At 41.3% G+C, this 144,179-nt stretch overlaps 1 protein-coding gene and 1 non-coding gene across 2 annotated transcripts; one reads left to right on the top strand and one right to left on the bottom strand.

Annotated features, from left to right (window-relative positions):
- Nucleotides 1–59,222: 59,222 nt before the first annotated feature.
- Nucleotides 59,223–59,296, bottom strand: TRNAV-GAC (transfer RNA valine (anticodon GAC)). The gene has a single exon. It is a non-coding gene; the product is annotated as a tRNA-Val (tRNA).
- A 12,565-nt stretch (nt 59,297–71,861) lies between these two features.
- On the top strand, nt 71,862–125,447 carry MDFIC (MyoD family inhibitor domain containing). The gene is made up of 4 exons (XM_056847264.1): nt 71,862–71,970; nt 80,488–80,616; nt 109,312–109,578; nt 125,172–125,447. Exons 1-4 carry the CDS (start codon nt 71,877–71,879, stop codon nt 125,417–125,419), a joined length of 738 nt encoding a protein of 245 aa, XP_056703242.1. The 5' UTR covers nt 71,862–71,876; the 3' UTR covers nt 125,420–125,447.
- The last annotated feature ends 18,732 nt before the right edge of the window (nt 125,448–144,179 follow it).

The following is a 144,179-nucleotide window of genomic DNA, read 5'->3' as shown; positions in this document are numbered from 1 at the left end:
GCTTTTTATGGTAACACAACACATTGGGGAGCTCTGATCATAGATCTCCAATGTAACAGGTAATTTAGCCCTGGATTAAAATGTAAATGGGATTTGTGATAGACAATGGGCTACATCAAACTACAGAACCAAAGCTAATTTTGCATCTTTACATTGCAGGTAAACAACAACTTAATTCATATATAAATGTCCATAGATATATTGAAGCAACTCCAGAATGGTTAGTTCCAAATCTGCAAAAATTTTGTGTCAGTCAAGAGTTAAACATAAAAGAGGGCTATGTGATTTGACAAACATAACAAATGTTGGAAAACACACTAACATGGCTACTCCAGTAGAATAAAAATTGTGGATATCTTTTCATTCAGCTTTCAGGCTTTTACGTTTTTGACACATATGACATCACATTTCCAGGCTTATCTCCACCTGTGGGGTGGGAGCATCTAGCCTCTGCTTAAAAACCTCCAGGGAAGGAGCGCTTACCACCTCCCAAGGAAGCCTGTTCCACTAAGGAACCACTCTGTTAGAAAATTCTTCCTAATGTCTAATGTTCAATTTCAACCCATTGGTTCTGGTCCAACCTTCAGGGGCAACCGAAAACAACTCGGCACCATCCTCTATATGATAGCCCTTCAAGTACTTCAAGATGGTTATCACATCCCCTCTCAGTCTTCTCCTCTTCAGGCTGAACATACCAAGCTCTTTCAACCTTTCTTCATATGACTTGGTCTCTAAACCCCTCACCATCTTTGTTGCCCTCCTCTAGACATGTTCCTGTTGTCTACATCCTTCTTAAATAGAGGTGCCCAAAACTGAACACAGTACTGTAGGTGAGGTCTAACCAGAGCAGAGTAAAGCAATACCATCACTTCGCATGACCTGGACACTATAATTCTGTTGATACAGCCCAAGATCGCATTTGCCTTTTTAGCTACCGCACCACACTGCTGATACATGTTCAGTTGTTTGGTCTACCAAGACCCCAAGATCCTTTTCACACACACCACTGCTAAGACAAGTCTCCCCCATCCTATAATTATGCATTTGATTTTTCCATTTCATTAGTTTTAGCCCAATTCTCCAGCCTGTCAAGATCATCCTGTATCCTGGCTCTGTCTTCTACCATATTTCCTACCCCTCCCAATTTAGTATCATCGACAAATTTAATAAACATCCCCTCTATTCCTTCATCCAAATCATTTATAAAGATGCTGAACAACACAGGGCCCAGGACACATCCCTAAGGCACTCCACTAGTCACTCCTCTCCAAGTGGATGAGGAACCATTAACAAGCACTCTTTGGGTGTGATCTGTCAACCAGATCTCATGCTAGATTTGTTGCTCTGCTGTGGCCTGGTAGTGGTTTGAAAATTGGGTGATATCCTTGTCATGCCATGATGATGGTTGTGCAAAAGAAGAGGTGTTGTGGTTGTTTGTTTTTTGCATTTACACATTCCAACAGTTGTTGGGTAGTTGTTCTATGACAGTTACTTGGAGGAAGAACCATCTAGTTATTTTCTGAGTCCTGGAGTACAAATGGGGGGTATATGATATAGCAGCTTATCTGGAGCTAAAGTGCCTTGATGGAAGAAGAAGAGTTGGTTTTTATACCCTGCTTTTCTCTACCTTAAAGGAGTCTCAAAGCAACTTACAATCATCTTCCCTTCCTCTCCCCACAACAGACACCTTGTGAGTTAGGTGTGGCTGAGAGAGTTTGGAGAGAACTATGACTAGCCCAAGATCATCCAGCAGGCTTCATGTGGAAAAGCGAGGAAACAGACCCGGTTCACCAGATTAGAATCTGCCACGCTTAACCACTACACCACTACTTGGGACCACTAAACAGACTACCTTGAGGACCATGATATAAGAAGTTAGGATATAAGATGTAATAAATGAGGAAGTTTGCTAGAGACGTACAATGCTATCCTAAGCAGAGCTACACATTTCTAACTCCATTTATTTAAGTGGATTTAGAATGGTGTACCTCTGCTTAGGGTAGCACTGTTAATTTGTTCATCTCTAGTGCACAATGGATGTGTCAATTGCTTGCAGCACTTGGTCCACCCTGGAACTTTGTGAGGATGATTGGGGGAACACATAGGACCATGTGAGATCATGTGATCTAGGTCTGTGGCTCTCATAACTAGACAGGAAACAGCATTACCGGTCTTTATATTTTCAGTTTGTGGGATCCTTTAAAACAGAGGTTGCTTTACAATATTTGATAAAAATTGATTAATATGAAAAATATCTAGTTGTGGAATGTGTTTAAGGTATTGAGTTAATGTAATTCTTATTTCTGTTGCTCTCACAAATATTATTTCGCTTTGGTCAGACTCTAATGGACAGAACAGAATTTCAGTCCCACCACCCCAGTCTTATTCTTTGCAGTCCAAAAAATTTGCAAGTCCCTTGATTCACAACAGGTTGTGCTTTGCCAGTCCTAACAGGTTACTGATGCTTTGCCCTTTTAAATTATTTAGATCTGCCAGAAAAGTCTGAACCTGTTTCATCTTAGCTTTGTGCAATACACTATTTTTTCATCATACAGTCTTTCCATTAGTCATCACAAGCATGCTTGTGGGCTAATACAACCCCCTCATTCACCTTATGGCCGTGGAATTTCTGCCTTGGGCCTTCCAAAGTTCTAAAAGGTCTACAGGGACTTTGATTCCTCCAGACAAGCCCACGGCATTCTCTGGCTTGCCTGGAGAAACAAGAGTACACCCCGAAAATTAGATAATCCATCTGTAGGATTTCTTAAATGTATGGCATACCAAGAGAAAGAAATTGTACTGTTTGAACTACAGTTTATGCTATAATGCGTTTCCAGCCTTTAAAACAAATACATGGCAACAATAAAAAGTATGTGCTGTTAAACATGAAACAGTGTCTGAGGGGAAGGTTTGACTCCCAATGGATAAGATTATAGGAATCTGTTTACACTCTGTGTCTCTTTTCTGTGCCATTATTATTCACTGTAAATGTTAGCTGCATTTCCAGAAAACAGAACTGGCATATATTTCTGTGTGCTCTGCTATCAATAGTTTTAGAAGAACTCAAATGGTATATAAATGGAGTGGAGGAAACGTTCAGTTGCCTACCAGGCTAATTGTCTGAATGGACTTAGAAATATCAACCCTGAATCAGTATTGGCAATATGAAAAAAATGTGTTCACATGCCCATAGCTAAAGTGAGATATAAACTTGGACCCAGCATTTTATTTGTGATACTAAGCTGAAGGAGGAAAATGTATCACTGAGTTTGGATCTAGAGTTCAAATTTGTAGGGTTGCCAACTTCCAGGTGGAGCCTCGAGTTCTCTTGAAAACTGCAGTTGATCTCAAGACCACAAAGATCAGTTCCCCTTGAGATAATGGCAGCTCTGGAGGGAGGATTCTATGGCGTCATATCCCTGATGACTGTCCTCCCCAGGCACTGCTGCCAAATCTCCTGGAATTTCCCAAGCCAGAGTTGGCAACCCTATTTATGTGAGAGAAGTAGGCCCTTGTTTAGAAATTTTATGGTGAGGAGCATGAGTACACTGAAGGGAAGTAGGAATGCCACGTCCCCACCATCTCAAACCCTTTGTCTGATGTTAGGAGTCCAGTGACCCAGTGATGGGTAAGATTCAAAACTGTGTTGGGAAAACTGGAGGGATGGAAGGATAACAATCAGTGCTTTTTTTCTGAAATGGGAGGTGCCTAAATTATACATGCCTGCAAATCACTTTCTTCAACCTACAAATTATTTTCTCATACATGTACATGTCATTACTGTGTAGAAAGGGGAAAGTTGTCTGTACATGTGCAGAATGTTTTCAGCCTTGGCATCCGGAGAATTTATTACTCATGGCACAGACTTATTTAGATCATTCCAAAGACTTAGTTTTGCTCTAGTGAGAGGTGGTGGGACTTAAGACTGCCAGCATGATATGCCCCCTCAGCCTTTTGGCCGTGCGCATTGATAGGGTTGCCAGGTCCCACCTCAAAAACTGCGGGAGATTTAGAGAGGCGGGGTTGGCAACCAGTGTCATCTACGCGATGACATCAGTCACAGTGTAACCAGAAGTGCCGGCGTGAGGCTTTTCCTGACCCCTCCTGTTCCAATTTTAGTCTCCAACCAGCCAGTTTCCCTCCCCCCGCCCTACCGCCGCTCAGCTGTTTGGCAGCGCTGCAGGCTTTCTTTTGTGCTTTGCCACATCTCCGCAGCATCCCTGGCACCCCAGCATGGGAGCCTTCTCTGCCGCGCTCTGCCCAGTGTCCCTGGTTTCCCAGGCAGCTTTCCTCCCCTGCCCCTTTTTCCAGAAAAGGTTCTGGAGTCTACTCGCCTGAGCTTTAAGTCTCTTCAGTCTTGCCTCCTTTGTTTGTAGTGCCTCAGGACTTTGAGGGGCTGTGGGGGTGGGCAGGAGGAGAAAAATGAATGGCCAATTTTCAGTCAGTCTGGTATCTGGTTTCAATCATTAATTTCAAGTCACCTTGCTGTAACTTAACTGTTTGAAACAATGTGTATCTCTGAGAATGTGCAAAATGCTTTTTACTCACCAGTGAATAACCACTGACAAGCTGTTGTGCTCGCTCCCCCAAACAGGATAACCCCCAAACAGTATAACTCTCACTCCAGTTTTCTGACAAATGTTCTCACATTTTACTGTGGACATTGAAGGGGAGATAAATAAACAAGAAATAGACAATGAACTCAGGAGCAGAGCAAACAAGAATGAATTTGGCAGGAAAGAGTGAACGGACTCAGCTCCAGCTGACTTTCAACACACACCCCTTCTTTCCCAGGCAATCTGAATAAAAAACAGCTTGCATATTTCTCTTACAGTACCACAGTGGAAAGGGCTAGAAACTTACTTTTTAGAAAAGAAGTCAAGATAGGAATTTAGGGACAGGACATGGCATATTTCTGAGCGGACATTGTCCCTCCCATGCTCCCTCGATCTGTAGACCTAGGAAGGAAGTGAACTTTATTGTTTTCCATCTTGGTACCCAAGAATGGAACATATGGGTTTTAATAAGACAAACTACTAATTACCGAACTCTGGCTGGTAGATATCCTCTTTCCTGGTTTTTAACCCAAAGCCCGCCCCCCCAGGGTTGCCAGCTCCAGGTTGGGAAATACCTGGAGATTTTTGGGACGGAGTGTGAGGAGGGTGGGGTTTGGGGAGGGGAAGGACTTCAATGCCATAGAGTCCAGTTGCCAAAGCGGCCATTTTCTCCATGTGAACTTATCTCTATTAGCTGGAGATCAGTTGTAAAAGCAGGAGATCTCCAGCTAGTACTTGGAGGTTGGCAACTCTACCCCCCAAAAGGCTTAGCTACAGTTTTTTACAAGCAAATAAGAAAAATAAGGGCTTAATAAACTGCAAATACATTACTGTAATGTGCATTGTTCTTGATGTCAATGTGAAGTTTAAACAGGCTACTGATGTTGCAGAACTCTGAGGCAGGGGTGGAATTCAGGGTATGTCTAGCTTACTATTGAGTATTATCCTGGGGTCTCATTTAACCTTTTAGTTGTGTTAGGTTCTCAGAATGTAACCTTTTAGAAGCATTAGGTGAACATAAAATAATATAAATATTTAGAAAACGAAATGTCAGTGCTTTTTTTCATTTTATTTTAATCCAAAGATTATACAAACATGCACCACTGTATAGAGATTACAGAGTTATTGATTCTGCACATGTGTGTACTGGTTTTGTACTTACGGCACAGTGTACTGGTCTGACTTACAGTACATTGATAATATTATACCACATTTACTCAAAAGGAGGACAACCCCAAATGCAAGACAATCCACACACAAAAAACAAAAGGGAAAAAAAGAATAATGCTGAATGTAAGATGCACTGCTTTCCGTTCTGGCATGAACCAGAAGGCACAGAAGCACAGAGAGGAGCCTGCAAAGTGTAACAAATGCCAGCCCAGGGTCACGCTGCCTCCTACGGAGCTTTGCCCCCCCCCCCTCAGCATTGCACAGTTCTTACATTTAAAAATAAAAAAGAAAGCTGAGGCTTCAGAGAACCTGCTACTGCTATATTGTTACAACAGTATATAAATATAGCAATGTTCTAATGCCATTTGTTAAAAATTAAAAACACCTGGTAGCAGGGGAAGGAAATGGCTGTTCCAGGGACAGAGTCAGGGAAAATGGCTGCCATGTGGGCCAGGAAATCCAAATTTTTCTATCCACACAACAGCTCATCCAGGCTTTACTGTGATCTTTCCCAAAAGTATGAAGCAAAGCAGGTTTGAGAAAGACTGGAGAAAAGCTGGGGTATACAAATATACCACAATGCTGTGAAGATTCTGGGGGTGGATGGGAACCACTTCCCAAAAGCATTGAATTTGGGGCAGTTAACCCAGGCAGAAATGACAGATCTGTTTCTGGGTATAATTGAGTATTCTGGTTTAACTTTAAAAGCCATCATGACCTAAGACCCACAGATCTGAAGGTCCCTCCTGGTCCCTCCTGCCAGGTCCCTCCTGGCAACCAGTGTGAACTGTTGGGAGGTGGGTACAGAGGATAGTGATCTGAGTCCCTGTGTGATGATGCCGGTATCGCACAGGGGACCTGCTCTAACACTTGCCCCCAAACACTATGCTTTCCATAGAGTTTTGGGGAGGGTGATAGAGCATCCCCCCGTGTGATGCCAGTTCCTCCACACTGCGCCGGAAGTGATGTCATTGTGTGGGGATGCAGATCGCTCCCCCTTCTTTCTGTCAGCCTGCTTCTGCCTGCCAAACATCCGAATGTCGGTGGGCAACAGCAGGAATCCCCAGGAGATTGCCCAACATTCACAGGAACCTGGGAACCCTCATGATCATGATTTTGGGGGATATTCATATTTGTTCCTGAGGCTGTACCGTTTGCTTTCAAGGAAAGTTGTTTGGAATAGGCTTTGAATCTTGAAATGAATACTGTCTTCATTTTTATTGGTAGTATTGTTTTTTAACGGTTTTTGTTAATGTAATTTTGATTGTTGTAAACTACTATATATGTAGTAGAATGTAGGACACAAATAAATAAATACATAAATTCAAAGGAAAATCTGTACACAGATCTGTATGCATGTCTACCCTTCCCTCATCTTCGGATTCCCTGTTGCACAGTTAATTGATCTATCTTCATCACCCAGGTTCAGAAAATGGACATATGGAAAAATGAAAGCTAAGTTAAGCACCCCTCTCTCTCACTAACTCCCTTTCCCTGTAAATGTTTCCTTTTATATTTCCCATTATTTTGGGAAACATAAAGTTGGAACAACAAGTTTGCTGAGGTAACATCCGGTTCCACCCTAAAAAAGCATGATGAAAGCCATCCAGAAGGCTGCAGGGTGGAGGTCCCAGCAAGATTTCCTTGGCAAGAGCATGTTAGAGCTACATCAAATGGGTACAAGGAAGCAAACATTGCTTATTTTCATCTTGTTGTGAAGGATCTTTGCTAATCCCACTGGGGTTTTTTATTGTTGTCATTTCAAATCAGTTAAAAGTATGGATTTCAGTCAAAGGATCATGCATGGCTCAATGGGGGGAAATTACCTTATTATTAACTTTCATTTTACAAAATTATTATGAAATAAATGTTTATACTTTCAGCATTCATTGTACTCATAAACGAACAAGCACAGCTACAGAATTTCAAATTTTACAGCTCTTGGAGGGCTGGCAGAAAAGACCAGATGTTTCTACCCTGGTCTCTTCTGGCTAGTAAATGTGATGTTGCTTTGCTCATTCATAGTAGGGACACTCAGTGGTATAAACATTTCGGTTTCTCCATGGTAACCCGAATACACCTTTATGTTCTTTGTTTCTATTATGTTAATGCCTCCTTGGTGTGTTTTTTTAAAAGAGGATTATTACAACTTGCTAGTATTTCCTTTGAATTCTGAAGTCTACTAAGCCGTCTTAAATATTCTGCATTGGGTATTATTCATTTAGTGTTTAATTATGAGCATTTATATCTGTTTTCATATCTTTTGCATATCAGTCGGTTGTTCAAAGGCAGTATTCCCACACTGCTGGGCTGAAGAACCGCTGTTTGAAGACACAAGCAGCATGGGGAATCCTTCCATGTGCTGTTTGTAGCCAGGCCAAATAGTTGGTGATTGGGTACTGTCAGTGTATATTAAACTGATGTTATATTGGAGCCTGTGCCATTTGTGATCTCAAAATAATGAGCTCAAGCAGTTAATTCAGGCTTTAGCAAATTCTATTTGCTTATACTTTCTTAGTTCCTTTCTTGTGGCATATGTTCTCTGCCACACATTCACCCTTCTAAAACTATTTTTCTTCTATAGAGAAATCAATGCTTTGCAAAGTGGAGTGGCAAGGATTGCGGCCCTAAGGACAGGGGGAGGAGGCAGGGAGGGGAAAGGGTCGAACAGATCCACACAGGAACCTGATTGGGGGTAAAACAGGCCCTATCTTTATTGATTACAGCCACAGGAGCATTGGCATGGCATAGGGCTCAGATCCAGGCTTCGGGTAACCTGCCTGTCAACCGATAGAATCCGTCCCCAGCCAGCTTGCTAGGGGTAAACCTGGAATGTCAAGTCCTGTGCATGGTGCCCCTGCCACTTGGGAGTGGAGCTGAGTGAAAGGCAGGCTTACACATGTGTTCATCAGTTGAGTACATCATCAAGTGATGACTTAGATGCATGGAAGGCCTATCACACATCAGTGTTCCACATTGGGAACATTCAAATCACCTCTTGTACAGGGCTTTTCAATTGAGTCATTTCACATGTTTTGTTACCAAACATATTGAGTGCAGCAAAAGGTCACTCAGGAGTGACCAGTCACTCATCAAGCAATTTCTAGTAGCTTCCCGCCTCTCCTCCAGTGCTTCTGTAATCAATCTTATTCTTTCCTTTAATGATACTACAGGAGCTTCTCTCTGCTTCTTTCTTCCAACTCTCGGATTCTATTATTCTTATGAAGAAGGAGGAGGCAGACACAGGCATTTACTTTGGCTCTAGATGGGAAACAACAGCACCAGCGCCCTTTCCCATCCACCTCTTCTCCTCCTTCATTTGTGCGCAGTGTCCTTGCTTCAGATAGGAAAGGAGCATGCTATTGATTCTTTGCCCCTGCATCAAAGCTACTATTTACCTCTACCAGGGAGAACATAGAGGTAACTGTATATTTTTTATTTGTAACAGGGGACCTTTACCTTTACCTTTAAGTTACAATTTGGGGGAGGTGGTTTGCTTGGAAAAACAGCAGAAGAATGGTTTCCCAGTCTGAGCACTGCTCTGAAACTATAATTTTTGTACAAGCTGTAGTTTGGGGACTGGTTCCATCCACTGAGCCACCATGTTGTGATGGCTCCACCCATCAAGCTGCCATTTTGTGACTGGTAGCTCCCAAGGCTCTTGAAAAACTTGTAAGTAGGTTCCAGCATGAAATCTGCCCTTCCCTGGTGTACCGTTAATCAAGCACCAAGAAACAGCAACTGGTAGGAATGTGTGGATTACCCTACAGAATCATGCTAATGATTTGCAAACAGGTGCTAAAAGAAGCTAAACGTGACTCTGTTAATGATACATATAACTGTTCTTTTCCGAAAGACTAACCTTCCAAAAAAAGAGAGCCTTATTTATAAATCAGACAACTCTGAAATACATAGAAGAGTTCAGTATTTCACCCCACTGAGATTTTGCTATGTTTCCACAGTTTGCAGTGTGAAGAAGACTCCTGCTGCTTAGTTTCTAAGGTAGTCTATGTTCCTTTCTGACTGTGTGTAGGCCACAAAGGGGTTCATAGAATCTCACATTTATATTGTCAAAGATACACTGCCTGGCCCAGCTTTAAACTGAATGTCCCTCCATATTGTGGGCTTGGTTATACTGGAAACTGGTTATACCAAACTGCTGAGCCTTTGCAGAACTCCGATTCATTCAAATGGGGTTTGCAAAGGAGAACTGCCTGCAGGATCGAGCTGAATATATATGATATATTTATAAGGGATTCTTGTCAAACAAAACAAACAACACTATGTTAAATAGATTTCCAATGGTTGCAACCCACTACTGGAACCCACTACTGAAACAAACAGATGTTGCAGTGGCATGGTCAGAATTCATCACTTCATAGATTTTTCCAAATACTGCATTCACTCTGGTTGCAGTATTTTATCCTCAAATGCACAGGTTGTGGCTTCCATGTCCTCAAAATAAATCAGAGGCCTGAATCAATTGAAACAGCATCTTATGCAGACTCTGGAGAAACCTCAAGGTCTCCCTCAGCCTCTTGCTGGTGCAAAAATGGCTTTGAACACCGTCTGTCATCCAAATCTTCACATTCTTCATTGATTCAGGCAATGGAGCTGATTCAATCCATATAGTAAAAAGGATCTGTATTTGTTAAGCACACGATCATGGTTTATCTTCTTTGTCATATACCATGGTTAGTAAATACCAATGCAACCGTGCCTGATCCAACACTGGGTGGTTAATTTTTAGGTAATTGTTCCGATGCTGAAAGACTGAAAATGTGGCCAATTGAGATGAAATAATCAGAAATCAATGGACACTTGAAGAGATAATGGGGAATATTGAATTCAACCTACTTTAACATCTCAAAGAAGTTGGTAACAGAGGTGTGGAAAAAACTACTGAGAACACTGAAACAAAGCAACGTGGGGTAGGGGAGACAAGAATTATTTCCGAAAGGAACAGAGAAATCATTTTATTTGCCTTGTTAACTTACTAGCCCTTGGAAAATCTGAAAAAGGGCGATGCACACCATCAAGAAAGAGATTTCTTGAATTACACTTGTATTCTAATTACTCATTTTAGGCAGTGGTTTGGCTGAAATAGTAAATGATCCAAGACCTTTCTGCCTCGGTAAGAAAAAAACTCTGAGCAACTGATCTGTTGGGGACTGTTAGTCACCAGTGCAGGAATAGCCACTTTTTCTAAACGCTGGGTAGAAATGAATTCAATAAAAAGCGAGATAATGACAGATTTATAAAAGTAACGTTCCTTATATAATGGGTTTTCTATTCTAATGTTTCTTTACTGTAATCCTTTAAAATTATGCAAAAAAATTATTTAAGGGATAGTAAGGAATTCATTAGAAGATTAATAGTTCTGGTTTACCAATTCGCTTACCAGGTCACTTAATTGTTTAGTTCATTAATTCTGTAAATGTCATGCTTGCCATGAACTCTGGTTATTTGCATAAGTAAGGTAATAGCTCTACCAGCAATCATAGTCACACTGGAATTTGGCATTATTTACAGATTTCAAATAGGGAGAAAACTTCCCGTGTGTGTATTTGCATGTATACAAGAAGCACTGGCAATGCAACAATTGACTTGACATATCTGCATCTTTTCTGTTTCAAAGGGCAAATGCATTACAGCTGGAAACGAAGGGGGAGGTCTCAAAGGTGTAAATGGAATGATCAATGTTGTGCAGGTAAAGGAGGAAGCAAAACTTGGGAAGAAAAGTGCAGTGACAGAACAGTATGGGTATTACTTGGATGTGTTGCTGCTGGTTAAGATGAACAAAGAACTCACAGCTGAATGGGGAGTGTGAAAATGGGAATTGTGTGCATATGAAGAGAAATGGCACGACGTTTGGAGAGGAAAGAAAAATAACAGTTTAATTGGGTGGTGATGGTTGCTGTGGAGAAGGAAAAAGTAGCCAGGGTAATGGAGACATCTAAGGAGACTTTCTCCAATGTAAGGAAACTGGAGGAAGAGCCACTTAAGTTAGAAGAAAGCTCTTTAGGATGGAGGAAGACTGCTTAGGGGATGGTTGGATCCACTCCACTGCTGATAAAGAGACTAAGCGTAGTGGCCCCTAAAGTGCTGGCGGAATGCCCGGTGCTTAGCTCTTCATATTCCTGGCCACCAGTGGGCCTCTGGAACAGTGGCCCCCAAGGAAATTTCCTTGTAAGTTAAATAACCAGTTCTCCTCAGGCCTGTTGCAGAGAAAGAAACAGTAGTGAGATGGGTTATGATTCTCTGTCCATATCAAAAAATGGAAATGAACTTCCAAAGCATAGGACCATGGGCCACCTCTGATTATTGAATTGTAAGGGGATGGGGGTGGGGGGGAAGGGAATGGAAAAGATCATGTGACTCTTTGGAATAAAGTGCAATTCAATATTGCCTAAGTATTCCATTAGCTGTTATTAAAAGTGATTCAACTATATGGTGAATAGCTTTTCAAATATACAGGTCCCTTTTTAAAAAATCCAAAATTCTATCATTTAATAAAATATCACATAATCTAAAAGTGCCCATTTTATTTTATTAAAAATGGTTAGTCTTTGGAACATCTTCTAGAGAAACATTTCATTATCAGAAGGGTCCTATTGAAAAGCTGACAGTTCATATAAAAATGATCATCATTTACATCATGCTAATGACCTCGCATTACACACTTAAATTTAACGTATATGATCCTATACAAGCACAAAATAGGCATGTGATTAGCTCTTACAATGGAATTAGTCTAAATAGTCGTCAGATTTTATTTAAAATTCACTAGCAGTTATCAGAGGGAAAAAAGGGCTGTTCTGCACTGTCAAAAATACCCTCTTTTTAAATATGTGAAGTCTTCTTCCCACTTAGTAAGCCTGAATGGAGAACATCAGTAGCTGGTCATTATGTACCATGTAAAATAATTTGATGCCCTATGATGCATACAGGATAAGTAAGGCCATCTTAAATAATTTTTATTGTGGAATATTTTCCCCCCATTATAGATTCTATGCACAGCTAAAATCCCCAGAGGACTGTGAAATACTCTTAAAATAAAATAGACTCCTGTAGCTTTTTGAATAGAAAGCAATGAGCAAATTCTTCAACTACCAGTGTTTACCCATCTATTTCTCGTACCATTTCAAGGGTTGTCTCATTCACAAGGCCCATCTGGGTCAGAGAAACTGACAAACAGCACAAAACATCAGCTGCAGTTCATTGGCTCACTGGGAACAGGATTTCAGTCTTTCAGCCTGAAATAGCTCCCTAATGGCACTCCTTGGAGGCCTCTACAGGAGTTCATGGCAATGATTTCCAGTACCATCCAAAGCAGAGTTGCACCCTTCTAAGTCTGTTGAAGTTAATAGGCTTGGAAGGATGTTGATGCTACTTAGCATCGTGTTGTTCATCACTCAGCACTAGGGCCTGAAGACATAATACATTTTAGTTATTTATTTACTTCATTTATTTATTTGTTTACTTCTTTATGGTTGAGACTCAAGGCATGTTGCGATTTTTTAAATAAATGTAATAAAACTAGATTACAAAAATTAGAAAATGGCAACAAAAACAGGATAATACATGCAATAAACAATTTAATAAAACAGCCTAGTTTTTTCCCCATATGCATTAAAACTACAGCCCTGTCCTTTATAAAAATGCCCTCATTATAACTTTTTACACCATGAATGGGACATCTCCACTGATCTCCAATGACAGGGGCTACTGAATTATTATTAATTGGATTGGGAGACACCTCTCCAATTGCTCTCTAGAGATCAGGCAATTAAACCGTATTTGGAAAGAAGACAGACGATATTCTAAGTATGGTTTTGACACTAGTTCTCTGCCCTGAAAACAGATGCCTTGGAAGCCAGTGAATACATGAGCCACTTTGTAATGGATGTCTGTCTTCACACTTCAATTTCAAGGTGAAGTTGGAGGCTAAGGACTAAACTAGATGCAATGGCATCCTCGATTCCATGCTGCGGATGCACCACCATATTGTAGGAGTGAGTTCCCACTGGCAAATGACTTTCGAGAGTGCTACAGGGGCCTCCGTTGAGGCAGGGCCATCACTTCTCTGTTACCATAACCAGGGGAAGGGGGGAGTTTTATATCATAAAAGCCAAGATGGGCAAGTATTTGTTTCTTTAACATAATTATATCCCACCTTATCTTCATGGATTCAAGGCAGCTAATGGAGCACTTAACAAGCTACAAGGACACCAAAACTGTATAACAGTCCATCAACAGTATAAGGACACCAAAACAGTACAACAGTCCATAACAGGATAAAAGAACACACAGGTTAAAAATGCAGGCATAGTTGTCAAATCACTTTGCCCTTCACCAGATGCCCTCTGAATTAAAACCATTTTACATGCCTTTCTGAATGCACCTAGTGAAGGTGTCCTCCACACTCACTCTTTTAGGCCATTCCATTGGATTGTACCTACCATAGAGAAAGCCTGTTGATATATGGATAGTCCTAAGAGAAGGTGCCCTGACCTGGATAGCCTGTTCTTGTCAGATCTTGGAAGCTAAACAGGGTCGGCCCTGGTTAGTATTTGGATGCGAGATCACCAAGGAATACCAGGCAATGGCAAACCACCTCTGAACATCTCTTGCCCTGAAAATCCCATGAGGGATTGCCATTAATCAGCTGTGATTTGATGGCAAAATGTGTGTGTGTGTGTGTGTGTAAGAGTGGGTACCACCTGGAGAAGGTTATCTGAAGAGTGTTGCTTGCACAGAAGAGCATACCAGGAGATGTAGTGCAAAAAGTATCATGCATACACATATTGCATTCTCAGAACTCTCTCTATATGTCAAGCTATATGTGACCGGATATCTCTGGCTTAGGTTCTGCTGCAATTGTGGCATCCAAGGCATCACATATAAGCAAATTTGCCCATGAATTTCTTGGCAGAATTATCACACTGGGCTGCTGAATACCGCCTCCTAGAGACCAGATATATAATATGAAAGATATAAGATATAAAATATGAAATTGTATGAATAAATGTACCACAGGACTTCTTTCTTTAGTTCTTTGGTTATCCATTTAATCTCTCTCTTGATGCTTCTCCTGTTCTTTCTGCAAAAACCCGTATGTGCTTCCCCCATTCGTATTTTTATATTAACTGCCCTATTAGTATATTGCCCACCAGTAAAATTTTATCCTATCCTTTCTCTAAAGACCTCAAGGTGGTATACATCATTCTCCCCTTCTCTGTTGTAAGTGCTCAGCAGCCTTAGGAGGTAGATTAGGCTGAGAGCGAACGAGTGGGCTGATGTCACCCAATGAATGGGCAGAAATTTAAACTTGGGTCTCTCCAGGTATATCCCAAAGCTCAAACGATTATACCACATTGACTCTTTATTATATAAAGAAAGAATAAAACAATTATGGTGTATAATTGTAGATATTTTATTTGCAATATTAGAAGGGCAATTCGGAAATGGTGTTGGAAATTAGGAGATCAAATAAGGACCATCATGGTGGTCCTGGATAAATGGCCTTCTGTTTAGGAGCCATAATTCTGCTTTAGTTCTGTCAGATAAAGCCTTCTGTCTTATTGGCTCTGGGCTTCCCGCCCCCCCCCCTTGTCTGTGCTTATGGCTGTGAAGTGACCTCTGACCAGCTGATGATTGAACCTAGTCTTGGTATCAATACGACCACCTGATCTCTGGCCTCAGACAAGCATGAAAGTTGGCCTAACATCCTGTAATTTACAGCAGCAAACAGACTGTCCCTAATAACAGCTTTTCCTCCGTGCTAACTAGACTATTTTATGGTTGCCATGCTGTGCTGGATGGAGGAGAAACTCTCGGCCAAGAACTTTAAAGATTGCATTCTGTTCTGAGAAACGACTCATAAACGCTTATAAGGCATTTGAAAGATGAAGAAAGGCATGCATAACATTCAAATAATCATTATTGTGATTATGCATGCCAAGACTTTTTATTATTATCATTTATATGTTGTATTGAAGATATTTATAAAACAGATCATTAGTGAAAGTTAAAAATATGAAGAGTGGAAGCCTACTAGCCTTGAAATATCCCTATATCCTATTTAACATATTCACCTTATATTTATCATAATTAAACAAGCCCTTTTGCTTTATCATGTGTTCCCTCTACTCTATTTCTCATGTAATGATATGATAGATTACTGTGGTTTGTTAATACAGCCAATAGGTGTCCCTCACCTATACATCTATTAATTACTTGGTTATTGGGTTAATACTATCTGTATCAGAAGCACAAGCATTTCTCTATTGGACCCAATTAATTTTATATATCTTTATATGAACAAGATAATAGGAATATATTCATAAGCCTTAGCAGTTTGAGCCATGATGATATGTTTACTTGTAGATTTCATAAGGATTTGGACAGTGTTATGGCTATGGGATATATAAAATTTTACCTTGTCTAGAGCAGTATGACTGGATAACTTCTACATCTTTTGCCATGGGTTATGTACCACCAAAAAAAAAAAAGGCTTTTTGCGCAGGGTAAGCTTTGCTAGTATGGAATGTAAACATATAATCCACCCAAAAGATGTAGATGCTACCTGGTGGAGTGTGGGAACATGTCAGCCCTTGGCCCACAGAACCAGAAATCACCACAAAGTCATATAGAGTCCAAACAGATGGCTTTTACTGGTCAAATAGGCATACAGTGCAAACGAATAAAATGACAGCTATGAGAGACTCACTAGCTGGGAGATGTTATAAGGCAGGAAAGGCGGGAGATTACACGCATAGGCTGAATACAGTTTCCCAGGAGCTGAGTTCCCAGGCCTAGGTATGCGACCTTGGGGGGCAGACAATACAGCGCAGAGACAGAGGCAATAACGAAACCGAGATAGCAGCCTGACATTCTGCTCCCCTTAAGGCCCCCTCCCAGTTCGCAAGGGGGCTGGCGTATCCGGGTAAGCAATGTGAAAGGCGTCGACGAGGTCGGGGGCGGAGACATCCCGTGCGCGCACCCATTCATCATAGGCAGGGGGGAAATGTTTCCAACAGACTAAATATTGCAGGTTGCCATGGTGAACACGGGAGTCAAGGATCTTGGAGACTTCGAAGTGTTCCTCCCCCCCCACCATGATGGGTTGCGCAGGAGGTGGGTCCGGATGCCACTGTGGAGAAGCAACATGGGGTTTGAGGAGGCTAATGTGGAAGACAGGATGCACACGCCTCAAGGATTTGGGGAGAGCCAGTTCCACCGTGACAGGGTTTATGACCCGGGTGATGGGGAAAGGGCCAATGAATTTAGCACTGAGCTTATGGCACGGTTGGGTGGAACGGAGATTTTTGGTGGAAAGGTAAACCAAAGCACCCACTTGCAGATCACCCCCGGGGGAGCGATGTTTGTCAGCTTGCGCTTTGTATTTACGTTTGGCCCGGTCGAGGTTGCTAACGAGCCAGGGCCAAGTGGTACGGAGGGCGTGTGCCCAGGAGGCAATGTCGGGGTTCCCGTCCCCCTCCACATCATCTGCAGGAGCGATGGGACTGAAATCTTGCCCATACACAGCAAAAAATGGGCTAAAACCTGTGGATTGATGCATGGCATTATTGTAGGCATATTCTGCTAAAGGTAACAGTTCCACCCAGTTATCCTGGTGGTAGTTAACATAACAGCGTAAATAACATTCAAGTACAGCATTGACACGTTCAGTTTGACCATCAGTTTGAGGATGGTATGCACTAGACAACCCTTGTTCCACTCCCACCAACTTGAGGAAAGCTTTCCAAAACTTAGAAACGAAACCACTTCCGCGGTCACAAATTATCTTACGCGGAAACGAATGTAAACGAAAGATATGCGTCACGAAGAGGCGGGCCAGTTTCTGAGCAGAGGGGATCCCTGCGCATGGAATCAAATGTATTTGCTTAGAAAACAAATCAGTAACAACCCACAACACAGTTTTACCCCCACTGAGAGGGAGATCAGTCATGAAGTCCATAGCAATCACTTCCCAAGGTTTGCTGGGCGTTTCAAGAGGTTGTAGCAGTCCCGGGGGTTTGCCCTGCGATCGTTTCGCAGCGGCACAAACGGGACAGCTGCGGATGAAGGAGTCAATGTCGGAACGCATTCCCCCCCACCAGAACTGTCTGCGCAATAAGTGAAGGGTTTTCAGAAACCCAAAGTGCCCAGCTGTTTTGGCTCCATGGGCTAAATGTAAAACGTCCTTCCGGAGAGCCTTGGGGACATACAATTTCGAGTCCTTGTACCAGGATCCTCCTTGTTCCAAAACACCAGGAGGTAGGGTATGAGCGGAACGTTCTAAAAGGCACTGGTCCCGAAGGACAGTTAAAAAGGACTCGGAGATGGGGATTTTGGAGGGGGCCCCCCCGTCGGCCGTGGAGCTCTTAGAAACAGTTATGGGGCTAGTGCTTACGTGCGGCGGCACGCAGACTGCAGGCGGCTAGGCGGTCGGAGGGGTAGGAAGGGCGGGAACTCCGGTTTGTTGCGGTGGCGGCTGGGCAGCCGGTTGGGCTGGCGGAGCTTGTAAGTTGGGTAAGGTGTGCTGATGCTGGGATCGAGTTTGCACAGCCAGCATAGGTAGGGCCCCACGTTGCATAGGGGTGAACAGAGAGTTGGTGGGTCTCTCGAGTTTTACCGGATATTGTGGTAAACGGGAGAGGGCATCCGCGAGAACGTTCTGCTTCCCAGGGACGTGCTTCAGGGTGAAACGGAACTGAGCAAAGAACTCCGCCCACCGTTGTTGTTTCGCCGATAGCTTATGGGACCCCGTGAGGGCAGCTAGATTTTTGTGATCGGTCCAAACCTCAAAGGGGACTTTAGACCCTTCCAAGAATTGTCGCCATAGAGTCAGTGCATGATGAACTGCTGAGGCCTCTTTCTCCCAGATGGGCCAGTTTAATTGAGCGTGCGCAAATTTTTTTGAAAAGTAAGCGCAAGGGTGAAGAAGACCATCCGGTCCTTGCTGGAGGAGAGCCCCTCCCATGGCTACATCGGAAGCATCGACTTGCACAATGAACATTTGATTTGGGTCTGGGTGCTGTAGCACCGGCTCCGAAGTGAAGAGGCGTTTGAGGGCCAGAAAGGCGGCTTGGCATTGCTCAGTCCATAGGATTTTTGCGGAGGGCAAGGCAGCCGAGCTTACTTTTCCCTTAGTTTTCAGTAGGTCCGTAATGGGTAGAGCCACCTGGGCGAAGTTAGGGATGAATCCTCGATAGAAGTTTGCAAATCCCAGAAATTGCTGTACTTGCTTACGGTTGGTGGGGGGAGTCCAATCGAGGACGGCTTGGACTTTGGCGGGGTCCATGCGAAGACCTTGGTGGGAGATGATGTATCCCAAAAACGTGAGTTTGCTTTGGTGAAATTCGCACTTAGCTAGTTTTGCGAAAAGTTGATGGTTACGCAGGCGTTGCAGAACTTCCCTGACCAGAGCCACATGCTCGTCCATAGTTTTCGAATAAATGAGAATGTCATCTAAGTAGACCACCACCCCACGATATAGAAGGTCATGTAGGATTTCATTGATGAGTTGCATGAAGACCCCCGGGGCCCCTTTTAATCCGAACGGCATTACAAGGAATTCATACATTCCGAAACAGCTAGAGAAGGCAGTGAGGTGCTCATCCCCTTCGCGGATACGGACTCGGTAGTAAGCTTCCACCAAGTCTAATTTAGAGAACACACGGCCTTCCTGTAATTGTCCCAAAATATCCGATATTAATGGGATAGGATAGGCGTTGGTCTGGGTAACCGCATTGAGCTTTCTGAAGTCAATGCACAGGCGAAGGTCGCCCTCTTTTTTCCGGACGAAAAACGCGGGGGCCGAGTTTGGGGCATTCGAAGGGCGAATGAACCCTCTGGCGAGGTTTTTGTCCAAAAAGTCCCGGAGGACAGTGCGCTCGGAAGCGCTCATAGGGTAAATCTTACTCTTGGTCAATGTGCAGTCCTTTACCACTTCAATCGCACAGTCTGAGGCCCGGTGGGGGGGTAAGGCATCACATTCCCTAAGGTCGAAGACATCTTCAAAGTCCCGGTATACAGCGGGTAGAGCCGGTGGTGTTGGGGCGGTAGAGGTTAATGCTGGAACGGGCGGATATAGCAGAGCAAAGTTTTGCCGATGCTGGTCGCAGGTGGGACTAGCGAAGGAGATAGTGTTTGTTTCCCAATCAATACTGGGACTATGTCCTTTAATCCAGTTAATTCCCAAGACCACTTCAAATCGGATAGGGGCTATAGTGAAGTCTATTTGTTCCCAGTGGGAACCAATTCCCATAGCCACCCCTATGGTGCGGTGATCAACTGGACCCCCCTGGAAATGGCTTCCGTCCATTTGGGCAAATTGGACGGGGGCGGGTAAAGCCTCAGAGTCGGCTCTGAGTGCAGCAAAAGTGGCTTCGCTTATGAGAGTGCGACAGCAACCGGAGTCAATTAGTGCTTTGACGGGGATTTGTGGGCCACCGTTAAGTTGTTGTAAAACTGCATCCACGTAGACGGTGGAGTCCACTTCTTTGATTTTGGTAGGAGCATTCGGTTTGATAGGAAGATCCTGAGAGGTCTGTGGAGACGCTCCATTCACCACAGACCGGAGCCGTTTTTTGACAAGTCGAGGGGAGATTCCAGGTTTAAGGCTGGAGAAATCCAAGGATTTTCCTCATCCGAAGAGGGAAAGTTGTCCCCCAATGGGGCACTTGTAATCCGAGACCCGGCGGGGTCGTTGGTAGTAGGCAGGGAGGCTGGGTCCCCGGCATGGAGTGCAGAGGGTGTGGGTCTTCCCGGAGCTGCGCTGCGGGTGGCCGCGGTGCCTCTGCGTGGTGGACGACCTCGGGCGCGGGTTGTCGTGCTGGGACGAAATAATTCCTGGCGGCGCGGGCAAACGGCTGCAAAGTGGCCCATTTCTCCGCAAGTAAGACAGGCACCCCTCTGAAATCGGGCTTCACGTTCCTGGGGCGGACGTGGGGGATTTCGTGGGATGAGCAGTGGTGCCTTGGGTTGAGGCTTTTGGGTGCCTTTTTCCTTGTGCTTTTGACGGACGAGAGAAATAAAGCGTCGGCGGCTTTCCACTTCCTCGGCTAATAGGATCCAGTCTTCGAGGGTATCGGGATCGCCCCGCATGTAAGACCAGTTCAGAATGTCAGGATGCAAGGCTTCCCTGAAATGATGGATCAGGGTGGTCTCGGGCCAACCTACAATTTTACTTGCCAGTCGTTGAAATTCATCGGCAAATTCTCGTACTGTAGCAGAGCCTTGTTTTAATTGTAAGAGTTCCGTTTTGGCTCTTTCCCCCAGGAAGGGGTCCTCAAACCTTCTTCTCAGGGCAGTCATGAAGTTGTTGAGGGAACGAATAGCACGAGAGCGGGTGTCAAACTGGAGGACCATCCAGTCAGCCGCTTTACCTGTCAGAAGGGAAGCTACGTAACGCACCCGGCTATCTTCCGTGGGGAAAAGTTGTCCTTGTTCTCGCATATAACTGTCCACTTGATGCAAGAAACAAGGCAAAGTCTCGAGAGATCCGTCATACGTAGTCCTCAATTTGAGTTGCTTCCAAGGGCCGGCCGCAGGTTGACCCGGTTGCACGGGTGGTCCGGGCGGAGGGACAACAGGAGCTCCAGGAGGCAAGGGTGGAGCAGGCACATTAGCGGGTGGTTGCACGGGTGGTCCGGGCGGAGGAGCAACAGGAGCTCCAGGAGGCAAGGGTGGAGCAGGCACATTAGCGGGTGGCTGTACGGGTACCCCCTGACCCGGTATCGGAACGGGCTGTCTCTGAGCTATCAGGGTTTGTTGTAATTGCCTGTTCTCCTGAAGCATACGTTCCATTACTTCCTGGAGTTGATCAACACGGTCGGAGAGCTCCCGATTCTGGGCTCGTAAGAGATGAACCTCCTCACTTGGGCCACCAGTAAGATGAGGCTTACTGGTCCGGAAGCTTGAGGCCCATTGAGAGCTATCCCCATATAAGTCCTCGTCTTCAGACTCTCCTGAGTCTCGACGTCGGTCAGCCAAACGGCGTGCGCGTTGGGTCGCGCGCGACGGGACAAACGCCGGGGAAAAGGACAGACCTGATAGCCCTAGTACATTGCCCTTAGGGCGCGTGTCCACGTTCGCCTGATTCCTAATCCTTGCTGCAGCCGCCCTGGCTGCTTCCGCAGCCTCTCTCTCTCTTGCGACCTTAGCCGCTTCGGCGGCTTGCTGATCCGCAAGAACTTTGGCGTTCTCAAGTCTCAGGGCAGTCTCTGCCGTAATGCGCGGCAAAAGTTCTGTCTCCAGGAGTGAGAGTATGCGGTCGGGTTCCCCGCCCAGCAGAGGTTGTACTCGAACCGCCAGTGCGGGTGCCTCGGCTCCAAAGGTCGAGGTCAAAACTTGAGCCAAGGTGGCTACCGGGGTGTCCTTTGTACATTCCACAAGGAGAAGAGCGGTGTTAATAGCGACTCGCTTGGCCTCAGCCTGACAGCTGGCTGCATCCGGGATCAGGGAAAAACCCTCCGGTGGGGCTCCCGCCATGGTAGAAAGAGTTTCTCGAGAAATAAGATTATCCAAAAGTCCAGTTAATATTTGTAAATCCTCAGTCGCCAATCGGGCATCGTCCAGTAATTGATCCAAGTCCTGAAGATCTAAACGAGCATCAGTATCCTCCGACGTTAACATCCAGAGACGTCCTGCAAGAGATTGCCACTGTTCCTGTACCAGTCCCCTCAAGCGGCAAACCTCTCGGGTCGTCCGGAAAAGTTCAGCGATTACGTCTTGTAACAGAGTAGGATCCTCAGAGAAGGGCTCCAGGGTAGTAGATCACCTGGAGAGCTGCACAGCTCCCATCCAAGTGGCAGGCGAACCCCCCTGGGCTCCAGCCTGGCTAGTAGAATGGTGAAGAGAGATAGCTGTCATAATGTCAGCCCTTGGCCCACAGAACCAGAAATCACCACAAAGTCATATAGAGTCCAAACAGATGGCTTTTACTGGTCAAATAGGCATACAGTGCAAACGAATAAAATGACAGCTATGAGAGACTCACTAGCTGGGAGATGTTATAAGGCAGGAAAGGCGGGAGATTACACGCATAGGCTGAATACAGTTTCCCAGGAGCTGAGTTCCCAGGCCTAGGTATGCGACCTTGGGGGGCAGACAATACAGCGCAGAGACAGAGGCAATAACGAAACCGAGATAGCAGCCTGACAGAACAATTGCAAAGATTATAGCTTTGTCACCCCAGGTAACATGTACTTAGAGCCTGACACCGTCCCAGAATGGCCAATGGTGTGACCCATCAATTACCATGCAAGTGGGGCAGCCCATTCCTGAGCCCAGCGGGGCCTGGGGACGGTGTGGGTGGGGCGCTGCTGCAGCGCCTCCAAAGAGGTTTGGAGGCTGCCATGAACAGGAAAAAAGAGCCAGTTAAAGCAAAAAAAATAAAAATTGGAGGGGAAACCCCATAGACTAAAGCGATGCTGAGCCAGCAAAACCTGGTGGAGGGGGGCATTCCCAGGCTGGAAGTGGTTAGGAAGCTGCCTACCGGCAGCTCTGCCTGCAAAACACCCTGGGTATGCCCCCCGGGATGACGACGCAAGTACTTGCGGCATTGGGACACCGGCGGGAGGCCAAGCCGGCCTCCCAGGGCTGCACTGCCATGCCTGTCCATGGAGGTCAGCATGAGCATCCCAACACTGGTGTCCGTGCCACTCTGGGTGATGCAAGTGGCCCGAGCGCCAGCACAACTACTTGTGCGCCTCCTATGGACTTTTGGCCCTGGGGCTCAAGAATGAGCTGTAAGTTTGCAATGAATTATCCTGGCTCCTACAACTATCTGATTAAAATTATGCATATGTCTTGCAGTGAATGTGTGCCTTCTCTGTTAATTTGTAGAAGATCCTGTTAGGTGGCTTTGTTCCTGGGGCTTTTGCTGACTGGTGCAATGGATACCTACGTAACAATTGACCAATCGGGCAAACGAATCTGATTATTGGTTGCCAAGTTGGCTTTTAATACTGTTTTACATTTTTCACCATTTAAACTGTTATATGCTGTGCATATTTGATGGAAGTTGCCTTGTTCCACCTTTGTTGGAGGAAAGGTAGGATAAAGGTTTTAAAAATAAACACATAAATAAATGATCATGATTTTAATTTTGGTTGTGTTTTTCCATCAGTGGTTTCTGGCTTTGAATGAGACTCACATCACTGTCAGTTGAACTGAAGTGAGTAGAACATTGATGTACACACATTCAAAAAACGAAACAGGTTTTTGTGATGAGGAGATTTTGAAAATATCAGTGTGGAAGAATAAGCAACCCTCTCAAGTTAAGTTGGAACCTCCTTTATTCAAGTTAGAACTCTGATCCACAGAACAAGGCATTGACATTTTTTAAATCAATTTTTATTTGAAAAATTGTTTCATTAAGATTATGGAAATGCAGTAAGACAGTTCATGGGATTCTTTGGTGAAAATGATATTTTTGCAGATAGGTTTCATTCATTTTTATAATAGTTAATCAAGGATCATCAATTGGAACCTAGGATGCTGTTTCACCAGTAGAATGGCACTTCCATTGGTAGACGAGGGGGTAGAGATTGTCACAGATTTGGCCCTTCCAGTGCAGATTTGGCCCTTTCATTCCATGTCCCCACACTGTTCCTGAGAATTCTTTGATCCCTCAGGAACAGACTACTGGGTGGGGGGCTCTGTGGAATTCAGTAGGAGTGGAAAGGCAGGGAAGTCAGGATTCACAGATTTCACTGTACCGGCAGTCCTTAGGATCCAGTCCCATGTTAATTACATACGCGAAGACCTTGCACCAACTGATTTATTTATTTACTTATACTCCACCTTTCTCTGCAATGGGGAACTAAAGTGGCTTACATAATTCTTTCCTCTTCCTCTTCTCTACTTACTGTAACATTTTCATGTTAAGTGCTGATTAATATTTTTGGTTCTTCAAAGATCAACATTAGAAAGGTAAGGCAAATGCCAAGAAATGTATTAATGAAGTGGTGAGGAAAATGCTAAGGATACACATGTTTTTTCAGTGTGGAAAGAGAACATCCATATTTGAGAGGATGCTGCTTGGATGTTACATATTTGTGCAAACTGAAATAAGCATGTTTTAAGCCAGGCTTCCCTTTAATTATTGTCTGAGTTTCACATAAAGTCTGCTTCATCAACTGGATAAATATTTGACTGCTGTTCAGTAAATTGCATTAGTTTACTTTAACTGTATGCTCAGCCTTATTCAGGCATCCTACATTAGGCAATGTAGTGTGTAATGCATCTCTGCAGGTGACCAGAGCTATTCTCCGTATGAGGTAAATTAAAACTCATATTTTAAAAATTAAACATTCTTGCACTTCACGATTTCAATATTTAATTATAACCTGTGTCAGGGCCTAATCTCTGACTGAGTCAGGCATGAAATTAATCAAAAAAAGGCGAAAGCTTAGCAATCCTTCTGCACTGTAAAAATAATGTGATTTTTGCATGTGGCAGTACTGTAATTCCTACAGGAAAAATTCAATGAGCAGGACACCAAGGTATGGCAAGGTGGAGCTATTGCAAAGAACTCTGTAAGCTATCCAATATATGATATAATATTTTGGTTATGCTGGCAAAGAGTTGATGACCAGTTGGAAGGTAGAACAGAGCATCTTATTTCCACTTTCAGAAGATAGGGAAATGATGACGCTTAAAAACCACAGGCTGTTACAAGAACAGCTTTAAATCTGTTGGCAAGAAGGAAAAGAACAATCTGAGTAGCTAATAAGATCTAAGGCTTGGATTGGACCTGAAAGTGCCATTATACCAAAGTTAACAGCAGTTTATGCCATTGGAGTAGCTCTTCCATTGGAGGAGAAAGGGAGGGAGATTTTTTATGATTATCTCCTTTCACCTTCCCCCTACACTGTTCTAAACCTCTCAGGAGAAGAATATCAGGGGACTACTGTGCTACCGATAGGAGGGGAGAAAGGGAAGTCCTGTTCCATGGGTGTTATGGCACTGAGGGTACTTACAGTCCATTGCTGAGCCTTAGGTGGCCCAGGTTGGCATGCCCAAGGCACTATCGTGGCACCTCCAAAGCCATTTCCCGGCCATTGAAAGGCTTTAAAAAGCCTTTTGAAGGCTTTTGAATTTTTAAATGGGGTATTTAAACAGTGGCGCCCAAGGAAATTTCCTTGTAAGTTATATAACCAGTTCTCCTCAGGCCTGTTGCAGAGAAAGAAACAGTAGTGGGATGGATTATGATTCTCTGTCCATATCAAACAATGGAAATGAACTTCCAAAGCATAGGACCATGGGCCACCTCTGATTATTGAATTGTAAGGGGGTGGGGGTGGGGGGGAAGGGAATGGAAAGGATCTTGTGACTCTTTGGAATAAAGGGCAATTCAATATTGTGTGTATTACATTAGCTGTTATTAAAAGGGATTCAACTATATGGTGAATAGCTTTTCAAATATACAGGTCCCTTTTAAAAAATCCAAAATGAAGCTGCCTACTGGCAGCTCTGCCCCGTTGGCATGCCCCAGGAATGCACTCCGGGACACCAGCGTGGGGCTTTGCACTGGTGGGATGCTGGTAGAAGGCCCAGCTGATGTCCCTGGGCTGTGCTGCCATAGCAGCACTGGGAGACCAGCATCCAGGTCTCCCTGCCGGCATCCAAGCCCACCTGGACAGCGTAAGTGGGACTGCTGCCGGCAGCTGTCCCATTTATGCCAGCACAGCCTCTTTTTGGCCTCGAAAGGACTTTTGTTCTTTGAGGCCAGGAATGGGCTGTTAGGTTCCTACCCTGTATTCTAATTCATTCTGTGTACTGTTTTCATCTATTTTTATTTTTAAATGTTGGGAGAATTAACAAATACAGAAGCAGTCAGAAAGCATTGCTTTTCATTTTGTTACGACCCAAAATAATTACAGCACCAGGCTCATGAATACAAAGCTTATATATAATATACAATTCCAGGAAAGGACAGACAATGTGGCATTGTCAAAAACACCAAAGCACTACATTAGTTCCTGCTCTCCTTCCCTCTGTGGTGAGTCAATGTGCTGGGGGGGGGGTCATCTGTGCCAGGCTAATGCAATGGAAGAAACTGGTGCCTAACAATTGGGTTGGGACCAGTGATATGGTCTCTGTGACATGGGAAAAATGGTTCTAGTAGCAGATAAAATAATCATAACAGGCATAATATCTTACCAAAATTAGGAGAGAGGTTGCTGGTTAGTTGCTGTTGTTGCAGTAATGTCCAGTATAATGATGACCTTCCTTCTGCAGAGGTCATAAGAATAGGTTTCAGAGTTGTTTTCATTTTCAGTCATTCTGTTTGTCCCTTTTGTGCGTGTCCGTTGGTGGGTCTTGGTTCTTCCATCTTCCCTTGTCAGCACAAGAGAGGACTCTTGAAAAACATCATTGCTGCTTGGACTCCTGATGTTTTTGTGTGTGAACTGTTCTCAATTAATATAGCTCTTAATTTAACAGCATGCAACTGTGTCCACATGGATTAATTACATCTCTCCTTCTCATGTTTATTTGGTAACATGGGGGATAACCCATTAGAGAATTATTATGAGGCTAAAATGCCACCCTGGAGAAAAGACAGCAAAAATGATTATGGGGCAACTGATCTTTACTAAACAAAGTCAAAAGTGTGAGAAACAACAAGCTTCCCCATTGTGGTAAGTACAAGCTTGGGCTACATAAGAAATAGTCTCTACGTGTAATTAGAAATGTGAAACCATCTTAAGATCACTTTACAAACATGAACCCATAAATCAAGCCTCATTAGGCACCTTTTGAATGCACTGTACACAAAACATGGTGGGTAGTGCTGGTCAGGTTACTGATTTGCTTAAACTCCTTCAGCTTTGACTCCAGAGCATGGAAAAAGAGAAAGTGAAAAAGAAAGATAAGAAGTCGGAGAGAGACCTGTGCTTCACTGGTCCACTCATACCTTTCTTACAATAAGGAAGATTTAGGTGATAAAGTGGTGGGTGGGACTGAAGGAACCCTGCTGTATCTTAGCCGATGGTGGGAGCTAGCTCTGATGTTGAGACACTTGCCATCTATTTTGAAATAGCCTCATTGAATGAATAAAATTCCTGGCAGCTGGAGGCTGTATTCAACTAATCCTTGTAGTTTCTGTTTCCATATGCAGTGGCTTGCCATAAGGATAGGGGAATCTTCTCTATGCTACTGAAAAGGTGGGAGAGATTTACCATGGCATGAGAACATATCCTCTGAACTAAACTATTGCACACAGAGTGGTCCCTTGAATGGAGACACATGCCACCGTGAGCTAAGAATTGTCACTTACATCCAGATTTAAATTTAAACAGAGATTTGGGAACAGATTTGACCTTGAAATGCAATTTTAAAAAATCTCTTTGAACTTTGGGACACAAAATATTGTCGAAGGACACAAGTTTATAAAACACCTGAAATTTAAGCATGGGCTGCAATCCATTTCCAGAGCCGCATTCTGTGATGCAAGGGCAGGGTGCATGTGTGTTAGGGTCTCATTTCTGTTTCAGACAGTGGATGAGATCATATTCTGAAGTGTAATGGCTGCAGGCTATCCACATTGGAAAGGCATTACATAATCATATTTGTAGAAGATGACTAAAACAAGTGAACATGAATTATACAGAATGGTGCACAATTAGAATGACAAGCTTTTTCCACCAGACCAATCTGGTGGCTAGTAAGCAGAAACAGTTGTTATTATTAATAAAATCTAGCACACTTTTCCTCTTTGAAATACTGTTAAGCAATACATAGTTTTTGAATCATCAAGGCATTTGATAATACAGAACATTTCGTCATCAATGTTGTTGAATAAATTAAACTAAAAAGTTTAAATTGTATTTTGAATAAATGTGCAATTAATTGTTATTACTGTTCTGAATTTTACTGTTATTATCTTCCTAAGTGGATCATGCATACCACTATTCTGAATAATAGGGTAGGGTAGGGGGCACTGGAGGTGAGTTTATGAAACCAATGGGGCAGTGGCCCGAAAAAGTTTGGGAACAAGTGCTCTGTTTACTCTGAATACCTGATCCTTGGACTGACTGATCCTTTGAACTAGAGAAGCTAGGGATTGAACCTGGGACCTTTTGCATGCAAAACACTAGACATAGCCTTTCCACTGAAGTCATACAGCTTCCAAGGCACAGTGACCCTATGAGAGCAACATGTTTGGCAATCACATTTTCTAGTGCAGTCAGCACTCACATCATAGTGAGGTAGTGAATAAAAGCCGCCTGGCACAGAAAGATCATAGGAATGGTCTATTGAGCTCTATACAGGTTGAGTATCCCCTAATAAGACATCCAAAAACCGGAACGACCTGAAAACCGGACTTCTAAGACAAAAAACCATTGTTAATGAGGCAGATGACTCTGGAAGAAACTTTTTAAAAAGCCATCCAGCAGAATGCCTCCTCATCCCTAGAGTGACCAATAATAAAGAACCCATGGCACGTTATATCATATTGAGAAGGGCCTCTGGCTCACAGGGAGGGCCTGTGACTTAGTGGTAGAGCATCTGCTTTGCATGAAGAAAGTTCTGTGTTCAACTTTTGGCGTGTCCAGTTAAAAGAGTGAGGTAGTGGGTGATGTGAAAGTCCTGTCTCTGAGAATCTGGAGACCTTGTGCCCATCAGAGTCGACAAAACTGACCAGGATAGAACAAATCACTGATTCAGTGTAAGGTATCGTCATGTGTTCAACACGTCTATTTAATTGAAAGTAATGAGAGTAATAACTGACTTTGTATTTTGTTAGGACAAGCCAAATTAGTATATATGTAAAATGTGCTGAACATGGTGAGTAAGGAATAACTAACTTTTACCAATATTTTCATCTCTAATAATAGAGTTGGGCAATTACCCTTTCAGGACTCCCATAACCTTTTTTGTTAGAGTGATTTGCTAAATGTTTTCATTTTGTGGTAGAAAATGTCTTTCTGCTCACTATGCTGTATAAATCTGACCATGATGGAACTTCCTTGTGAAAGTGAAAGGTGTTTGTTTGTGCTTTTATTGCCCTATTTATGGAGCGATTGTTAAACTAAATATTACCTTGTAACCTCATGAATAAATCATAGAATCAGTCACTGTAGTTAGCAAATGTGTGATTTGAAAGGGAGGGATGTTTCTAATATTTGAACTACTTTTGGTGACTGAAATGCATAATTAGTGAACGGCAAAGCAAATAATGCAATCAAAACTGCTTGGCGGCCCACAAGAGAATGAATGCATTGAAACTCCAATATTTTAGAATAACCTGTCTGTGTTTTGCACACACACACACCCATAGTCAGAGAGAATTGTGAAAATGCAGTGACTGAATGCGCAGGACAGAAATAGACGAGGAAGATGTTCCTGGGTTAGGTATGGAACTCCAACAAATATTGCCATGTTCCTAAGAACAGTTCTGCAGTACAATACACTAACAGAGAGCCAATGTGGCGTCACATTTAGAATGTTGGACTAGGATCTGGGAGTCCCAGGTTTGTATTCCCACACTCCCAGAAATGCTTGCTCTGGGCCACTCTGACCCTATTATGAGGATACATTAGAAAAGAGAGAACAATGAGCAGCTTGGTGCAAGGACAGGGTAAAAATGCACTAAACAAAAACAAATAACAGGTCCTTAATGCAGCTAGGAAACTGCCCAGTCACATCTATTTCATGAGATGAAATGTATAAGCTTTAAGCACACATATATCCAAATATGCAGCCCAATATCACACTTACTCTGGATTATACATAAGGCTGAGATCAAATCTAGTGGCCCAGAAGCATCCATCTTCATGGCCTAATCTTCCCATTGGTGATTCAGTTGACTGTAACGCCAGAACAACCATTTGATTAACCAAGCAATCATTTATGGTCCTCGACCTGCAGAATAAAACATACAGTAAAGACAGAACTACACTTATAATGTGATGTGGGACAGTTGCAAAGAGTGTAAAATAAAAGGCATCCCAATGTCATGTTCTCTTCCTGTCCTCCGATAACATACAAAATATTGAGAGTTTCACCCTGCTCTGCACAATTCTTTGTGACTTGTGGAAGCTCACAACATGATGAGATCGGGTTGTGGCTGGAGTGGTCTTCCATGTTATGGGAAGGCTGCATGGGGAATATTGAGCTGACACAGGGGCAGTATGCCAGTGTGGTGTAGTGGTTACAGTGGCAGAATAGGATCTAGGAGACCCAGGTTCAAGTCCCCACTCTGCCATGGAAGCTCACTGGGTAATCTTGGGCCAATCACACTCTCTCAGCCTAACCTACCTCACAGGATTGTTGTGAGAATAAAATGGAGGAGAGGAGAATGATACAAGCTTCTTTGGGTCCCCACTGGGGAGAAAGGTGGGGTATAAATGCAGTAAGTAAGTAAGTAAGTAAGTAAGTAAGTAAGTAAATAAATAAATAAATAAATAATGTTAGTCCCACTCCCACCTCAGGGCAATAATATTCATTCCAGTTCTTGAAAATTGTTCAAAGTTTGTATGCTATATGCCCAGCTCTGCATATGGATATTAGATACTACAAACACTCTTTAGTACTCTAAACAGGGAACAGAAACATCAACTCATATGAAAAGTAAAAAGTGTTTTTTGTCTACTGTGCCTTGAAAAGTGTGTAAACATCTTCATGCAAATTGGCTTATCCTGGGACTCTCAATGAAAGGCAATGAGAACAGAAGGCATATGCAGTCTAACAGAATGAAGGCACAGTGCTTTTACAATTTCTACCTGCTCCTCTGAGATCATACAAATGATTTCTCTACATGTTTGACTTGCCAAGTAGAATTCCCTGTTCATCTCAAACACTTCTTGCATTGTTTCACATCAAATCCAATTCAATTTTGGTGCTCTTTATGTCATGTACCATGCTTTTGTTGGGCATTGCTTCCAGGCTCTTGAAATATGCAACACAAAAAATGCATTAACTTGTGAGAGATCAACAACACTTTGGTTTGGTTTGCCACTTATAACAGGGCTGAAATCAGATGACACTGTATGGAAACTTATTTAGATATTTGCCCTGATGTAAAATTATTTTGCCTTTTTTATTTTATTGGTTACAAGAAAACTAGGTTTTGATAGGGTACGAGCACCTAGATGGTGATTTTGGACTCACCTTTTGATACAGTGGACACTTCTAAACGAGCCCCTATAGGGTGACACCTAAGATCCATCCAAAGCTGCAATTCTCTAGTTCAGGAGCAGACAACTTTGTTTGCCCTCCCCCAACACCTGTGAAGACGTTGGTGTGCTGGCAAACAAAACGGGGGAGGGGAGATACACTTGGAGCCAAGGCCCAGCGCTGCAGCCAGCATCTCAGGGGTCCACGTTGAAATTGGCTGGTGGTTGTGCAGGTTTGGGGGGGTACAATGGGTATAAGCTGTGCCTGTGGCCTGCCTTATCCTGCACTATTGCCCCCAGCAGGGCTGCCAGGACGTTAGTTGCCTGGGCAGAAATCTGCTTCTGAGTGCTAAGAAAAATGGCCTGGTGTGCCATGGCGGGGCTGCATGCCAGGAGTTGCCTACCCATGCTACAGCTCATGGTAAATCTGCAATTTGTGGTGGCAGATTACATTCCACAAAATCCAATCTAATGATTACTGTAGAAGAAAAAGTAACTTATTAAGCAGTTCTTATAGGAGGGACTGTGTTGTTGATAAGCTTATATGGTTACAAACCATAATATCTGCTTTACTGAACATGGAAGAACAAATAACCTACATGGCTCTGGAGCAAGAAAGGGTTAGTCAAGTCTAAAAATTAGTCTGTAAACTCAAGTACAAGGACTACTATACTACTTTGATCCTGATTGTGTGGGGAGAAAGATAGGGTATACGAACACCCTAAATAAATAAAGGCCAAACTTTCTTACCTCAGTTTATGATAACAGATAGGCAAACCACAAAGTTTTTTTTCCTGAAAGTATTTTTCAGAAAGTCTTGGAGAGCATGTGGTGTGCTCGATAATGTCATTGGATGTGCATCAGGTTTTCTGGGTTCATTTCCAACTCAGCTGCTGCTCTCACCAAAGAGTAATCTCATCTAGCCACCAAACAAATGAGATTGGAGAAAGGGCTTTCCAGTTGGGGGCATGAATTCCTGAAAGTCTTGGGTACCACAACTACCTAGATGGAGATGTGTCTTAGGGTAACCATAGTCATGCTGCTGAAGTCTGCAAGAAAGTGTGACTTCTTAATAGTCTTCAAGGGTTGCCCTACTTTAAGTGTTACATAGAAGTCTAAAGCTGAGATTCTGAATGCCCAAATGATAGCTCTTAAGCTGGAATTCTAAGGGAAAGTTTTGCAGCTTGGAGAAGTGAAAAGCACTCATTTGTGCTGTCACTCATGGCCTGTTTCCCTCCAATTCCTACTTTAAACATGCAAAATTCCATTTCATTGTCTGTGGAAAGTGGCCTTCATTTTGGGACTTTTCATAGTTTACCAACTTTCTATCTCTTTGAGGTCCTGGCTACCAATTAATGGGATTCCCAGCGATTCCCTGCCTGTAGCGGAATCACTAAACGTACGTGTAGCAGAGTCACTACCTGCCCAACAGAACTGTGTAGCTGCCTTAATAGAAGTCAAAGGGACATGCCATGGGTAATTCCTACACCTTAGCCTGTGAGCGCAATATGTAAGGTTTTACCTGAAGAAAATATAAAAAATGTGACACCTCAGGAATATTCTTTTATTAGAAGGAAGATCTCATAGCAATCAAGAAGTTGGCCTAGAAGAGTTCATGGTCAGTTATTGTTGCTATGACAATATATTCTGGGGGAGTTACATCAGGCTGATGACTTTTAACAGGTCAAAAAACTGATTGCATTTTGGAGCCCAATTTTTCCTTGTCATTAGTTACAAGATGGTGTGGTTTAAAAGTCAGTTAGTTGCCTATGAATGAAGATAACCTTGTATTAATCATAATGCAGAGCTGAGTGCTGACTGAGTTTGACTTATTGTCACATTCTATGGTCAAAAACGCAAGAGTCAGAAATACCTCTTTAACCTTTGTTACTTTCCACCTTTTCTCAAGACTTAAATGCACAGTCATTTTAAATAATAGGCATTAAAGAGTATGAACAGTTGCAATGGAAAAGGAGCATTATAAGGTATGCAAGCTTCAGCAGTCCCCCCTCCGGCTAAGCACAGATGGAATTTTTTTTTAAAAAAAGAAAAGATAACTGAGGATTGTTCAGGTGTAGATGATGCAGAAATAAAAGAATAAAATATAAGCAAATGTTTGTGAAACAGGAAAGTATAATGATATAGTATACCTCTGGATGCAAATTATTTATTTATTTGGGTGGGAGACAATAACAGACACAGGGTTTGGCTTCTGTGCCTTTGCTTGTGAGATGCTAAGACAGAAGAAGAAGAAGAAGAAGAAGAAGAAGAGTTGTTTTTTACATATCGATTTTCTCTACCTTTTAAGGAGAATCAAACCAGCTTACAATCTCCTTCCCTTCTTCTCCCCACAACAGACACCTTGTGAGGTAGGTGAGGCTGAGAGAGCTCGAAGGGAACTGTGACTAGCCCAAGGTTACCCAGCAGGACTCTATGCCATTATACCTTACCGAGCTCCCTCCTAAGGCTCCACCCCAAATGCTCCAAGTGTTTTCCAACTTACCATTGGCAACCCTATGTACACCTACCCTAACAACTCCACTTACCTTGGTGCCTAGAAAAAGCAAGTATTCTATCTCTACCCCACAAAAAAAAAATAACCAAAGAGATACTTTTATCTAGTGTATGAGGGGAGAAAAATGATATTTAAAAGCAGGGACTTCAAAAAAGTAAAGTAAGAATGAAATTAACACCAGTGCTATTTTCCTTCTTCCCAAATGTAACAGTTCCCACTAAATGCTTTTATTCAAAACACACAGGTAGTCCCAATTCTTTGTCATCTCTCCATGATCCAAGCAAACTACGATGCCACTTTCCACCTTAACAACTCCCTAGATCTCAAAATTACTTTTCAGGAGAGGCATCGTGCTAATAATGAGAGAGATTGTGTTGTTGCCTTCAGAATCACAGTAGCTTGAAGATGCTTAGCGAGAATGGTGTCCTAGAAAAAAGCTTACCTTCCAAGATCTTGTTTTACAATCTGGTTGTTCAGTAATCTGCCCGGCCTTCTAAATTAAGCTCCCTCATTGGGAATAATGTGAGACATTTTGAAGACATCTTTCCTTATTTAGGTATTTTTATGCTGTTTTCCTCCCCGATGGAGACCCCAAGAAGCTTACAAAATACAGAAATATAATTTAAGTGAACAATGGGTGGGGGGTGGGACTACATCCTAGGCTGGTCCTGGATCTACTGGCTGGCTCACTCAGGACCATGGGTTGTGAGCAACGGGCTAAGAGCCAAGGGCCAAGGCATTCAGCTGGCATAAACTGTTTTCTTCCTTCTTCTGCCAGCATCATTATTATAGGAATCTAAATACTTAGGAAAAGCTTGAAATGCAGATGTATGAATGCTCATTATGTTAAAGATTGTCACATGTCCCTTAAAAGAACAGTAACAATACTTAGCATATGTAGAGTATATCACAAGCAGTTTATTTTCATACATTTTCTCAGTCACATTTACAACATTTAAAGTAGCCTGGTAGATCAACTAATAAGCTCATTGCTGAAATTTCAATGGAAGGTGAAATTTGAATGGAGGACTTTTCAGTTTATACTCTGTTCTATACCAGCTCAGTTTATTAGAATACTACTGAAATATTCCAACAAGGAACTGAATTTGGCCAACAGAGAAGGCATCATGGTTAATGGTCATCTTCTGATTTGATGCTCCCAGTGAGCAATCAAGGACAATTTTTATCTCTCAGTTTATAGCAGTATGATTAGTTCTAAGTAAATGCTAGCAAGGTGTGCAGAACATTATCAAATCATCCATCTTTCTCTGCAGGTGGCTACAGGCCTGTTAGGCAGACTCAGCAATAGCCAAGCGATATCTTGGATCTCACTTAGGTAATAAGTGGGCATGAAATTTAGCAACTCAGCAGAACCAAAGTCCTATGATAATCAGATAGTTAACCCTTTCACACTTCAGTCTCCTTAGAACTAAAGAAATGAAACTGAGAAATGTAAAGAGCTGCCATTGACTAAACACCATCAGGAGGTAGATTGGTTTGGAGATAGAGTGCGATCAGAAAACTGATAATCTTAATGAAAAAGAAGATCTATTGGCTTTCATTGATAAATGACACTGAAACAAAAAATTGCATTACTATGCACACTTACCTGGGAGTAAGCCCCAGTGAATAAAATGGGACCTCCTTTTGTGTAAACATACATACAATTGCACTGTAATTCCGAGCCCATCTTTGTTGTCCTATATTTGTAAGGTCAGAGTTTTCAAACAAGCAGTGCTTTTTTTTAATATTGAGAACACAGTTGGATTATATCCTATTTGAGAGGTATATTGTACTGAGTGCTATAATGATAGACTGGAAGTGTTTTAAGTTTTTTGTTTTGTTTTTTGATAATTTAATACTGTTGCAATCCACTTTACCTGAACATCGTGAAATTCAATTTCACATGTTAAAGATGCTCCTGTATTGTTCTTTTCTGTAGGTAACAAAAGGCTGGTACATCCATAGATATTCATGACCAGTCAAGCAGAAATAAAATATTTAACTACAAGGGTATCTTGTATTTGGGGTGTTATTTGCTGACATTCAATTCTCTGTTCCTTTCAGTCTATACAAAATGATTTGCACACAGGAAAAATGTGAGTAAATTGACAAGATTTTGTGAATGCCATTAATTGATTTGATTATAGGTGTTTTCTGCTCTACAATGTTTCATATGTCGCCTGGATATTTTTTTAATCAAGTAAAAGCATGTTGGGAAGACTAATCATCTTAAAGTATTCCTTTATTTGTTTCAACCAAAACAATACAAAGATCCAGGTGTACACTTTTTCTGGTAATACATGTGAAAGCTCGTGTATATTAATTATGGCTATTGATTTAACTTGGGTAAAAGGATTAATTATAACAGTTATTATGAAGCAACCTTTCTTAATTATATGCTGTGTCCAAGTGCTCTAAGAAAAGAAAATCTATCCAATCTTTCTACTTTGCCATTGAGAAAGGGGGGAGGGAAATGGTACACATCTCATTGGTTACAATGCAGTTTCATGTCATTCTAAATCACATTAAGAATCAGTAGAAGTTAAGGAGTGGGTGGTGAACTGTCAAGTTTCAGAAAGAGAAGAAAAAACTTGAGACAAGGTTTTGGAACTTACAAATTCAGATGGAAGGATTTAATCAGCCATTTTCCATGTGCTTCACTGACTACGTGAAGTTCTGTCTGTCATATACAGATAGAGTGGTGAGTGTCTGATATGTATTTCCCAGCTCCACCTAATTGGATCACTCCAGCACTAGTATCAGAACAGGGAATTAGTAAACTGGACAATAACCAGATTGGAAACCACGTTGCTCGATCAGTAGATCCTGTCTCTCTTCCATAAGAATTATCCATAGTATATATTCTGTGGATTCTGGCATATTACTCTGAAACTTCCATGTTTAAAGCAGCCTTGTATATGATTTTGAATTGTAAATTAAGGCTATACTAGATCTCTTGTTAAGAGGCACTGAACTGTCTAGAAAAGGTGCATATATGAGAGTAAGGAACAGAAACTGTTGTCACTTGCCAGTACATATACAAAGGAACAATCCCTCAGGAACTTATCATGTGTAAATCTTATTGAAATAAATGATGCTTGTACCAGAGAACTGTTAATGAATTCCTGAACAGTTGTATTCATTTCAATAGGGCTTGCACAGGAGAACTTCCTGTAAAATCATGTCCAAGAGTCCAAGAATATGTGGTTTCCTGGGTATCTTTTGCAGGGTCAGATTTTTTTTAATTGGAAGAGAGCACAAATGTGTCAGAGTATCTCTGTAAAACTATGTATTTAAACATTTTGAATTTCAAGTCAAATTCAATTTATTTGCAGTCAAAGACCAGCAACATCTGATGTAATACCAATTGTGTTAAAACCATCAGATACTATTACTACAATAAAATTGTAAATCCCTAATCTAAATACTTGGCTCCTGAGCACTACTCCAACATTACAGACATAAACATATCCACACACATATCTACTTACATACATATATATTAAACATTTTGAATTGAGAACAGGGCATAGCGAACTGTGCTGGTATGCGGAAAAAACCCAAAAATAAAAGTTGTGTGATACCTTTTATTAGGAACAACCAAAACATGTGTGCAAGCTTTGAAGGTCTCCAGAACATTTTATGAAGCTAGATATTTTAAGGGGGTGGGGGAAAGGAAGTTTCAGGCCATGATGGTAAGGGCTATTCTTTGCATTATATATAGGATTTGATGCAGACTAGTTGAAACTAGTTAAGATGATATTGGGTGGAGCTGGTTTCACATTGCACCTAAGCCAAAGGGAAGCAGAAGGAATAATAGCAGCCTTCATTTGTGAATATAGAAACCAGTAGTGGGATTAGGGTTACCAACCTCCAGGTACTAGCTGGAGATCTCCTGCTATTACAACTGATTTCCAGCCGGTAGAGATCAGTTCACCAAAAGAAAATGGCTGCTTTGGCAATTGGACTCTATGGCATTGAAGTCCCTCCCCTCCCCAAATCCTAGCCTCCTCAGGCTCTGCCCCAAAAACCTCCTGGTGGTGGCGAAGAGGGATCTGGCAACGCTAAGTGGGATCAAAGTGTTGCTCGCACCAAATGAAATAACGAGGTCCCTTAAGAGGCTGAAAGAGTAAAAACATAGGAATCCTAATATTAACTAAACTGGAAATTAATATATATGCCATATCAGCTAAAGAAATGCCAAACTGGGCATTTGGTGGGCACTTGGCTTCCATTAATTCTTTACCTAGTGCATCATCTAAATTAATCTAAGTTGAAGTCAGATCTCCAATATACATCTCACTGGTTCTATAACAAAAGATGACTTTCTTGAGCAAAACTCCTTGTTACTTCCCCATCCATTCCTTACTTCCAGTATGGAAGCCCAAAGTACAAAAGATTTGGCATACATTCTTTATTTCTGTCATTGATACTAAAGGGGCATATTTATGGATGTGGCAAAACACACAGTAAAGCACATACCATTCCAAAGCAATTTAAGCAGCATGTGCAGAACCAAAATTCTGAATATTAATTAATTTTCATTGAGGAGAATGCGCACAGCTCATAGCTTAAAAATCAGGGAGTAGGTGAAACACTGAACTCTATGAAGAGGATAAAGCAACCAGAATGGAATGCAATTATCACTCCCTTCTGATTTATTGGCCCTTCACAAATTAACCCAGGCCAATCAGTATGGTGTATAAAATTAAATGCTGGGGTGATTATTTAAACAAACATAGAATGTTGGAAAAACTATATCTAATCAACAGCCTGATCTTCAAGTCTATGGGTTTTTGTTGGCAGAGTTACTTGAGAATCACTGTCTGGACAATTTTCTTTTAATCTGTTCCTTGTTGTAAAATGGCAAATATATATTCTGACCAAGCAGATTATAACTTTCCCCCCATATTTCGGGCCGAAGTGAGTTGAATATATTTCTTTAATATCTTGCCCATCACCAGAACACAGTAACACCAGATGGCTGTATTTTATAGCTGACATTTAGAAAGGGGGAAAAAAGTATTTTAATGGCAGTTTAATCATGCATGAGAGTATTTTTGGATTAGAAGAAATGTCTAAGGCACCAATCACCTGCAAACAGTGAATTACCTCGTGAGGAAGGGTGCCAGAAACAACGAGCCATTGTGTGTGCTTTCCTGGAATTATGAGCAGGCCTTTGACATGGTTGAACTGGAAAGAGTGTTGAAAGCTACAGACAATGAAGGTATAGAAGGGATATATACACTACATAATAACCCCCAAATACGTCAACATTATCTGAACAGCAGTGCTTAAGCTTAGCTTGACAAGTCAAGTGAAGAGATCAAACTGAGGAAGTGTTAGGTGAGCAGATATGGTTTCATTGAAATTCTTCAACTCCTGCCAGGATACATATTTGGAAATGTTGAAGACAACTGTATGGGCATTGTAACATTGGAGTCACCTTTGAGTTTACAGATGAGAATTTTTATTTTAAGAATTGGGACCGATGCCCAAAACAGTAGGAGTTGCATGGGTTTAGAAAATTGCCTTATGTTGTAATGAACCATTGGTACATCAGGCTCAGGAGATAGCAATGGTTCTCTGGGGTTTCAGGCTCTCTCCAGGAGCCTTTGCAAAACCTGCTACTTGAGATCTGTTAACTGGACATGCCAAGGACTAAGACTGAAACCTTATGCATGCAAAGCCTGTGCTCTATCACTGAGCTATGACCCTCCCATTTTGAGTAATGATCAGAATAATCTTATTATCTTCCCAATAAGCCATGGTTCTCCAAATGGCAGTTTAGAAGTAGAATGTACCTGTTCATCCCATGGGATAATGCCAGTCTTTCACTTCCAATGGACAGAGATAAAGGTTCTATATATGTGTATACATAAATGCAATTTTATTTATAGTAAGGACTGGATGGGATTTTAACTGGCAAGTAACAGACCTAAAAAGTTTTATCTGCAACCCATCAAGAATTTAATGCTGGTAGAGTTAAGAAACCAGCTGTGTTTTGTGCACTAAAAACTATTTTGGTCAATAAATCAGTGATTTGTAGCTGCAGTTAACTCTGCCCCATTTTATTCACAATGTCCTCCTTTAGTCTTCCTTCAGATGTCTCTGAGACCCTTCCAGCGCCAGTAGTTTATAATTTAACAGATTAAACAGATTATTTTAAATCGGGGCAGGCAGCTCCCAGCAGGTGTGCCAAATGGGATTATGCCAGGCTATTTTGTTCAGCCCTCAACTCCCTCATTTCACCCTATAAGCAAGAGTGTAGTAGAGCCGGGCCAGACCACAGCATTGATTTTGGATTTTTTTGGGGAACTGGAATAGAAAAACAAAAAGTTCAGGGAAAAGTCACACAGGGTCTGAAAATGATACAAGGGTCAACTAATTTGCAACAAATGTACAAAACAATGTACACAAAATTAACCAGTTATGCTCTGTTTTCAATTTGCGTATTTAGTGATTGTTTCATACAAATTCACATTACTTTTAGATTAATTTTTGCATGGGCTGTGCATATCCAATTTTACTGTCCATCCCCCCCATCCACAACTTTTAAAATCTGCTTTTAAGGTGGGTTGTAGGTTTCAGTTCCCCTTATAAAAATTTATTCCTGGAATGGTGATGTCACCAACCATAGCTCCTTCTGACCCTGCCCCAATGTTTGAGCTATACCACACAGGTATGCAGAATTGCTGCTCAAGGAACTCTGATTGGGAGGTGGCCTATGGAAGTTATACACAGCATGTGTGGTGTTGCCACCTCTCTGAAGAGCAGAAGCTGTCACTGCCGCTGCCCCTTTCAGGTGGAGTTGTCTCTGTACCAGGCACAAGCCTCATTTCCTCCCAAATTTGTTTGCCCATCACACCAATATATCCATAGATAAATACTGTTTCATACAGTACTGCAGCCCAAAAGGGTGTGCACCCTTCTTTTTAAGATTGCTTTGGTAACCCTAGTTCCCCTGGAGGAAATGGCTGCTTTGAAGGGCAGAGTCTATGGCTTTTACCCTTCTGAGGCCCCTCCCCCCTCAAACATCGCACTCCCCAGGCTCTACCCCTCAAATCTCCAGGAATTTCCCAACCTGGAGTTGGCAACTCTTTCTCCTTCCTAGGGTTGTGCATATCAATAAACCCGAACCAAAAATAAACCTAAAAAAGACCTTTTCGGAGGGGGGGGGGCTCAGCCATACTCGACTTAATTCAAGGGGCTCAGCCATACTCGACTTAATATTAACCAACAGGCAAGAACTAGAAGATGGGTGAAGGTGATGGGGACCTTAAGGGGAAGTGACCGTGTTCCCCTAGAATTCCTTTTGCTGTGGGGGACTGAGGTATCCAGACATGTATGTTAGATTTTAGAGCACCTTGCTCTCCTTGTCTGCCTTGCACCTTGCTCTCCATCTTTTCGTGCCTGATGGTGTAGCCTCATTTTCTCCTGGTAGGGAAAGGAGTAAGTGAAGAGTGGGCTCTCCTAATGCAAGAGCTTTTGTGAGCTCAAGCCATCAGTATTCCAACAAGATAGAAACATGGTAGGGGATCCAAGAAGCCAATGCGGATTAACAGAGAACTCCATGATGAGCTAAGGAAGAAAAATGAAATGTTCAAGTAATGGAGGGAAGGATATACCTCTAAAGAAGAGTATCTGAGGGTTGCTAGGCACTGTAGGCCAGCCATTAGAGAGGATAAAGCTGAGGCTGGCCACGGAGGCTTGCTACAGCAAGAAAAGCTTCTTCAGATATGTGAGGAGCAAATGCAATGTAAAAGAGGCAATTTTCACTGTTGGGAACTCTGGAGGAACTCTGACAGAGGCCAAAGGGAAAGCAGAAAGGCTCAATGCTTATTCTGCCTCAGTTGTTTCCCCCTGAAGAAGAACAGGCTCATCTAGAGATGGTAGTAGGCAAGGCATGGCGTCTGAGCTGCTGGTAGACATGGACAGAGAGGTTATTGAGAGGCACCTGGCTGCATTGGATGAGTACAAATCCCCTGGCCAGATGGTATGCCCCCTAGTGTGCTCAAAAAACTTTCTAGAGAGTTTGCAGAGCCTTTATCCATCACCAAGCCCTCTTGGAGGGCCGGAGATGTGCCACAAGCCTGGAGGAAGGCAAATAGTATCCCACTCTTCAAAAAAAGAGATGAGGATGACCCAGAAAACTACAGGCCAGTCAGTCTGACCTCTGTCTCAGGGAAGACACTGAAGCAGATTTTAAAGGAGTCTGTCTGCATACATCTGAACAACTTGGTGATTTGTCCCCAACAGGCCCTGCCAGACCAACCTTATTTCCTTCTTTGATTGGGTGATGAGCTTACTGGATCGTGGAAATGCTGTTGATATTGTTTACCTAGATTTCAGTAAAGCTTTTGACAGGGCTCCCCATGATGTTCTGATAGGTAAACCGGAGGACTGCAGACTAGACTCTAGGATAGTTAGGTGGATAAGGAACTGGTTGGGGAACCATATCCTCGGGAGGGGGTAAGTGCTCCTTTCCTTGAGGTTTTTAAGCAGAGGCTAGATGGCCACCTGTCAGCAATGGTGATTCTATGACAGGCAGTTCATCAGATGCAGTTCATGAAAGGAAGGGCATCATGGCCATCTTCTGGGCATGGAGGTAGTTGTGAAATTCCTGCATTGTGCAGGGGGCTGGACTAGATGACCCTGGTGGTCCCTTCCAACTCTATGATCCAAAGGGTAATTGTAAGAGGCTTTTCATCTGATTGGAGGTGTCCAGTGGGGTGCCACAGGGCTCAGTTCTGGGCATGCTACTTTTCAGTATTTTTATAAATGATCTGGATGAGGGGGTGGAAGGACTACTCATTACATTTTCAGATAACACTAAAATGGAAGGAGTAGCAAACACCCTGGAAGACAGAGATATAATTCAATGAGATCTGAACACACTAGAAAAGTGGGTGGATGTGAAGATGATGCAATTCAACAAGGATAAGTGCAGAGTTTGACATCTGGGTAACAAAATGAGAAGCACACACACTGGATGGGGGATACACTTCTGGGCAACACTGTATATGTGAACAAGATCTTGGAGTATGGGTGGGTTGTAAGCTAAATATGAGCAGTCAGTGTGATGCAGTGGCAAGAAAGGTGAATGTGGTCTTGGGTGTATCAACAGGCATAACATCCAAATTGCAAAATGTCACAGTCCTCCTGTACACTGCATTAGTCAGCCCCCACATGGAGTACAGTTCTGGATGCCTCACTTCAAAAAGGATGAGGACAGAATGGAGCGAGCACAGAGGGGAGCAATGAGGATGATCAAGACTAAGCCCTACGAGGAAAGGCTGAGGGATGTGGGAATGTCCAGTCTGGAGAAGAGGAGGTTGACAGGGGACATGGTTGCTTTCTTTAAGCATTTGAAAGGCTGTCACTTAGAGGAGGGCAGGGAGCTGTTTCTGTTGGTAGCAGAGGATAGGACTCACAATCATGGGTTTAAATTACAGATGGAAAGGTACTGTCTGGACAGTAAGATTTTTTTTTACAGTAAGAGTACTTCAGCAGTGTAATCAGCAGTCTAAGGAGGTGGTGAGTTCCTCCTCATTGGCGGTATTCAAGCAGCGGCTGGACAAACACTTGTCAGGGCTTCTGCAGTCTAATCCTGCATTGAGCAGGGGGGTTGGACTTGATGGCCTGTATGACCCCTTCCAACTCTATGATGCTATTATTCTAGCTATTGTACAGCATTTTTATAATTTATTTCTTCGGACATTATTCATCATCATCATTATATAAATAAGATGCATATATTAATGATACAGAGCAAGAGCAACAAGCCAGATCAGTGAGACAAATCTGCAATCATCATTAGGAAGAACTTTATTTTTATAGAAATCTACTCAGAGGCTAGCTCATTTGTCAAAGAGGACTTTTTTATTACACTGAAAAGTTGAAATGGGCATTGAGTTGGAAAACAGTATTTTTTTTTAAAAAAAAAAATACCAATGAGTGGAATTTTTTTGGATACAAAGATGAATTTTATAGTCTGGGCTCATCTCCATAAAATTCCATATGACTATACTTCTTTTAAACAGAAATGTTTAAGTTAAACAAATTCGGTTGAACCAATGCTTAATGCATTCACCTTTGTATACAACAAAGTCATTCATAAAAGTGATGCTTTTTCAGGCTTGCCTTTTTAAGAGAATGTGAATAGCTTTCACCACAGGAACTCACTGAGGCAGCAAAACTCTGGAGTGTTGCATGTTTTGTAGAAATTACAGGTTCTTGGAACAGGATCCCTTTTGCTCACTTCAGAAGCAATTAACTGGTTGTTATACACCTGGAGCTTGTTAATTCTGGGAGAGGCCTTAAAGCTACAGTTCACATTTCAATGAAGTCTTGTAAGAAATCAAATAAAAGGGTGGTTTAAAAGCCAAGTAATGCTTATTCCATACTTCTGGCAAGAATAATATTCTATAGGAAGCTGCTTGCTTCCTTTGGCTAGAAAAATCCAATTTCCATACCAAGAAACTTTGCATCTTATGAACGTTTTATTTTCCTAATGAAAATTTTTAAAATGGGAGAAAATGGTGGGTGTATATGTGTGTGTGTGCATGTGCGAGAGAGAGTGAGTAATTCTTTAAAATCATTTTCTACAGGCTCTGCAAATGTAGAGGTTTTTAAGATAATCTGAGTCTAGCAGCACTGTATAGACTAATACAATTTATTCTTCTATAAGCTTGCATGAGTTCACTTCATCAGGTGGCAAGACAGATCTTTCTAAAAACCTGAAAAGGGCCTCATGTTTGTCAAAAAATGTGAAATATTAAAAAAAATACATTGGGGGGGGGGTTAAACAACCTGAAAAGGATAAAAATAACCTGTAGCTTTAAGCAATGGATTCCCTCAGTGGCTGTTGCTAGGCAACCACAGCATTCCAAGGTTCCCTTTCTCTGAGTAAAAGGCAGGGAGAGGGGCCTTTCCAGGCCTATTTTGGCCTTTGAGGGAGGGCACCTTGGGACCAGGCCTGACTAAGGATGCCAGCTCCAGGTTGGGAAATTCTTAAACATTTTGTCATAAAGTCTGAGGAGGGCAGGGTTTGGGGAGGGGAAAGGCCTCAGCTGAATATAATGCCATAGAGTCTACCCTCCAAAGCACCCATTTTCTCCAGGGAGATAGATCTCTGTTGCCTGGAGTTGTAATTCTGGGCAATCTCCAGGTCCCACCTGGAGATTGGCAACCCTACACCTGGCAGCAACCCCTGGATGTCTTGATACCATCCAACTTGCCTGACTCAACTAGGCCTGGCTGTTTCCTACTGTTCAATAGTAGTCACCCTATGGAAGCCAGTGTGGTGCAGGAGTTAGAGCTTCAGAAAAGGGTCTGAGAGACCAAGGTTTGAATCCCCATCTTCCTGTGGAAACTCACTGGGTGATTTTGGATCAGTCACATACTTTCAGCCTAACCTACCTCACAGTATTGCTGTGTGGATAAAAAGGAGAAGAGGAGAATGATATAAACTGCTTTGGTCCCTAGTGTGGAGAAAGGTGGGTTATAAATGAAGTTAATAAATAATATATATCGCTGAAGATGGGAGGCAGATAAAAGGTAGGTTGGCTGACAAGGAGAGAATGATGCAGGGAGAGGATATGGGGGTTGCTAGGAGGGTGAAAGAGGGATAAAGGGGAAAGTGAGGTGCTCCACCTGGATGGCCCAGGCTAGCCTGATCTCGTCAGATCTCAGAAGCTAAGCAGGGTCAGTCCTGATTAGTATTTGGATGGGAGACCACCAAGGAAGTCCAGGGTTGCTGTGCAGAGGAAGGCACTGGCAAACCACCTCTGTTAGTCTCTTGCCATGAAAACCCCAAAAGTGGTCACCATAAGTCAGCTGCGACTTGACGGCACTTTACTCACACGAGGTGCCGCCCACAAGTTATTCAATGGTGTATGTGGTTAAGAGCCAACATGGTGAACTAAGTGAAGAGCAGCAGACTCTAACCTGGAGAACCAGGTTTGATTCTCTGCTCCTCCACATGAGCGGTGGACGAGAGAATGGGGAGATGGTTTGAGGGAAGGGGAGAGAAAGAGAAAGGAAGGTGATTATCTTAGGGAGGGGGAGAGAATGAGAAAGAATGGAGGATTGTCTGAGGGGTGGAGAGAAAGAGAAAGAAGGGGGAGATTATCTGAGGGAGGTGGGAGAGAACTAGAGGGGAGGAAGGGAGAGAAGAGAGGCTTGAGAGGCTTGAGAGACAGAGGTGGGGAAAGAGGGGGCATGATCTGAGAAGGGCTGGGGGTACGAGAGGGGAGATTGACATACAAGGGGCGAGAGAGCAAAGGGGGGTAAGAAAAGGTTGCGAGAGCAGGGAGTGCGGGGAAGACTTACATAGAGGGGTGGGGGAGAAGGCAGATGAGGAAAGACTGATAGTTAAGGAGTGAGGCAGAAAGAGAGAGGGGGGACTTTGACAGAGAAAGGGGGAAGAGGGAAGGAAGCAAGGGCGGGGGAATGTGCTCCTGCAAGTTTCTTGCGGGTTCCCACTTGTAGTGGTATTAATAGTGTTATTTCTGCACATGATTGGAAAGTGGCCATGTGATATTGTGAATGTGTGCAGTCGCAATTGTGTAGCTTTGAAGATATAAATTATTCATGGAAAACCTACCTACATATATATACATGTATGCATGTGTGTACTAAACATATTATGCTGTTGACCTACACAATCTGTTAGTACCAGATTATTGCCTCCAATTTCTCATTTACATGTGCAGTAATTACAACAAGCAGTTTTCACCTTGAGGCCCTGAGAATGAGAAAACCTCCGTTTTAGGGCCAGACATGACAACCCTTCTAGGGAATAAACAGATAATTTAATTCCTGATTATTATAATCAACTGGAATTCTAGAAAAACTGCAGTGTACAGTTACATGCATTTTTAAAAATATAAAAAGCACCTTAATTAACAGTTTCACAAAATGTAAACAAACTGAACTTAAACTTATTTGGCATCCTATAAATCCACATATTCACATTCCGGGGCAGCAGCTTCAGCCCTCCAGTCTTCACAAAGCTTTTTTTTAAAAAATATTGAAAGAACTTCTTTTCATTTTTGTCTGCAATTTTGGTCTCACATCAGGAAAGAAACTGATATGGTCTTTACCTTTGAAGATTATTGCTTTCATTTTGTGCGCTGCACATCATGTTTTGCCATGATCTTCCACATCAAATATCTAACAAAATTGTTTTAGTGCTTAGAGTGGGCATTGTCTTTTTAGGGTCCTAAGCGGACACCAATATACATTTTCAATATAAGTGTATTATCCTCCAATATTTAGCTTGATACCTCAGTAACCCATTTGTTCTGAAAAGGTGGAGGCAGACCCCGCTGTCTAATTCACCAACACCAGCCATTGAAGTAAATGGGCTTTGTTTCAACAAAATTGAAGTAGATACAAAATATACAGCAAGGTCTATGCATCTCCTGTGTAGCAAATACCTTATCTCTTTGTGCAATCATGGTTAGATGAATTACCTAGCCAACAAGGAGACTCTATCAGTGTTGATATACTAGTTATTTATTAACATGATATTGCACCACAGTTTAAAAAATAGCTGCCCAGTCCTTTGCTTGTGATGTAATTGCCTGGTGGAGCTGTTGATCCCTTGCCTACCTTACCCACTAATATATGTAAGTATTGTCAAGTTGCAACTGATGTATGGATATCTATGGTGGTTTGCCATTGCCTTCCTCGGCAGAGCCTTCCTTGGTGGTCTACCGTATGAGTGCCGACCCTGCTTAGTTTCTGAGATCTGACAAGATGGGGCTATACCATGATGCCTTCCCTCCCCTTACCCACTAAAGCTGTGGTCAGTTGTCATCAACAGAGGCCTGTGCATCCACATTCTACTCAGAGAACAAGGAACCTGTGCTTGCTGGCCCAGAGAGGAGGAAGATGTACTACTGTTCTACTGTTAGGCAGCAAGGCAGGCTGCCATTTTGTCTTGTCTGTCGCTCTTATTTTCTGGCTTTCCCCCTACATCTTGAAAGCACGCCTAATCATTCCACAATGAGAAAGAACCATCACATAATGTAATATTTAGTAACGGTCTGGATTACATGGCTTCTGTTGCCCATTTTGTGAAGGTAATGCTCAGGCCATAAGCCCTAATTTACACATCTGATGTGGACTGGGGGGGGGGGGAATCTTCTCCATGCCATTGCAGGCCATGTTTTGTGGGCTGAAAACAATGGGGTTGACAATTGAGATGTATCACCATGTGAGACAATTTAAAGCAGTCTCCATGAAAGAACCATAACATATGTGCCATCTTTTAGGAAGGATGATTGAAATAAAATACTGTTTCATCAGCTTCCTCTTAACAACGGTATCATTTACTTCATTTTATAACATTTTAAGAAAAGTTACAATTATTTATGAATAGATTTGCACAAATAATTAAAAACTGTAGATCTCCAGAGCATGTTTCTTGTTTTAGAAGGGTTCTACTGAATGATCAACAGCAAAGGATGTATCCTCCATTACTTTTGAAAGAAAAATAGTTAAGCTGCTTGTCCTTGGAAGTACAACGATTCTAAATCTTCAGGATACCACAAACTGCGATTTATAACTCACTCTGGAGTACTGCTATTGAAATCCCAATAAAGTCAGCATGATTGTTGCTTGATTACCAGTTGTGAATTGCAGCATCAATGAGTAGGTAGTATATATTCATCATTTCAAACATCTACCAGCCTTTCTCACTCTCTGAACTGAAGGAGTGTCAGGAAATACCCATGCTTTGGTTCTCTTTGCACTTGGCAGTTTCAATTACTTCTCTTGTGTTCTTTTGCCTTGACAGAAATGGCACTGAACAATTCATTTCTACAACAAAGATTCAGAGATATCAGAAAACAACATGTTCAGTTTGATGTGGCGATTTCCCAAAAAGTATTTGAATGCATTTTTGTTCATATTTTGCTCTTAATGATCAGAATAATCAGAGATGGATTTCACGATTTTCCTATTTATTTTATCTCTGGTCATTCATATCATCTTACAGATCTGTCAAAATAACTGATACATTATTTTTTGGATCTTCACTGTGACATTCAGTTTTGATGGTAAACATGTTGGCATTCTCACCCATTTTTAAAACGAACTGTTTCTTTTCAAGACCTGAGCCTGGCTTGACGGGAATGAGGGCGGGATATAAATGTAAATAATAAAATAATAATAAACAAATACCTGTTGCCGTATCTTTTAAAAAATTTTATTGGGCAGTGTGCCCATTATCAACTTGTGCAAAATATCTTTAGCACCCCACAACCTTTAATGAGGATATTAAGATATTAGCATGTAAAGATATTAAGAAATTCCATCACAGCTTTAAATTTATGGTAACATCATTGCAGTCTTTACAAATGTGTTGGCAAGCCATCAGAATTCTGTTTTTACAGGTGTTCTATTATATATTGTATCAAACCTACAACTAATTTCAAGGTAATATTGCAAAGTTATAAACTATACATGTTTTTACTAACCAGCACAGTTGTGCTGATATATGCAGGGGCTTAAAGAAACATGCTATTCAGTATAAAATTTATTGTAACTCCATATTAAATATAAGCACATTGCACCACCAACATCTGGGGACATATAATATTTTAAAATGGATTCAGATAAGATTTCCAAACTTATCCTTAACCGTACATATGTTCCAATTTCAGGCCGTTTGGGAGTATGCTAAGGCTGAGATCCAAACTGCTGCGTTAGGTGTGCTATGGGTTGGACATGCCCAGTAGTATTGATTTATTTTTCTCTAAACAGCATGTCCCTGCTTCTGAAAGACTCCATTTCAAAAGTGTTTTATTATAATGCTGCCTGAAAGGCTGCTTTAAACACACCACACACAAACCCAGTATCTCTTTAGATATGTGAACCAAGTTCTTTGGTTCTTTGGATCCTTATTTAAATTTCCAAAACATGAAATGTCATCACAATAATATAAAGATTCTGAATGAAGGCTCTGGATACTAGAATGTTTTCATTCACATAACAGCATATAAGTGAAGTAAATAAATAAATGGCTTGGGACTAGGTTACATGAAGGATTGTCTTCTCCCACACTTCCCGGCTCCCCAGCTGAAGCCATTAAGTATTACCCTCTGTGCCCCTGCAATCAGACACAAGGTCTTCTCAGTAGTGGTGCCCCTTCTGTGGAATGACTTGAGTCATTCTGGACCCTTGAGTCACCTGGAACCTTACTCTATAAGCAGTTATGTCAAAGTTTAAAAGAGCCAATGTGGGATACTTGTTAGGGTATTAGAATAGGGTCTAGGAAACCCAGGTTCAAATCCCCTCTGTGCCATGAAGTTTGCTTGGTGACTTTGAGCCAATCATACTCTCTGTCTCTACCTAAACTACGTCACAAAGTTTTTGTTAATATAAAGGGATACCGTGGTGGAGAGGAGAATGATGTACACCATCTTGAGTTTACTTTGACTGGAAGAGACTTCACATGATCTTGTAGCACGAGAATTATCCCCCGCACTGTCAGAGAGACTTGCACTGAACAATCTTTCAAAGCTTGGCTTGTGAAACAATGATCAGCCACAAAGTTCTCTTAGGTTTATCATGTTAAAGAGAGACTCCTGTTCTCTAACTCTTGATAATATAAAATTAATCTTTTGGACATGAGTCCGGGCTTTTTCTCTTTTGAGTGACCAGCAGCCAAACAAGATACTTGTATAATATTTTATCTTTTATTAAACAAAGAAAAGGTTCTTTTTATTGAGCAAGACGCAAGAATATTAAGTAAGAAAATTAGCCTCACAGAACTGTGGAAATGCATGCTAACAATATCAGCGATCCTAGCATCACTTATGCATGTTATAATTGATGTTAGCTGTTTAAAACAATTCAGGCTTTAGGTTTTTTTTGTCTCTGCTTTTAGGGATTATAAAAAAAAAAAAAAGCCCGAAGTACCCAAAATCTCACCAAGAGATCTTAATCTCTTTCTGAGACTTCCAGCTAGAGAAATCTAATTTGCTTCTCACAGGAAGGCTTATTTATAGAGAAAATTATCTTTCTCTAAGTTTGGTTCTCACAATCATGTGAGTATTTCTAAATATCTGATTGGTTACTCTAGAGAAGAGACAGCAACACAGGTGCAAATAGCCAATCAGTAAGTGCATATGAGATCATCTGAGATACCAAGATAAGAAGGCCAATCACAACTCTTAAAAAGCAATTAATCAATCCCTTTTCTGTATTGTTTCGACTAACTGTCCAAGAAAAAGGATGATCAAAACAAAAGGTGTTTAATCTCTCATTCAGCTTGCAAACTCAGCAAGAAAAAAAAGGAATGATATAATTGCTACTACAACAGTCTCAGCCAGAGGTCCTTCCTAGAACCAGCTCCCTAAAATCTGGTGGCAGCAGCTGATGCCGATCTAGGCTACCCTCTCACCTTGATGGATGGGGAGGAAAGAAGGAGATATGGTCTGACAGGAAGAGAGGATGGTGTTGGGCCCTCCAGGGGTTGTGGGTCCCTGGCAGCTAGGATATTACCCCTGAAGCCAGCTAGGATTTGGTCAATTGATTAATAATAGACTATATTATTATATTATATATTATATTACATTATTATGATTAATAATATAATTAACTATATTGTCATAATTGCCTTCCTCTTGTTTACAGAAAGACTTGGGGCAAAAATGCATGGTTCCTTTAGCCTCCTTTATTCCCTGTTTCAGCCAGGATTCAGCCAGGATCGAATGCACGTTCGGCAAAAGGCATGCGTTCGATCCTGGCTGAAACAGGGAATAAAGGAGGCTAAAGCGACCATGCGTTTTCGCCCTGAGTCTATCTAAGTAAGTATTGTCTACTCTGTCAGCAGTCCTCCAGGTTCTCAGGGTCTTTCACATTATCTACTACCTGGTCCTCTTAAATAGAGATGCCAGGGATTGAACTTTGGACCTTCTGCATGCAAAGCAGATGCTCTGCCACTGAGCCAGGGCCTCAGTATGTACAGTGTATACTCAGGTTGCATCATAGTTGTGTTTTTTTTAAAAAAAATTGGTCTAGAAGTAAAGAATATCCGCTCTCCAAACCAAATAAATACCACCATACATATACCACACTAACAACTGCAACATACATTGACTGTTACACATATCAGTGCTGGCTTAATTATATTACTCTGTTTTTGTATTGAAAAATCATTCACATGGTATGGGTGAAAAAATAACCTTTGTGATAACCATTAAAAAACAACAACCTGGTGTCATTCTCAATTAGTTATCAGATGTAGAAACCACAACTGAGATAGAAGAACTGGCACACTAATTACCATGCAAGGATACTGGAGAAGGCAGACCTAGTTCTAAAGAGCTTAGTGTTGAAATAGAAAAGGCAAACATTAGGTGGGAGAAAAGATTACTTTTTCCATATTATCATAAGAGAAGGAAGGTGCTTTGCCCTAGCAGTCTTAAGAGACTTGGCAAACATTCTACAGGACCCGTGTATTACAAACCTAGAAATGGAACCTGGCAGCCTTGAGCCTCAAACTAGGGCTGTTACTGTGATACAATTCTTTCTCCTTGATCTATCTGTTCCCAATGACTAATGAGGACTGCACCATAGATGCATTTTTCCTCTTTGCAAAACTGTCAAGGCTCTTGTGATTTGAGCACCCTGTGGATACCCAACCACTAAGAAATTAGGATTTTTTGCAACTCTGTGTGTTTATTTTTATAATGATGTATATTTCTCCACAAAACAAAATTGAATGGTGTTTTTAGCAGTGCGTGTGTATGTGCATACACACTGGTAAAAACTCTCTGTGTGTATATATACACATACATACATACATAGAGAGAGAGCAGAGAGATATCTGAAATGGTTAAAGGGTTTAAGTGACATTTACACAGTGTAGTCTCTACTATTTGCAATTCATCTGTAATCCTGTTAAAGGAGTAATAGCAGTTGACGCAGGCTGTGGATACTTCAGGTAATGGGAGCAAGGATCAGCCATTCATAGTGTGCTATTCTAGGTCTGGCTGGGATCCTTCAGACTCTAAGCCAAATGTTAAACACACTCTAAATGAATGACAAAATACTCATCAACTCTTCTGGCCGTCTTTGTTAACAGTGAAGAGCCTTTGCTGGTGCGAACGCTTGATGCTTTTATGTCATCCAAATATCTACTTTACAGCTCACATGTGTTCCTCAGGGTATTGTCTTAACAGCAGCACTGCTGTATGCTTAAGGGGTATCTGCCCTGGCAGCCTAAGCCCTTCCCTCTGTCACACACTTTGTGGTGCAAGCTGAGGCAAACAGATGGACAGCTCTGTGCTGCTCACTTCTAACAGTACAGCAGAATCCTTCCAAGCCGGCACAGTAATACAAAGCATGAAGTAAAGGGGGATGGAGTTGCTGGCAGATGGGTCAGCTCAAACATTGAGAAGGTTTGGATTCTCTCAGTGAAAAGCTCACAATGCAGTCTCAGGATCTCATGTACCTGCATTCAGACGATACAAGTAGCAGATAGACTTAAAGAATTTCTGCTTAGTAGAGTGCTTTTTTGAAGCTACACTGGCAATAGCTATTGAATGTAAATGGAAACATACATAGATTTCTAGCACATATATTGTGTCCTCCATTCCAGCCAGCCTAAGAATGTTTGTGTCTAGGGAATTTAGTGTAACCCATAAAGGGGTGTGCATTCGGCTTTGCTGAACCGAAAAAATTGCCCCCTTTAACAATAGCAAAAAAATCCCTAATCCAGAAAAAACTGAAAAATTCGGCTTTTTGGGATTCCCATCCCCATAAGCTTCAATGGGGGCCTTTAAATATCCCTGCTCCATTATAGTCTATGGGAAATCTTTATGGGGCTCTGGAAGAGGAGCTGTTTTTTATTTGCAACATAGCTGCTGTTGACTCTCCTTACAAGAACCCCTGAGTTTGATAAACATTGGGTCAGGGGATCCAATTTTATCCCAAATGGAGGAAAAATGGGAACCAATAGAATTGGACCCATTGACCCAATCTTTACCAAACTTGAGGGTTCTTGTAAGGAGAGTCACCAGTGGCTATGCTGCAAATTTGGTGCCTCCACCTAAAAAACAAACAAAAAAAAAAACAGCTCCCAAACCCTGGGAAAGATTTCCCATAGACTTTAATGGAGGCATTTAAATTTTGAATGTGTGGGGCTGTCTTGTGGACCAGGCTAGAGCAACCTCAAGAAAGTGGTCAAAGTGGCACCTCCCATTTTCTGCTTCAAGCCCCCAAAGATAGACAGTAACACTATGAAATGTACTTGCACCCTGTCTCCTCAACAGATAATTGCATTATTGCTGGCAGAAAGCAACTTTGCTTCACATTCCCTCACTCTTGGCAACATTGTCAGCACATGGTGATTCTCAGCTGCTTTCAATCACATTAGCTGTACCATATGTAGTCTGAGAAGAGCTGGCTGTGGTTAAACATGGTCAGGGGACTGCTGTCTAAAAAAAATTCAACCATTAGTTGGCAAGAATTTTCAAGTGAGCCAGGATGGTTCCAAAGGCAAACTACTATGCATGAATAGATATTTTGTTGTGCACCTTGATCTCCTTTCTTTGGCTTTGTCAAAGTAAGTCAATATCTTTCTAATTGGGTGTCCTTTTTGGACTTTCTAAGATTTTAGCATTAAGGAAGTTCACCTCTTTAAGCATAAAGACTGGGTACAAAGAAACCTTTTCTTTCTCTTTAACAAGATTATTGCTTCAAGAGGTATTCTGAAGATTCTGCACAGTATTGTTATGTGGGTTTTTTTGTGGTACACATAAAAGGAGAAAGAGCTGCCTGCCTTGTGCATTAATGCCATAGTATTGCTCTCCACCAAATGGAACAAACTGATTTGCTGCTTCCCTAACAAGGCACAGTGGACTTCTAAATAGTATTGTGTGCTTGTGGGACAAATGTGGTCCGACATGCTTTTGGAGATAACTATCCATAACATTTCTGATCTTCTTATTACAACTCTACCTCTTTGGTGAATATCTAGAATGAGACCTGATCTTGTGCAAGGTAGGAACATGCTGTAAAAGCTGGAATGAGGTAAGCTTACATGAGCAGCATGACTAAAATACCAAAGCAGCCTCAAACATTCCTCAGTAAAGACCCACTATACCAGTAAAAGGAAGGGACTAACTGCCAAGAGGCAACATAACAAAACAGAAAAATATGTCCACTGCATCATGTTTTATTGGTGACCACAAGAGTGATCAGGAAATACACATCAAAACAACATGCTCCTAGGCATCCTTTCTCATGGTCATGGAGGACTCCAGATGGGTGGTCAACTTATGTCAAAGGTAAACTGTGGCACATAATATTTTTTAAAGACTGTGGCATAGGAATGAGCATTCTATATTTTACCTTTCACAACTGCATCTGTAAAATGGCCTGTTGAGTCTGGGTTTTCTCTGTCTAGAGACCACAGCAGTAATATGTGAAGAGCTGTAACCTATTTTTGAAGATAAAAAAAATATGAGTAGTTGTCTCAGCTTGACAATCAAAGATATAATTATTAGGCACATAAAGGAACAAAGCCTGCTGAGGGAAAATCAGTATGTCTTTGCAAAGGGAAGTCCTGCCTCACCAACCTTTAGGAGTTCTTTGAGAAAGTGAACAAGCATTTAGATAACACTTATCCAATAGACATTATATACTTGGATATACAAAAGGCTTTTGACAAGGTACCTCACCAAAGACTCCTGAGTAAACTTAGCAGTCAAGGGATCAGGGGATGGGTTCTCTTATGGATTAAATGACAAGCAGCTGGGTCCCACAAGAATCAGTATTGTAAGCCGGTTTGAGTCTCCCTTAAGTGGCAGAGAAAGTCGGCATATAAAAACCAATTCTTCTTCTTCTGTTCATAAAAAAAACTGGAACTAGGGGTGAGTACTTTGAAGATGACACAAAATTATTCTGGATGGTAGAAACCAGGGATGACCGTGAAGAGCTCCAGGAGGATCTCCACAGATTGAGTGAGTTGGCAACAATGTGGCAAATGTAGTTCAATATAGGTAGTGTAAGGTGACGCACATTGGAACAAAAATCCCAGCTTCAACTATAGGCTGATCTTGCTGAGACTGTGATGGAAAAAAATCTTGCAGTCATAGTAGATAGCTCAGTGAAAGAGTCAACAGAGTGTGCTGCAGCAAGGTAAACTCTATGTTAGGAAAAAGGTAAAGGTAGGCCCCTGTGCAAGCACCGGGTCATTACGGACCCATGGGGTGATGTCACATCATGACTATTTCCTAACCAGTCAATATTTTAATGTCTCTGTATAGATCTATGGTGCAACTTCATTTGGAATATTATGTGCAGTTCTGGTCACTGTACCTCAAAAAGGACATCACAGAGCTGGAAAAAGTACAGAAGAGGGCAACCAAGATGATTAGGGGACTGGAGCACTTTCCTTCTGAGGGAACGCTGAAGAGATGGGGACTTTCCAGTTTAGAAAAGAGATGACAAAGGGAGGACATGATAGAGATTTATAAAATGATGCACAGGGTGGAGAGAGTTGACAAAGATAACCTTTTCTCCCATGCCCAATATACTAGAATGTGAAGGCATCCAATGAAGCTGATGGGCAGTAGATTCAGGATAGACAAAAGGAAATACTTCTTTAAACAATGAGTGTTTAAAATGTGGAATTCACTGCCAGAGGATGTAGTAATGGTCACAGACAGAGACAGCTTTAAAAGGGAATTATGGAGGATTCATGGAGGATAGGTCTATTAGTGGCTATTAGCCATAGTGACTAGGGAACCTCCATATTCTGAGGCAGTAAGTCTCTGAATACTAGTGCCAGGAGGCAACATCAGGGGAAGGACTCAGCCTCTACGCCCTGCTGTTGGACCTCCAGAAGAACTAGTTGGCCACTGTGTGAGACAGGGTGCTGGACTAGATGGACCACTGGTCTGATCCAGCAGGGCTCTTCTTATGTTCTTAAAAAGGTAAAAGTAAAGGTCCCCTGTGCAAGCACCGGGTCATTCCTGACCCGGTGATGTCACATCCCGACGTTCCCTAGGCAGACTTTGTTTACGGGGTGGTTTGCCAGTGCCTTCCCCAGTCATCTTCCCTTTACCCCCAGCAAGCTGGGTACTCATTTTACTGACCTCGGAAGGATGGAAGGCTGAGTCAACCTTGAGCCGGCTACCTGAAACCAACTTCCGTTGAACTCAGGTCGTGAGCAAAGCTTTGGACTGCATTACTGCAGCTTACCACTCTGAGGCACGGGGCTCTTATTCTTATGTTCTTACTCGCATATTTTAAGATTTTGGAGGCTTTATATATTGTCTTAACACTTTTGTTAATGGGATGAATTGAAATAAAGCTGCATCTATCCTGTCAATTTGTTAACAATCCATGACAAATTATACACAAACACTCTTCAGTCATGGTGTTTCATTTCTAATCTGCCATCTCCGAGACTGGAAAAGTTAAAATTTTCTGGGAAAAATTTATTTTATCTAAGCTTTCCCATATGATATTGATGTGAAGTTTCAGCAAATAGCTGCAGCATAAAAATATTCAGATATCCTGAGATTTTGTAAATAATCTTCTTTCTTCCTTTGTTTGTGGAATTTGCTTCTGGGTTGTTGGTTCACAGGCACTAATGTGCATGAGCCTGGAATATTCTAGCAATAAACAGCTTCTGCAATTATCAAATGCCTGAGCTCTACTTCAGCATTTAATCACCCTCACACGCCATAAATTGCCTCATATATTTCTCCACCATGAGCATTATCCCTTAATCAAATGGGATTAATAAGTTTTAGAGATACTACACGTTTATATATGGATATGAGAATGATGCAGTGGCAACGTAAATAACTCTGTGAGCTATTTGTTTGTTTATTTTAAAGGTGTCCTATATTATCCTGAAAGCTTACAGCAACTGACATATTTTAAAAAAAACATAATTTGTAAAAATTATGTTAAAACAACCACTTTATGAGTTGGATCCAACCAGTTTTTCTAGAGCTGAAAAAGGGAGAAGAGGGTCCTCTTTGATCACCGAAATGGCTATGCTGGGGGGTCATGAGACCTGCATGAATAAAAGGATTGTGTGACAGGGGCTGCAGTAAAGAAGAGAATGGTGCAACAGTCTGGGTCCAACCTGGACAGTCTTCAGATGTTGTAAGTTTTCCTGTAATGAGTACTTTCAGTTAATATACTCAGTTAATATACTCTACCTTCATTTTAGCAAGAAAAGACAATTGCAGTTCTAAGGAGAACTGGACTTAAAAGAGAGTAGCTCTGCTTAGTCACCTCAGATGGAACGATTGGCTGTTAAACAAGTAATCTCATGGTTTCTTAGGTTGGCATAGTCTTCAAGGCAGTTGTGTGTGTAGTGCCATCAAGTTGCAGACGACTTAAGGCAACCCCATAGGGTGTTCAAGGCATCAGACAAACAGAGATGGTTTATCAAGGAAGTTACCCTTATGGATATAAAGGTGTAAGAGGAGTTCTGTCTGCAAATGTGTAAATGCGGTAGCCTGAAGGTTGGTATGTGAAATTTTATGTGCTTATATGCAAGTTGTTTCCTAAGAAGTGTGGAAGTTTATTCAAGGCTTGTGCCCTAAAATATATTTAGGCTTTCACAACAAACATGATATAGTTTTCATCCTCTGATCATTTTAACTCCAAATGCCAATCAAAATGGTTTTGTGTATACTTAAAAACCTAGTCCTAATGATACATGAACACATGAAACTGCCTTATACTGAATCAGACCCTTGGTTCATCAAAGTCAGTATTGTCTACTCAGACTGGCAGTGGCTCTCCAGGGTCAGGCAGACGTCAGGCAGAGGCACCTCCTTGCCTAGTCCCTTTAACTGGAGATGCCAGGGATTGAACCTGGGACCTTCTGCATGTCAAGCTGATGCTCTACCACTGAGCCACAGCCCTCCCCAAATGAAAATGGTAGATTATGTCCAAAACTCTTCCATGCATATGAGGATTGAGTCCAGTTTAGAATGATTACATTCGAATTTGCTTTATGATGATTAAGTAATTTCAACTTTCAGTATTTTAAGTACACTTGTTCTTTGACAAACTATGAGGGGGGAAAAGCTACAAGTATCAGGTTGTAGATTATTATTTTTTAAATCATCAAAACTATGAGGATATAACTTTACATAACTTTGCTTCTCCAGCTTCATAACATCAGATATTATGTTAAGTAAAATTATACTTTAAAATTACAACTTTTAGAGCATTTAAACTAATACCTTAAAATGGTGGGAATAAAATATATTGGAAGTAGACAAAAAGAGAAATGAGAGAATTTGTACAATGTAATAACCCTATCCACTAGACTATAATGGTAAAAAATTTCTTTTGTAAAGTGAGAATGCTAAAAGTTTGATGATTTCTTCCTTTCTAATATAGTTACATAGTGACGCCAGCAAAATGATGATTCTGTAGGGTAGGATTACCTCTCATTAGGTACCTTTCTGAGTCTAGTTACTGTATTATAATCTTTTAATGCTCCAGACAGCGAAGCATATTTACTTACAGGTTTATAAACGTTTGATTCTGGGGGATTTTGGCACGTTGCCATTAATTACATGAGTTCATTTTAGAATGCACTTCATCTAGTGCCTCTGAAGTGATATCAAGATTATTAAATGCTTTCAGATGAAGTACTTTTCACTATTCACAAATCACAATTCCTCATTTGTTCCTGGCTTGTTTCAAAGCTCAGAGTGGCTTTAGACATGATAGTGTCATGGATTGAACAGGAAGAGCAAGCGCCCAGACAAAAGTTTAATTTTGGATATGATAATATTGCAGAGGAACATAAAGAACAAGGTACTTGAAGTCTTGTTTGCTTTGGTGATACTGTCATGTCCAAAACCGCTTGAGTTGCATTATGCTCCCAAAACCATTGAAGCAGTTATTCCCTGTTTATACATCTGGAATGCTACAATTACCAATGTTGGGAAAAACAAATGCTGTCCTCATTCTCTAATATTCTGAATGCTTGAAAATGGCCTTTACGGACAGTAAACTTATTTAAATAATGTTTGAAGAAAAAAACCCTCAGATTTCTTTTTTTTTTTAAAGCTTTTAACAAATACATACTCAAATGATCAAATCTCAAAGCTGTTTGTAGATTTCCACACCTAAATAAATAAACAAATAGATTTTGAACTTTGGAACTCAAAACTTTGCATGTCAAGAAGATCTCATGAAGTTTTGTGTGACTGGTTTTTGGATTAAATTTCAGTTTTTGGTGTATGTGTGAGGACAGAAAGAGACCAAAGTCTGAGCTGTTATTTCACTACTGGCAAGAATCTGCATATTGTGTCCAAAGTGAGCACAAAAGTAGAACCACTCATTAGTCTGGGATAACTAAATTCTACCACTTTTTTGAAAGGATACTTATATCCAAAGTTTTTGGCAATATGCAACTTTAAGACAAAATTGAGGCAGCATATATGTTCCCATAATGAATGGTGATCAGCTCACCAGAAAGGAGTATTTCAAGATGAGGCTAATGTGCGCTGAACATAATTTTATTTATTTATTTATTTAGATTTGTATCCCACCCTCTATCCCTGCCGATACTTCCCTTGTCAGCCCCTGGGAAGCATAGCTTCCAGTTCCCTACACAGGTACATGACCAGTCTGACGTCTTAATGCCCAAAAGTCTTTTAAAGAAGCCTCCTTTTTGTGGATCATCATGGTTACCACTGGAGACCATGCCTACGCAAAAGTACTACTAGTGCCATACAGTCCTGGCTTTTCTGTCTCCACTTTCAAATGATAGGGGATGTTCAGTACTGCCCATCTAGTTCTTCCAGCCTGTAACATTTTCCTAGAGCAGTGGTCCCCAAAATGGTGCACATGGGTGCCAGGGCACCTGCCGACAACTTTCCTGGAGCCCACCAAGTGTTTTTAGAAAGTGGGTGGGGTCAAGTGGAGCTTTCCCCCTACAAGGCTTCTGAGTTTGTTTTCTGGGCTGGCAACTGTGAGATGCTGCAACCTGAGTCCAATTCAGCACTCTATGACTTGGTGGATGGTCCCTCAGATTTTTCATCAGAACAGGGATGCTAAAATCCAGGTTGGAAGCCTGAGTTTCCAAGCCAGGTTGGAAACCCTAAGAAAAGTATCCGAGTTTTCAGTACCCAACACTCCCAGAAAACAAGTCATCTAGATGAATGGGGCTGAGCTGGCCTTTCAAAACTCACTTGCAAAAGGAGTGTGGAATGTGATGCGTGCTATCAAACAATCTATGTATATAGCCTAGTGCAAGGGTCCCCAATCTTTCGTAATTCTGACATAGCAGAATACACAGCCACAAAATGGTTGACACACACTGGCTGCCACAGGAGGTGGAGCCAGCTTACCTTCAGCCACACTGTAAAGATTCTTGACCTGTGGTGGCAGCTGCTGCCAAAGCAATAATTTTAAAAATCTGAACAGCCAATCAAATCTCAATGGCAGTTCAGAAGCCTTCCTGAGCAAAAGCCCCACCCACTTTCTAAAAATACTTGATGGATGCCAGAAAAGGTGTTGTTGGGCACCATGGAGCCCACAGGCATCACACTGGGGACTCCTGGCCTAGTGAAAGTAACATGGCAGCACAGCACAGCCCCAGCAGAAATGAGTGTGTTCCTGCTGCTGAAATCCCATCCCAATGGAGAGGTCTCTACAGACAGTCAGTAGCACTACCACTATACCCAAAGTTATGATGTCTGACCTATTATTTATTTACTTCATTTATACCCTGGCTTTCTCCCCAGTGGGGGACATAAACAACTTACATCATTTTTCTTGCCTCCATTTTATCCTCATAAGAACCCTGTAAGGTAGGCTAGACTGCCTACCTTTCCCTCACAGATTGTAGCGTGACCACAGCACTCATTCAGTGCCACACTTATTTCTACTGAAATGGCACCCATGACAAGAGCCTTAAAATGCTGACAACAATGGACCATACCATTGGAACAGAATTCATCAACTCAGAATGTTGGCTTCTCCTTCCAGCTACAATGGGACAGGTAAAAGTAAATTTCCATTTCTTTCTCACTTCCATGGTTTCCCATGGCTACTGACAGAGATATCATTCCTGTTTTCTCCCAAAAGCAGGAGAAAACAAGTGACTAGATTGCCTACCCAAACCAACAGTGCATGATATAAGCAAGGGATGGTGTCCATCATTGGTTTTACAGAAAACACTGCAGCTAGTCCAAAAGGCTGAGCATCAGTACGTCAAAATGGACAGATTCTGCAAGCCTTCTGACTGGGACGATCCTGTTCTGTTCTCAAAACTTCTGAAAATCCTCCAACTAAATCCCCAAGTTAATGTTATTTTGGAGTCCAGCTTTGGAAACCAGTTTCTCCAAATGTTGTAAATCATCAAATAAAATGTAAGCGAGGAAGATGACGCTAAAAATACCTCACAAAGAAAATAATAACCCATTGAATTCTCAAAATGTGTGGCCTGTTTTTTCCCTTTTGAATTGTTCAGGCAGTAGGAACCTCAAACCCACAAAATGGCAGAAGCATAAGGTGAAGCATGAGTGAACAGGCTGTGTGTATGTATAATAACCACCTTTTTTTTTTAAAGAAAGATTTTACCATGGATTCAATATTATGGACTCATAATATGCAAACATATTCTGCTTTTAATACACATTCACAGCATACATGTTAATAGTTCCAAAGGAGCTGGTACAAGATATGCTTTGAATATGTATTAAGAATTGTACACAATATGTAACTAAGACCATTCTGCATTATGAATCCATAATACAGAATGTGTAATACACTAATAGCTTAAAAGGAGCTATCATGGTATATGTTATGAATATCTATTAAAACAACATATACAAAAACGTTGACTAAATTTTTACAGGTCTCTTTATCTGATCTCCTAACTAATGTAAACAGGACAATATTATTCACTACTCATATTAGAGAAATATTTTAGACACACTTTTTACATTTTAGGAAGGGCTAGATACTCTTTTATATTGTCATTATATTTGTAAAGGTCTGTACCCTTTTTACTGACAAGTTATTAGTTTGATGCTGTTGAGTGAATGCAGTGTAATTTTATGAGTGCTTACAACTCTATACAAATACATGTAAAATATAGATTTCAAGTGACACTGGGCTGAAATGCTACCTGCATAACATAATGAAAGAAATACCATAATCTGGAAAATCTCATTTTCCCCCTTCCCAGTAGTATTTTACCTATTATATGTACAAATAACATCTAAAATTACTATAATTGAAATATACTCGTGTGATAAAATTGTTTCCATTTATTCTGTTTGTTTACTCTGTGCTTCTGATAGCATTTTTGTACTGTACAGTAAGTTTGCTGATGGTGATTGGTACTTTCTCATACGCTTCCTCCTCCACTAGCAATTTCATGCTGTTGCCATTCAATCTACTTTGCTGGAAATCTGCTTATAAACAAAGGTTATCCAGAAAGTCTCTGAACATGTTTCTAAAGGCTTTAAAAATTAGTATGTAATGTTTGATGGAGTTGTTTAGGTAGCTCAGCATTATTTATACTTAGAATTCATATTATAATTTTCTTTGAGATTGGTATCATGCCATGTAGAGTTTGGTACCAGGAAGATACTGTGGAACAGCATAATTTATTTCTCATCACTGCATTTTCAAATACATTGGTAAAAACATAATTAATTACTAGTTGATGTTTTGTTGTGATGACATGTCTGTTTGCTATTTCATTCTACAATCCTAAAAAAAAAAAAAAGATGTGTACCTGCCACTGCATCAGCTTGATGGGATTTACTTCCTAGCAAGTGTATAAGGGAACAGAATTCCAGAGGACCTGGTTGCCCTAAATTTAACTTGTTAATTGGTTGGTGGGAGTGGGGGAAGAGGAGGTATGACCTTGGGCCAGTCATGATTTCTCAACCTAACATACCTCACAGAATTGTTGTGAGTAGAAAATGGAGAAACTCTGCTCATTGCCATGTGCTCCTTGAAAGACAAGTGGTATATAAATGTGAGAAATGAAATGAGAAGAAGCATGATGCACATATTAATCATTATTAGCCTATTTGTGTCAATACCAAGGCATACATTTATTTTCCTATAGTTCGGTTGGGTCAGGCCCCACAGGGAATCCTTACTTGGGGACCTATAGTGGTTCTCAGTACCCCTGGAAAAGGTTCTTTTATTTCTACATTTTAACAGTAGTGTAGATGATGGAATTTAGGCAGCTTGCCACCTTTTATAAGTGAAAATTTTTATCTTTAGTGTCACTCTGTACAAAGAGCAACTGATGTTTAAAATACTGGAACCCATTGTTTGAGGGATTCAGCTTCAGCCTCTTATGCTCTGCAAAGAAAATATCTGACTGTTGCTTTTCTAGTTGACGGTGCTTGACCAGGAATGATAGGCTGGTCTGGATCTAGTGATATTCTCAGGTAGCTAGCTGGCCATTCCTTTGTTTTACTCATAGCCCAGAAAGTTTAACCAATTAGAGGCAGGGAGGGACCCAAAAGGACTTGCAAGAGGCACCTTAGTTTCCCCTTTATGCCCTTCCCCACACTATTTCCTCATTCCCTGTTCATGGCAAGCCACATATCCTCACCTTTCCCTGCTTCAGTTGATCCTTCTCACCCCCACTCCCACCAACCAATCTACATTCTTTTAATCTGCTGCCCATCTTCTGCTATATTTATTATTTATTTACCCTGAGTTCTCTCTCAAAGGCCAGGACAGTCCTGGAATGGGTCCTGCCCCCTCTTCCTGCCTTTTACTGACATAAACCAAGGCTTCAATTGGAAATATTGTTGTGGTTATCTAGCAACAGCCACAGATGGTGTTTGTTTCTAAAAGTTACAGGCACTGCTTCTATTATTTTAAGGTGTTTTAACCCCCTAGTGTATTTTTTTCATATTTCAAATTGTTCGGCAAACCTCGGGCTTTGTAGAAAGATATGTCTTATCTGTTCATGGCTCAGATCTGTGGTTTTAAGTATCCACACATTTGGCCACATTGAAAATTAACCATTTATCAACCAGCCGGGTTAGGGTTCTGCTGTCGACAGACGCAATCAATCCATCAGATTCCAAACTAGCCACCATGACCAAGACCAAAGAGCTGTCCAAGGATGTCAGGGACAAGATTGTAGACCTGCACAAGGCTGGACTGGGCTACAAGACTATTGCCAAGCAGCTTGGTGAGAAGGTGACAACCCTAACCCTAACTGTCAGCCTCCCTCGGTCTGGGGCTCCATGCAAGATCTCATCTTGTGGAGTTGCAGTGATCATGAGAACGGTGATGAAGCAGCCCAGAACTACACGGGGGAACTTGTCAATGATCTCAGGGCAGCTGGGACCATAGTCACCATGAAAACAGTTGGTAACACACTACGCCGTGAAGGACTGAGATCTTGCAGAGCCCGCAAGGTCCCCTTGCTCAAGACAGCACATGTACAGGCCCATCTGCAGTTTGCCAATGCACATCTGAATGACCCAGAGGAGAACTGGGTGAAAGTGTTGTGGTCAGATGAGACCAAAATCGAGCTCTTTGGCATCAACTCAACTCGCCGTGTTTGGAGGAGGAGGAATGTTACCTACGACCCCAAGAACACCATCCCCACCGTCAAACATGGAGGGGGACATATTATGCTTTGGGGGTGTTTTTCTGCTAAGGGGACAGGACACCTTCACCGCATCGAAGGGACAATGGACAGGACCATGTATCGTCAAATCTTGGGTGAGCACCTCCTTCCCTCAGCCAGGGCATTGAAAATGGGTCGAGGATGGGTATTCCAGCATGACAATGACCCAAAAGACACGGCCAAGGCAACAAAGGAGTGGCTCAAGAAGAAGCACATTAAGGTCCTGGAGTGGCCTAGCCAGTCTCCAGACCTTAATCCCATCGAAAATCTGTGGAGGGAGCTGAAGGTTCGAGTAGCTACACATCAGCCTCAAAATCTTACTGACTTGGAGAGGATCTGCAAAGAGGAGTGGGACAAAATACCTCCTGAGATGTGTGCAAACCTGGTGGCCACCTACAAGAAACGTCTGACCTCTGTAATTGCCAACAAGGGTTTTGCCACCAAGTACTAAGTCATCTTTTGCAAGGGGATCAAATATTTATTTCACTCATTATAATGCACATCAATCTCTGACTTTTGTCTTCTGGGTTTCTGGGGTTTTTCCTATTGTTATTCTGTCTCTCACAGCTACAATAAACCTACCATTAAAATTATGGATGTCATTTCTTCGTCAGAGGGCAAACGGGCATATTCAGCAGGGGATCAAATACTTTTTCTCCTCACTGTATATTGATTGTTAGGAGATGACTTTCCAATAAGTGTGTTTGAACCCTTTTGCCCATCAGAACTTAGAAAAGGTAATACTACCCCAGCTGACATGGATATATGTTTGTGGGAATGGGTATGTGAGAAAGAAATTTTGACAATTTTGAATTCAGATAGAACAGGGACAAGAAGATGTGTGAATTTGCTGAAAGATGAAGTACCTTGAGATGCACAATCTCTGAGGATGTGTTGCGGGATAGGGTACCTCCTGCTGTCCTGTACTGAACACCCATTTATGCTCTACTTGTACATCAATAACTAAAGAAAACATTTTTAAGGCCATCAGTCTCCAAGTCTCTATCATACACAGCAAAGTAAACCCAATAGGATTGCCCACTTGGGGAAGAGAAGGGGGTGAGCATATAACAATATCATAATGGAGGAATTAGGTCAAATAGGCAATTAGGTTACAAACTTAATTTGTTTTCAAGGTTTTAAGTTACAGAAGGGCTTGCCAGGACAAGGCAGTAAATGAGAACTACACACTGCCTGAGAAAGCTAAAAAGCAAGCTAGAAGACAGTTTGCATCTCAGTCCCAATTCAGGCTTCTCAAAGCCCTTGAAAAGTAGGCAACCAAAAAAATAAAATCATGTAATCATTAAATTAGCAAGGCTAGACATTATTATTGACTAAATTGAGGCTATCGTATTTTGGTCATATCATGAGACGACAAGAGTCACTGGAAAAGACAGTCATGCTAGGAAAAGTTGAGGGCAACAGGAAAAGAGGAAGACCCAACAAGAGATGGATGGACTCAATAAAGGAAGCCACAGCCCTCATTTTGCAAGATCTGATCAAGGCTGTCAAAGATAAGACGTTTTGGAGGACTTTCATTCATAGGGTCGCCATGAGTTGGAAGCGACTTGACGGCACTTAACACACACACAGAGACATTATTATTGAGGGAACAATCAAACAGTTGAAACAAAATTTGATGGTGTCGCCCAATGGTTTGAGGGTCTGGTGCTGCTTGTCATAGGGCCAAATCCTGGGATTTTATAACAAACCCCACTCCCATCTACTTCTGTGCATCGAAATTTAGCTGGACAAATAATAAAGAGCAAATATTTAAGCAATACCTGTATTTGGGTCAATATCATATAAAAATAGCTGGAAGCAAGCTTGTGAGTTAAACAAAACTAGTAACTGTGATAAAACCTTATTTCTAATTTTTTTGCTAAAGTTTTTGAAGTTTACCTTCAACTTTAGTTACAGTTAAATGCATGCAAATCCTGTAGATATCAGTGGGAGACATGCATAGTTTTAGGGCTGTGGCTAACTCATCATTATGTCGAGTTTAGGACCTGAAACCGTTGAAGAGCAAACTCAGCCCATCCCACTGAAGGAGATAATCACAGTGCCACTAAATTCACGAAGTGTGTAGTTAGTAGATAAGACTTTTGAAACTTGACCTTCTATACTGTATGAGCCTCTCACAGATCACTCTATGTTTTTCATTGATTTCAGTGTTGCTTTGAGCCAAATTCTATTCTTCTAATGTATGACACGTGTTAGATCATTGGTTTAGGTAAGAGTTCTGCATATCATTTTATTAAAGACTGTTTCAGATGCCACAGTGGGTCTTTCCTGCAGATTAAAAACAGTGAAGAAATAAATTAATTTAGCTTTGCTGTATGTGAGGGTGCAGGGCAGGATAGCAAATTTTTAATTTTTTGAAAGAAAATTGATTGTTGCGGGGTGAATTCTTCCCAACACATGTATGCACTAAAGACACCAGCATGATTGTGATCTCATGTGGCAACCAATACTCAGACTGGATGCTAGTATTTACATCCAAGTTTACGAATGTTGGTAGCAAGATCCATGGAACACAGATGTCATTTTTACATTTGGGATGGATCCCATGTAAGATATCCATGTGTGCAACCATCCTTGTGAAAGTGCTAAGATTGACTGCTTGCATTAAGGGAAAGTGATTGTATCCCCACTATCTTTTCTGTCAGCACAAAGATATAACAAACAAAATAGAACCGCCTATTGTACATTCCATTGCTCTCGTTGCACATTGTTACTTCTTCAGACATTATATTTAAGTGCTATCAGTTGTTGCAACCCTTGCATAAGCAGAAGCACGCTGAATACATTCCCTTTCCACTCTCACATCACCAAATCCAGTGGATACCCAGCCCATACCTACCCCCAGTACAATCCTATGATGAATTACTCATAAGAACATAAGAAAAGCCATGCTGGATCAGACCAGGGCCCATCAAGCCCAGCAGTGTTCACACAGTGGTCAGCCAGCTGCCTCCAGGAAGCCTCCAAACAAGAAAACTGCAGCAGCACCGTCCTGCCTGTGTTCCACAGCACCTAAGATATTCGGCATGTTCCTCTGATCCTGGAGAGAATAGGTATGGATCGTGACTAGTAGCCATTTTTACGAGTAGCCATGAATACCCCTCCCCTCCATGAACATGTTCACTCCCCTCTTAAAGCCTTCCAAGTTGGCAGCCATCACCACATCCTGGGGCAGGAAGTTCCACAATTTAACTGTACTCCAATCTAAGCCCATTGAAACCAACTGGAATTGCTGTTCATAGGCTTGCGCGGTGGGGGCAGGAGGGGGGGCAAGGCTGCATATGCAGCAGCGGCATCCGTTAGTTGCTCTGGCTTGATAGTTAGCACAAGAGGCCCTCAAGACGGGCTACTGTAATGCCCAGATATAAGGGCTGGTTTAGAACATTATGTATTCATATGCACACACATGGAAGCTTTGGGAATGTTGGCATCCACAACTATAAGAGGCCAACAGATTACATTGCTTGCCTGGTACGGCCTTTCACCAGTAGAGAAAATAGTGTCTTTGAATTACCTTCATCTTTAGGAATGTGGTTTCTACTTACTAAGATCACAAGACCTAGCACTTGCTTAGAGACGCCTTCGGGCAATATCTATAGGCTATGCTAATTAGAGAGGAGTAGATACCTAATGTGCATTGGTGCTTTTGTGTATCAATCTGCTTGTCAGCAGCCATGGGCCTGCCCCATGCGAATGCATAAATAATTCTGAGCTTCAAAATATTGTCGAAGGCTTTCACGGTCAGAGTTCATTGGTTCTTGTAGGTTATCCGGGCTGTGTGACCGTGGCCTTGGTATTTTCTTTCCTGACGTTTCGCCAGCAGCTGTGGCAGGCATCTTCAGAGGAGTAACACTGAAGGACAGTGTCACTCAGTGTCAAGTGTGTAGGAAGAGTAATATATAGTCAGAAAGGGGTTGGGTTTGAGCTGAATCATTGGTTTCCTGTCCTGAAAACCTCCAGACTAACAAAGACTACAGTCCACAATAGCCATGCAGATTAGCTTTGGATTTCACACATTAACAGATCACTTCAGGATACAATGGTTCCATATTAACATACCACACCCTCATTAGCACATTATCTTGATACTTACAGGACAGTGATTAGCACATTACCTTTGATACTTTTTGCAGGACAATGATTCAGCTCAAACCCAACCCCTTTCTGACTATATATTACTCTTCCTACACACTTGACACTGTCCTTCAGTGTTACTCCTCTGAAGATGTCTGCCACAGCTGCTGGCGAAACGTCAGGAAAGAAAATACCAAGACCACGGTCAAACAGCCCGGATAACCTACAAGAACCAATTCTGAGCTTCCTTTGTTTCTCTGGTGAGTAACTCTGCATCTAATTTGTGGGTTATTTCACCCCAGGTCTGTGTTTAGCTAAATAAAGAACTGTTGCTTTTAACCTCCTTAGTTGTCTTTATTGGACTCTATAAGACAACCAGCCACTTCACTACGAATGCTTCATTTGCGTCATATCTTACTCGACTTTTTCTGCTTGCGACAACGGCTGAAATGCGAACATTGAAAGAAAAGCCCTGTCCCTCGCCACCACATTTGTTCCTAGGGGGCAGAGGCCGTAACTTGTAGGCAGCAGGCCCGCTCGTGGTCAGACCACACTCGGTTCAAATGGATTCTGATTCTTATTTATTGTTGAAACTGTCCGTTTGTGCTGTTTCCTATCCCGTTTCAAGTGACTAAATACAGATGGCCCAGGCTAGCCTGATCTCGTCAGATCTCAGAAGCTAAGCAGGGTCAGCCCTGGTTAGTATTTGGATGGGAAGCCACCAAGGAAGTCCTGGGTTGCTGTGCAGAGGAAGGCAATGGCAACCCACCTCTGTTAGTCCCTTGCCATGAAAACCCCAAAAGGGGTCGCCATAAGTCAGCTGAGACTTGACCGCACTTTGCACACACACAAGAACCCACGGTTTGCAAGATGCGGAAATGATGGAGAGGAGGAGGGAAGCGGAGAGAGCGCGCGCGACAAAACTAAAGACCCGAATTTAGGGGCGGGGCCTTGTGACTCGTGTGGAAGTTGAAGGGAGTTTCCCGCGGGGGCGGGGAGGGGGGCTCCGTCTGGGCCGGGGGGCTGCAACGGCAAACAGCGATAGGGGAAGAAGCCGCTGCAGGCGTGATGTCGGGGGCCCAGCTGGGCTGCTCGGAGCCACCCGGAAAGTTTCCTCCTCCGTAGAAGAGACGCGGATTTGCAGCCCGCGAGGAAATGCCACGGTAGGGGCGCCTAAGGCCGTTTATGCCCCCTCGGATTCGCCGCGCTCTAGATGCACATTGCCCCATCCGAGTCCTCAAAACGAAATAATAATAATAATAATAATAATAATAATAATAATAATAATAATAAAAACACCCATGCAGAGTTTTGAGAATGTGGATGGAAAACAGGCGCATCTGGAGAGCGGCGAATCCAAGGCAACACCTCCCGGGCATCAATGGCCTAACTGTTGCTTTTCGGGCAGCGAGGCAGTTTGCAACGCCCGGGCTGCTCCTTCAGGCCGAAGGCTTTGGGGCTGCTGGCGGTCGCGTTTTCACCGCTGCCTGCGTGTTTGCTTGTTTTGAAGGCACTTTTTTTTTTTTACCAGGGTGGGAGGAGCAAGCGGCGCTGGCTGCGGAGTTGCAACAGTTGGGGTTGCTTCTTGGTGGCGCGTCTCCTTTCCCGAGTCTCCCTTTTCTTTTGCATTTAAAAAACACCATAAAAATCCGTTGGAAAGGCTTTTTCCTCGCCCCGCTCGTTTGCTCCTGCAGGGCCGTGCGTTCAAGCCCGTCGCAAGGGAGGGGAGGAGAAGAGCGTCGTTCCTCGGCGGAGAGAGCTGGCAGATGTCCCGGGCGAGAGAACCTCTTCCTCCGGGGCCTGCAGGGCCCGCGCGCGCCGCTCCGGCTGAAAAGAGCTTTTTGATCTCGCTCCCTGGAGGTAAGCTGCCCGAAAGTTTTCCTGCAAAAGGCAGCGACGCTGCCGCTGTGATTTGGGGCGCGTGTGCGTGCGTGGAGGTCTCTTGGACCAAAAAAACCCCCGACGTCACTTTGCGACCCCTCCCTCTCCGCCGTTCTCACTTGAGTATTTCGCATGCCTTCAGAAGGAGATGGCTGCAGCTCGTGCCTGCTTTTCTCGCCTCTTCGGTTTGTTGCTCCTTTTTTAAAAGTGTGTGCGCGCAACGCCTCCCAAATTCCTGCAAGGCCGAGGCATGCAGGAGCTGCCTGTACAAAAAAACCCTGTTCCTCTTCGGAGGTCAGCCGTGATGTTTTGAAGCTCTCAGAAGAGTTAGATGCTCTTGGCCCTTCTGCTCCCTCCAGAGTACATAGTGAACTCCTGCTAATTTCTGCTCTTCCTTTCGTTTCTTCTGCTGTGTTAATTAGCAGGAGGGTTTGCAGCAAGCGTTGAAGGGTAGGTCACGTGATGAAGCCTGTGTTAACGTGACAGGCTCTGTGTTCTCTGGATGCACAGAAGTTGGGGTTCAGGTATTCTTTCCCAAAAATACAATGAGAGGAGTTCAGACTCTTCACGTGCATGTGAAGAGAACACTTTCGACTGGTTGCCTCTTCATTTTATGCCATGGAATATGGCCATTTAGGTTTAAAGGGTACTGAGTGATGTCTGAAGTCTAGAGAACTCATTGTACAGATGTGATAACACCGCTCCACTTGTAGTCTTGTTTGGGGTTGTTGCTGCACCATTCACCCCAAAAGCTTGGAGTTTCATAAACCCTTCGGCATCCCAGAAGACTGGTAAATGGATTGCTTTTTGATGTCTTGTTGTGATTCAAACTTTTAAGGAGTGTGTGGAAAATGCAACAGCCAAATCCTGTGTTTGCTTATCCAGAAGGCTATCCCATAGAGTTCAGTGTGACATACAGCAAAATCCTGTTCATGTAAGGAAGTAACCACCACTGTGTGTTCAGTAGTGTGTGAATGCGTATAGGATTACAGTATGCTATAGAAATTAGCACAACTGTACTCATGTGAGTGATCTTACATGAGCATGTAATGTGGGAATGGGAAGCTCACAAAAGGCCATGCCACCTTTTCAGTAGTGTGGGAGGAGCTGTGCTCTTCTGTGAGCCCGGCCTTCTCCATCTGCACTGTTCAGCAAGTAGATCTTTTGTGTGAGCTGTTATTTGTTCACTTCAAAATCACTACAGTATTTTTATTTTTTTAGATACCTATATTCCGTTCTCCCTAATTAATTTTTATTTATAGTCTGCCTTTCTCATTGTATAATTTGCCTTGAGTCTCAATGTATGTAGGTAGAATAAGATATCTAATTAGTAAAGTAGCAGAAGTAGGATTACAGAAATCTAAAAACAAAGCATACATATTAAACATGATGTATTAACAATGCCAAAAGATGGAATTATGTAGTGAGAGCAAGATACTATATACGTGCATTCTCTGTTGTGGGCCCCCACGTTGTAGAATGGCCTGTCTGAGAAGGTCAAGAAAGCATCCACATTTCTGGCATTCCACAAATTATGCCAAACAATTGTTCCCTCTATTAAATCACCTTCTTGAATGATCACATTGAATGTATGCCTGTAGCTTTTATTAAAATATTCCCATGAACAATTGTTTGACATAGTTTGGGGAATTCTAGAAATGTGGATGCTTTCTTGACCTTCTCAGACAGGCCATTCCACAAAGTGGGGGCCCACAACAGAGAATGCACATGTATGTGTGGTTCTGAATTTCACGTTTGCAGGGCGATACTGCAGAAGGCCCTGCTCAGGTGAGTGCAGCTATCATGGTGGAATATAGCAGGAGAGGTGATGCTAGGGCTCAATGCCACAACGAGCTTTATATGTGATAGTCAGTACCTTGAATTGAATCCAGTGACTGATGGGCAGCCTGAGAGTGACCGCAGAATATGCATGTTCCAGCTAACTGAGCTGCAACATTATGTACCAACTGGGGTCTGTGACTTGACTTCAACGGCAGACCTAGATAGCATGTGTAAATGTTGATATTTATGCATATTTCTCATTTTATTTTGCAATTATTTTGGAAGGTTATGTACATGTCCATATTATATTTATGCCTTGTAATTTTTATGAATATATATATAGGTTTTAATTTGTTTGGGCATAATAATTTGTATCGTTATTGCTTACCTTTCTAAATAGAGGATGCAGACATAATGTACAAGTCCAAAGGATTGTGGACAATAGATCTGAGTGTTGTCTCTCACGTTTGCTCTCATTTTTGGGGTTCTTGCTTACCTGAGCTGTGATATTGGAAGTGAGCCTGGATAGGAGCAAAATCCAAGTAGGGAGGATTCAGCTCTCACCCCATACACCTTTGGCTCTTTAAATCTTGCAACTCCATTTTTATTTACCCATGTAAAGAGACATTTGCAGCCATGACATGTTTTTGGATCTGAGAGTAGAGATGGCTACTGACTTTTATGGTTGGCTAGTAGGCTGCAAGTTGGCCTAGAGAAAGTTGAGCCCCAGAACATCTAATTTAGAAATCAGGCCATATCACTTTGCATAACTTTTGAGCATATATATTTTTTTAGTGGAACACACATACCTGTTGCCAAGTAATTAATACATGACAAATTGGAAAATGTCAGGGAATACTAGCTGCTGCTTACATGCAAGTTTTTTCTTCTTCAAAAAATGCCATCCATTATGGAACCACTTCCTAAAGCTGAAAGAGCCACTTTTTCCCTGGACAAATATAATAGTTTAATTAGTGTCAGGGCTTATCAGAATTTAACTTCAGAACCAACTTTCAGTGCAGTAGTTTATTCTGGAAATGTGATGTGGTGGTCCATGCATAGACTACTTCTGATCATTGAGTAGCCTTAACAACCCTTCATATGTCTTGGATTACCGACAGTATCTTTGAGGTTTGGTGGGGGATTAGTATGTCTGCTGATATCTCACACTTATTATTTTAAAAATATGCCAGTAAACTCTCCATCGTAGAAGACCACAAGAATGTCAGGCAATACAGAGCAATCTGCAAAGTTAATACGTTGAGGGTGTCACTGAGAAAGTGCAACTGGACTTTTTGTCTGCAGTTGCAGGTCATTTCCTTAAAAGTTTTAAAGCAGGGGCCCCCAATTTTTCTGGCCTGTGGGAACCTTTAGAGTTCTGACACAGCAGGGTGCGGCCACAAAATGGCTGCTGCAGGAGCTAGAGCCAGCCACAAAAGGGTTGCTGCAGCTTACCTTCAGGTCCTTGTACCGTGGTGGCCACAGCAATGTAAAAATCTGCACAGCCAATCAGAAGTGTTGCTGGGCAAATGACCCACCTGGCCCTACCCACTTTCTAAAAACACTTGGTGTGCACCTTGTTGGGGAATCCTGTTTTAAAGTAACCTGGCAAGAAACTGCTGCTTCCCACAGCTACAAAAAAGAGATGCATTGTGAATAGTGCAAAGTTGCTGTCCCAGACTGCAGTATTTAAATAACCAAGTGAATTATTTAATATCCAGGAGCCTTGGCAGATAGGAAGAAGATTGTAGCGATTTAGGTACTAGCTGGTATTTTGTTGCTCAGATATTGCAACACAGTGCAGGGGAGTAGGTTTGAAATGCTTGCCAAAAAAACCCAGACCTAATGTATAGTCATTGAGAAGGGAGGAGAGCTACAGGACAGCTTAGGCTGCCTCACTTGGATCTGGGAGATAGAAATTCAAATCTCCGCTCTGCCATGGAAACGTGCTTGGGTGACCTTGGACCAGTGACACTCAGCCTAACCTACTTCATAGAGTTCTTGTGAGGATAAACTAGTGGAGAGGAGAACAATGTTGTAAGCTGCTTTGGGTCCCCATTGTGGAGAAAAGTGGGGTATCAATGAAGTAACTAACCCTGCTGCCAACAGAGATGGACGACTTACAAATAGTGTTGATCTCACGTTTTCTGCCCCTTGGTATTACTTGTTGCTACTGGCGGCATGGGGAAAAAAGCAACAATAAAGATTCAGTGGAGAGGAAATTAAGGAACAGGGCATGTGGGAATGAGTTGATTGGTCTTGTGATAGGAACCAGCTCTAGGGCAATCTTTCGTTTTCCTTCAATCATCATTGAGAGATAGTTGGGTGGAATTTGCCATTTTCCTTTGTATCTCCACAAGGAAAAAGGCTACAGTTAAAAAGCGGGGTGGGGGGCTGGCCATTCAGAATATGGGTTAGTGTATTGTTAAGAAGGTTGTGACCCCCTGCAGTTACAGGCCTAAGCTAAAAGGAATGGGAAATAGCTGCAACCTTTGGGATGAGGCCCATCACTTGCACAGTTGGGCTGACTTTGTAGGGAGGGAAGTCTGGATCCAAAGAGAGACAAGTTGACACATAATGCTTATTCTAAAATCTCCCCTCCTCTTTCTTTAATTCCTGTTGGATCTTAAAGTGGGCTAGGAAAACAAAACCAAATAAGGTCATGCAGTTGCTTCTATTTTTTTTTAAACTTGAATTTTGTTGATGCAGTTATCCTTAATTGCATGTCTGCCCCCTCCCCCAAATTAGAGCGAGCGAGCTGCCACTGCCTGAATTAGTTCCGTGTTGGATGAAATTAGTTCAGTATTTGTAGCTTGTGGGCATAGCAGTAATTTAAGGAAGTTTTATGGCATAGCAGCTTATAAGTGTAAATTATGTTGTAACTCCCAAGTTTTGTAAGCATAATATTTGAGGGGAAAAGAGGAAACACATATCTAACCCTGATTTAGATAATCTTGTGTAAGAATTGTATGCTTCAGGCAGAGATTGTTGAGCTGAACTTTGCCTTTTCTTTTGGCTGTGCTGTTGTGGTATATCAACATTGATATTACTGAAACCTCAAGTTTTGCAAGTTTTCTCATTTTCCCAGATTAGGTAGCACACTTTACTGGCAATGACTGAACGTTATGAGTAACAGAGGCTATTTTTTTTCTTGCTAATGTTTGACAGTATTATTAATACTACTGTTTTGAGGGATGAGTACTGTCTTGTCTTTTGGTTGTCTCTTGTTTAATTGTCTTATGTTACATGGTTCACTTTGATTTTAATGCAGCTGTGAATTTAGCTAACAAAATGCAAGGTTTTTGGCAGAGCTTCAGCACTGATGTTGCAAGGGCACACTTCAGCATTCAGTTTCATGTACGTAATTCCAGTTAAGATGATTCATACAAATGGAGAAAGGATATACATACACCTGAAGAACCATCTTGAAATTTGCTTTTTTATCTGCCCATCTTGAAGGGTGATTTAGTTGAAATTTTTGACCTTGGATTCTTTTCCAGCCAGAATCCACAGCTGACTGAAGTAAGTGGGGGCAGAGCCATGGCTCCTTTGATGTTTCTGCTATAGTCACTTAGTGCTGAAAAGGCAAGCAGTGTTTCATTCTAAAAATACAGCTTGCCTCCTCATCAATTTGACTGTTTGCAGCAGGGCTATCAAAGAAATTTCTGGCTGAACTCACCTTTCCTGTTTGTACTCACATGGCTTCAGTGAGTTGCAGTCAAAGTATTAAAAAATAAACTGCTTTAATTTGTGAAATACCTAGGTATACTATCAGAGTCTGATGTTTATGTAAATAATGTCTTTTAGACTTGCCAATTTTAGAGTTTTACACTTCAGATCAGTAGGTTTTTTAAAAAATAGCCACTAAAGTATATGAGCTGGGGACTCCTTTGTAAAGTTGGCATGTAAAGCTACCTGACATTTTGAATTAAATGCCATGGTACTTTTGACACTTTTTTGCTTAAAGATATAACAATATAATAATGCATATATATGTAACGTATGATGCAGTAACTTGGTAAAATTCTCACTGATTCTGATTTGGATCAGAATGCTTTGAGTATTAGATTGATGAACTAATTATGATCACTTTTTTTTGCTGTCAAGTCACAGCTGATTTATGGTGAACCCTGGTGGGATTTTTGTGTAAGAGACGTTCAGAGGTGGTTTGCCATTGCCTGCCTCCATGTCACAGTGGTATTCCTTAGAGGTCTCCCATCCAAATACCAGCCAGGGTCAGGGCTGAGAGTATGTGACTGGCCCAAGGTCACCCAGCAAGCTTCCATGGTGCGAGTGGGGATTTGAACCTGGGTTTCTCAGGTTTTGGTCCAAAACCTTAACCACTACACCACGTTGGCTCGCCATAATCACTTTAGGAGCTCCAAATCACTCTTATCTTTGGCACATTCCAATAATGTTAACTTGGTGCCAGTGGTATGCTACATTTTTGCCCCAGAAACATGTTTGTGTGAATATGGCTCACTTTCAAATTGTAGTCCAAATTTGTTCTAAAACTTTCCCAAGTATAAGGAAGAAATATTTTTTTCCCCTGCCTTTCAAATTGTTCCTATGGTGCTGCTGGCTTAGACTCTACATCTGACTTTGGAAATCTCCACAGTGATTCACACACTAGTCATAATCTTTGTGACTAAGATATTGACTTGCCATCCCAAATTTTGAAGGAGAACGGAATCTGAAATAGAGTGAAATCATGAAAGTTATGCAATGGATTGCGAAATTAGCAAGTCTCAAGCAATCAAAATAATAGAAATTACTCATTGTTAATATAAAATAATGAAACTATCAGGCACCAAAGTGGTATGTATACAAGTTACATTATTCAAGCAAGAAGATAAGAGGCTAGTAGAAGGAAAGAGGGCAAGAGAATTGATAAGGAAAACTGTAGCTACTGAACATCCATTCAGGGACCCAAGCAGCAATGCGGGTTTGAAGCATCTCAACACTAAATGTGCCAAAAAGGGAAAAGAAACAGGTACACTTAGGGAGCAATCCTAAGCATATCTACTCAGATGTAAGCCCCATATTATTCCATGGGGCTTACTGCCAGGAAAGTGTTCTTAGGATTGCAGCATTACTGTATGTCAAGAGGCATTCTGCAGCTTCACAAATATGGAGTTAGAGGCAACTAGAAGTGCGTACTTCAGAGCAGGTTCTGACCCAATTATAGAGACTTGGAAAGGGGGAGAATGGAGGGGGGGCAGGGATCATAAGTGCATGCTGGTCAGTCAAAGGAGAAGGGAGGATCTTGGAAATTATTTCACATAAGGTAAAAGAGGGGGCAGTTCCAGGAGGGGAGGGGGTGAATTATGAAGGAGATTCTGTTCGAATTGCCCATGCCTTCCTTTAGAATAGCTGTGCCATCTTTTACAAGAAATAAATATATTGTTTAATCTCTGTCCTCCTTACCAGTAACTTTGTGCTCATAGTTCCTTTATATTCTCTTTTTGTACCTCCAGAAACAAACTACCACGCTCAGATGGATTGTAGCAACCATATCAGCTCGTTTCATTGCCCATAGTGGCCAACCTCGTGTGCTAGCATGTCCTACTTCCTGTGATCCTTACCTTTCAATTACACCACATACTGTCATCCATAATAAAAGACTCACTAAAACCTGTACATTCTTCTGTTTCTTGATTTTCACATTATAAAGGTTTCCCTTTAAGGAATCAGGTAATGCTGTAAAATTCAGCAAGATCTTGGATGAATTGTTCATGCAGCCAAGCGTTAAACTTGCTACAGGGGTGCTGTTTTGGACAGCAGTTTAATCAAGGGGCTTAGAATTTTGTTTTTCCTTTTCCCAGATGTGTGTTAAAAATCCTTTCCCTAAAGGCTTTCATATAGAGGGGCACAGCTCACAATTCAGTTTTAAGATATGATGCCTGCTGTAATGTTTATACATTTGTGAGTCTATCCACCATTACTGTACTTAGACTGGGATAGTGTTAAATTTGGTTAACTTGTACAAGAGTTAAAATCTGTTGTAATTCCTATCTACAAAAGAGGTTCCAAGGATAATCCCAGTAGTTATAGACCCATAAGTCTGTTGTTAGTTATAGGGAAGGGCTGTACTACTACATATTGTCATCCCTGTGGCAAGCTGATACTCTGGGGACTGTTTTTGCCTTACAGCAGCTTCCATAAAGGGTTGGATGGATCTTCAAAATTAAACTAACAGATGGCTCCAGGAACATCCAGTGCTGATAAGGAAACTCCATGTTCTTCCATCCACCTGGCAAGCTTCACTAGATTTTGGGATGAGAGCTGAGGAAAGTTGCCATATGGAAGCCATTTGTTGTGGGGACAAAACAATACTGGCTTGATAATTTCAGTATCATTTGCTTTGAATGGGAAGGTTAAATGAGGTTTGAAGCTTGATTACTCCCTTTTTATGGCTGGATGTGCATGTGCTCTTTTTAGATGTATGGATTAGTATAAAAAGAAGGCAATTTTTCCCCCTCCAAATTGTAAATTAACCTTTTCTTTTAAAAAAAAATGCTTGAAGAATTTGCTGCAGTGCTATTTTAGGTGTCCTTAACTTTGGCTCATTTGTGCCTCCAGTGTTTATTTAACCACAAACAAATCTATATGATAATGTTTTGGGGAATCCCCACTGATAAAGTAGCTTGTAAAGGAGGAGTAAAGCTGTTTGAATTGGTGACTATAGTTTTATCCTTTGTTCCTGTTGTTTAGAAAAATCTGGAGACAGAATGGCTGTAGGGGAGAGAGAAACAACACAGCCTTCAAATAACCAAAGTATACAGGGAAATACACAAGGCCAGTCAGTCTGGAGAAATAATGCTAGTGATGACCTCGTCAGAAGTAAGTATTACCAGAACAAATTGCTGCTGTTTAGACTTTCTATAGCATAATCTGTGTACTGATTGTCAGTTCAATTTTAAGGGGGGGGGGGAAGGGCTTTGGAGGCGGCGTGACCCATCGCCATTCAAATGGGCATTTACGCTGGTGCTGAGCCACTTGTGTTAGTGCTGGGGAGCGGTACGGCAGTGCTAGGCTTGGATGCCGCGGTTTATGCTGGTGCCAGTGGGGGCATTCCCGGGTGTGGGGCTGAAATTAGCTCCCAGAGCCCTTTCGCCCCAGGAACACCCCCTTTTGCTGGCATGAATTTATGCCAGCAAAAATCCTGGCACAGCCTGTGGAATTGCATAGAGCACTTTCATAGGCTTTGGGGGATTTTCCTGTATGGCTTGCTATATACTTGAGCTCTATAACTTAACTATCCATAAAATATACTGAGTGATGGTGATGTTTCATCAACGTGAGGGTTGGATTCAGACTAATATTTCTGTGGGCATAAGGACATTGTGCAGAGCTTGATTTTCCACCCCACCCCCCCACCCCCGGAAGTCCAAAATGTGCTCCAAAACTCAGAAGGCAAGAAGTGGCAAAATCATGTACTAAAGGAGAAAGTCCTTGCTCCCACTGAAACATTAGTGTGGTTCACTTCCATAGTTAATTTTTTTGTGGTTTTGTTTCTTTATTGTACTTTTCTCTTTTACTTTAATCAGCAGAATTCCTAAGTTCTGATGGAGGAATTAAAACGGCATAGAAACTAAAAGGCATGGAGAGAATTGCTAAATTTCTAACTTTGGGGGCTTACAGTGCATTCCTAGGGCTGGGGGCTGAATCGCCTTAGGAGGTGACGTGACCCCTATGCCAGCGTCCATGCCACTTGCCCGTGCTTTCTCCCCTTCTGAATAATCTCCCTTCCCTCATTCAGAGCAGGAGTGCTGGACAGGAACCCTAAACAGGACTACTCCAGTTAGGATCTAGGGGAACTATTGCAATGTTTTGTTGCAGGTCCTCAGATGCATTGTTTCATGCGGTGCATGCGTTTAATGGATTATTTGTAATGACTGATTAAACTGCATTGAAATACTCTAATTAACACAAATATTATGGAATAGAAAGTTGAATCAGAGCCTGAATGTAGACATGTTTGGTTTAGTGCATATGGAACATTTAAAAAATAAACAACGAAAAACTTTTTTTTATAAGGCTGACTTGTTAAAGAGCCTGATTTTCTGTGTTCAGTGTAACAAAATAAGATGAAGTAAATTTGTTAAGAACTTTGTTCCCGTTTACCATTGATTTAATGACTCAAAATTTCTTTTGTTCCAATTTGCCCACCTACACACTTACAGTATTGCTCCTTTTGTTAAGGTTTTTAGCTTTCATTCATAAATGTTTCCAGATGCTTGTTTTTCACTTTTAAGCATTCCAGGCAGATAATATATTTGGGTTCATTTTATTGGTAACCTTTCATTCAACAGTTCAGTGTTAAAATGCTTTTGCTATATACATTTACCTTTGCTTTCAGGCATCAGATATCAGTCACCTACTAATTTTGCCTTATAGAAAGATGCCTATGGCTTTATTACAATGTGAATAATGTTGGGTCAAGCTTTGGAAGGAAACTTTTAGCAATAGTTAGTGGTAATAGTGGTACACAAAATGTGAACAGCTTGAATACTGGAGTGAGATTACACAACATTGTAGATAGTTAGGGTTCCTGACAGGCCTGAGGAGAAATGTTCTGTCTCTTTGGCAGAAGCTTAATGAGATGTTTTTTATCAGGAGATGTAATTTACCTTCATGTCATTAAAAGCTTCAGCTTCCCATTTCTATACATTAAGCCCCTATTAAAGGGACAGAACATTTCCCTCCAGGATTACTGGCAACCGTACAAATAGTTCTATTGAAGTCATAACACCTTTCTAGTTGGGGCATTGCTTAAAGTTCATGGCAGATTCTAATACCTCCTCTATGTTTTTACCTCTTTTGTTCCATTTTATGGTTGGGCAAGGTGGTTGGAGAGACTCAAGGGTGTTCATGTGCTTTTCCCAGGAGCTGCACTTGAACTTGGTAACTGCATATTGATCTTTAGACTGCACTTTGGTTGTAACATTAGAAATTGGAACTGGCTGTCAGGTAATGTTTTCTGCTGTTGTGCTCAAATTAATAACTTTACACATGCAGAAGGTTGATGGGTTGGTTTGGTTCAGTTATGGTAATGTTTAGAAAATTTTTGTTGTTTCACAGGTAGCATTTCATGGTACAGTTTTTGTTCAAGAAACCTTTTGCTATAAACAGTCATTACTGAAAGCCACTGTTTAACATGTATTATTAATTTTAATGATTAGCTTTCTTATATATTCATTGTTGATTTGGGCACCTGTAGGATCTTATGGTGAAGAGGCCTTGTTCTTAACATGGGAACCTTTCTGCTTCTGTTGTCATTGCTCATATTATAACATTTATTGTTGTCACTGTTTTTCTGCCACATTACAGTAATGTTTTTGTAGTTCACAGTTGTGTTTGAATCAGTGAAACAATACCTACAAACTTAATTCCGCACAACTTGTTGAATATAAAAGTTCTAGGAACAGCTGGCATAGGAAATTCCAATGTCTTTAGATTTGTGCAGATTTAATCTTCCTGTTGCTCAAACAGGACTTCAGCTTTGTGATATTTAAGAAAACAAGAAGCATCTCCCACATATATTCAAACTGTCATGAATAATTGATTAATAATAATCCAGTTCTCAAGATTAAATAGCCTATTATATGCTGAAGTTTTACAGATAGAAAGGTCACTGCCATCCATCATTTCAGCTTCAAATTTATCCTCTTCTTCACTAAACATCGCCCTGGTAATTTCTAGAAAGGGATATTTTCATCCAGATGGAGAAGATAAACTTGTGTTGGATGTGCTGTACTAACTTATAAAGTTGGTAAAAAATAGGAATTTCTTTATTGTGAAAACCTTAAACCATTTTAAAACTATGTGTAATGTACTATTAAAAATTCTTCCATAGTTCTTAAGAGACTGAAGAGTCTGTATTTGTAATATTGCCTTTTGCGCAAATTAGAACATAGTGTTCTGGTAATTTATTGTTCAAGACCAATTCATGTGACTATCTCTACTGCACAATGATTGCAAATGCAATGATAGGTTGCTTGCATGAAATCCCTGTTGGACATTAGCCCTTGATAATATTTCGTATCAGGATAGCTTTCACCAGCTGAAAGTCAGAAGTAACTGTCACTTACACTACTGCCATTCACATGATCATATAGTAATTTTCAAATGGGATATTAACTAATTGACCTGTGTTATGATGCTTTCAGGAGAATACTGTTCCTTGGGTTCTACCTTTCAAATAGAGAGCTCCCCCCAGCTGACTTTAATGATAATTCTTGCAAATAAGAGTGCTCAGCATATCTCACTGATGCACTTTGTATCATTGGTTATATCTAGACAAAGAAGCGCTCCTACACAGTGATCTTAAATCTGAGACGGACTATTGCTCTCCTACAGTTCAAAAGTATTATCCCATTAACATAAGTGATTCTAAAGTAGATTGGACTTGCAGGCTGTATAAGTATGGATCGAAGTGATCAGTGTATTGTTGAGAAGGGATGATTTTGCTTTCCTGGGTAAGATTATTATTTCCTACTTTTTTATTTTTGTGTCTGAGTGCATTAATCAATTTAAAAGTTTTGGGATAATGGCACCCCCTCCCCCACTCAAGCTGTCAGTATAATAAAGTCCTGATTGTGTTAACACCCTCCTTTTGTCTTTGTTCATAACTCTATAGCCTTTCCTCTGAATACATATAGAAGATTCTTTAGTAATAATCAAGTCTCTGAATTTTTGATGCTTTCCAAATGAAGTACAGAATGCAATAATTAAGTGTGAAGCAAATGCTTCAGTCTTATATTCCAGTTGTAATACATCCTTATGCCTCCTGGTAGAAATAATGCTGCAATTTATGCTAAGATGTGTACTGTGGTAGTTTCTCTGTTAATTCAAAGTAATTTGGCTTGGATTAGTAGTGCACAGAATACAAGGAACTGTTAATGATTTTCCTGATATAATGTTATGGATCAAGAGAACAAGATGTGTGCAAGTTTCTGCAATAATGATATATTTATTGAGCCATATTTAGCATTTGAACAAACAATTTAGATACTTTGGCAAACTGTTAGTCATAATATGCATCCTTACTAATTTCTGGGTAAGAAGTCCTAAATGATAACCATCTCCAAAATGATTAAATAGTACTCCAAGAAAACACAATATTTAAAATAAAAATTGAGTGGTTATTTGGTTGCATGTGCACAACGTAACTTACTGTTGTGTCTGTCCAGGTGTACACGTGTCAAGTTTATCTGTATGAAATACATGCAGTAGAAGTTGGTATTTGAGTAGTCTGAAAAATGTGTCCTGTATTTTACAGCAGTCTGAGAAAATTCACCAGTTCACCTGTCTATGTATGTTTGTGTTTCCAAGACCATTTAAAACAGTGTAGCAGACTGCTTGCCTCAGGTCAGTGGCTGCATGGCTGACTTAAATCTGTCTTTGGATCTAAAGCTGAAGTGGGAGATGGTATAATAAGCAGAGATGAACTCTACAGGTAAAAGATTTCACCTGTGTTGGAAACATGTTGAGAAGACTGGATACTTAATGAAATCTGTCAGAGTTCAGGCATGGATTTGGAGGTGTCAGACACATTGTAGGCCTTCCAACTTTCCTGACCTGAGTCCCATCTTTAACTCCCTGGAAGCAGATTGGGATCTACTAAGTAGAAGGCATGTATAGGACACCATGGGGCATCACAGCAATTCATTGTCAGTTAATAGCCATCTGAGGCTAGATGGGCAGCAACCTGAAAAAGGGCCTTCTGTCATGGCACTGAAAACTTGGATTTACCTTCTCAAGAAAATTTATCTGTCTCCCTCTATAGTTCTGTTCCACTAGCAGGTGAAGACCTTTTTGTTTTGTTTGGTGTTCCCTCACTAACTCTTATTAGCCCTCCTTGTTTGTGTGATTATATGTTTTATTTGTTTTAAGAGTTTTATATAAACCTTTCTGTCTTAATTGCTATATTAATCTATGAACTGTTCATTGCCTTGGGCCGAAACTGTTCACCCTGTTGGGTCGAAAGGCAGCATAGAAATGATTAAAATGTTGTAGTGGGAGATATATTGTAGTGGGAAGCAAGTGAGCAGGTTCAGCAATCCTCTTCCTGAAAGCTCTCCCTTCCCTTCGCCCACCCCCGTTTGGCTGCCTTCTTCCCTATTAGTTGTCCAGTGCTCCTTGCCTGGTGCTTGCAGTGTGGAGCCTTCCCTGCCCCTGAAAAATTAGGCTTCTGTCTTTTTCTGGCATCCTTTCTCAGCCCCTCAGAGCAGGACCACATTTTTAAGGGCTTTTAATAGAATCAGGCAGAGATGATTTACACTTTAAATGAAAATGTTAGACGTGTTATATGGTTACTGTTGCTTTTTATGGGAATAAGGAGGAGGACAACAGATCTAGTTACTTCCTGTTTTGTTGTGAGCTGAAGTTGTGTTCAAAGCATAAGAGTTGGAAAGGTTTCAACTTGTACTAGGAATTTCAAGCATGAATTACATATTATGTGGGACTTGAAGCCTCTCTCTGTTTTGAAGAAGAGGGAATAGTTTGTTAGTGTCTTCTAAGTTGTTCTGAGTAAATGGTACAAAGAGCAGTACACTTTGAAACTGTCACACCTTGGACTGAAGCTGTGTCCTTATGCTGTACATATGCTACAGTTTTGGTCAGAAAGCCCTGAAAACAAAGGATCGAATATTACCCTGCGCTCTGTCTCCCACACCCCTTTGTCACTCCTCAATTCTTGCTTGTGGATAGGTACAAGTACAGCTTTCATGTGGAATGGGGGGCTTGATTGAATGAAGGAAGGAGAGCAGATGAGAATATGGAAGACATTTATATGGTTCCCATTCCCATAATGGCCTGGTATGATGCCTGGTAATACGCTGTGTTTGAGTGTTGAAAATCAGGATTGTTTTATGCGATTTTATGACACCCCCCTCAAGTTTGACCATCACATCTCTGAAGGGTAAAGCAAAGTTATTTAAGAAAAAATTGGAAGATGTCCTGTGATTTAAAGAACTGTTTTCTACATTTACTGTAGTTTAGGAAAAAATTCTCGAGTCTTGAAGTCCGTTGAAAAAGTTAAGAAATATTTGTAAAGCCAGGTACGTTAAATAAGGTCTAACAAGGCAATCTTAAGTTTTACACATTTTTTAAAAGGGAGCTTCAACTTTTAATTGAAATAAACTGTCATCTCATTTTATTGCTGCGTGCATTTTATTATGGCATAACAATACTGCAGTTCTTCAAATTTTTGAAGATAATGTTCTGCTGATATTCAGTGCCCACTCAGTTAATTCCACAAGATAAGGACTTCTGAGTACCCCTGGCCTCTGCTATATTGAAACTATGCAAGCATAATGATTTCATAGAGATTTATATCTTCCTCTGTGAACTGAGAGGAGGATCAGAATTTTAACTTCCTTGGGAAAAAAATATAGCATGGATAATTTCATCCCATTATGGCAGTCTTACCATCTTCTCCAGTGAATGTTCTGTTACAAATTTACAAGAGTGAGAGGGTTTTTTTCTATGCTCAATTTTGAGACTTGCAAGTGACATGGTACCCCGTATTCTAGTAACAAGTATGTTGTAGTCATTGGGGGAGTTTAAAACCAGAATTGTTTGGCACCGGTGTCAACGAGCTTCCTTTGTGGAAAGTAAGTGTATCACTTTTCTAGGAAAATCTATCTTTGCAATCCATAGTAAATAATTCTTGCTACTTAACTGTAGTAGTATATTCATATGATAGGCAGGACCTACTGTAGTAATGTAGATAAAATACTTTGCCATGTCATGAAAATTGTGAGCTGGGCTCTTTGATATTAAATAAGACTCTTTATTATCCCTAAATATGGTAAATTTGAAGAACTTCTTTTATAAGAGGTAGATCAAAATTAATATTTCTTTTGAACCTGTAGATAAATAAACATGTATATTTATTGTAACATACTTCCAGTGTAATGCTTACTTTTTGAAAAATTATTTTAGTATAATAAAATACCATTTTCTATCTTCAAATTAAATTTAGAGTGAGAAAGCTTATGTCTTCAAAAATGGATTGGGTCAGTCCTTGACTGATTCTGGCTACCTACAGTGCAATCCTGAACAGAGTCATACCCTCCAAAGTTCGTTGAAGTCAATCAGTGAAGTCAATGTAACTCTGCTTAGGGTTGTTCAGCTAGTCAGTTTCTGGGAGGAATGTTGCAGGATTCCTCTTCTGGGTGTTCTCTAGGTCAGGGGTGGGGAACCTTTTTTCCGTCAAGGGCCATTTGAATATTTATAACATCATTCGCGGGCCATACAAAATTATCAACTTAAAAATTAGACAACCAAGCCCCAAGCAGGCAGCTGCCCTAGATGACACCCCCCCAGTACAGGCAAGCAGGCAGGCATCTAACCGGTGGTGCATTCGCCCACCTGGTGGCACAGGATGGTCTGTTGCACCAGCCGGGTGTAGCCATCCAGCCACACTGGAGTTGCTCCTGCTCCGCATGGTTGGGGCTGAATTCTACAGCCAGCTCCTGCTACCTCTGCCTGCAGGGGTGAAATGAGGACACACTGGCTAAGAACTTGCTCCCCCCAATACATTCTGGCTCTGCCCCTTTTAACCCCTCCATTGTCGCCACTTCCTCCCCCAGCCCTCTTGTAGTACAGGGGGAATATGTTTCTCCATGGCCCGGGTGGGAAAGGGTTAACACTGTTTCTTGGGCGGTCCTAGCAGCTCCATAGCTTACGACTTCTGCAAGGGGGAAAAAGGTTCCTTTTCTTGGCAAAACAAACTCACATCCGCCTTGAATAGAGGCTATTCCTGTCCGCTGGAGGGGGTGGATCGCCAGTCTTAGATCCTTCTGAGTTAGAGATCTTCCAGGACCCATAAAGGGCCAGACCAAATGACTTTGCGGGCCTTATACGGCCCCCGGGCCTGATGTTCCCCACCCATGCTCTAGGTACATGACGAACTGTAATATGTTAAGGTGGACATCTACCCTATCAGTTATTGTTTAGTGGATATCTAGCTCTGTTGGTTTGGTAGAAAAGTGCCTTGTGTGCATTAAGAGCCCATTCCTGAAGGGGGGCAGAGCTCTTCAGGAGCCAATGTGAACCCGCACCGGTGTAGGTGCTACTTTATACAGAATAAAGTGGCACCTATCTCAGCACAGGGGCAAACACACCAGTATCCGGGAGCGACAGAGTTCTGCAGGTCTGCGCCGCCAGCACAGCCACTCCAAGAACAAAATCCCAGAGGAGAATGCCTCCGCCGGTGTGGGGGAGGCGTTCCCAGGGGTGCAGCTGACACTAGTCAGCCTCCTAACCCCTCTCGCCCCAGGAATGCCCCCTCGCACAGCAAAGTTGCTACACCTTTCTTGTGTTGTAGCTTTTGCTGTTCTCAAGGGAGCATCTTTTCCTTTTTTCTATTTTTTTGTTTTGTTTTTTAAATACCTTTTTTACCTCCGTGGCGGCTGGGAAGCCTCTGAAAAGGTGGCGTGGCTGCACTGCTCCCGGCCACTACGGAAAATACCCCCCTCCCTCAGGAATGGGCTGTAAGCCTTTGTATAGAATTGTTTGACTAGGACCACTGGCAGAGAAATGTTAAAAAGTTTTTGAGTTAGCTTTATGTTGCTCTGATGTTTACATACATCTTTGTGTGTGCCTGCGGTTTGGCCTTCATCAATATGAAGAGAATTCTCTCTGAAAACTCTTTAGAAATTCTTTTCTAGACTGATTTACAGCCGTTTGTCAATAACAATTAAAAATCAAGTTACACAACTATCAAAGGGAAACCATCAAAGTTCTGAGTTGAACTCATACTGGCATTTCTTAATGTTTGACTGTTGTCTCATAATTACAGTCTCTAATGGTTCTCTGGTATATTCACTGCACCCCTACCCCAAATCCTAATAGACCATTTTTCTTAATCCCCCACTAAAAATGTCTTTCCTCAGAAAATGTCCTCGGTCTAGTTCCCTTTCCCCCTCATAGGTTCCTTCCCTAGTATTGTTAATTGGAACAGATAACAGGAACCAGGTGCTAGGAAAGACATTTTCAAGAACCTGTTGAAATGCTGCTATTTAGCTACAGAGATCAAAGATCTGAATGTGTGCAAGACAGCATCATGCATTCATTGATAAAGAAAAACAGAGTTGCACTTACCTGTAACTGTTGTTCATCCAGTGGTCTTCTGTGCAGGCATGCATGGGGACTGCGCTTGTGCAGGCCAGCCGCGGAGAACTGACTAGAAAGCTTTTAGGAGCTTCAGAACGCCTGGAGCGCTCCCCCTCCCCTCCGTCCCAGGCCGAGTGCAAGCCGGCTTCTCGCCCAACGGTCATGTGACGGAGGGAGGAGGGGCGCTCCCCCTCAGTTCTCCCTTCGCCGCCGTGGAAGACCACCATAGTCACCAAGCAGTAGCCCACAGCGGGGAAAGGAGGGAGGGATGCGTGCCTGCACAGAAGACCACTTGATGAACAACAGTTACAGGTAAGTGCAACTCTGTTTTTCATCTTAGTGGCTTCTGTGCAGTCCCCCATGGGAGGCTAGTATCATTTAATGAGTAATGAGACATCCCATATAAAGGTGAAGTAAGAGGTTGCAAACCGTCTGACCCTGATCATTCAAAAAACTGAGCCCACTTGGCAGCATAAGATGACCATCTGTGCGGTATGCATAATACTATTAACAACCTTGTGACTCTAGGTAGGTCCCGATCGATGGTTGAGATGACCACGCCACCCACTGTAGTGAAGCGACATTGTGGCAGAGAAGGAAGGGGCTATACCCTGATTAGCTAGTCTTCTTGAGAAAGTACCCCAAATCCCCATCAAAAGTAATCTACAGATTGGGAACACAAAACATTGTGGCCAATAGGGACCTATGAGCATCACTGGTGTCCTGGGTCTGTGGAGTCAGGGAACAAAAATGCAGCATCAAAAGAAATGTGACCAGTGAAACTGGAAAATCTCCCCGAAGGCCTCATGGCAGCCAGTGTTCTGTAGAAAGCAGGGACATATTGCATCAGCACTTGAGATGATAAGACTCTACCTGGGAAAAACCCATTCCCTTAAAAGGGAAAGCAGGGAACATAGAGTGAGGGATTACTTGAGGGTTGATGAAATCTGTCAGCTTGGGATATCTGAGAGAGTAGACTTCTCCCACCACCTGGATGTCCAGGAAGGAAACGTTGTGCTGTTAGGTCCTTTGCCACAACCGGAAAAACCTGGGACAGCAGGACAGGGAACTCTTCCTCATGCTATAGATATTTACATTGCCATGCTATATACACTCATAGCAGTGGCTGAAAAAAGGTACAAAATGGTACTGGATTGTCCTGACTTCCAGAAGAATAATGTGATTTCATGAAGGAAAATATTCAGGTAAACACCCTTGCACAAGTGCTTGTGAGAACCTTAGAACTGGAGAGAACACAGCACAGTTCTGGATATAGGAAGACTATGTCTTCAGATGGTATTAGCATAGTTGCCCTGTCGGACAGGATCTGTACCACTAGTCTGGGAAGGAGCAGGAACCAAAGAGATATGCAATAAAACCAACCGTAGTAGGGGACGATGACTGGAAACATATATATTTGTTTGTTTGTTTGTTTGCCTTTGGTAAGGTATGTTTTTAATGTCCTCTTGAAAATCCTTGTTTTGTAAATTCGGGAACCAGAGGTCTAATGTTCTTAGACTGATGATCCACAATACACACAGAGGAGTATTCCCCAGTCTCAGAACCAAGCTGAAACCCATTAGTTGTCGGTCTTGTTTTTGTTTTTAAATTTTTATTTTATTTTATTTTATTTTGAAGCCTCTAGGTAGATACCCTAGGATATAGACCAGTAACAATGGTGATCAAAAATATTCCTTTTAAGAACTGATCTACACTTGCATATAAATCATGCAGCTAAAGGGACAGAAAAACCATAGACCCTTGAGTTGTTAAGGGCTCGAAGAAAAAACATTCAAAGTAGCGAAAAGAATGCTATCCTTTGAGTAGGAAGCAATTGGGATTACACAAATTCAACTAGCAAATCCAACGACACATAGGGCTGATGAGGTTAGAGACAGGCAAACCTGCAGGACTGGTAAAATGAATTGTCCAATAGCCAATAATCTAATTACGGATCATCAGCACCACCTGCTGACAGCAAGAAAGCAAGTGCAACAAGCCTGTAACATACTGTAACATACAATTAAGATAATTGTCCTTAGATGCAGGACTACAACCAAAAAGGCTTACTGGCAACTGAGGAAGGACATCTGAAAAGGGAAGTATCCTGAAATGTGGGCACCTGTGGATCCATATTAAGGAGTCTGAGGTCCAGTCGGGGTCCCTTATCAGCATTTTCCTTTATCCAAGATAAAAATACATAGATTAAAATTCGTGTGTTCCTAAATAAAGGGGTTTATTTGCATTGCAATATAGAGATCTCAGCTGCAATGAATATGAAGGGAGCCCAGTGCCTTGGATGGTTAAGAGCACCATTCAGCACTTAGCATAAATCTACCCAGGAGTTAGCATTTATTATCCTGTAGTCAAGCCACCTGTTTGTCCCTGTATGAAAAGTCCTTGGGAAGTCAAACACTCTGTGAGTTGGGGAAGTCTCCCCTGATGCTGGGTAAACGCAATATGTACAAGACTTATCAGTGTACATAATTTGCTTAGGCTAATTACGGCCCTAACACTGAAAAGTGTTCTTAATGGGAGATTCAGTGCTCCCGCCCAGAGTCAAAGTGGGCAGCCCCAGCAACCCCCGGAAAAAAATGGGAACCTGACCCATATTAAGATAGAAGTGTCCCAGCAACCATCAACTAGGTGAGGGATACTGTAAGAGGAATCCAGCATCCTCTTTTTAGCTTTATGTAGATTTCCCACCTTCTAGGGAAAAGCTTGGCTATAAAAAGAAGCCAAATGTATACCATATTGGTTTCGCATAACACAACTCCTTGTCAGATCCGACTTCGAATCTGAGGGAGAGTATAAAATCTTCCAAGCCTATGCCATCCAGATTAAGAATTCTAAGAATGACCCCATGGGTGAGACAGGCAGGAACCCAGATGGGTTGCACATGAGAGGAAGCGTCTCGTGAGCCCTCCTTCCTTGATGCCAAGGTGACCATGTAAATTGACTTCGAGGTCGGTGGGAAACACTTGTCACAGAGGGGATGAGTGTCTATACACCCATGGGGATATATGCATTCCTGCAGGAGCATCCCAAGGAGAGGCTCAGGGAACATAAGGGGGGGAAAACAGAACATGGCTGAGAAGCCTTCCCCACATGCTGGACAATGTTTCAGCCCAAGCTTGCTTACCCCACCAGCGACGGTGATGCCTGGCGTCGAGGGAAGCGAGGGGGGGGCTGCAACGCCGAGACTCCTCCCCTTCTCCGAACAGATGCCGCCTCGGCAGCAACAGACAGCATGGAGGCAAACTCGAACCCGCTCATCTCGGCACCGAGGAGGAATCGGTGTATGACGTCGACAAGAGCCAGGTGGCTGTTGTGTTGGTGCGTCAGAGGCGAGCCAATGTCTAGGCTTTTACACCCTGAGGAGTAGGCATTCCCACCGCCTTGGAATTGCTCGACCTCGAGACCTCCCTCTCTGCACGTCATGGGGGACTGATCCCCTAGTGCTGTAGACTAGCAGGCTTTCTACGGAGCCTGTCGACGTCGAGACATCATCCATGCACGTCATGGGGGCCAGAGTCCCTAGCACCACAGTAAAACGGCTTTCCACGCAGCCTGACGACTTCGAGGTCTCATCCATGCACGTCATAGGGAATGGAACACCGAGCCCCTAGTGCAACCGTACAGTGGCTGTTCTCAGAGCCTGTCGACTTCGAGGTCTCATCCATGCACGTCATAGGGGACAGAACCCCTAGTGCTGCAGCTTATCCAGTCCTTATCACAGCCTTTGGGTTTGAGACCTCTTTCCACACATGTCGTGGGGGAAACCTAAGCCCCTAGTGCATTAGTAAAGCCGGATTTCCTCACAGACATTCGAACTGGAGCAGCATAGCCTGAATGACTTATAAAAATGAGAAAGAGACAAGATTAAAACAAGTATCTGAAATAAAACCGACCATTAATTTGTGGCATACTCATTCTGCATTTGGCAGAATTGTCAAAGAAAGCGATATTGGCAAAACAGACATCAAATGCTGAAAGAAAAAAAATTCTAAGGTAGAAGAAAGGACACAAGTCTCTCAAATAGAACAAGCATTATTAATTTGTACCATACTATTGTACATTTGGCAAATTTGTTAAATAAAGCCACATTGACAAAAGAAAAGAAATCAAATCCTGAAGAGAAGACCTTTCTAAGTGAAAGAAAAGACATGTCTCTTAAACAGAACAACAATCATCGTTATTTTGTGCTATAATCCTTTCATATTTGGCACATTTGGTACATCAAACCATATTGGCAAAAAGGAAATCAAATCCTGAAGAGAAAAACTTTTCTGAAGTAAAAAGCACAAATCTCTCAAACGTAACAACACTCATTATTTTATGCCACACTATTTCTACATTTGGCACAGTTGTTAAATAAGATTATATTGGCAAAAAATAAAAATAAAATCCTGAAGAGAAATTTTCTCTGAGGTAACAGAAAAGACGCTCTGAAACAAAGCCAGTGCTCTCTCCACGGCGGCGAAGAGAGAACTGAGGGGGGAGCGCCCCTCCCCCCTCCGTCACATGACCGTTGGGCGGGAAGCCGGCTCGCTCTCGGCCTGGGACGGAGGGGAGGGGGAGCGCTCCAGGCGTTCTGAAGCGCCTAAAAGCTTTCTAGTCAGTTCTCCGCGGCTGGCCTGTGCAAGCGCAGTCCCCATGCGTGCCTGCACAGAAGCCATGAAGATGAATTGGGCATCCCATTCTTTTCCATCCCACCCTCCCAGGCAGTCTCCAATGACTGCATAAAGTGGCTATCTACCTTTATGCTTCTCACAGTTAGGAAGTGGGAACTTAAATGACATGGAATATGGCCACATCTTGGCATCACAAATGAATGTTAAAGAGTTAATGATACAATCCTCTCCAAACAAGCACTGAAAAGCTAGAACTTCGATAGTATGTTGGGCAACATTAATATGCCCTATGCTACCTTTAGTACTTACATTCAGAGCTCTACTTGGTATAGTATTTTGGTATAGTAAACCTAAACTACTGTCATGAAACAAATTAACCGAGAAAACAAAAAATAAAAAAACATGTCCAGGTATGTAAAGAGAAAATGCAACACCTTCCCCCCTTAGAGGAATAGCCACCTGCCTTGCCCTGAGACTTAATAAATTTTATGTGACAGAAATCAAAACACCCTTGATAATGTGATTAATGAAGGTGTAAGATGCTGATCAAGAATACTGATGTGTAAAATGTTAGGAAGACTATAAATTAGTGTTATAAAATGTTGATCACTGTTGTAATTGGTCATAAAATTAGTGGCTTCAGTTAAGTACAATGAACATGCACGAAACTAGAAGTGGGAATACAGTCATTTTGCCTGCCTTTCTCGCCTGGTAAAGTAACTTCAGTATTGGGATATCATAGCTAGCTGTGAACAGGAGGCTTGACTACCTTATGGTGAGTGGCCAGAATTATTTGAAGCTATGTGAGATTAATCTCAGTAATTATCCCTACTACTAATGTGCTCTAGTTCTGGGCCAGAAAGTTAATATCTTTATCACAAAACGGGTATGTGTTGAGGGTTTTTACTTCACTCAATTGTGGCCAAATGGTCTGTAGAGACTGCCTGGAGTACAATGTATCTCAGCCTAATGACATTATTTTGAATCTTTTTGCCCCCTGGAGAGTAATGACGGATTTATGGGCTGGATCCAGTGGAAAAGACCGAAGGAGAGACATTTTTGCCAATTTCTTTCCTTCTTCTGTAGACCCCTGATAGCCCCTCATGCTGTTCCAGGAAGTCCCCTGTTCCCCAGGAGTGGCAGTTTGGCTGCAGTAGGAAGTGAGGAAGTCCCATTTCACAGACAGAAATTCCTTTTTGTTAGCAGAGATTTTCCGCAAGATCCAACCCTATGTGCGGATTCTTCCCACTTATGAAAATTGACTGAACATTGTCAAAATGCCTGTTTTCAGGTAGGCATGATCTTTCATTTTAGATTGCCTTTGAACCCCAGTTTGGTTATCTTTCGATTAGTGCATGTGGGGAAAGTGTCAGGCCTGCTCTCTGCAGAGAGCAACAGACTGTGCATGTTTTGGTTTCGCCAGGTGCGGACCAATGTCAAGAACTGCTAACTGTCAAATTCCTCTCTGTGGGAACTGCCCTTGTAGGGAGGATGGTTGCCATGACTGCAACCGCTATCTGATATGTCCAGTGCTCTTCCATAAGACCCTAGGCTGTTCCTTTAGTTTCCATTCGTGCCAATTTACCTGTTAGCTCTGCTGAATATGCATACAATAATGCTGTACATCAGTCCACAGGGTATAGCCCCTTCCGGGCCGTATATGGTCAGGACTTTGGCCCCATTAGTCATGCTGATGTCTCCAAGGTGAAGGAGTTGCTGACTGGGTACAAACAATTCAAACAACCTGGCCTTGGCTGGTAATGAACTTGGAACGCGACAAACATAAATACAAGGCTCAGGCTGACAAACATCGCTCCCCTGGGAAGGACTATACAGTGGGAGACATGATTTATTTGTCCACCAAGAATCTGCGTTCCAACCGCCTGTGTAACAAACTCAGTGCCAAATACATGGGACCCTTTTCCTATTTCTCGAATCATCAACCCAGTAACTGTGGAACTCTCACTCCCAAAATCATTAAGGCGAATCCATCCCGTGTTTCATATCAGTTTGCTGAAACCGCATGTTCCTTCCCCGGAATGGCATCCTGAGCCTCTCCCTGAACCACCGGTGATGGTAGTGGGGGAGGAACATTTTGAAACTGCAAAAATCTTGGACTCGCATATCCATCATGGCTCCCTCCAATATCTAGTTCGTTGGAAACACTTCAGTGCTGCACAAGATGAATGGGTATGCGCATGTGATGTTTCTGTGCCTCGTCTAATCCTTCAATTCCATACTGCTTACCCTCACAGACCAGCGCCCACACGCCGGACAGTGGGTGGGGGGCCTTAAGGGGAGCAGGATGTCAGGCCTGCTCTCTGCAGAGAGCAACAGACTGTGCATGTTTTGGTTTCGCCAGGTGCGGACCAAGGTCAAGAACTGCTAACTGTCAAATTCCTCTCTGTGGGAACTGCCCTCGTAGGGAGGGTGGTTGCCATGACTGCAACCGCTATCTGATATGTCCAATGCTCTTCCATATAGACCCTAGGCCGTGCCTTTAGTTCCCATTCGTGCCAATTTACCTCTTAGCTCTGTATACCTGTAGGTTTTCTAATAAATCAACTCTCTTGTGGACTACTCGCCTGTGGATGTTGTTTGTGGGATTACTACAGGGACAAGTGCTCACAGAAAGCATGAAAATATCTTTAATGCCTGTCCGTGTAGTTTATCTGCCCAGTTTCAATATGATATTTTAAAAATTAAAAACAAACAGAAATTTGTTGTTTAATATGGCAACAATTTCTTGCTTTTGCCACTCCATGACATTTGGAAATGTCAGGGCAGGACTGTACAAAGTGCCTTTTTGTATATGCCTTAATAATGATTTGCTTAATTTCCTATTGCTGGAACTGAAAGAATTTTGAAACTTCAGTGCTTAAGCAAATACTTGAATTCTGGTTTGTCAAAGAAACACATACATTTGTCTGCATTTAGTCTAGATATTTATTTGGCCCTGCCCATGGTTTTACAGTGGATAGCTGGAATTCTTTCAGCTTAAGGATTGCAGCACAAATCCACGCAGAGAGTGCCTTGGGGAAATATTTAATGCTGTAACTGTGGTACAGATACAGATTTACCCCACACTGTCATTTCTTTGAGAGTTGCTCCCTCCTTTGTAATTAGTGGTGGTGTAAAATATATGCCTTTCCTCTCCTACTGAATTATCTGTTGTCTTCTAAGATTCTGTTCAGACCCATCCAAACAAACCATTCTCAGTATGAACCATCTTGAAAAACTTCTACCTGCAGTTTTGCTGAAATATTTCTTCACAAAGGAAATCCTGTTTCTTAATAATGGATTTCTTGTAAAACATCAAGACTTGCAAAGAAACAGTGGATGCTCTTGGTTGGTACTTTGCTTTCCTTGTAAAGTCAGCATCATATAAAAAATTCAGTAAGAAAAATTGATTTTAAAAAAGATGGATCGCACCTTGATGATTTCTTGTTATTTAGTTAATGTGTGTTTTCTGCAATGCAAAAGGTGCAGTATATGCTATTTATTTCCTAGGAAATATTCAAAAATTATTGCTGACAAAAGCCCCTTTACAGGTTGACTCAGAAGTATATCTTGTAATGTGAATGTTAATATTCTGTATGGCTGAGCAGCAGTACTTATTGATGTCGTCTGAAGATTTGAATGACGGCTAGTCAAGAGTTTTTTAAAAAAAGTTTTACATTGTTATTGACATTATATATTCATGAAATATGCAGACAATTTTGAAAGAAGTAGGGAATGTTGTCATGCACCAAAATGGATGACATGTTTTCAAGACGAGTTCATACCATTTAACTTTTAGAAAATAGGCAACAGTAGTAGTAAATTTAAATAGTGTAGCTCCACCTTCAAGCTAGAAGTTGGATACTGTAGGTTTGATGGGCTGTTTTCATAAAAAGAATATATTTCATACAATAAAGACCTTGCGTTACAAGGGCTTGAGGAGTCAAATAGTACTACACAGCAAAGAAGCAGATGCCTCCCCATTAAAGCATACTTTTTTTCCTTTTGCCACAGAAGAATATATGTGTAAAATCCAATGTGGCATAATATTGCATATGGATTCCTCTGCATTATTCCTCAGTGAAAAAATGTTGAGTCTGATTTAAATTTTTAAATGATAAATAAAATGGTGAAATGCAGCATAGTCAGGACATCTATCTCTTCATGCTAACTAATTGCCTCTTCCCCTTCCTAACCATTTTTGTCCAAGGGAGCTCCTTGTATCCTTTTTACTATAAAAATATCCATCACACTGAATGTTTGCATAAAATAAAATCTGTGCGTTCACTTTAAAATTATTTTAGAAAACATAAGAACTAAAAACAATTGTAACTTAATCTCATTCTTAACATTGCGTGGGAGTAGTCAAAATATAAAATGAATTGATGAAACATTTTTAAGAGGAGCAGCAGCTGTGTTTAGGAGGGGGCTACCTTGTTTTTGCTTGCTGCTGTTCTGTTTTGTTTTATCTTTAAATTCATCATGAGCTACCTACTGTACCCATATGAGTCATAAGATGGGTATCATCCTCTGCTGGCCTCCCTATTCCCCCCCTTTCTATGTTTCATTATTGGGGGGGGGGGCAACCTACTGCTTTTTCCGGGCACTATAGGCCAATTAAGCGCCAGCTGTTTTTAAGGGTTTTATTGTTTAATTTTAGAATTATTATTTTGTTCATATTGATTTGTGTGATGTTCTCCTCCCTGATCCTGGTCTTGGCTGGGGAGGGCGGGTTATAAATTGAACAAATAAATAAAATAAATAAAAAATATAAATGTCAAGTAAGAACATAAGAAAGGCCCTGCTGGATCAGACCAAGGCCCGTCAAGTCCAGCAGTCTGTTCACACAGTGGCCAATCAGGTGCCTTTAGGAAGCTACAAACAAGATAACTGCAGTAGTATCCTGCCAATGTTCCATAGCACCTAATATAATAGGCATGCTCCTCTGATACTAGAGAGAATAGGTATGCAGCATGACCAGTATCCATTCTAACTAATAACCATGAATACCCCTCTCCTCCATGAATATGTCCACTCCCCTCTTAAAGCCCTCCAAGCTGGCAGCCATCACCACATCCTGGGGCAGGGAGTTCCACAATTTAACTATGCGTTGTGTGAAAAAATATTTCCTTTTATCTGTTTTGAATCTCTCGCTCTCCAGCTTTAGCAGATGACCCCGTGTTCTAGTATTATGGGAGAGGGAGAAAAACCTCTCCCTGTCCACTCTCTCCAAACCATGCATAATTTTATAGACCTCTATCATGTCTCCCCTTAGCCGCCTTCTTTCCAAGGTATACAATATCCACAGGCTCATTCCTGTCCACATGCTTATTGACACTTTCAAAAAACTCTAATAGGTTAGTGAGACAGGATCTACCCTTACAGAAGCCATGGTGGGTTTGGCCCACCTTGCCCTTCTATATACTTGACAATTCTATCTAGTAAGTAAATTTCAATAGATCTAAAGCACTGCAAGTGGAAATCTGTTAATGTAATGACTCCCACTTCCTCTTTTACCATTCTTCTTCTTCTTCTCAAAAAACTGCCCCATAAATTCAGGGATGCTCAAGAACAGTATGGAATGTGGGATTGAAAGAGGAAACTTGGAAGTCAGCCTTCATTGGTTGGAGAACCGCACCCAAAGAGTACGGCATTTCATCTGATTGGAGGGAGGTGTCCAGTGAGGTGCCACAGGGCTCAGTTCTGGGCCCGGTAGTTTACAATATTTTTATAAATGATCTGGATGAGGGGGTGGAGGGACTACTCATTAAATTTGCAGTTTACAACAAATTGGGAAGAGTAGCGAACACCCCTGAAGATAAAGATAGAATCCAGCGAGATCGGAACACACTGGAAAAGTGGGCAGATGTGAACAAGATGCAATTCAACAATGCAGAGTCCTACATCTGGGTAACAAATGAGAAGCACGCATACTGGATGGAGGATACACTTCTGGGTAGCAGTGTGCGTGAACAAGATCTTGGGGTATGGGTGGATTGTAAGCTGAATATGAACAGTCAGTGTGATGCAGCGGCAAAAAAGGCCAATGCAGTCTTGGAGTGTATCAACAGAGGCATTACATCCAAATAGCAAGATGTCATAGTCCTGCTGTATACTGCATTGGTGAGGCAACACCTGGAGTTCTGTGTGCAGTTCTGGAGACCTTAAAAAAGATGTGGACAGAATAAAGCGGGTGCAGAGGAGAGCGACGAGGATGATCAAGGGCCTGGAGCCCAAGTGCTATGAGGAAAGGCTGAGGGACTTGGGAATGGCCAGTCTGGAAAAGAGGAGGTTGAGGGGGGACATGATTGCTCTCAAGTATTTGAAAGGCTGTCGCTTAGAAGAGGACAGGAAGTTGTTCCTGTTGGCAGTAGAGGATAGGACTTGCAAAAATGGGTATAAGAGAGCCAGTGTGATGTAGTGGTTAAGAACAGTGGACTCTAATCTGGAGAACTGAGTTTGATTCCCCACTCCTCCACATGAGCAGCAGACTGTGATCTGGTGAACTGGGTTTGTTTTCCCACTCCTCCACATGAAGCCTGCTGGGTGACCGTGGGCTAGTCACAGGTCTCTCCGAACTCTCTCAGCCCAACCTATCTCACAAGGTGCCTGTTGGGGGGAGGGGAAGGTAAGGTGATTGTAAGCAGCTTTGAGACTCCTTAAAGATAGAGAAAAGCAGGGTATAAAAGCCATCTCTTCTTCTTCTACTACTACTACTAATTATGGGCTGAAAGGTACTGGCTGGACATTAGGAAGACATTGGTTCTTGTAGGTTATCCGGGTTGTGAGGTATTTTCTTTCCTGAGTTTTTCTTTCCTGAGTTTTTCCTGAGTTTTCTGATTTTTGTTTGGTTTAATGGCTCTTCTGATTTCAGAAATGAAATCAGAGCCATTAAACCAAACAAAAATCAGAAAACTCAGGAAAAACAGTCTTCTGTAGGAAAGGTATTCTTGCCATTTATTAAAGGAGTCACTGATAGGATGGAGGAACTTTTGAAAAAAACATAACCTACAAACAGTGTTTAAACCCACCAAGAAAATACAACAGATGCTACGATCAGCAAAAGACAAAAAGAGATCCTCTCTCCTCTGCCAGAGTATATCGTATACCTTGCACTTGTGGACAAGTTTACATCGGGACCACAAAACGCAGCATACAAACAAGGATAAAAGAACATGAAAGATACTGCAGACTTGGCCAAACAGCAGTGGCTGACCCAAACAGGACACAGGGTCTTATTCCAAGACACTGAAAGACTGGACAATTCTACCAACTATTTTGTCAGATTACACAGAGAAGCCATTGAAATTCATAAACATCAGCATCAACTTTAACAGAAGAGAGTTTAAGAATGAATAAGGCTTGGCTTCCTGTCCTGAAAACCTCCAGACTAACAAAGACTACAGTCCACAATAGCCATGTGGATTAGCTTTGGATAACAAAATTTGCACTATTTGGAAAGGGTCATTATCCAGGATTTATTTTAAAACATAGGACTGTCTTCCTAATATATTGTGGAAGGCTTTCACGGTCAGAGTTCATTGGTTCTTGTAGGTTATCCAAGTTGTGTGACCGTGGTCTTGGTATTTTCTTTCCTGACGTTTCGCCCACAGCTGTGGCAGGCATCTTCAGAGGAGTAACACTGAATGACCCGGTGCTTGCACAGGGGACCTTTACCTTTACCTAAATACCTCCTAATACACAACATGAGCCTCTATACACAATGTCTCCACTCATTGATGGGTATCAGGCATAAGTGGTCTGTCATTGCCTCCACAGGATTGTTGACTAGTGATCGAAAAGGCTGCCTTCCAAATGATGCTGATGATGGGGAGGGTGTGTGTGTGTGTGTGTGTGTGTGTGTGTGTGGACCTTTCCCTTCTGCATAGGTGCTGTATTCACAAACCAGCAATTGCACAGAAGCTGGTCTCTAGTGCATATGTGTCTGTTCTCCATTTCAGTCAGCTCTCAGAGAGGTCATGTGGACAGAGCATTAATGTTCTCTGATTGAGTACTCAAACAGATAGTCAAAAGATAAACCAACTGTCAGCACCCTACAATATACCATCAGAGTGTCAAGGGCTCTAAGCCTGGAAGTATACAGTTCTACTTTTCTCTCAGCCACAACATAATAGGCAGACTTAAGTAAGCTACTATATCTCAGCCTGAGCTCCACTGCCCCCCTTCTGCAATATAGCATTATTATTATATTAATATTATAATCCATATAGGGCTATTGGAATGAATATTGAGTACTGGCAGTTCTTTCAATACTCAAACTCAATGTATAAGATGCATAATAACAGAATGATCTTGCTGTGACAATACAAAAGGTGATAAACTCTTGTTTGTATACATAGTAACTTTTGTAATTAGCTGTCTTGAGTTTTATTGTTATTCACTTTAAGCGTTAACAGTGTTTGTCCATATTCCCCTTAGTTTATTTTCCTAAAACATTACCCATTTCCAAACCTAGTCTGTTAAATCAAACTCAGAATAATCCATTTGAATTAAGAAATAGTTGGGTTTTTTTTTTTGCATTTTAGAGACAATAAATTACTATTAATATTCTGCACAATTGGCCTCTTACCTGTTATCTAAAATTAAAAATGGAATCTAGGGCACATTTATTTGTTTATGTTATGCATGGCCTTCTTTGGAACTTGTTCATGGGGTAAAATGTGTTCAAATTTTACAGTCTGTTTAAAAAAGTACATATATAAGTTTACATAAATAGGTTTATTTACATAAATAAGTTTGTCTACATACAGGTTCATCTTCAATCCACAACAAGTATTCAACGAAGCCTTTTTTGCCATCTGGAAATGGTAGTGAGTTTGAAATCTGAATGGGAGATATTCATAATCCGTTTGCTTCAAGTCTTCAAAATCCCAGTAATAAATACTTGTTAAAATACTGAAGTATTTTATGCTACCTACTAACCTCACAATTAAATTACTGTGTAAAGTTGGTTAAGTAACACAAAAGTTATTACATTAAGGTGTGCTTTATGAAGAGACCAGTGACAGGGCTGCAATGAAACATGCTAATAGATTATATGCTGTAGCAATATATTGCCTTTTTATTGCTTTTCCACAGGCAGCAGGTTCATGTATAGTTATTACTGGCTACATTAGCTGCTAGTTTTCTATCAAAAGTGATTCATTGTATTGAATCATTAATCTAGTACTTATCATTCTTGGTGAAAATTCACTAATATTAATACTGTATGAAACATTGACTTAAATCTACTGTTTCTTCTTCTTCTATGCACCAAGAATATTTTAACAATGGGGACACAGAATTTCTAAAGATTCATGGTACTATTTTAATGTTTATGGTTGTTTTAAAATATATGTAGTTGTGACCAAAGCAATCCTGGATTTATGCTGAATGTTCGTGAATCTAGTATTGGAAATATTGATGTGTATTGCATTAGTTACTGAATAACAAGAATAAAATTTTGCTTGTACATAGTGTAAAATGGGGTCTTTTGTAGTAGCGCGTGGCCTGTTTAGAATGATATAACAGACACTGAATGTTCATATATCAAACAAAATGCCATCTTTCTGTAGAAGAGAGGTGTCAAAAAGTTTCTTTGTACCTTTAACGCTTGTGATTATGTAGTACAAAATGCAGAGTTTGTAAAATTTCTTGAATGTACAGGCAAGAAATGAATAATTCAAAACAACTCATAAGTTCTACATTCTATTGTATCTTTTATAACACAGGCAGAAGATAGCATTATGTTCCCAGTAGAGCTGAATTTGCACAAGTTACACCTCTGAAAATGCCAGATGGTCTATGGTCTACTTTTGAGAGCTGTCACATATGTAAAGATTTGGAAAAAAAAAGAAAAGAAAGACAGCTGAATGAGAGCAGCGGATCATTAAAGGGAGAGTGAGAGTCCCTGGGTATCACTGTGGTTTAAGATAGCGTTGTGTCGTTTCCCATATTACTCTTCCTTCTTTTCTTTTTCCTTAAAAAAAAAAAAAAAGATATATACAACCTTTAAAAATAAGGTAAAAAACATTTTGTTTTAAACTAAAGGGTTGTGGCTTAATCTTAAAACTGTCATTTTTTTATTCTTTATACTAGGATGCAGTCATATGGTTCCTAATTGGTTTCAAGTGTATTTTAACCATAAGATTCAAGTCTCCCTAGTGAAAAATTATCAATAAAGTTAAAATAAATTTAAATTGGTATAACTAATACATTTGGGGGTTTTATTCACTTTTGATTTGGCCTACATATCATATGTGAATACTCTAAAGCCAGTCAGCTAAAAAGTTGTATGTTAATGTTAAAAGACTGAAATAAGAGTACTTTGGGAACAGAATTCATCTTTTGATCTTAGTAAAGATAATAAAATGAAACTAAAACAAATAACCATGGATTGCATAGTTTCTAAGACATTGGCCATTAATTGACAGACTAGATATGATATTTAAGACAGAAAATTTGATCACGTTTCATGACTATAATATTGAAAGATAAACAATTACCAAAAAAATTCTAAAGATCATAACTGTCAATTCCAGGAACTTTGTCATCTGAAGTAACAGCATTCTTTGTGTGTTCTCTCCACTTATTTATTGACAAATAATAATAGCTCTTTCCAATGAGATGCTGGTGGAGCAAAACATTTTATACTTGTGAACTGGACAATATGATTTCAAAATATTGTCGAAGGCTTTCACGGTCAGATTTCATCGGTTCTTGTAGGTTATCTGGGCTGTGTGACCGTGGTCTTGGTATTTTCTTTCCTGACGTTTCGCCAGCAGCTGTGGCAGGCATCTTCAGAGGAGTAACACTGAAGGACAGTTGTCCTTCAGTGTTACTCCTCTGAAGATGCCTGTCACAGCTGCTGGCGAAACATCAGGAAAGAAAATACCAAGACCACGGTCACACAGCCCGGATAACCTACAAGAACCGAATATGATTTCACATCCCTGAAATGCTTGTCTCTTTAACCATACCAATGTAAGATGAAAACAACAAATCCAAATGGCCATATATACAAATAGGGAATGTTGTGTTATGTACTCTCAATGACTGAGTTGTCTCTACTCGTACATGTAAATGGAGCATTATACAAAGATTGTTGTATTTGAAGTTGCAGGTGAACCATTTTTGGATTTCTCTTTTTGACAGGATGTTAGAAGATTTGCGATCACTGGAGATGGTTGAAATTAATGTATACTTCCATAAATGTGTAGCTTTTAGTGGTGTTTTTTAAACAAGCGGGGAACCTGTGAAAAGTCATGGGAAGATGATGTTGCCTTCATCCTTCCATTTTGGCACATCTTTCTTCTTCCATTTTTGTTGCCACTTATCTTTGTTGCTGTATACATGGGATCATTCTCTTTAAGCCAAGTATAAAACCTAAGCTAATTTCTCATATGAGTGAAAATCAGCAGAAGGAAGATTTCCCCCTTACTGTCAGGATACCTTTCGTGTGAATTTGGGACACATTCATGCTGATGTATATCTAGGGTACATGTGTTGCCTTCCCATCATACAAATGAGAAATCTTCCCCCTTATTTACTCTTCTCAATTTTTCTTGTAACTGCTCTCAATACTATATGTTCCTGCAACAAATTCACTGCTCACCAGGCCGTTTTGGAGCCTTCCTCTCCCCCTCCCCGGTTCAGTTTCAAAGGTGGATTGTATGCATATGTAGAGAATGCTCCAGGTAGGTCAAAGTATCTACCTTACATGTGGAGTCCATGTTCTGTTACTCTTTGGATTAACATGAGAGACAGCTGCTTTGCTATTGGATGCAGTGCTTTTGAAATGCTAGCTTGACTAGATTTGAATGGGTAAATAAGGGCGTTGATGGCCCTACAAAGAAGTTTACAAAAGGTCACATGTTTTTACTAGCTCATCTAACTTCACATACTTAGTCATGTGGCCTAAAGGAAAAATAATAATTCCCTTTTGAATAGCTTCTCTGTTTGGAGGCCATTCTTACTCTCCTCAAGCAACTAGGCAATTGCCTGTTTATAAGCCTGATTAGTTTGACAAGATTTCCCCCCAATTTTAGATAAGATGATTTTGGCTAAGCTTTTGCTAATGTTTTATTTTTAGCCAAGGCAAATTATTAGCAGTGTTTTTGTGTCTTCACAAGCATACATTCAAGAAGTAGATGGGAATTGTGATTAGGTTTTTTGCTATGTAATGTTTGGAATTATTCCTCTTTCTAAAACAGTAGTTTCTGTACATTGGGAGTACATTGAATGATATAGAGTGAGGGTGATGGAAAGTGCCGTCAAATCACAGCAGACTTATGGCAATCCTGTAGGGTTTTCAAGGCAAGAGATGAACAGAACTGGTTCTGCTTCGCAAACCTGGACTTCCTTGGTAGTGTCCCATCCAAATACTAACCAGGACCTACCCTGCTTAGCTTCTGAGATTGGACAATATCGGGCTAGCCTGGGCTATCCAGGTCACAGCTTGCTATAGAGTACTACTAGCCTATGGAAGGTTTGATAGGTAGTTTTAGTTACATGCTAGTTGTATGTGCATGCTGGTTGGTTGTGGTCATATTGTTTTGGGTACTACCTTTTGATTGGCGCTGCTTTTAGCGTTTGACCTAAAGGATGAAAACTTGTGTCCACCCTTGCACCTTACATCTCTGTGGTGTCAATTTTCTGTGGTTTGGATTGGTCATTGAACTCAGTTGTTCTTGGTGTAGTGTATTTTTGTACAGCATTATCATCATGTGCCCTGCCCGTAAGTCATCTTTTCATGAGTATATGTACCTGTTGTTCAGCATAAGGGACAGATAGGGGATTCTGAATACATGAAGATGTTCTTTAGTGGAGTGGTGGGGATGCCCAAACTATTGGTCTTAAGAGAATCTGAACACCCATACTGAGGCCCAAACTCAGTTGTGGTACAGGGCTTAACTGTTGCAATGATGGCTGTGGGACTGTCCCACTGTATATTAGACCCAACACAGTTTGCATGTGTTGTGTTCAATTTGATGCAGAAAGAGAAATCTGTGTATGGAAGAGTTATCTATTATTCCTTTGATGTAGCTATAACATTACTTGATGAAGTTTAAAGTTGCAGGAGTCTCCAGCTTCTATAGAAGCGGCGGGGCATTAAACTAGTTTTTCTGCAGTAGGTGTAGGATCAGTTTTGTACTGTACTTGGGGATACTTCAGTTGACTGGAAAGTCTTACTGATGCCCTGGTTTATCTCTGGAATAGCTAGTAGACCTGAGTTCCATGCTTATTCGGATGCTGCCTTTCATTGATTTAAGGAAAGGTAGTAAGTACTCTGCTTCTCTAAAAAATTTAGTTGGGATTTTGGCTTAAAAGCAAGTAGTAGCACACTTGTACTGAAGCCTAGGTAGTAGATTAGAATGGTTAGAGTGTTGGATTGAGACCAGAACACCAAAATTCCCATTAGTCTTTTAAACTTTGTGTGGAGCATTGGGCCAGTCAGTTCTCTTAGTCGAATTTACCAAATATAGTTCTCCCCTCCTCCATTTTATCCTCAAAACAATCCTATGTGCTGCCCTAAGATGCTTGGAGAAAATATATGATAAAAACATAGTCAATAAGTTTGAATGGACACAGGACATGACATCCTGGGGCAGGGAGTTCCACAATTTCACACAATGCATAGTTAAATTGTGGAACTCTCTGCCCCAGAATGTGGTGATGGCTGTCAACTTGGAAGGCTTTAAGAGGGGAGTGGACATGTTCATGGAGGATAGGGCTATCCATGGCTACTAGTCAAAATGAATACTAGTCATGATGCATACCTATTCTCTGCAGTATCCGAGGAGCATGCCTATTATATTAGGTGCTATGGAACATTGGCAGGATGCTACTGCAGTTATCTTGTTTGTGGGCTTCCTAGAGGCACCTGGTTGGCCACTGTTTGAACAGACTGCTGGACTTGATGGGCCTTGGTCTGATCCAGCAAGGCTTTTCTTGTGTTCTTATTATCTGTTCTGGTTATAAAATAATTGTTATAAAGTAATTGTTGTGACTGTTGACCCTGTAAAACCTTCCCTTTATTTTTAAGAAGTGGGTGTGCCACCTTTCCATCATACTGATGTCCAAAAGTCTATATAAAAAGTTAAGTTTGTACAAAAATAAATCCGTCAAAAAAAGTTCAAAGATGCAGTAGTATTAAAGCAAATAAGGCCCAGAAGACAAAATTAAGCAATTAAAGTACACCAAAGATCTTACTACAGTTTTTGTGTGTGTGTGTGTGTGAAGTGCCGTCAAGTCACAGCCAACTTTTTGGGGGGTTTTGGGGGGAGACTAACAGAGGTGGTTTGCCAGTGCCTTCCTCTGCATAGCAACCCTGGTATTCCTTGGTGGTCCCCCATCCAAATACTAACCAGGGCTGCCCCTGCTTAGCTTCTGAGATCTGACGAGATCAGGCTAACCTGGGCCATCCAGGTCAGGGCAATACAGTTTTTACCTGGCACTAAAGGGATGTAAAGTTACCACCAAGTGAGTATGTTTAGTCAGGATTTGAGAGGACACCCCTACGAAGAGCCCTTGGCTGGCTCCCACAGAAAATTTATCTGCAGGTTAGAGGGAACACTGAAGTTGGGGACTGTTGGATGATAAAGTTGCATCAAAGGGGTCATACTTAATGGGAATTAGATGGCCATTGAGCTTATCACTGTATGCAAAGTTTTACTTTTTGTTAAGAATCCAGCTCTGTGCTTATTTACTAAACAAAATTAAGAATTTGGCTCTGCATAAACTTTACAATTTTAACTGTTTTTCCTTCTTCTCTTTAAAGCCCAGCCTGAACGTTTGCCCCAGCCAAATGCTTCGTTCCTTGAAAAGCACAAGGAAGAAACTAACAGAACACAAAATGGTCATGCAGGTCTGAGTAATGGAAGTGGAATTCACAATGGAGTCAAACTTTTAGCAAAAGATAATAGAACGTTCTCAGCACCAGTTTCCCAAAAAATGCACAGAAAAATTCAGTCCAGCTTGTCTGTCAGCAGTGAAAACAGCAAGAAAAGCTCTGCATATTCTCATAAACCAGGTTCTTCACCCGAAGGTAAGCTTGAAATCTTAGAAGAAAACTGCACACAGAATAACCAAAACCCATTCTTGCTAGTAATTACACAACCAGAGAACAAGTTGAAGAGCACAAGTTGTGTTCCAGAAGCAAATAGCGATAATCACAATAAAACACCTGTTGCTGGGGGTAAAGGGAAGACGACTGGGGAAGGCACTGGCAAACCACCCCATAAACAAAGTCTGCCTAGGAAACGTTGGGATGTGACGTCACCCCATGGGTCAGGAATGACCCGGTGCTTGCACAGGAGACATTTACCTTTTACTTCCCCAAAGGAAAATATTAAGTATTTGAAGGAAATCTAAATGAAAGATGTTCTGTTTTCAAGCATTTCTGCCCCTCATTCTTGATAGTATGTTTGGGTGGAGTAGTTGTGAATTGTTAATTGTTTGGCAGTGACATTGCAGGTACATCACTATGCAAAAGCCTCAGCTTAGAGGAGTGTTTGTAAATACTTAGCATGTGGAATGGCAAGCTGTTTTTGGATGAAATTGTGTTTCTGAAAATAGCGTAATGTTTCCTGCCAGCCTGTATGTTATGACCACAAGGTATTCAGAACCTAGGGGCTGCCATGAATGATTCTGTCAATAAATAATTTGCATGTACAAATGCTGCTGCTTTCTTGCCCCAAGTTCTTGAAAGCTTATGCCAGAATTAATTCATTAGTCTTTAGATCTAACCAGCTCCACATGGCTGCTATTCCCATGATAATTAGGGAACTTCAAATACTTTACTTTTTCTGATTTTATAGGTAACATGGTTATTTACCAGTGAATCTCTTATTCCTTGCCCCGCCTATTACAGTCTTCTAACCGGGCACTAAGGCATGGTTTAAACATGATGCTGGTGAGACAAGCTAACATAACCATGTGGCTTTGCACAGTCCCATTTCATTTGAATTGGCCCACTTAGCAAAGCTGCTAGATGTACTTAGTTAGCATACCAGGGATCTGCACAAAGCATGCATAGCTGCTTTGAACAGACAACAGCCCAGTTTAAATGAGAAGTTGAGCCTGTGCAAAGTGACCTTTGTGTGTATGTAAGTGCTGTCAAGTTGCTTTCCACTTATGGCTACCCTGTGAATTAATGACCTTAAAAATGTCCTGTCGTTAACAGCCTTTCTCAGGTCTTGCAAACAGAGGGCTATGGGTTCCTTTATAGAGCCAATCCATCTTCTGTAGGGTCTTCTTTTCTTGCTGCTTTCAACTTTTCCGAGTATTATTGTCTTTTCCAGTGACTCCTGTCTTCTCATAATTTGACCAAAGTACAATAGCCACAGTTTAGTCATTGGCTTCTAGAGAGAGTTCAGGCTTGATTTGATCTAGAACCCTCTTATTTGTCTTTTTGGCAGTCAACGGTATCCGTAAAACTCTCCTCCAACACCACATTTCAAAGGAATCAACTTTTTCCCTGTCAATTTCTTCATTGTCCAATTTTTATGCAATACACAGTAATGGGGAATACTATGGTATGAATTATCTTGATCTTGCTCTCCTTTTCATGGTTGCCCTTCCCAGTCTCAATCTCCTTGTGATTTCATGGTTGTAGTCTCTCTTTTCATTGATGATGGAGCCAAGGAATACAAAATATTAAATAATTTCATCATTAACCCTCAAGTTGTATAATTCTCCCGTAGTCATTTTTTTTGTCTTCTTGATGTTCAGCTGTAATCCTGCTTTAGCACTTTCTGCTTTAACCTTCATCAGGAGTCATTTCACGTCTTCACTATTTTCTGCTAGTAATGTGGAATCATCTACTTATATCAAATTGTTAATGTTCCTTCTACCGATTTTCACTCCTCCTTCATCTAAATGTTATCCAGTTTTCCTTATATGTTCTGCATACAGATTGAACAGATAGGGAGATAAAATACATCCTTATCTGACCCCTTTGCTAACTGGAAACCTTTCAGTTTTTCCATATTTTGCCCTAACAGTAGCTTCTTGTCCAGAGTGAAGGTTGCGCTTCAAAACAGTCAGATGTTGTGGTGCACGCACTTCTTTTTAAACCAACCATAGTTTTTCATGATCCACACAGTCAAAAACTTTGCTGTAGTCTATGGAACGCAAGCTGATTTTCTCTTGAAAGTCTCTTGTATGGTCCTTTAAGCCAATGTAAATTTGCAATAAGTTCTGTAGTGCTTCTTCCCTTTCTGAATCCAGCTTGAACATCTGGCATTTCTTGTTCCATATATGGCAACAGTTTCAGTTCCAGTCACCTTTATTGGCATGATAGATATGGTAACAGTCTTTGTTGCAAGATTTTTGACCATCACTTTACTTATGATGGTCCAATAGTTGCTGCAGTTTTTCAGCATTGGAATGTAAATTGACAGTGTCCATTCTGTGGGCCATTCCCCACCCCCGCCGCCATATTTGTTGGCATGTTCTTGTTAAGATGTTGATGGACTCCATTTCTGTGGCTTGGAATATTGGAATAGGATATCTAAGGATATCCTATTACTCCTGGTGATTTGTTTCTCCTAATCACTGTCAGTGCAGCTTTCAGTTCACTTTCTAAAACTGTGGGTTCTTCTTCAAATGATCCTTCTTGGAAGGAATCTGTCATCCTTTCATCACATTTGTATAGTTCTTCATTGTATTATTGCCATATTTTCTTTATTTTCAGCTAATGTATTTCTGTGTTGATCTTTCATTATGCGTAACTGTGCTGTAAATTTTCCTTTGATTATTTGGATCTTTCAGAACTCATGTTCTTCCTTTTTTGTTGTTCTCTTCTATTTCTTGACACTCGTTGTTATAATAGTTCTCTTCGTGTCTCTGTGCGAGTTGCTGGAACACTGCATTTAGACTTCTGATTTTATTTTTGTCACCTTTTACTTTCGCTTTTTTCTGTCTTCAGCAATTTCAAGAGTTTCATCAGTCACCCATCAAGGCTTTTCATTTCTTTTGGCTACAGGAATAGTTTTTGCACGTTCTTCCTTGCTAATATCTCTGGTTTCAATCCATAGTTCTAATTCATGTTCACTTGAACTTAGTAATGCAAATCTGTTATTTATATGGCATCATATCACCTAGATATGTTGTTTTTGCTTCAGCAGTATCCGGTTTACATTATGCCTATCTAGCAAACAGGTTCTATATATGTAGTCCATAGTCATCTTCAGCTGGTTACTTAGCAACCAGTTTACCACAGGGGTAAACTTCTATGGCAGTGATCTCCAACCTTTTTGAGCCTGTGGGCACCTTTGGAATTCTGACACAAGGTGGTGGGCGCAGCTACAAAACGGCTGCCACAGGAGGCGGAGCCAAGTGCAATCTGTCAGGAAGTGAGATCATGCATAACTATTAGTGACTCTGACATTTCAGGCAGGAGCTCTGTTTAACAGGATGCTCTTTAAAGTGAACATGTTGTTGTTTTCTTGCATACACATAGGTTACCTTCAGTCACACAGTGAAGGTCTTTGTGCTGTGGTGACAGTTGCTGCTGAAGCAACCTTTAAAATATCTGCATAGCCAATCAGAAGCCCTTCTGGGTAAAAGCCCCTCCTGGTTCCACCCACCTCCTAAAAACACTTGGCAGGTGCCACGTTAGGGACCCCTGGCCTAAGGATTCAAATTGCTGGAGCTTGAAACCTGTCCTTCACTAGACAGAGGGAACCCAGTGCTCTGCGGTTCTGAATTTCAGAGTTGGAAAGTAAATCATGAATAAATGGAAGACATTTTTTATGTGCAGTTGTGTGATACCTGTGCTAAGGAGTGAGCAGTAAAGATCTTTGAAGATGCTGCAGTATATGAAAAGATGACAAATTAAGGGAATAAAAGAGAGTATTTCCATATATGTAGGTACTGTTTGGGCTAGTTTTTGTTTAGAAATGCCTATCTTCAAATCCTGACTTTCTGTCCTTTGTTTTTGAGTTGTATCATCCTATTTCCAGAACCTTATCTCCTGATCCCTTTGTCTTTTATATCCAGCTGCCTACATCATGCAGGCTAGTTACCAGTATTCTGACCTTCATTCATCTCTGTTGCTCTCGGCCTCTGCCAATTTGTATCTTCCTCATATATTTGCCCTTTTACATGCTTTACTGCTTCCCACCAGTCACTTGAGCAATTTAAATACCTTTTTCGTGCTTTTCTGGCGGTGTTCCGGCACTATCGTCTAAGTATGGTGTGTTGTGTCTCTGGCAGCTGGAACACTCCAGCCACTAGTGTGATTTAATTTGGAAAATGTTGCTTTAGGGCCCATGGTGTGCCAGTGTTTTTAGGATACAGGCTGCTTTGTTCTTCTGTCTTTTAAAATAGATCTTGGGTCCCTAACAGCAGGTGCTTCTGTCTTGTTGGCTCATATTTTTAGAACTCAGTGAGTTTGTTGTTAAAACATGATTTAAAAACCAAACTTTCATCCTTGTACCTGAGTCTGTAAACCTCTATACCATGCTCGATGTAGTTATTCTTAACAAAGAAATCAGAATTGGCTTGATTTTAGTATGCAAAAGATATAGGTAAGCAGATAATGTAGAAGTTGAGTTCATTGAAATGGATAGGTCTAGAACATTGTTTTATTGCAGGTCTGTGTCTGTGGTTGTCAGTTACTTATAAACAAGCGGAACAATGGGAGCAGATCCAAGTTTTTAAACTGGCGTCTATCCCAGTCAATGACAAAGTGTTAGCTCTGGGATAAAAAAACATAGGTATATGAAGAGGAATGTGGGACAGAATAGAGGCTGGTAACAGGGAAGTCATCAGCAGGAATCATTCTATTCTATGCAAAACAGGCAAACTTATTTTAGCATAATTTAGAGCCAAACTACACATTACATCTACCACATGATTGCCATGGGGACTTGCAGTGGGATTTGCCCAATTTAGATTGGGACTGGAGCATTGCGGGGAGGGGCACTTCTGCCTATGCCATTTCTCTAACCCAGATTGGCCTGTGGTGGCGCTGTTTGCCCCATCTTGGGTACTGCATATTCAGGATTCAGTGTAATGTAGCCCCCTGACGAGGCAAATAACACCCCCTGGGACTGTTTTGGGTTGGGGAAACTGCCTTGATTGGGAGGGCAAGAGCCCTCCTCCCTCCCTCCTGCAGTCTCAATCGCAGTTGAGTCCCTGTGGCATTTTTAAATTGAGTTCCTGTGGTAAACTCTCAGATGTTGTATTGCTACAAGTCACCATGTTGATCACATGGTAGATGCAGTGTGTAGCTGTAGTCTGAGGTTGAATTTTGCTGAATTCCGTGTTCCGCTTCTTTTTCTTTAAGCAAAGTATGGTGTCTGACCCCCTTCTGGATGCACACCTTAACGTGGTGAGGGGGTTTGTGAGTGTCAGGGAAGCTGAGAGCAATACCGTAAGGGGTTTAGACTCTATCAAGAGACTAAACTCCTAGCAGAGTCACTCAAGACGGAATGGTCACAGCTGAGACACCAGACGAAGATGCATCCACCCCCTTAAGGGATCAATGGCCACATCCGCAGAAGAAAACAGGCAGTTCCAATGGGGATGGGGGTAGAGGAATCCCTGAAGGTTAGCTACTGGGCAGCAGCAGTAGTGGAAGGTGACACTGGCGGAAGATCTTTCGTAGACAACGGCAGTGCCACTACGGCTAACTCTGGTTAGTACTGCGCAGAAGAAGGCACTGGTAAACCACTTCTGACCAACCTTTACCTTGAAAACCCTATGATGAGACAAACCAAAATGAAAAAAGATATAGTGCTGGAAGATGGGACCCCCAGGTCGGATGGCACTCAATCTGCTACTGGGGTAGAGCAGAGGACAAGTACGAGTAGCGCTGTTCTTAATGATGCGATTGGACTAAAGCCGAGGACGTTCAGTGATTGACATGAATAGATGCAAAAGAAAAGTCCGAAGCTGTTCGACGCATAAAATAGGAACATGGAATGTGAGAAGCATGAATCAGGGTAAGCTTGAAATTGTTAAACAAGAAATGGAACTGGTTCTTGTAGGTTATCCGGGCTGTGTAACCGTGGTCTTGGAATTCCAAGACCACGGTTACACAGCCCGGATAACCTACAAGAACCAATGAACTCTGACCGTGAAAGCCTTCGACAAGAAATGGAACGTATGGACATTTCAGTCCTGGGAATAAGTGAATTAAAGTGTACTGGATTAGGACATTTTCAATCAGAAAATTACAAAGTGTTTTATTCAGGAAATGACAAAAAGAGAAGAAACGGAGTTGCTTTAATAGTGAGGCAAGATGTAGCAAAGGCAGTCAGGAGCTATAATGCAAAGTCTGACCGAATAATATCAATCAGACTTCAGGGAAAGCCTATCAACATAAGCATCCTTCAAGTTTATGCCCCAACTACAGATGCTGATGAGGAAGAAATTGAAAGTTTTTATGCCAGTGTTCAGGAAGAAATTGATCACACACCTAAACAAGAAATGCTGATAATCATAGGTGATTGGAACGCAAAAGTAGGAAACAAAGCAGAATCAAATGTTGTTGGCAGATTTGGGCTAGGAGCACGGAATGAAGCAGGAGAACGCCTCGTATAATTCTGTGAAGACAACTATCTGTTCATTGCAAACACATGTTTCAGGCAACCAAATAGACGATTGTATACATGGACATCACCAGACGGCCAGTATAGAAATCAAATAGATTATATAATTGGAAGCAGAAGATGGAGAAGCTCTATTCTCTCGGCCAAAACAAGACCAGGAGCCGACTGCGGTACAGATCATGAATTGCTAATATCGAAAATAAAGATAAAGCTTAAGAAAAACACCAAAACATTCATTGCACCAAAATACAATCTAAGCAATATTCCGGAAGAGTTTAAAGACCATGTAAGGAACAGATTTGCATTACTAAGTTCAAGTGAATGTAAACCTGAAGAACTATGGGTGGAAACTAGAGATATTATCAAGGAAGAATGTGCAAAGACTATTCCTGTAGCCAAAAGAAAAGAAAAACCTCGATGGATGTCTGAGGAAACTCTTAAAATTGCCAGAGATAGACGAGAAGCAAAAGTAGAAGGTGACAGAAATAGAATCAAAAGTCTAAGTGCAACGTTCCAGCGACTAGCACGTAGAGACAAAGAGACCTATTATAATAACCAGTGTAAAGAAATAGAAGAGAACAACAAAAAAAGAAGAACAAGAGATCTGTTCCACAAGATCCAAGAAATCAAAGGGAAATTTAAAGCACGGTTAGGCATGCTGAAAGATCAGCATGGAAATACATTAACTGAACAGGACAAAATAAAGAAAAGGTGGGAACAATACACTGAAGAACTATACAGAAGAGATGAAAGGATAAAAGATTCTTTCCAAGAAGAATCTTTTGAAGAAGAACCTACAGTTTTAGAAAGTGAAGTGAAAGCTGCATTGAGAGCAATCGGGAGAAACAAATCACCAGGAGCAGATGGGATATCAATAGAGCTATTCCAAGCCACAGTAACGGAGTCCATCAAAATCTTGACAAGAATATGCCAACAGATATGGAAAACAAAACAGTGGCCCACAGACTGGAAACAATCCATTTACATTCCAATTCCCAAGAAAGGAGACATCAAAGATTGCAACAACTATCGGACCATTGCATTAATTTCTCATGCAAGTAAAGTGATGCTCAAAATCTTACAGCAAAGGCTGTTACCATATATGGAACGAGAAATGCCTGATGTTCAAGCTGGTTTCAGAAAAGGAAGAGGCACTAGAGATCATATTGCAAATATACGCTGGTTACTGGAGCGTACGAGAGAATTTCAGAAGAAAATCAGCTTGTGTTTCATAGATTACAGCAAAGCTTTTGACTGTGTGGATCATGAAAAGCTATGTCTGGTTTTAAAGGAAATGGGTGTGCCACTACATCTGATCGTTTTGATGCGCAACCTGTACTCTGGACAAGAGGCCTCAGTTAGAACAGAATATGGAGACACGGAATGGTTTCCAATTGGCAAAGGTGTCAGACAAGGATGTATTTTATCTCCCTATCTCTTCAATCTATATGCAGAACATATAATTAGGAAAGCTGGATTAGATTTAGATGAAGGTGGAGTGAAAATTGGAGGGAGGAACATTAATAATTTGAGATATGCTGATGACACTACATTATTGGCAGAAAATAGTGAAGATTTGAAACAACTATTGCTGAAAGTTAAAAGAGAAAGTGCCAAAGCAGGACTACAGCTGAACATCAAGAAAACAAAAGTAATGACTACAGGAGAATTCCACAACTTTAAGGTTGACAATGAGGAAATTGAAATTGTTCAAGACTTTCTATTCCTTGACTCCACCATCAACCAAAAGGGAGACTGCAGCCAAGAAATTAGAAGGAGATTGAGACTGGGAAGGGCAGCCATGAAGGAGCTAGAAAAGATTTTGAAGTGTAAGGATGTGACTCTGGCCACCAAGACTAGATTAATTCATGCCATCATATTCCCTATTACTATGTATGGGTGTGAAAGCTGGACAGTGAAGAAAGCTGATAGGAAGAAAATAGATTCCTTTGAAATGTGGTGTTGGAGGAGAGTGTTACGGATTCCGTGGACTGCCAAAAAAACAAATCAGTGGGTTATAGATCAAATCAAGCCTGAACTGACCCTAGAAGCTAAAATGACTAAACTGAGGCTGTCGTATTTTGGTCACGTCGTGAGGCGACAAGAGTCACTGGAAAAGACCGTCATGATAGGAAAAGTTGAGGGCAGCAGGAAAAGAGGAAGACCCAACAAGAGATGGATTGACTCAATAAAGGAAGCCACAGCCTTCAATTTGCAAGATCTGAGCAAGGCTGTCAAAGATAGGACATTTTGGAGGACTTTCATTCATAGGGTCGCCATGAGTCGGAAGCGACTTGACGGCACTTAACACACAACACACATGGTGTCTGAAGTGTGAATATAGCTTTGGTCATGAGCATATTTTTTACGGGTTATGGGCATGCTGTTACTGTTTTACCAGGGATATGCAAAACACAACAATTGTTTTAAAGGTTGTACATTTAAAACAGTTACTTCAGTCAGTTCTGATTTTGTTTAATCAACTGGCTTATACTAGAAGCTGCTTGTTTTTGAGGCTTGACTTTATTTAACTGGAATTCAGTTTACTGTTCACTTGCTTGACTATATTTTCGTCTGCTATACAAATCTGGCAACCCCTGCTGAGACTTCTGCTCCTGCCTCTGCATGGGCCTTGAGTAAAGCCTTGCTGAGGTCTTCAGCTGCCACTTTGATAGAGGTTTTGACTGTTTGATTCTTGCTGTGAGAGAGCATGGTGCTTAAGAGGTTCTTTTTGAATTTCCTGATCTCTGTGACGATAGCTATCTAAAATTTGGCCAAGTTCAGCATTTTTGTAACTTGAGCGTATTTGCCATGAAACCCGTATAAGGAAACAGTGATCAAATGTGTGCATCAAATGTGAAATTTGATATTTTAAACCAAAAATATGCAAATTCACTAATATGGATTGGAATAAGAACATAAGAAAAGCCCTGCTGGATCAGACCAAGGCCCATCAAGTCCAGCGGTCTGCTCACACAGTGGCCAACCAGGTGCCTCTAGGAAATCCCACAAACAAGACGACTGCAGTAGCACCATCCTGCCTGTGTTCCACAGCACCCAAGATAATAGGCATGCTCCTTTGATCCGGTGGAATGGTAACTAACATTATAATAATTTTTAAATCAGCCACTGGGGAATTGTGTGTGTGTGTTAAGTGCTGTCAAGTCGCTTCCGACTCATGGCGACCCTATGAATGAAAGTCCTCTAAAATGTCCTATCTTTGACAGCCTTGCTCAGATCTTGCAAATTGAAGGCTGTGGCTTCCTTTATTGAGTCAATCCATCTCTTGTTGGGTCTTCCTCTTTTCCTGCTGCCCTCAACTTTTCCTAGCATGACTGTCTTTTTCAGTGACTCTTGTCGTCTCATGACGTGACCAAAATACGATAGCCTCAGTTTAGTCATTTTAGCTTCTAGGCTTGATTTGTTCTATAACCCACTGATTTGTTTTTTTGGCAGTCCACGGAATCCGTAACCCTCTCCTCCAACACCACATTTCAAAGGAATCTATTTTCTTCCTATCAGCTTTCTGATAGGAACTGGGGAATTGCAGGCACCTTAATCTAGCATCTGTCCTGGGTAAATTGTTGGAAAGAATTGCTAAGCATGTAAGAACAAGCTTTTCTCAGAGAGAACCCTACACGGAGGGTCTGCTTCCCAGAGGGGAATCTCTCCTACCCCCTGCCAGTCCTCCGTCCCCCTGCAGGGCATAAGGAAAACCTTTCTCACCAACTTTTTAGAGTTCTTTAAGAGTAAAAGTAATCTAGTACACACTGTACTTGTGCTTATTCAAAACTTTGGTTAAAGAAATCAATAATAGGGTCTCCCTTGCTGAAAACCGAGCCAGCGTGGTATAGTGGTTAAGAGCGGTGGTTTGGAGTGGTGGACTCTGATCTGGAGAACTGGGTTTGATTCCCCACTTCTCCACATGAGTGTTGGAGGCTAATCTGGTGAACTAGATTTGTTTCCTCATTCCTTCACATGAAGCCAGCAGGGTGACCTTGGGCAAGTCACTCTCTCTCAGCTCCACCTGAGGTGGTAGCTCCACCTACCTTGCAGGGTGTCTGTTGTGGGGAGAGGAAGGGAAGGTGATTGTTAGCTGGTTTGAGTCTCCCTTAAGTGGTAGAGAAAGTCGGCATATAAAAAACAACTCTTCTTTTGCAGGCAACTTTTAGGGCTAAACTGAGACACCATCCTTGGATCCACTCCAGGAATGGGGTCTCATTTTGTAGAGTTAGGGAACACCTTTTAAGAGTACCATGATGGCCTGATTGTTGGGATCAGTGTGGAGGGAGGAGGAACTCCTGCTTTTCCCTCTGTGCTGTTCTTCTGCTTTGAAACCACATTGGGGGATGTAATTTGCCAAAAACCTAGGTTCTGTTTCCATTCATAAAAATGGCATAGGGGAAGGAAGGAACCCCTCCTCCACATGCCAGAGTGGTCTCAACCAGAATCAGGTCCCAACTGTGCTCTTCAAAGGCATTCCCTGATTCTACAAAATGGAGATGCGTCATTAGGGATCGTGTCTTGTCTAGTTTGGCCCTAAGTCTGTAATCTGAAAGGTATCTGCTATTGAATTGTGAAGCTTCTGATGCTGACCTCTGTTTTTAAATCTGTTAGTTTAAATTCATTACAAGTTGGGGACTGGGGGAAGAATAGAAGTTCTGTTAGTATACTTTCCATCCTGCTGCCCTGTAGTCTCCCTGCAAAGCTGATGCTTGATCTCAAGTGTTGATCTCAAGTGTTGATGGCCCTGAGGTTTGTTGACATTGGGTGTTTTATTGTTCCTGAGGAGGCCGCCATGATAGGAAAAGTTCAGGACCTCATGGCTATTGTTACAAAATGGCCTGTCTCAGAACACAGATACCATAGTTGGTTCAGTTTAATCTCAGGATGTCATTGAAGCACAGTCTGGTCCTTGTTTAATGAATGCCTTTTGGTTAGTGAGGCCTGATGACTCTGACAGGCTGCTTAGTTATGCAGTCCACCATTTCTAGGCCCAACCCTTGCCCTTTGTAGCTGATAGGATCATGATGGATCAGGTTGCATGAGTGGTTTCAAGAGGTAATATTGGTGTAAAGTTTAGATTGTGATTTTGTCCTCTTTTATATGATATGTTTTGATGTAGGGTACTGTTCATATTATTTTTTCTACAAAAAGAAAGAGGTGGTTGTGATACCTCTGCCTAGTCTTGAATGATCTAACTAATTACCAGTCAGTGGCCAGCATTAAATCCTTGGGCTTTGATGCTGCTGACCTTGATATCCTTCTGGAGAAGTTGGTGGGTTGGGAATGGTGCACATTGCTACTTGACTGGCTTGTCCTAGAAGGTGGTGCTGGGGAATTACTGTTTGGCTGCATGGCATTTATACTGTAGGATCATGCAGGGGTCCATCTTGGCCTGCATGCTGTAGCATCTACTTGGGATAGTCTCAGGGTTTGAAGTGAGGTTCCACTAATTTGCAATGACACTCAGCTGTACTTTTCCCTATCACCTGAGACAAGTGAATCTGCAGAGGTCCTGAACAGATTCTTGAAAAGGATGGATGAAGACTAGGACTGTACATATTGGTAAACCTGAACTGAAAATAAACCCACAATTCGCCATTTCGGCAATATTAGGGTTTATTTTTGGCCACATACCAAAACCTGGGAATCTGTCCGAAGCTGAATAGGCAGTTCCTGAAAAGCCGAATACATATTTAGCTTTTCAGGTTTTGCTCAGATGCAGGGGAGAAGGCAGCCTTTCTTATGTTCTTATGTTTCCAGGCACAGTTGGAAGTTCTGGTTCTTTAAGGTCCTAAACCACTTAAGGCTGAGGTACTTGAAGGACCTTGTCCCATACTGTCCAGTCTTAACAGTTAAGATCAGTCTCACAAGTGCTGCTCTCTGTCCCTGCCTGTAGAAGAGAGGTGGGTGGCAACTAAAGATAGGGCTTCTGAGGTGATAGCAGCTCACCTTTGAAATGTCCTTGTGTGTCACCTGTCACCTATGGTTGTCTTTTATGTGCCAGACTAAAACATTTCTTTTTACCTAGGATTTGAGTTAAGGGGTTTTATTTGGCTTGTTTTTAATGAGAATAGGCTGTTTACAATTGTATGATATTGTTTTCACTTGTAAGCCACTTTAAACAGGTCCCTAGATTATGTCTAAGTAAACAAACCTGACATTTGCTGCAAATTCTGTGTTTCAAACTGGCATGCCATAAGGTGTAGGTGGAAGCCATTTTGGAAGGGGGGAAATCAGCATCCATTTGGGCCTTATACACCTTCAATTAAATTCTTATGTGTTGCCTATTACAATCTGAAACTGATGGAGGTAAAACATGGGTTGGGAGTAAAGCATGGGTTAGGAAGTTTCAACAAAGCCTGAAATGGAGTAACAAGAACATATCCCTTGGAGCTGTCCAACCTGAGTGAATGAAATATGCATTAAAAAGACTTTTTAAAAGGCAGCACACTAACGCAGTACCTATAGCCAGTATCATTAGTGTATTATTTATATTTGTAATTAGCCATTGTTAATTAACCAGATATAACATCTATATACCAATCCCTTCTGTTTTTACATAAAATGGCTCTTTCAGAAGTAAAATAAAGCATTTTGGATCAACTTGGGCTTTGTTTTTAAAGTTGACTCCTGTCAACAAACTGCTGTTCTTTGGGGCAAAGAGTAGGGAATGCAACTCAACAATTTTCTAACAGGAAATTGATGTGGAAGGCAGGAGAGTGAACCAATAATACATCTTTGTTGTAGCTACAGCCTTTACATCATAACTGTGGTCCTGCATTTATCTCAAAATCATTGGATCACATAACATGCTTTGAAGGAAGATAGAAAAAATTAAAATAAGCTTATTCTCTGAATACAACTGTTTGTTCCTCTTTGTTCCTCTTTTACATTAAAAAATTAGAGAGGAAATTGTATTAGATTTATTCAAGTACAATCTCCATGACAACAAGCTAATTAATCCCCATCAATCTGGCTTTGGTTCTCTTCACTGAACTTGTACTCCCCAGCTTCACTTCACATGTCAAATCTGGTGAGTTCTGGATGAAGGTCACTTATAAGTATATTTATTCTTTATATAAAGAACTCCCTTTAATGCACTCAACCAGTCTTCTCTTCATCTAGCTTATTGGTATTTCTCTTCTCCATTTGCAATTTCTCATGCCTGCTTTTTATTCTATACTGAATCCTAAATGTTTCGTTTGTGTATTTTCTCTCTCTTTAGAATGAACTAAGAACAACTGTGAACAAAACTAAGTCATGATATATTCCTACATACAGATGGCCAGCAGTTTATGATGGTTGATTTTTCCTAAAATCTTCCTGCCAACAATTTTACACTAGTTGGTGTAATTAAAATTAATTGTTCTTGAGGAAAAGTATACTTCTCAGTCCTTGCTTCCTGAATCAGTATAAAATATTAAAGTAATAAGATGTAACACATAGCATGTAAGCTTTAAAAATGGGCAGAGTTAAAAGGCAACCCCCCCCCAAAGAACCCAAAACACTTAACTGCAGCAGACCTTCAAAATTTGCCTGTGAAATAAAAAGCCTTGCCTAGTTTTCTAAGAAAACCTACAGATTGTTTCTTAAGTGTGCCAGTTTCACAGGGCAGAGACCACAATAGGGAAGTTCCCACAACATTTCCTTACAGTTCTTATTTCTTGAATAGAGAGGATTGTAAAGGCTTTCACACAAACACAGTGAGGGTAAGTAAGGTGTTCCCAGAGGTCTCCTTCAGACATTCAAAAGAAAGTGGCAACGGATTTTAGAAGAACCTAGCGTCTTATATATGACAACAGAAGAAGTATGTGGCATGCCTGGTTTCCTGCTTCTTCCTTCACTTAAAAGTGTGCATGGGGGAAGAAAATAAGATTTTCCCTGCGGAGGGTGTGCACTTCTTTCTTTGCACTGTCCTGGGGGCAGCATTTAAGAGGAGGGTGAAGTCAACCATGCTCTGTTGCTGTTTCTTAGAGCAATCTGAAGTGGACCTATGGTGTGTAAGCCTGAGAATGATGACATGGTTTTTTCCTCCAACAAAACTGTTCATTAATCAAAAATAAAGCTTGAAATATAAATGTTGTATTCTTATTTGTCATGCGGCTAACTAATAATGTAGTCCTGTGCAGTTACTCCAGTCTAACAGTCCAGCCCTTAGGAGAGTTACTCCAGTCTAAATCCATTGAAATGACTGGCTTAGACTGGAGTAACTCTCCTTAGGATTGCACTGTTAGTCCATTGAACTTAATGGATTTAGACGGGAGTAACTCTGAATAGTATTACACTGTTAATTTATATACTAGGAGGCAGCATTTATTGTGAAGTCTGTTGTTGCTGGTATTTTTAGGTTCAGAGTTCCTAAGTACACTACCAGCAATTTGAGAAACTACTACCAATGCCTGTCTTGGGTGTAACCAAATTGGGGCCAAGAGCTAATCTGTATTTGGTGGTAGTTGGGAGAAGTCAGTGCTTGGAACAGTAGCAGAGATCATAATGGTATACTTACAACTCAAGAGAGTGAATTTGTGGGGAATGATAACTAGAAGCATGGTTAGATGGTAGGGAAAGAATCTCCTGCTTAATGTGAATAATTCCCTTCCCCGCGTGGATAGTAAAAGGAATGGATTATATGGGGGGCTTCCAAAAGTTATGTCAGTCCTGTAGGAGCCATCATAGCTTCTCCTTGCTAGAGTAGATTTGATTGAATGTTTGGGTCTTGACATTTTATACTGACTGGGACAGGACTTGTGTACTGGAAGTATTATGTCAGCAGCCCTGTTACAGTGTGTACGCTATGCTTACTCAAAATAAACAGTTAAAATTAGCTGTAATAGTTGATTATGTAACCACTGTAACTCTTCATACAGAATCCCTGGCATCTTTTACAGCACAATAATAGAAGGCAAAGAAAGTAAGCTATGTAGTGGGGGGGGGGGAATAAGTGGCTATTTGGGGACATTCTGTGTATCTTTTAACAAAAAAAACCCACTTCTGTGGAGAAATGTAATTTTAACTTTATCTCCTTCTCTTTTTCTCTCCCACTCAATATGTCATAATGCTGACTATTCCCAAGATTGCTGCGTTCACTGTATCTTGGCCTGCCTGTTCTGCGAATTCGTCACCCTCTGCAGCCTTGTCTTGGGACAAGCATCATGTGGTATCTGCCCATCGGAAGCCTGCTGTTGCTGTTGTGGGGAGGAAATGGGAGATGACTGCAACTGCCCATGTGATATGGACTGTGGCATAATGGATGCCTGTTGTGAATCATCAGACTGTTTGGAAATCTGCATGGAATGCTGTGGGATTTGTTTCCCATCATGAGACACTTCATGTATTTATGGCTTATAATTTTTTTATATAAAATGTTTAAAAACTGGAGAGGGTTATTATTTAACGAAACCTGTAGGAAGGACACTGTTAGAATCTCTCCCAACACCCTAGTTCTGTGCACTGTTTACTTCTTTTTAAAGAATTGTGGGAAAGCAAACCCATAAGAACGAATAGAGTAGTGATCTCACTTGTGAACTTTTCTGTGCCTTGATGTTGCCTAGGGTAAAGGGTTCTGCTGTATGCTCACACAGGTGAAAGTACAATTTTGTAGCTGTACCTGGATAAAGTCAGGAATGTCTGAGCCATTTAGAATTTTCTAAAAGTATGAAGAGCTGATCGCTACTTTTGAAAAGAAAAGATCTAAGAACAGATGGAAAACAGCAGAGTTAGGATAAAGTGATGTTTTTTTCAAGTTCAGACTTCCACTTTAGTGCCTTTCTCTATGTTAAATACCAACATTGGTTGTTGTTTTTTAAAAAAGCAAATACTTTTAACAGAACTGTTGTCTTTTTGTAGTCTAATAGCAATGTGAAAAGCTTGGTGCTTTTGGAGCCTTGTGAAACACTTTTCCAATCTAAACTTCAAATAATTTCAGTCTATCTGAAGTTCCTCACAGTCTAAATCATGTTTTAAAAATTCCATTCAGCCCCATACCAATATTTTTTGCACTATATATGATATTTTAAAGCCATTCATTCTGAGCCTGAGGACAACTGTGGCTATTGCTCCCCCCCCCCCGCCTTGTTTATAAGCAGCTGCCAGCTGATTCTTCCATCCAAGCCCAAGAAACTCAAGATCTTGACATTGACTGCAGTGTGAAAAATTCGGAGTGTGGAAGACTTGCACTGTCTAAAAGAAATGGATGGTTGGCTATATAGGAGGTGTGCTTCCCAAAGCAAAGAATGAATTAGATTTTTGAAGAGGATTTTTAAAAGTGTTATACTTTTGGTGTGTGTGAGTGCTTAATACAGTGTTAGACATGATTGATCTGGTTCTTCAAAGAAGGAATATTGCACTGTGCTTTAATTGATGGCTCTGTAGTGAATGGTTTGGATGATGCAACAACATATTTATTTAATTGTACCTCTGAAATCAAAATCTAGCTCAGTGTACCAGTTGATTTCAGAATTTCCATGTGATGGTGCTAAATTTATTTTAAAGTTTGTGAGTAATTCTTATTACATTTGCTCGGCTTGAATAAACTTCCTGGTTATCCAGATCTTTCTTGTTTCTCCAGAATTTGCTGTGGCCTGTTAGCTTTTCTCATTTTTTGGCTTTAGTCATACTCTGTTGATTTAAAATCAATCAGAAGAAAATCTGTTTAATTGGACTAGTCAGTGGGGGAAAAGCATGAGAATAAAAAGTTAAGTCTGATCTTTCAAACATTGACTTACCAATGTTTACTACTGTGTGTACTTACTGAATAAGAGAAATGAGATACTTGCAAGGAACCAATTGCTTGCTTCTTGGCTTATCACATCTTAATGTGGAGGAAGTAACTTTCCCTCCTATGTTGACAATTGCTATTCCCGTTCGTTACTGTTCCCAACAGTAGGTCTTGATTCTGGTCTCTCATTCATTGCACTCCAGAGGAGATTCTGCAATAAAACTTGTAATCTTACACTGATGTGATCTCATCTGGGATTTCTTGGATAGTTTAATAACTGAAAGTTTTCTAACAAAGCAAGTTAAGTTGATTGAAACACTAAGCTCAATAGTGGGATTAATTATGATACTGGAAATAGAAGTACGTAGAATGAATGGTAGTGCCTTGGTTAGCATGAGAGGCTTGCAACTCTTTTGGCAACAGGGTAAGTCTTATTGCAAAACTGGCAGATTTGGCTGATGTTTGGGGACATCTGCAACCGTGTTCTCCATTACTAAATGGTCTGACATAAGTTGAACTAGGTTGCGTCATCCTTTCACATGGATTTTCAGTGTTGCTAAACAAACTTAAGAGTATTGTCAAAGGCTTTCACGGTCAGAGGTCATTGGTTCTTGTAGGTTATCTGGGCTGTGTGACCGTGGTCTTGGTATTTTCTTTCTTGACGTTTCGCCAGCAGCTGTGGCAGGCATCTTCAGAGGAGTAACACTGAAGGACAGTGTCTCTCAGTGTCAAGTGTGTAGGAAGAGGAATATATAGTCAGAAAGGGGTTGGGTTTGAGCTGAATCATTGTCCTGAAAAAAGTATCAAAGGTAATGTGCTAAGAATTACCTTTTTTTTGTACTTTTTTTTGTACTATTAGTCTTAATTCATTATAAATCATATCCCAAAAATCCTTAGCTTTGTCACAAGTCCACCACATATGATAAAAAGAACCAACTTCTTTATTACATTTCCAACATTTAGGGGATGTCACTTTATAAATCCTTGCAATCTTCTTAGGTGTTAAATGCCATCTATACATCATTTTATATATATTTTCTCGAATTGACTGCGCATTTATTCCTTTCAGGTCTTTCACCCATAATCTTTCCCATTTATTTAAAGCAATATCATGTCCCACAGTTTGAGCCCAGTTAATCATTGTTGGTTTAATTATTTCCTGCTCACAATAAATTGTTAAAAGAAGATTATACATTTTAGAAATCAGTTTATTATCTAATAACATCCTGTGAAAAGGCGATATCTCTTTAGAAAATCCATTCTTCATATCTTGTGAAAATACTGATTTAATTTGATAATATTGGAGCCATTGTAAATCGTCTTTAAGTAACTGAAAGTCTTTTAGTGAGCTTTTTTTCCCTTCCCAGTTAATTAACTCTTGGTAGGTGATAAATTTGTCCAATCTAAGTGGGCGTAATGTCAACATTTCTTGAGGTGATATCCACATCGGTGTTACTGGTTCAAGAATATGTTTATATCTCATCCAAGTATGAAATAAGGAGGACCTGATTATATGGTTATGAAATGATGCTTGTATCTTAATTTTACCATACCACAAATAGCCATGCCATCCACTTATATTGTTAAAACCTTCGATCTAACAAACGCAAGTTAGATAAGTTCATCCAGTCCTTTAGCCATACTAAAGCGGCCGCTTCAGCATAAAGTTGAAAATTAGGTAATGCTAAACCTCCTCTAACTTTAGAGTCCACCAAATGTTTGTAAGCAATCCTCGGCTTTTTCCCTTGCCAGATGAAATTTAATACGTCTTTCCTCCAAGTATCAAAATATTTAACATGTGATATTATAGGCAGATTTTGGAATAAGAAAAGCATCCTTGGTAAAGTATTCATTTGGACTGTTGATATACGTCCCAAAAGTGACAGCTTTTTATTTGACCAAATTATCATGTCAGTTTTTATTTTATCCCATAATTTAAGATAGTTATTAGTTATCAATTCTTTGTTCTTCGCAGAGATCCAGATTCCCAAATATTTGACCTTATTAGCCTTGTCCCAACCTGTATACGATATAAATTCCTGCTGTTCCATTTCTGGTAGATTCTTAAATATTGTATTTGTTTTTTCTTGGTTAACTTTAAACCCCGATACACTTCCAAAGTCGTCCAAAGTTTCCAGCAATATCTTCATTGATTGTGTTGGGTTCTCCAAAATTAACAGAAGGTCATCTGCGAAAGCTCTCAATTTAAATTCATGTTTTTTAATTTTTAATCCACGAATGTCCTCCATACTCCTTAGCTTACAACATAGTGATTCCAACACCAACAAAAATAGTAATGGAGACAGGGGACATCCCTGTCTAGTTCCTTTCTTGATTGAACAATTATCAGACATTGATTCATTCACCAAAATTTTTGCCTGTTGGGATGTGTATATGGCCGATATACCTCTCAAGAAGCGGTCTCCAAAATTTAATTTTTCCAATATCTTTTTCATAAAATCCCAGGAGACCATATCAAAAGCTTTCTCTGCATCCAAAAATACAAAGGCCGCCGTTTGTTGAATATTCTGGTCATAATATTCCAATGAGTCTAATAAAACTCTTATATTATCTTTAATTTGCCTTCCTGGAACAAAACCTGCTTGGTCTTCATGTATAAGGTCCTTAATAAAATGCTTTATCCTATTCGATAAGACCGAAGCATAGATCTTATAATCCACGTTTAACAGCGAGATAGGTCTATAGTTTGAAGTTTTTTCTGGATCTCTTCCTTCCTTAGGTATCAACGATATAAATGCATGTGACCAAGTCTCTGGGGATGCTCCCTTATCCAAAATTGTATTACAAAGTAATACAAAAAATTCACTAAATTGTCACTGAATGTTTTATAAAATAGTGCAGTAATTCCATCTGGTCCTGGTGTCTTATCCGTTTTTTGTTTCATTATTGCTTCTTGTAGTTCCTCCTTTGTAATTGGAGCATCTATCCATTCTTGTTGGGGCTTTGAAAGGACATTCATCTGTATTGAATTTAAAAACTTGTCTATTTTCTTTTTTGAGATATTTTCTTTATGATATAACTTAGTATAGAATGAAACAAATTCTTTTTGTATATCCGTTGTTGTATAAACTGGTCCTTTAGCGGATTGAATTTTTGTTATAATCTTCTTTTGAAATGAATCAGTTGGGTTGCTAAAAAATTTCCAGGTTTATTAGCATGTTCAAAGTATTTTTGTTTAGCAGATTTTAAATTTTTGTTAATTTCCTCCATTATTATCAAATTTAGTTGGTGTTTAGATGCAGAGATCTTCATTTGTATGTCATTTTTCTCTTCTTCATATAGAGCCATAACGAGTTTTTGCTCCAAATTTTGTAAATCCCAGAGTATATTATTGGTAAGTTGTAATTGGGTTTTCTTCCACGCCGTGTGTTTCTGATTCATGAATCCTCTTAGAACAGCTTTGAATGCATCCCAAACTGTATTTAGCGAAGTTTCCCCATTAAGATTGATTTCAAAAAAATCTTTAATTAGGTCCTGTAGCTCTTTTTGAATCTTGTAATCCTTTAAAAGTTTATCATTTAATCGCCATCTAAATGCTTGTTTATTGTTCCATTCAAATGTAATTGGATTGTGATCAGAAAAAGTTCTTGGTACAATTTGAATTTTACGTAGTTGCGTAAAAATAGATTTACTAGCCCATATCATATCTATCCTTGAGTGTGCATCATGTCTTGCTGAATAATAAGTAGAGAACCAAAGTTAAGAGTGTGACTGGTGAAAAGTAAAACAACTTCTTATGTTTTTGTCTAGTGCAAACATAATACGTGGCTTTGACTTTTCTGGCGAGTATCAAAATGGAATCTGCCTGTTGAAACTACTAATATCACCAGTATCCAGATTGGGTGTTCGTTTTCTTTGAATACTTCTCCTAGTATAGCATTTCCTAACCAAAGCTTGTTGTATATCAAAGTGTCTCCTTCCTATAAAATGACTCCAGTGTTAAAATGTATGCAAACAGAGGTAGTTGTTTACATCTGTGTTTTGTTAATGTTCCTAAGAAAAATTCCAGCTATTCTAAAAGAATATTTCTTTTATGTACCCTGGAAGTGCAAGATAGTCTCAGTGGAAGTTCTATGTACAAGCTTTCAAATGACTTGGAGTGATCATTTTATTAACCGTTTTTATTCCAAAAATAAAATTGTAACTCTGATTTGACAGCTAAATACATATCCTGCTACTATGTGTCATAGAAATATTAGCAGTTTGTAATATCTATCTCTGCAGGGAAGTATGTTAGTGAATAATTTTAAGAAACTTTTCTGTGTTATTTCTTAAGTTTTTCCATTTTGTCTTTTCTAGAGCCAACTTTATAGGACCCTTGTGTAACAAAAAAGTAATCAAATAGTTAAGCAGTGTTCAAGTACAGTTGAAGTAATAACTTGTAGTTGTTTAATCAGTCTCATTTTTAATGAATATAGATCTTCAGTTATACAGAATCGGAAGGTCTTTACTGTTTTTTAATTGTTACTTGCTCTCTGAATTTTCTATTAACTGGATCAGTTGTTACAAAACACTATTTTGAAATAAAGAAATTTTATTTTGAATTATTGCGTGGTATGTGGTGTATATTAAATTTTGTTTTTTTATAACAAGTTTGCTGATGGTGCTTAAAGGAAACAGACAATGCTTTCATCTCGGCTTCCTGTTATACCTTTTAGTGACTATCCTATCAAAGGAAGTCCTATGATTGGAATTATTTACCCCTGCAAACTGAACTTGTACTCCTGAACAAATAATTTTGGTCACAGCTATTTTATTCTAATTATCTCTGTAATACAAGTTCAGAATAATATATGCAATACCTCCATTTTTGCACTGAAAATAGAGGGTAGGTCATAGTTGTCGGGACTACTGCACTACTACAATTGAGCAGAAGTAGCTCGGGTTGAATCCACAGTTGTCTTCAATTCACAAATGTACATCTGTAGGGCAGAAGGGAGGCTGGTAATTTGTGCTGATTCTGTCACACTGGTGACTCTCACGTCATATCCAGTACTATACCCCAAAGCGCCACAACCCTCATGAGCAACATTGGAATGCAGTGGGAAGGGGGAGGTGGTAAAGATCTGTGTGGGGAGCTACACTCATTCCTTGGGATCTGTCCCTATATGTTTTAAGAAGTGTCTGCTTGTCTTCAAAGTAGCATGGCTGAGCTTCTTTCAAAGTGAATTTATCTTTAAGGTGCATCCCAACTCAAGTAAAATCCTGTCCACCAGAGACTTAAGAGCCAAACTAAACATTACAGCATCTGCTGGTCTTACCCATGAATACAAATGCCATTCTCGAGAAACATTCAGTCATTTAAAAATGCCACAAGACAGCCCACAGTGTGGCGAGAAGTCCCCTGTCTTCCCACACACCTTTACAAATGCTGAAACAGCTTCCCCATACCGTTTCAGTATGACCCTCAACAATATGCTACCACAGCCTATCTAAGCCAGTCGACTTTTCAAGTCCTCCATACCTGAGGGACTTGCCTGCTTTCCACCGTATCAGATGCCCAAGTACTTCCCAGAATGTGACTTTATCAGCATCTCTCTGCATCATGGGCTTTGCACCTATACAAAGCAGCAATTTGCAGCCCATTCCTGAAACAACAGTGTAGTAGGGGAATGGGCCCAGAAACCCCCCCCCCCGCGCCGGCACGGCCACTGTACACCGTGGCCTGCACCACAGAGAGGCTGCGCCAGAGGAGGGGCGTGGCGCGGCTCCGCGGCGCTTGTGCGCCACCGGAGCCACCCTCCACATCAGCGTAAGTGTGTGTAATCATGAGATTACACTCACGCTGGCGGCAGGGTCAAGCCGCCTCCTAAGAGGTTTCGGGGGGCCCTTTCAGGAATGGGCTGTGGAAGCTTTTAGAGCTAGCTTTTGGCGCAAGCCTCTCTGGCTCAGACAGCCTAGATTGCGCATGTCTGAAGGGGAATACTTCAAAAACTCCATAGTATATTACAACAAGTTAAAGGCCCCTGTTACAGGGAGGGTGGCCTGGTTGTGTGAATGCACAGATGACCAGTCAAAGAATAGAAGTTACCAGTAAGTAACCTATTTTTCCTGTGTATGTTCTACCCTTTATTCTACTAGCAAGCATGCCTGACCAGATATCTCCACGTCCTGAAGATTGGCACAAACTTTAGGATTGGTTGCAAACTGTTTGCCCTAATGCAGTATCAGATAATCAACCTGTGGACCTATGTTTGCTAGCTGGCATATGACATGGTCCCCCTGCCAAACTGACAAAGGTCCAGGATGATTCTTAATAATAAGCTGTCTGGAAGATGATACTGTGCCACAGATATCATTTCTTTTAGAGGAGTTGCTAATTTCACATTTGCAGCAATGAAAAAATGACACTGAGCAACCTGTATAATGCGCTAGCTCTAACCTAGGTCTATTTTTTAGTATGCCAGGGAATTACTTTAAACCTTTGCTATTCACTTTAAAATCACAAGAAGGTGCTCAGCAGCCAAGTCAGACTGCTGTAAACAGTGTTCATGAACCAATCACAGTCGTTCTACACAAAACGCATGAAAGCTCTTTTTTATTGTAACTCTCAAGGTAAAGCATAATTGATAGATTTGATAAATTCATGATGACTTATAATTTAAAAATTTCCAGCTCTTTTTTAGTAGGTTTAGCATTTGTAAAGCAGTCAAGGAGTAAGACAACTGTATGCTAATTTGTGTAACTCAAAATTTGTTTGCATCAAAACTATTGTTTTTATGGGGCCACACCCCCAATTTGTGCTTTCTATCACTGTTCTTAAAGCTTCCCTGGCAATAATAGGTCTGCTTGGAACATCCTTGGTGTTTGAAAATGTCTAGCATAGAATTCATGGTATATTTACTAGAAATTCAGTCATTACTTATTAAAACTATGTTTAAAAATAATCCTGTGGTCAACCATGCACATTCCATTTGCTGTCTAAAGCTGCATACATTTACATTTATAAACTTCCACTTAGTTGTTTTATTTCTGTCTCAAGCATTTCTGGCTTGTATTTCAGTATTGGTGCAATGGCTTCATATGCCTAGCAGCATCTAAAAATGGGTTAGCCAACTACATTTTATCTTTTCCTTATCTAATGCTACATGCTACCCTGTAGTGGACTCGAATTCTTATTTTTGCCAGGTAATCAGCATGGCTTCTTCATTGAATGTTCTAATGCAGTACCTTTAATGTTCAAACGTATACGGTTAAAATTCTGTACTTTCTTAAACATAGTCAGGAAGTCTGGGTTTCTGTTAATGTTAGGTTGTCATAAGAGAAGTATTGTATGCCAAGCTTAGGTACATACTATGAAATTCTAGTTAGAATTTGTATGACATAATGTGTGTAGTTCTTACAGTAGTTTGGTGAAGATACAAATTAGGAATTAAAATGCAAAAATGGTGATAAATGGTTGTGTACCAAAAGGAGAACAAGGAAGTCTCACTTCAATGGAAGAAAAACACTTTTCAACTATATTAGTCCAAGAGAGTAGTTTGTATAAAAATGCTTATCTGGCCTACTAAAGAAATTAAAAATAATATTGGGTCTAGGTTGCAGGAGACCAGCTATTGTGGATTAAATGCCTAAAACCCAGTATATTGGACCACTATGGGGGGAAATGGTAGGGGCCATTTCATAGAACAGTTACATGAAATGTTGCTCTCTGAGGGTCTTCCACAAACTTCAGGCAATAGATACACCCTGAAGTGTTTTGTGTAATGAAACAAACTGTAGACTCTCCTTTCTTGGGCATTTTTAAAGTGAAGTTTTGGTGAGCATCTGTTTGGGGGCTTGTCTGATCATGGAATTGTTTCTGTGCTAATATATTTGAAGGATTGTATAGAAATCAAGTGTTGTGCATTTGTATTTTCAAGCTTATTGTTGAAATCAAACTAGAGTGGTATTTGCCTGAACGCTGTACTTCAATTCCAGTTTTCTGTGTGGCTGTGATCTAAGATGCATTACAAGAAAAACAATGTTATGTAACAATTAGAGTTTTTTGAAAGCGTCAATAAGCATGTGGACAGGAATGAGCCTGTGGATATTGTGTATTTGGATTTCCAAAAAGCTTTTGACAAAGTCCCCCACCAAAGACTGCTAAGCAAACTTCATAGTCACGGGAGAAGAGGACAAGTCCTCTTATGGATTGAGAGCTGGCTGAAAAAATAGGAAGCAGAGAGTAGGAATCAATGGTCAGTTCTCACAATGGCAGGATGTGAGCAGTGGGGTGCCTCAGGGATCTGTGTTGGGACCTGTGCTTTTCAACCTGTTCATCAATGACCTGGAGTGGGGTTAAACAGTGAAGTAGCCAAATTTGCAGATGACACCAAATTATTTAGGGTGGTTAAAACAAAATCGGACTGTGAAGAGCTCCAGAAGGATCTCTGCATACTGGAAGAATGGGCATTAAAATGGCAAATGAGATTCAATGTGAATAAGTGTAAAGTGATGCATATTGGGACAAAAAATCCCAACTTCACATATACACTGATGGGATCTGTGCTGGCAGTGACAGACCAAGAAAGGGATCTTGGGGTGGTAGTGGATAGCTCAATGAAGATGTCAATCCAGTGTGCGGCTGCTGTAAAAAAGGCAAATTCCATGCTGGCCATAATTAGACGAGGAATAGAGAATAAAACTGCTGATATCATACTGCCCTTGTACAAATCTATGGTAAGACCACACTTGGAATACTGTGTACAGTTCTGGTCACCACACCTAAAAAAGGATATTACAGAGCTTGAGAAGGTGCAGAAAAGAGCAACCAAAATGATTAGGGGACTAGAGCAACTGTCCTATGGGGAGCGGTTAAGACGCTTAGGGCTGTTTAGCTTGGAAAGAAGGCGGCTGAGGGGAGACATGATAGAGGTCTATAAAATTATGCATGGTTTGGAGATAGTGGACAGGGAGAAGTTTTTCTCCGTCTCCCATAATACTAGAACATGGGGTCATCTGCTAAAGCTGGAGGGTGAGAGATTCAAAACAGACAAAAGGAAGTATTTTTTCACACAACGCATAGTTAAATTGTGGAACTCCCTGCCCCAGGATGTGGTGATGGCTGCCAGCTTGGAGGGCTTTAAGAGGGGAGTGGACATATTCATGGAGGAGAGGGGTATTCATGGCTGTTAGTTAGAATGGATACTAGTCATGCTGCATACCTATTCTCTCTGGTATCAGAGGAGCATGCCTATTATTTTGGGTGCGGTGGAACACAGGCAGGATGGTGCTGTTGCACTCGTCTTGTTAGTGGCTTCCTAGAGGCACCTGGTTGGCCACTGGGTGAACAGACTGCTGGACTTGATGGGCCTTGGTCTGATCCAACAGGGCCTTTCTTGTGTTCTTATGATGGCCAAATTTTCTAGTTGGTCCAGTTGAAGTCAGCTGAAATAATGCCATATTAAAGTCCCCATCTTCTATGGTGAAATCCCTCTAAATGTCCCCAAGTGTTTTCGTTCAGTAATTGACAGTATTTAAACATGTGATGATCATGATGTACAGGTATATAACTTCACTTTTGCATGAAATGATTGACACTGGATTGTATAATTTGTGTGTCGTTTCCACGTATAACTTTTTACCAATCTCTGATTGATGGTAAAGCTAGACAATTTCAATTTGAGGCAACCTATATACAACCTTGTGCATTGACAATCGTGTTCCTAGAAGATCAGTACATTTTTCTTAATGCTGGGCAATCATGTAGTCTGTTACATCCATCGAAGTGTATTAGGAAGAAACCTGCAAAGTGATGCTCCAATCCTTAAAGCCCATGGCTGACTCATGGCCCATTAATTTTCTATGGGGTGAATATTGGTACTGCATTTTGAGGATTGGTCTTTTAATGTAAAGTGAATTATGATTAAACAATATGGTTTTGCCGGTGTACCTATAAAATATAACTCTCAATATGTCTGTTCTGTGATGTGAAGGCAAGACTCCTTGATTACATAATAGGCTTCAAGTGATGGCTCATAATCTACAATAACCTTCAAGGTCATGAGCGCTGCCTGTAGCAGAAGAAATCAAATAGTTGGTAACTGAGATCTTTGGTTTTTTGAGGGTAAGGGACTTGGCTACGCTTTTGAGTATAAGGCAACAATGCATACCTATTATTGAGTATATTACATTCTGTTACATGAGAGAAGATTAATTAACCATATTTACACAATTACATTTTGGTAAACTATTATGCCAGTTTAACTGTAACACACATTCTTGTTAATGTATACACACACCACACATACACACACATATATATTAAGGAGCAATCCAGAAGCAATTTAGCTGCTGAAAGGCATTATTTTGTAGGCAATTATTCACAAATTAATGAAGAAAATTAAATTCCAATCATTGGGAAAAGAATGAAGCAGAGGTGAGAATCAGAAGTACAGATTACTTAAAGCAAAGCTGTAAAATGCATAATAGAATTAAAACATTCTTTTATTCAAATTCAATGCTTAAAAAAGAACAAGTCCATCATCTTGAAATTTGACTTGTAGCTTGACATTAAAAATAATATGAGTAGAATTTTCAGTGGGGTAAGCACAAAACTAGTTCAAGTAGTGTCACTCTCAATTAATGTACTCAGGTGGTGTGCCCATTAAAATTCCCACTTGTGGGTTCTGTTCTCTATGCAAATGGGGTCATTACCCGGAGAATTTAATTGGGTGTGACACTGGGAGTAGGAATTTTCCTTTTAAAATAAACCTGCTTGCACACATTTTCACTAGGAAATTTGATTGTTACACATCTTTCTATTGTTTTTGGCTCTATAAATATTTGCCAAAAAAATCTGGATTGTCTTCACTTATTTATTTATTTTTAACAGGTGATTGATAATGCATCAAAATGACTTTACATGGTTCCGTGTCTTGCATTTGCAAGACTTGATAGAGGCCTTTGATTTTGCGTGTGTATGTGCTTTGTTTAACAGAATACTGTCAATTTTTGGTCTTCTTTCACACCTTCTCAAAGTATTTCATTATGAAAATTCCCAGAAGGATATTTCTTGAATGATTCAGAACAGAAGACACACACAAACATACAGCACTTATTTAAATTTATAATTTTCTTTACATTTACTGTGAGTGTTGACCAATTGTTAGGCTGGTACTTGCGAAGCACACTTTTAAATAAGTTATAATGAATTCTCCTTCTTATGAAGGCTTAAGAGAAGTGTATACGTTACACAAAATTTCTAGAAAATCAGACTTTATCATCAAGCTGACTACTGTTTCATCAATATGCAAGTGGTAAACATGTGAAGATGCACTGAAGGTTAGATCAACAGTAATAGTCCCCTCTCCCCCAGTAGCATGATTTGGGGGTGCAGGTATTTCAGGCTACGTCAGGAGGAGGAATTCAGGAACATTGAGTTGCATGGGCCTTGCTTCCATAGGAACTTTAGGTTGGATCCAAGCCTGAATTTCAAAAAATGTGAGTTTTGGAATCATCAAGTCTTATACTATGAACTTATTTTTAGTTGATAGGAGATTCATATGTTTCTTATATGTATTGTTAGGCTAGATGTTGGATTACCAATCCATCTTGATTTTCCTCATTTATTTTTAACTTTATTCTCAGCTTTTTAGCCATTTGGGGACTCTTCTGGTCAATGCATTAAAAGAGGCTTTGTTGGCTTATCAGTACTTAAAATCAATGGTACACAGTGCATTCCTGAAGGGGGTGTGCGAAAGCTCTTAGGAGCTGGTGTGACCCCTACACCAGCATCTGTGCCACTTGCACCATGCAAACTGGCATGGATGCCAGCGTTCAGGCACTTAACGCCAGCCCCCCTGGACCGCGGCAGCAGCACAGGGCTCAGGCACTGGTGGGGCCTCCCTGGCGCAAGTCCCCACGCCAACGGCCCGGGAGGTGTTCCAGGGAGCGGAGCTGCCACTAGGCAGCTTCCAAACCCCTTTCTCCCCAGGAACGCCTCCTGGGATGGAGACGGTCCTGCACCACCTTTTGAGGTGGCGCAATCCCACTTTCCCCTATGGAAAAGAGGCTTCCCCACCCCTCCGCAGTGGCCAGGAAGCCTCTGAGGAGGCTTCTCAGCTGCACCATCCCAGCCACCACGGTTCAACCCCCCCTCCCCGAATACACTGACAGTCTTTAATTTGCTGTAGAACTTATTTCCTGGCATCCTGTTTGAAGCATGTTGTGGCCCCACCTCTGCTGATTATATTCAGTTTGTGCAATGAAATCATCTTTGTCACTTGGACAAGTATTTTATTAGGTCCAACTTGGACATCGTCTGAACAATGGTTTGTATTGTAGGAGGAGAAAGTGAAAATTAGTTTCGTGGTGGCAAAATATCACAGATTGGGAAATCCTTAATAATAAAATAATATTTGTGTAATCTTACCTTTATTCTCACATACATAATTTTGTAAAATGTCCAAGAATAGTTAAGAAAATCTGCCTTAAAAGGTAATTCATAACTCTTGTTGGGAGGTCAAAATTTAATTTAAAATAAATATATGCCCACTTTTTTTCCAGGCATCCCAGGACACAAGGCAGATAATAACAAAAATATAAAAAATTAATTAACCTAATATTAAAAACAACAAATTAAAAACTAAATCTACTTATGCCTCAACCAGCATGGTATTTCCCCTTTGCCAGGTTCACGGTAACCCAAAAGCTCTCCAGAACAACCATTTTGCAATCTCACTGGAAAACCATGAGGGTACACTGGGCCTCTTCCAGGAGATTGTTCCAGAGGTATGGGGCTGCTACTGAAAAATCCCAAGCCTACTGTAGCAAATAGCTGGGGGACTGATAATAAATTTTGCTGGGAAGATTGGAGCTGCTGCATGTGAACAGGAGGTATGTGAATCCCAGATCAGGGAGACCTTTAAAGGTAATGCATGGATCAATGCAGTCAAACCAGACTTCTGCAAATAAGGGACCGACTTTCTAAGTACCTGAGCTCTGCAGCGGCTGAGGATGGTGTGGCTGCGGCAGTGCCTCGGCGCCTCCAAATCCAAGGAGGTTTCGCGGCTGCTGCAGGACAAAAAGAAGCATTTTTAAAATAAAAAATTAAAGAGGAGGGGGAAGCCCCATAGAGAAAAGTGATGGTGCACCAGCAAAAACCACCTGCAGCACCGGTGAAGCGCAAGGGTGTGTTCCTGGCCTGGAAGGGGTTAGGAGGCTGCCTACTATCAGTCCTGCCCCCCCCGGAACACCCCGGGAACGCCTCTCAGGGTGCCAGTGCAAGCACTTGCACTGGCAGGACACTGGCGGGAGGATGCCAGTGTGGACACCAGTGGCACAGACAGCAGCTTAGGTGGCTGGTCACCTAAGCCCATTCAGCCCTCTAGCTCAGGAATGGGCTGTAGATGTACGTGGGGAGGCCCAGCATTTTTTTACTCCCATGGACACCTTCCTCTCCAACAGTAGTCCAGGATCCAACCAGATTTCCATGCATTTAACAGAATCAGCTAAAGCAGCACAACATCAATGGTAGAAAGAACAATTCCATTTAAAGCAGTGGTGCTTCCAGTCAGCATCACTTCTGTCTTATTTTGATTCAGTTTACTTCAGTTTACTCTCAGCTACTAGACTATCACATTCAGACACTGGGCCAGGACACAGAGAGCAGTGTTGCCAGATCCCCCTTTCATCTGCCCACCATCCCTTCCAGCCTGAATGGATGTACTGCAAGTGTAACACCATGAGCAAGTCCCACAAGGCACACAAAGAATGTGGGGCGCAACTGCTATGTTTTGTGTCCCAGAGAGAACCTTGCAGTGGCGAACACAGTGAAGGATTCTGGGTCAACAACACAACAAATGCTTCCAAGGAAGCCTTTTGGGGAGAAAACAGGAAAACAGCAACACGCCAGGCTAGAAGACAAAGATACCTCTCCCTTTATTGTCTCTTACTTGATAAGCAATCACTGACCATTAACATGATTGGAACGTTAAGTGCCCTGTGACAGTCTGGAATCTCCAATTTAAGTTTTCCCATTGTCCCCAAAGCTCTGGCTGAATATATGACTCAGCTTCATGTCTCCGCTTTTGTAATCCTGAATTACAATTCAATCAGAAACTTCCCTTCCTGTTGCACTTCCCCACTTCCCAAAGGCCATTTAGTCCGTTCTGTAGTTTTCTCCTGATTAGTTGCCCAACTCCCAAGTATTCCTTTATCCTCTGTCGTAATCTTCTGTTTCCTGAAAAGAACCCGTTTTATGCTATGGGCCAAAAACAGCATAACTAGCCTGGCTTTAGAACCAGTAATGTGAGTCTGATCCTGGATATGAACTGAACTACAACAGAGATTCCCAACACACACTGCATTCCTCTTCTTTCATCTGATTTCTTCGCAGAATAGGACAGGTAACCTTTGCTCCCCTCTTGATCTATCCCCCTTATGTCCAAACCACTACTCCCCATTTTGCACACATGTAAACCTTTAGCTTGAAGATTAATTCCTGCTCCAAACTGGAGTAGTTTTGCTGAATGTTTGGTTGTTGTTGCTATATTAATTGGGATAAGGAATGTGTCTGTGCTTTGGTTTAGTACCACTAGTATTTGCTTAGGGCAAGTTCCCGCCTCCACAATTGCACCAAATCCCTCAATAAATTTTATATTCCTTTTAAATTAGGTCTCTGTCATCCTTTTCCTACTGAAGACTTGCTGCTCACAGCTACCCCTTTAGGTAAAAGATCCCAGTTTGCTGCGTCCTGTGCAAACACACAACCTAATTCCCCATGTTAATCGAAATGTACGTTCACGTATTTGTGGGGGTGTGATAACACCAGTCAGTGGCTTATGCTGGGTAATATATAGCTGTGAGTCCAGAACTGCAGTGGATTTCATTAAGGGGCCTTACATACATATGAAACAAAATTGTCCATAATGCAGACCCTTGTGGCACATCCCCCCTCCATATATGCTCCCAAGGTGATGTTTCAGTGTCTCCCACTGCAACCTTTTTGTGAGTAATCTGACAGAAAAGACCAGAACCATCTCAGCACTGGTCTGCCCACACCCACTTCAACTTCCTGGTGCCTCAGCGGTGTTGCATGTTCCACACTATCAAAGGCTGCTGACGTATCTTAGCAACAACAATCAAGATGTGTTCCCACTGTTCTTCTGAAGACAGTGATCATCCACAAGTGCCACAAGAGCCATCTCTGGCCAAAACCCTGGTCTGAAGTCAGACTGAAAAGAATCCATCAGCAATTAGCACAGTAGATGTCACCTGCCCCCAAGCACAAAGGTCAGGAGGATGCTGCGTAAAGCAGTAGTCTATTGGAACGAGTGCAGAAGAGTGTCTTAAAAATGGCAGGCTGAAGAATCTGTTCTGGCCTAATTATTTGAATAACAGTTAATTTCTACCACAAAAGGGTAAAATACTTTCAATGTTAATTTGAAAGCCAAAGCTAAATTGAACTCACTGAGAAAATACTTTAAATAGACGAACTACCTAGAAAAATAAACATCATAGATAAAAAGTGAATTTGCTTAATATAAAAAGTTATTAAAAAGGGGGGGTTGAGCAGCAATGTACTGCTTGTTAAGGTAAATAGTCCACTCATAACGCAATAAAACATTAAAGTTCAAACATACCGCAGGGGCTTATTGAAAGTTTACAAGCCAAGCTCTAGTTTGACATAATAAAGGAATATTGGGATCTCAGTCTCTGGAACTATTGTTCTCCATCTTGAAAAGAAATTAGCATCTCAGAGGTTCTCAGACCTACTTTCTATGTTGCACACTCCTGGTTTCACATGTCCTCTTTCTCTAAACATGATGGAACTGATATGATAAAATGGAATACAGCACTTCATATGCTGCTTGCACAGAAACCACATATTTTAATGCTTGGCTAGTTGACGATAGCCTCCCTTAAAAGTAGAAAACCAGCACAGCTGGGAACAGGTTCCAGTCCATTCATTCTTGAATTATTCGTGTCTTTACTCCCAGGTAGGTTTTCACATGAGCGAAGATTCACAAATGGCCACTCCGCTCTTCTACCTTAAGATTATACAACCTCATCCTGCATCGTGTCAGACCTGGGTAGATTGTGAACACAGATCTTTGCAATATTTGAGCAGTCTATACACATGTTGATACCTTTAAGACTGTACTGTTCACAGCCTTGGGCTGACATCTGAGCATTGCAGAAATCAAGATGCAAAATGTAGCATGCATGAGCCTTGAGAAGACATTGGGTTCCATCACACCCAGAGTTATACATTAATCTGCATTAATTTAAATGTAGAATGAAGCATGTTAATAGCTTGAATGAGCATTGGCTAATAATGATCAAGATGCATCAAAAAACACTTTTCTATGCATATACCACATACTTACAATGAAAGTATACATCTCCTTGTGACGTTCCGGTATCCATTCATAGATGATATTTCCAGTGTGAAAGCAGTGCCTTTTATTTTTATCCCTTGTGAGTCTGCTGGTATAGAAGGGTTTCTGGATACTTTATATGATAGCCTGGGGCCATTTGCTCATAAGCAGCTTTTACGTTAGTTTGTTACATGTTGTAGTTGGTGGCCACTGGCTAAGATGGCCTAAGAAGAGAATTAGAAAAATTCATAGAGGAAGAATCCACCAATGCCTACTAGCCAAGATGGCTGAAAGGAGCCTCCATGTTCAGAGGCAATGGGATAGATCCAACCATCATCCAAAGAACCTTCCTCCAATTTAAGTCTCTTTCCCCCAATGGAAGAGTCACTAACAGCCCATTCCTGAGCTTTCGGTGGCAGGGGACGGTATAGACGAGGCGCTGCTGTGGCGCCTCCTAAGCCATTTCCCAGCTGCCGAAAGCCTTAAAAAAGCCTGTCATCATTTAAGTTTAAATGGGGCAAAATGCCCCATAGGGAATAGCAAGGCTGCACCTGCAAAATAGCAGTTGCAGCACTGCCGTTCTCGGCGCTAGCGTCTGGGGCCGAAAGAGGACAGGGAGCTGCTTAGAGGATGCCTAGAGGCAGCTCCACCCCAAGAACACCCCCGGGATGTCGGAACGTCCCCCGGAATACTGACGCAGGCCTTTACCCCTGTGGGACGCTGATGGAAGACCCAGCTGGCATCCCTGGATGGCGCTGCCATGGTAGCGCTGGAAGACCGGTGTCTGGGCCTCCCCACCAGCGTTGGGGCCACTCACGGTGGCTTAAGTAGCCTGGGCGCAGGCACGGGGCCCCCAATGCCGGCGCAGTCCCTTCCTGGTCTCCTGAGGACATTGCATAGGGTGGATCCACCCCCCAACAACTCTGACTTGGGAGTTGCTTAGGAGCCTCTGTGCTACTGTTGTGTGCCTTCAAGGCCATCCGTTAAGCCACTGTGGGAAACAAGATGCTGGCAGAAATGGACCATTGGTCTTATCCAG

The sequence above is a fragment of the Euleptes europaea genome, chromosome 3 (genome assembly GCF_029931775.1).
Source record: "Euleptes europaea isolate rEulEur1 chromosome 3, rEulEur1.hap1, whole genome shotgun sequence".
Lineage (NCBI taxonomy): Eukaryota > Metazoa > Chordata > Lepidosauria > Squamata > Sphaerodactylidae > Euleptes > Euleptes europaea.
The sequence above is the reverse complement of the archived record's forward strand: the minus strand, read 5'-3'. Positions and strand labels throughout refer to the sequence as shown.

Excerpts from the sequence above, each read along its gene's own strand:
- MDFIC (XM_056847264.1), top strand. The coding sequence starts at position 71,877 with ATGTCCCGGGCGAGAGAACCTCTTCCTCCGGGGCCTGCAGGGCCCGCG. Across the intron at positions 71,971-80,487 it reads TTTGATCTCGCTCCCTGGAG|AAAAATCTGGAGACAGAATG; the intron begins GTAAGCTGCCCG and ends CCTGTTGTTTAG. Across the intron at positions 80,617-109,311 it reads TAGTGATGACCTCGTCAGAA|CCCAGCCTGAACGTTTGCCC; the intron begins GTAAGTATTACC and ends TTCTCTTTAAAG.